Source organism: Haliotis rufescens, unplaced genomic scaffold (genome assembly GCF_023055435.1).
Source record: "Haliotis rufescens isolate VD_foot unplaced genomic scaffold, xgHalRufe1.0.p SCAF_9, whole genome shotgun sequence".
NCBI lineage: Eukaryota > Metazoa > Mollusca > Gastropoda > Lepetellida > Haliotidae > Haliotis > Haliotis rufescens.
Window position 1 is genome coordinate 9,733,063 of NW_025964383.1, and position 111,448 is coordinate 9,844,510.

Here is a 111,448-nt window from a genome sequence, read left to right on the forward strand (position 1 = left end):
TGAATACCCCACTCAGACACAATATACTGACTCCGAGCCGACCAGTCCTTGTTTTAGTCCCTTTATGCCAAGCGCCAGACAGGTTAACAACAAGTAATATCTTTTAATGTCTTTTAGTATGACGCGGCCGGGGATCGAACCTGGAACCAGTTTAGGGTGTGTACTCCCTAGGTAGCAGTGAATGAATATCGAGTGCCCACTGATCCATCGACCGGGGAAGCTATATATGACAGCGTCACTTAGCAGCACCGGTTGTATATTAGTAGATTTGAAAGTCTGATGTATTTCTTATTATTATCATATATGTGCACTTATATTTGATGTCTGTATTCGAGCTTGTATGACGATACAATTTAAGGCATGTTTGTTGTTTTGGAGACTTTTGTTGACAATAAAATGTTGATATGTATTGTGCAAAACGTTGGCGAACTTTCCATAACCATATGTACAGACAACGGATGATATTTGTTAATATTAAACATTGAAATAAATAAAGTGCATACAAGGTGCGATGGTTCCGTGGAAATAGTACAATTAATTATTAAGAAATCGACATGCAGAAGGTCCGTGGTTCGATCCCCTGGCCATTTATACCAACCATGTAGGGTAGCACATGTTATTATCCTGCCTTAAGAGGATGGGGAAAGTATCAGCCGGCTAGGAGTCAATGTGATTTGTTTGGCAGACATAATTGCGGACTAGTAGAAACACGCATTAATTATCGACTTTATTAGGTACAATAAATTTACTAAAAATCTACCTGTGCGTTTCTTTTTATTAAGAGTTTTCATGCAGTCTTATGTTGAATACACTGACACGTTACTGTGATAGTCTGGATGTAAAATTAATGATGCTGATGAATCGCAGGGACATTTTATCCTAAATACTCTATATCAAGTCAGCTCCATTGGTCAGCGCTCATCTTGTAAAGTCTGGTCATCTGACTGAGCTGACAGCTTGACTTCATTAACTGTGACACCTCGTTGCCATGGATTCTGTTCTCACACAGGTAAACGGTATAGTGGGCTTAGCGGATTTCAAAAGTGTGAATAACACACACATAACCATTCAAATACTTACACGCACGCACGCACGCACGCACGCACGCACACACACACCACACACATCACGCACCACACACACACCACTCACACGCAACACACACACGAACACACACACACCACACATTTATACACTCTGTGAAGCCCATTACTGGTGTCCCCCGCCGTGATATTGCTGGAATTTTGCTAAAAGGGGCGTAAAATCATACTCACTCACTCACTCACTCACTAACACATTCACACACTTACATACACCTGCTCACATACACACGCGCTCACACACACACAACACGCACACGCATCGCGTACCACACACACAGCACACACAACACACACGCACTACACACACATCACGTACCACACACACACACAGCACACACACGAACACACACAGGAACACACACATTCATACACTCACACACGCTAACACATTCACACACTCACATACACACGCGCTCACACACACATCACGTTCACTCACACACATTCTCTCACACACACAGGCTCACGCGTACATGCACTTCGCTATATAAATGTTGTCAGCTTGCACGCAGCGCACGCACGCACGCACGCGCGCGCACACACACATACCACAAATCACGCACACACACACACCACTCACACGCACCACACATTTATACACTCACACACACTAACACATTCACACACTCACATACACACGCTCACACACACCACACACACACGCACACACAACACACACGCACTACACACACATCACGTACCACACACACACACAGCACACACACGAACACACACAGGAACACACACATTCATACACTCACACACGCTAACACACTCACATACACACGCGCTCACACACACACGTTCACACACTCACACACACACACATTCTCTCACACACACACAGGCTCACGCGTACATGCACTTCGCTATATAAATGCTGTCAGCTTGCACGCAGCGTGAATCCCAATTTGATATCACCTTCACCACTGTGTATCCAGCTTCTGTTTGTGTGCCAGATCTGTGGAATAATGAATTAAATAAAGAGACAAAAGCCGTTCCAATAGAAATATCTGCATAAAGCAGAGTTGATAGAACGGTTCAGACTATATTATGAGCATTTGTTTAAGAATCACTTTCAAATAGTGATGATACCAGGTGTTCGCGAAAAGGTGAGCCGGTGGCACCCGTCACAAACACATAAAAAAGGAAGTCAATTGTTACCCAGAAAAAAACACGCTAACATGTGGTACAAGTCAAAATGGGGAATTACATCGGAAATAATTTTCGTCGCTGACGCGTCAAATTTGAAATTGTCCTCCGCATGTCTACCTTAAAACATTTTGAAAGCTTTTTTGAGGCTTTAACTGTTGTAAACCTTGATCAAACAACTTCTCAGCAAGAGTATTGTGACGCTCCTTGAAATCTTGGTAGCAAGAGCATGCTCAGTTGTATCTCAAAAGTTGTGAAATGTAAACACCAAAGGCTGGAGCTGCTGGAATATTGCTCGACATGAAAGAAAAGTTGACTGTTGAAGTCATCCCTCTTGTCATACAGTCTTGTGGAGAGTATTTTGTCAGTCTGAATGTTTATGCATAGATTTAAATATGAAACAGATGTGTCTCATCGATCACTGGTCTCGTTTATTTCTAGTTCAGGTGGGTAAATTAGTGAAAGGGACTTGGCTATTTGATTGTTTTTGAACGATATCAGATCACTGGTATACCTGAAGCTATAGTTAAACTTCTTGGCCAAATTACCTTGTTTTGCCTTTGGCAATTTGGGCAGACATTCAGATTCATATGCATAAAAACAGATCCGCAAAAAGGGGAGCACGATTGGTGCCCAAGGGGATGCCTACTTCTTGCCTTAATGTCGTACCCCCAAATTTTACGTCGATGTCTTTGATGAGAAAGTCCAGCATTTCACATATTGTTTTCGTGGTAAATTTATAATTAAGATGGAATTTTCTTTCATTTTTACAAATTGCCCAGAACCTCTCAATATACATACGTAACTGTATTTGTGGTCATCGCGTTTTGAAGCAAAAGTGCCATGGATGAAGGAATTACAATTTCCCTTAAGTTTGGCATGTTGGATAGTGGTGTACAAGTTGAAAAAAACATTTTTTGTTGACAAAATGGAAATCTGAAATAGACGCTGCCGAAACGCCCTCAAGGGAAAACGTGACCGTTCTGTCTGAGTTAGTCATTTTTCAAAGCTAATCCTTCTGACAACTGATCATGAATTATAATTTCATGATCACATACATTTTTTTGAGAATTTAGTTTATTTATTATCAAATATTGAAAAAGAATGCAGCGTAAAGTTGGTTCTTCAATACTTCTAAGATCTTGCACTTTGTTTATTTGAAATAATGGATGCAATTGATCAAACAACAGATGTCATAATTTAAAAATGATCAAAGTTTGTATGTACTGCTACTGATTGTGTGCGACCTCAGGATTATTTTATGTTTTTCAAAGTTGCTAAGTTACATGGCGTGGCAGGATTGTCTCTGAAAGACAGAACCAACTTCTTCTTTGACACTGCTTTTTCTTCAGACTATCCAGCAGGTCCACTAAGCGCTTTATTTTTGTTGTAAAACCTGTGGACATGTTTATGTTTCCTAATGCTTTCGGGAACGGATTATTTAACATATTGTCACAGGCTCAGAGGAGGGTATCAAATGATTGAATCATATATATACAACAATTTACCAAAATCTCTATTTTTCAGTGAATAGTTGAATGTGTGTTGTGTTAATTACACTGACGAAATACTAACAGGTTTATTCTGACGACTGGAAGACTGGTAAATGGTTGACAGTTTACACTGCTGTGAGAATGATTAATATGTGTGTGAACAAACATATGTCACTCGCTGTGAAATGGCGATTTTATTCTGATACTGTCGTTGTTCAGAAGCAGTGATGTCAGATTCAGATTTACACAAACGAAATCTAATAATGTCTGACGTCGCTTGTCATAATAAACACTATAATTGCGAGGTAGCTGGAAAGTGCTCACAAATTATACAAGAGTACGTTGGGTCGGTACAACGTTACTTTGAACGTTGACAGTATCAACTAGCAGGTAAGAACATAAGCAAATATGAAATATGTTGCCGAATCCAATGTACATGACATATGTTTTAGTGAATGATGAAAAACACAATATTAATTTGACATCCGTGTGTGCGTCACGCATGCTTTTGTTAAAAAAGTCCATATACATTTTCTCGAGAAACTTGTCCCAGTTACAAAAGAGTACTCTACTTCTGATGCTTTATAATGAGGTGGGTAGTACTCCGCTTCTGGTAGATTGTCAGATAAGAATAAACTGTCCCATATGTTATACATGCTCTTGTACAATGACACAAATAACAATGTTAATATTTACAATTGGCTCACTTTTATTCAAAATATCTTAGACCAAACTGGCCTGATCTTTGTTTGGCTGTCACAGAGTTACATATCATCCTCCTGGTTAAAAGTAACCCTTTCTCGCAAACTACATGATATAAATTGGCAAACTTGGAATGCGCATATTGCAACTTCATCTAACTGTTAAACAAATCGAACTTCAAAAATGACCTAAAGCTTGACTCAAACTTATGAAATATTCCCTTTCTTTTAGCTATTAGATTACTATTCTTTCGAACATCCTGTCACCGCTTGCCAAATGAAACTTGAAGATGGAATAAGACTCCAAAAAGTGATAGTATTTGTAAACTATGTGAAATGGAAGATGTTGGATGAATACCATTATATTTTTATATGTACACATTTTAACGATGCTCGTAAATTGTATATCCCATGCAATTTTAGGGAATCAACCAAATATGCTAAAGTTCATAGAACTGTTTATTCCTAAAAAATCTCTCTCCTGATGAAACTTTGTAAATATCCTGAGATCATTATGAAAGTTGTTAAAGCTCCCGGCTGATCCCGTCTGCCTTACTATGTTATCTCTGTTTGTACTTCATATGCCGAGGTCTTCGGCTTGAGGGTAATAAAGTTCTGTCAGTTCAGTCTATTTACCTGATAAGATAAACACAGCGCCTGTGAAGTAGGACTAGCCTCTATGTTCACCCTAGAGAGAGAGAGAGAGAGAGAGAGAGAGAGAGAGAGAGAGAGAGAGAGAGAGAGAGAGAGAGAGAGAGAGAGAGAGAGAGAGAGAGAGAGAGTATATTCTTGAAATAAATAATTATGCCTTAGACTTTTGAATAAAACCAGAAAATTTCTGCCTAAAAAATTACATGGTTGTAAGATGTTTTCCTTATAATAATATCCAGGCTCATAGCCTTGATAAAACTAATCTGATAATCAGAAAGAATGTGTTGGCAGTATAAGGGTGGCATTCACCCATTACGTTTTATATATCATAAACAACCACCTGAAGTTGAGATGTGTGAGCCGACGCTCATGACCGCATCACATGTGACGTCATAGATCCATGACACGAGATGCACAATTTGTCTCGTGCAGGATTAGCTTGTTAAGTTTAGAAAACCACGTGCAGCATATCGTGATGAGAATAAGACACTCTGAGATAACACTTGACTGATAGTTAGTTTTGTCAGTAATTGGTACACAGTGGATACACCTCTTCTTGACGTACATACTTCTCTGTATGCTTCTGTGGTTCGCGTTTCTTTAGGCGGTGAGTATAGATACGTGATGATATTGAAACTGTTATCTTGGAGAATGTTGAAAGACTGCTAACACAGGAAGTAGCAAAGGTTCAGAAGTATTAGGCTTAGATTAGAGATATATTCTGTATTCGGAAGTGCACACATTATTAATTTTGTGTCTTTACTGGTAAAAGACGTGTGTTTATGTAAGTGGTTTAGTTCAATACTACATGTCTGAAATTAGACTTTTGAACGCATTACGTTAGGAAAATTACCATAGGGTTAGCAATCCAGTGTTTTGTACGTTCTGTAGAACTGATCATTTGATTGCAGATGAATAATGTCATATGTTTGTCTTAATTCATATTGTTGGTCAGTTTGACACAGTAGTATAAGGCCCGAAACAGATTGTGCAGAGTTGTGTCCCTTTGGCGTTCCAGGAAGCAGTGATCCTGGTTTCTATTTGTTCTTTTTTGTTTGTTGTTTAACGCCGCACTCAGCAATATTCCAGCTATATGACGGCGGTCGGTAAATAATCGAGTCCGGACCAGACAATCCAGTGATTTACATCATGAGCATCGTTCCACATAATTGGGATACGATGACATGCATCAAACCAAGTCAGCGAGCCTGACCACCTGATCCCGTTACACGCCTCTTACGACAATCATTGTCGCCTTTTAGGGCAATAATGGCTTCGAATACAGGCTTCTAGTTCTGTCAGCACCACACTCACGTCATCTGAACATTAGTATTGAAGCCATGGGGAATTTGATAAAATGGCAACACACCACTAATGTTTCACGTGCATGTGCTCAGACACCGTGGGTGGTTGTACTGTTATATCTGTAACAATGTATACTAACGGAAAAAAGGTAACTGTCCTTAACATGAAGTTCAATAAAAATAAATGTATTCTGAAATGAAATAATTCAATCCATATTGATAAAAACAACTCCTTTTCTCAAAATTCGTGATTCATAGTTTGCAGGTGCATGTTAATGCACGACACACAATTTGGATGACGCCCACCTGGCTATTTAATGTGAACTCAATGATTCTTTAGCTATCAGGTGCTCATGAAACACTTTTGTTTAACCGTAAGTAACGCCAACGTAATGCCACGGCTACGTGCTTTGGGTATGCTGCAAACAGAATATGAGTTGCCAGACATTTAAATGTTCACCGAAACACGATATCATCTCTTTAGACACGTTATCAATAGCATTGCAACAGTCATGACTTCCATGGGGCCGCTAGACAACGTGTGGCGTCATTTCAACAGGACTACCATATTCGGTTCGTGTATTTACGGAATAGAGACCAAACTATCACATAAACATCAATTCCAAGACCAATTGGCAGAATCGTACGTAACCGGTTGAGGGAACACAACATTCGGCCCCGACGTCCAGTGACAGGTATGGTTTCTTCAGACGTATCGCCACACGTATCTTATTTTGTTACATTCAATAACATAGCATTTCCAACACTTTATATGAAGCACAGTTACTTGTTCGCTATGTGAGTGAGTGAGGGATTAACGCCGCTTTTAACAGTATTCCGGTTATATCACGGCGTGTCAGCTTAATGTGGGAGGAAAGCCCGAAGTGATGCAGGTCTCAGACGTTTACCACTTCGGTGTAACCCACGAGCACGGTTATGGTGCCGGCAAACCTAGAAACATAACTGGGAAGAACCGGGATTCGAACCCACAATCATGGGTTTCTGGCGTGCCCAAGGGACGCAACTCTGCACAGCGAATCGCGGCGCCTTAGACTACTGGGCCACCCGTGCCCCCTTGTTCGCAATGTATATCTATCTGTAGAATATGTATCAGATTTTTAGTAGCAGTGGCAGTATATCGTGATCATGACGTGTGTGTTGTTCTGGACAATGTGTTCTCTGCTGCTGCTCTTGTCTTAGTCTGAACGTATTGTACAAATATTTATTTTTATTAAGTTCACACCATTCGAGCATGTGTCGCTGTGGCTACTACACCTCCTTAAATCAACCGATGCGGATATTAAACATGTTTTTGGCACACAAATTGAAATCATTTATGTATTCTATCCTCTTTTTTTAAGTCCCCGTTATTAAATTAAGGGTCCATTGTTGATGTTCATTGTCGTTCTGGGTTGAGTATGTAGATGACTTCATTTGCCGCACGATATGGCTGAAACATTGCCGATGTGACGTAAAGCATAAATTCACACACACTCAATTCATTAAAAGTTATTTCTTTTTAAAACGACTATACCCACAGACGTTATATGAATAGATTATTGAACTTACTTTTAAACGCATAATTTCACATTTTGGCAGTGGATAGATCTAATATTAGAAGGGGTGGACATATTTCGAACCTTTTTATCACTTCCGACCCTGATAAGTAGAAATAAAACTATATAAACTATGAAATTTCAGCATGAAAGCAGAACAATCAAACTGAGAAATCAAACGTTTCCAGTCGGATGTGATCGTTTGCAACCATTTTACTCGTCCCTACGTTTTTCCTGTATCTTATTTTATAAATGTATCAAACCATAGATTGTCTGTTGTTCTTATCTCATCACCATGGGGTGAAGTTCGAGTTATGATCTCACTGTCTAAAATTACTGAGTGCAGGTTTCACGAACCGAGTTGTGGCTGTACTAGCAACCTCGGTGTCCTCAGAATAGAAGATCACCAACTGGTGAGTCACGACTGCCAAAGATAAAACGATACCAACACATTAGCATTCTAGGTTAAGAGGCTAAACAGGGCACGATGTCAAATGATCTCTCTCTCTCTCTCTCTCTCTCTCTCTCTCTCTCTCTCTCTCTCTCTCACTCTCTCAGGTAATCAGAATCACATGGTACCCCCGTGTTGTCATTCACAGTATAATCAAAGGATGTAACTGTTTCAAGCTTGGTGTGGTAATGTGGTTCTGAAGTTTCACCCCCAAGTTGTTTGGGATGCAAACTTTCGTATGCATGTAGTGTTACACGTTGGGACTCAGCAGTCGCTGAAATTTTCCCATAACCTTAACAAGAACAATCTTAGAACTTAACATCTTATGTTATAGCATATGCATTATGTACGGTTTCAGAGAAGAAGCGAATGAGTTGGGTTTAACGCCGCTTTTAACATTATTACAGTTATATCGCAGCGTGTCAGCTTAATGTGGGAGGAAAGCCAGAAGTGATGCAGGTCTCAGATGTTTACAACTTCGGTGAAACCCACGAGCACGGGTATGGTGCTGACAAACCTAGAAACATAATCGGGGCGAATCGGGATTCGAACCCACAACCATAGGTTTCTGGCGTGTCCAAAGGACGCAACTCTGCACAGCGAATCGCGGCGCCTCAGACGACTGGGCCACCCGTGGCCCCTCGGAAAACAAGACATACTTTGATTTTATTGCCATATCTATCTAGGTTGTAGGAGGTCATACGAAGTCCAAACTTGTTAAGCGTCGGCGATCGTTGTGAAAGAGTTAGCGCGAGGATCATGTCGTCTGCTGGATACAGTGTGGAAATTGGAGACGATAAAATGAACACGGATACGACACGTGCTCTACGCGTTGAGATGAAGCATGATGAAACGGAACAGCTTTCTGAAGTACAGTCTCAAGAAGATAATGGCGTAGATAGTAATGGTGGACTACCCATAGACCGGGGATGGGCCTGGGCAATACTTGGAGGTAGTATTCACACTGTTTACACAATAAACTATACTCACCCCTTCCAGCAGTGTTTATACGTTGTGTGTGATCTCGGAAAACAACAATACAGAGATATGAATTAACATTTTCAAAGAGACACCAAAATCTCTGATTAATAGAAATGTTTGAAACCATGTATAAGTACTATTCTTTTGTTGAAAGAAATTTGTCATTGCAATAATCTTACAGTGATGAAAATATGCCCTAATGTCCACTGTAATAAGACAAGCTGACAAAATTCAAAACTAGGACTAGTGATTAATGATAAAGATGTATATTTATAATACAGACAACTCTAATATATGTAGGGGGATGTCGGGTAGCCTAGTGGTTAAAGCGTTCGCTCGTCACGCCGAAGACCCGGATTCGATTCCCGACATGGGTACAATGTGTGAAGCCCATTTCTGGTGTCCCCCGCCGTGATATTGCTGGAATATTGCTAAAAGCGGCGTAAAACCATACTAACTCACTCACTCACTCTAATATATGTAAAGTAAGTAATGCTTCTTGTTTATGACAACTGAGAGGAAATGATACAACGGTTAATGAAACATTTCCATCTATAATTTCAGGTTGTTTTCTGAATGCAATGCTGATGGCAGGTTACAACAAATCTATGGCTTTGTTCTTTGTGGAGTATTTAGAAATGTTTGATGCGTCCACAACCACCACAACTCTCATAATGGGAGTCAAAGCAATGACAAAGAGTCTGATGTGTAAGTGTATTCATGTATCAAGTTTTAATCATTTTACGAACCTGACAAACCAGGTACGCCCCCAAGACGATGAGGTATGATGTTATTTTTTAATATTCGAATATTTAATTTAACACGTATTCAGATAGTAACATGATGAGCCTTTATGAGCCATGACGAACTCTTACGACTCGGCCACCCCATTGCCGCTTCAAGTACAGGATATAATAAATCTTATCCATCGGTTACATAATATAATGTAGCAAGCATTCAGGGCCAAAGACACCCATCTGAGAAACCTATCATACTTATATGTCTAAGCAGTGGCCACGTGTCTAATAACGTTATACTTCTAGCTCTGTTTACAATGCACGTTCTGTTGGAGTTTCTGGGGACGAGGAAGACAGTCATGCTGGGAGGGTTTCTCAGTGTGTCAGCTATACTCTCAGCCACCTTTGCACCCAGTATTGAAGTCATCATATGTGTTCATAGCGTTCTTGCAGGTATACATTCCAGGCTGCTTTTGAATGAGAGTTCCAATGCTGTGCTAAACTCCAATCAGCAGTAATCGATATATTTCAAAGCGGCATGTCCAGCAATGCTCGAAGCAATCGGAATATAATGACAAACATTCGTCAGATCACACATTACATTTCTTTATGTTAGTCGCCCCTATTGCAAAGAAACGACAATTCTGACACGGAACTCCAGTGTAGTGTGTTTGAGTTACTTGTGCAATGGTAATATTGCTGAGGAAAACAAACAAAATGTAGTACAATTACCATGATTACTCATACCATTGCATTTATCCGAAATATGTTGCATATGTATTTCATGTATTGCAGGAATTGGTCATTCAATGATACATGCACCTGCCATAGTGTTGGTAGGTAAATACTTCAAGAAACGCAGAGGTCTCGCTACCACCACCGCCAGTACAGCCATGAGCTGTGCATCAGGATTGTTCCCAATTTTTTCACAATATCTCCTCAATGAGTACGGTATCCGTGGAACTTTGTTTATATTTGCTGGACTTACAATGAATATGTGGGTAGGAGCATCCCTATTTCGCCCTCTAGAATTTTATAGAAAGAAATCCACGATGGCCAACAAGCTACTCCAAACCAATGACCAAGTGGGTTTTCAGTCTTGTCCTGGCGTTGGCACAGTACTTCCTGATCCACAGTCGGAAACAAACAGTTATGTCACCGGTGACAGACCCAAACCAACACACACATGCCTGAGGAATGTGAAAAAAATCTTAAATGCATTTGACTTTACTCTGTTCAAGAAGCCCATGTTTCTGCTGATCGTTGGTGTGTGTCATTTTGCTGTGGTGGTGAAACAAGTTTCAACATATCTTCCTGCACGGTTGAACGAATTGGGATACAGTCAATCGGAGGCAGCATTTTTGTTGCTCATCTCTGGAGTTCTTGACTTCATTAGTAGGATTTTATATGGATTTTTAGCTGATCTGAAATATCTTCGTGTCAGTCAATTAATGTCCATTGGTCTTGTGTTCTCAGGACTGTCATCTCAGTTTATTGTGTATTACACAACATACCCTTTACTTGTGGCCTACTGTGTTGTGATTGGCATCTTCGGAAGTGCATATCAGTGCCTCCTACCGGTGATGGTAGTAGATTTCATGGGAGTCGACTACATGGCAAAAACTATTGGATTTACAGCTCTGTTTCAGGGATTTGCTATTTCACTAACACACCCCATCATAGGTACATGAAACAGTTTGTACACTCTTTTAAATATAGAATGCGAAATGAGTTTTTTAAAATTTAATGATCCAATTGGCCGACAATGTAACAATATTACGAAATTACCAAACAAAATAGTTTAAGATATTCGCCTCCTTAATATGTTACTTCGAAGTGGAATTGTTTTGTCTTGATTTTTTTCAGGAAGTATTCGCGACGTGAGCGGATCATACGTAGCCTGTTTTCATTATCTGGGATTTACTGCATTCATTGCTGCGGGACTGTTGCTGTGTGAGCCGGTAGTGAGGCGATATGAATCCAAAAGAAAGGGTCATACACGAACAGAAAACGATGAGTCGACAGAGCCACTTAAATAACCAACTCCTAGCATAAATGACCATTCAGAAAGTAATAAACTGTTACTTGTATGTACCATACTCGTTTATTACAATGTATTTGGTATTTTTTCATTAACCCTTATCTCATCCTAACCCAGACATGAGTGTTACAACACCTAGCTCAGATCACATTGCCTACACATGTCATAACATATATGTGACCACTACCACGACATTACCTGTATATGTTCATTTGTATCACATACTCTCCATGACTAGATAAACTAACGGTATTCTGAAGTTGAAATAATATGTACGTTTTGTTACATCAAACATATAGGTAAGACCACAATTGTCAAAGAAATTTTTAAATTATTAAGCCATAGAATCATAATAAAACGCGATTATATGTTTATGTTGTGAAGGCTGACTCAGCACACATAAGTAACCAGTAACCAACAACTTACAGTTCATGGCATTTGACACAACATACCCTTTGTTTGCGGCTTCCTGTGCTTGGAACCTCCTGTAGTACATACAATGTATGGTCTTCTAGCATTAGTGATGGTTGATTTCATGGGACTATCTGGCAAAACCCCATCTCTGTTCCAAAGATTTGCAGTTGCCGAGATACATCCCATTATCGGTAAGATTCTTACTAAATGTCAATCAAAGGTCCAGTTCACAAAGGGACAAGTCTATTTCCTAATATTGAAAGTGCAATTTACTCGAGCATGAATTCTTTCAGTCAAAGCTAATACAAAAGGTTTATATATAAGTAAATTAATATAATAAATGCATAGTGTTAACAATTAAAAAAACTTTAAAATGAAATTAAGCTGTAAATGATTAAGATGATATAGACAGATTGTTATGTTTGTACTTTCGAATGCCTATTAATTATTTTCTTACATGTAATATTATGAAAAGGCACAACTCACCACCTATAAATAGTTCAAAGTAACTAAGAGTATGCTTTCATCATTTAAAACACACTCGGATAAAATAATGAAGTAGAATATGGATTACCAATAAATTCAAAACAGTTATGATGTTTTCTCCACACCAATGCAAGTGTGCACTTCATAGGTACAGGTGGTGTATACATTGTTATCTTATTGGAGTGCACTTTGTTCAAAGATGATCTCTGACGTTCACTCGATCTACCTGTTTAACTACTGGGATTTGCAAGAGGCCATGTACAGTCCTGCTAGGATATGATGCCACCTCTCTTCCAGCGGAAAATATGGCATTATTGCAATGGTGTCATTATAATCAGGGATGTGAAAATCAGAACATACTTACATGATATATAGAAGATAAGATAAGAACCAAGACATATCTATTCAATCCGAGCTATGTATTCAACAGGATTTTATCATATACATTTCCAATGCTGGAGTCAAATGTGGACAATTTAAATTCAGATAGGTTGGAAAAAAATCTTTGACATTAATCTTCCTGGAGCTAGCTGATAATTGTGTCAGTGTTTCAGTCAAGAATGAGCGCTGCTCAAAAGTCTTAGCTTGTTGATTTGCTTGTTTCCTAAGACTCCACAATACCCCCATGAGAATGGTCAAGCTATTTAGAAAAGCTAAAATTATTAACATCAAACTAATTGTTTGTTATTTTAAGACGTTGGATGATTCTCTGTGTGGGGAATAACGGTAGAAACAACTGAGATCAATGCTATTAGTTAGTTGTTTAGAAGAGAAAATTATCTCCAAAGGCCTGTCTGCCTGCCTGCCTGAATATAGTGTGAAACCAACAAGCAATCAACAAATTGCTTTGCAGATTTAACTAGTTTCATAAACCAATAAATTTACAGCACAGCAATTACAATGACAATATGCAATAGAGTGGTAGTACGATATTCAATGGCAATATCAAATGATGGCAGTGGTGATAGCAAAATAACAAAAGGTTTAGTGATGATCTTCACACAACCGCTGGCCTTGATGTTTTGTCAGATGAAATGTGAGATGAGACAGGGACTCGCCTGATCCATTTATATAATCTAACCAGCTTCCAGCACTTTCCACACAGTGTCAGACCAGTCCAGTGTCACTTAAACATGACGGAACATTCAACATGACTCCTTAACGCTTGACCTTCATCCATTCTATTCCGGAAGTTTACATATAATTCGAGCATCTAATTATTATAACTTCCTCTGTACTGAGAAACTGTTATCCCAAATATAACATCTGATACATTTGACGACTTTCTAAATGGCATTATGTGTTCATAGCTTTCGGCCATGGGAGCCGTGCCACTTTACACTTTTTCAGAGGGGTACACCAATTACCTGATCTAGACTATAAGTTGTCACACTTTCATTTTTGTGGCTCGCTGGTTGAGTGGTATATATCGCTGACTTTGTGTGCTGGCGATTAAGTGCCTCGCTCTGGCAGTGTGGGTTCGAATCCTTGACGGGACTCAACCCCAAAGAGTACGAGAATCTGTACTTTACTGAGAAAGTGTTATCCCAAATATAACATATGTTCCTCACAACTGCTTATATTAAATAGTACTACGTTCTTGACGACTAAACATTGCCCAAATACAATGCAAGGAACTTCTACGGAAGCTCCACAGAAACAATGTAATACAGTTGCAATCATCGTTTAACAGTACATTACACTGCCATGTATGTATGTATGTATGTATGTATGTATGTATGTATGTATGTATGTATGTATGTATGTATGTATGTAGTATTGAATTTCAGAGTAACTTGAGTTCATGTTAAATTCCAGTGGGATGTTGTAAAACAAAGTTAATTTGTCGTCGTCAAGTGGCCACAGCATAAAACAATCGTAAATGTATATTATATACATATATGAAGCATTGTTAGGTCACACGATGCGAATGAATAAATATTTATTCTTTAACCGATAGGAAGAAGCGTCAATGTCAATCATCGCACAGAACGTAATGACATAAGACATGACATAACATCAACACGTGGACAGATATCAGCCGAAGGTCTTATGGCTGCCTTTGACCTCAATAGGTCAATGATAGAGACTGCAGTGAATGTCGGCCTTGTCGACGGTGAAGTAACACAAACGATATATTCAGTCTCTTTGCAATCATGGCAATGAGTAATGTTAAAGGGGATTACAAGGACGTTTTAAATACAGGAGAAAAAAGCCGAGTAAGTAAGGAAGGACTACCTATCGACCGAGGATGGGCTTGGGCTATACTGGGAGGTACGTATATACGTATACAACGACTACAAGTGTAAGACCTCAAACATATACTTTTCTGTATACAGTAGCCATTTAAAATATCGTACCCTGTATCTATTTTCAGAGGAACACATTTTTGTTCACAAGATAACATCACTCATATTGAAAAGCAGAAACTGAAATCGAAAATGTTAAGATGACATAGTGTGTTACTCTCAAAATTGTGTTTACCAAATGTCGAGATCGGATATTTCAGGGTGTTTTCTGAATGCTATGTTCATGGATGGATACAACCGATCTCTGGCGCTATTCTTCGTGGAATACCTGGAGATGTTTGGTGCATCTGCAACGAAGACAACACTCATCCTTGGGGTAAAAGCTATGACCTACAGCCTAATGTGTAAGCAGACTAATTACAACATATCATTATCCTGATTGAATTAAATAGTATCTATTTTAGGGTATATGTTTTACATTTTACATTGTGAAATTAAGTTTCGAATTGTGTTTAGAGGAGAGTAAGCTTGGTAGAAAGATGATTATATGTGTATCTGAAATGAGTCATTACCTTCGTGCTACATGGGCACATACACCTCTTTGTACTAGTTGCCCGGAAGACTTATACCCATGCGCGAATACAATTATATTTGGAAAAGAAGGGGTTGTGATTTGGCAATTTCTCATTCAGTAACCGCATGACACTTTTTTCAGCAATTGTGTCAGTCATTGTGTTGTATCTTTATGTTTAGGATACCAGATCTAGATCAGCTACACAATGTATAAATAGAGGTTCACGCGAGTGTGTTTGGGGATGGTAAATATCTTGTATTAGGAATGAACATTGTATTTAGCGAGCCATCCAAGTTTTCCTCGAATGTGCGCATTAATATGTATTAGGTCACTGGGTAAGTGATGAGTCAGTCGGAAAGCGACTGTAGCCAATATAGTTCCAAATGAAACACTTTTCTTATACACTGGCGACCCAACATATACGGAAAACAACAATTGCCAACACGAATTTTGACCTTTGTCAAAGGGAAGCTACTCTAACCCTAGTCTATGAGACGTCACGGCCAAGGTCAGACGTTGTTGACAGTCTGTCCTGTCATAACATTAGGAAAGTAGTCCCTTCTTGATCTTTGATATTTGCATCGCTATCCGCATATGACCCCAACGGATATCGTTTTTATCCGTTGGCTTTATCCTGGAGAGAAACCTACCCATTATATGATAAATGAATGTATGCTTAATAAAAAAGAGGGAGAGAGATGCTTACCTGCATCCTGCTTCTGGATTCATGTGTGGTGTCAACGAACTTGTGTACAAATTAAATTGCACATTGCTTAACGTTGTGCTAATGTCATGTTTTTATTATGATTTCCGTCCAGCCCTAGTTACAGATCTAACTGGAGTAGTGCAAAGATAAAACACAGGTTGTCGTGTAGTTAGGTCAGAAATCAGAGATCAGAAGAAACGCCCAAATACATGTACGTCATAATACACATACAAGTTCACGCATATATGTTGATATATCTATTATTTACGACATCACAGTGACAACATCGTAGACAGTAAATAGAACCCAAGTGTTTAACAAATACATTTAAGGATAACGTTTGTCAAAATGTTTATTTTGTATCAGCATACATACATAATAAACTGAGGGGCAAAAGAAACGCCATCAAATAAATAATGGTCGTCAGTTTTCAACAAATTTGCCAAACAGCACGAAAACAGTTGGGAACACATAGCTGGAATGCAACTTACCTATTCCCTGTAAATATGTGCACGTGATTGACGTTTGTTTTTGCGAGAAAAGTGTATTTAATCACTAAAAAATGCAAAATGTGCACAAAGAAACCCGTATGAAATTCTGGTATAAAACATGAGCACACCATCGCCAGACTTCTCACACGTCACAGGCAAACTGGCAGTACTGCAGACAGGCCGAGGAGTGGAAGACCCAAGGTCAAGACCAAACAGGAAAACCAGTATTTACTGATGATTCACCTAATGTCTAGTTTCCTAACTGTGACGTCATCATCCGCAAACAGCCTTTGACATCCAGTCATCAGAAGGACCGTTGCTAGACGACTCCGCCTGTATGGTCTCCGTGACTATCGACCTTTCAAGGGCATGACATTAACGTTTCTACACCGACGCCAGACTGAGATGGCCTAGGACTGTACAGCTGTGGAAGCAGAGAAATTGTTCAAGAGTGCTCTTCAGCGACGAGAGTAGACTCTTCAAGTCTGATCGGCAGGTTCGAATCTACCGACGACGTGGTGAACAGACGGCACGTTGTTACGTCCAAGTGGAGACTTAATTATGGAGTAGGTAGTGTCATGGTCTGGGGGAACCAGAACACGGATCTGGTCATCATCGACAGCTCAAGTCACTTGCGACTTTCTGACAACGTGACCGTATTACAGTGGCCAGCCAGATCACCAGATCCGCCGCCCGTAGAGAACCTCTGGGACCAACTTGGACGCAGGATTAAGAAACATCAACAGCCGCCATTGACGAGCTATACCTTGGCATTTGCCCTGCAGGAAGAATGGCGTAGGATCCCTTGTTTGGATGTCAGGACTCGTGTGGTCAGTTTGACGTCGTGTTCTGGCTTGCAACGTTGCTTGATGGGGTCACCTCCGATACCGAGCCATGTGTGTAGCACGGGACTTTAAAAGAGTTCGACGTCGATTCTGTGGGTGTGATCGAATACGGGACAGTGCACTCAGCATGATAAACGCGTCTGCAGAACTGTAAGTACATGTTTTTTATCTTGTTATTTTCAAATATCGTTTTTGAATAATTGTTTTCTTTATAATAAAACATAAACCGTTACTTAATTTTGCTTCTGTTTTGTTTTGGATCCGAAAATTGTTTGGTGGCGTTTCTTTTGCCCGTCAGTGAAGTATGCTATACATTCACATACAAATCAGCTGGATCCACCAAGAGGGAGCAGACATATAGTGTCGGAGTTCCTATTTTTTCTTTAGTTATTTACAAACTTAATGACCTAGTTATAATAATTGAATTACCATAACTATATGGCCATATGTATTAACTAGTTAGATCAATATCTCTATCCAATGCACTATATACAACTACTAAAGGTGTATATGTAACACCAAACAACTAACACATTTGACATTGAAAAACATACCTGTAAGTATACCAATATACATATTTTTATGTACAGTGGTAACCCATCTTATGGTTGTATGCTTTTAGCACTGGTTACTATGAACGTTCTGCTGGAGTTTCTGGGGACGAGGAAGACAGTCATGATGGGCGGGCTCCTCATCGTGTCAGCTATTCTCTCAGCAACCTTTGCACCCAACATCATGGTCCTCATATGTGTTCATAGTGTTCTTTTAGGTATGTCCTTACGCCAGTGTTGTGACCATTTAATAGAAGAAAAGATTAACGGCATGAAAAGAGAAAGCTCATTTGATATCTGTTATGTTATCAAAGACATGTCCTCTAAAAGCTGCCAGATGGCGCTGTTATGTTTATAGCGTTGGACAAAGTCCATTGTTCTAATGTGTTCTAACCTAACAAGTCCATTGGTCTAATGTGTGAAGCCAAATATATAATTGGATAATGATGGTAATTTCATCCTAACGTAACACTCTCTACCCTCTACATTATATGCCCTATACCCAGGTGACACTTTATGTTCCAATATCATTACAAGCTCGTCAACCAAGAGATGTCATCAACATTAACCATACCACATTCATCCATACACAACAATGACTGTTTCCATTCTCCTGTTATAGGAATGGGTGATTCCATGATACACTCGCCCGCTATAGTGCTGATTGGGAAGTATTTCAAGAAACGCCGAGGCCTAGCTACAGCAACTGCAAGTTCAGCGATGAGTTTAGCATCCGGTATATTCCCAGTATTTTCTCAATATTTGCTTGACGAATATGGTATTCGAGGCACATTGCTGATTTACACAGGCCTAATGATGAATATATGGGTAGGGGCATCTTTATATCGACCTCTACACTTCTATGAAAGAAAAGTGAAACCTGATGGCCCTCAGGACGATGCATATCAGCTGGAAGCGAGCAAGGTCTTCAGCGAAGAAGATGTCATTGGGACAGATCATGGAGCAAAGCAAACATATATTATTCACAATGGAAGTACTAGGAGTTGTAACGTTGTTGTAAAGGACACTGCCAATAGGTTCCTCGATTCTCAAAACGCAGATTCCTTTAGGAAAAGGACATACTCTGAAGGTTCAAAATGGATCCCAAAAGAATTTTTTTCGGAGTCTGAGAAGCTGGTATATATCAGTAACCCAGACCTTGTGAGCATCCCAACATTCATACCTAAATTGTGTGATTCAGCTAAAAAGGAAATACCTGTAGATGACAGTAATCAAAGAAAATCCGCCGTCGTCAGAAATTTGGGGAAGGTTATTAAAGCCTTTGACTTTTCATTGTTCAAGAATCCGATGTTCCTTCTTATTGTGGCATGTTGTCAGTTTGGTGTTGTTCAGAAAAACGTTCCAACATACCTCCCGGCACAGATGAAGGAAATGGGATACAACAAATCTGATGCAGCATTTCTGTTGCTCATCTCCGGAATTCTTGACTTCTTTAGTCGACTGTTCTATGGATTTATAGCTGACCTTGGATATCTTCGTGTTTGTCAAATAATGGCCATTGGTCTTGTGATCTCAGGATTAGCATCACAGTTTATAATGTTTTACACAACATATCCTTTACTTATAGCTTACTGTGTCGTGATTGGCATATTTGGAAGTGCCTTTCCGTGCCTTTTGCCATTGGTGATAGTGGATTTCATGGGAGTCGACTATATGGCAAAGACTCTTGGATTTACAGCATTATTCCAAGGATTTGCAGTTTCATTAACACATCCAATTTTAGGTAAGAGGCCCAACATACTGCCCTTCTATTTTATAACTTTGAAACCGTCAAGTGTGTCTTTATTGGTCAATGTGAAGTATGGAACCCAAGAATTATGAACCCTATCATGCCCAGTGTACATGTGTACATGCAGCAATCAGGGGACACTGTTGGCCTAGTTGCCTTAGGCGCCGCAATTCGCTATCCTAGTTTAGTGCCAGAAGCACATGGTTATTGTTTTAACTTTGTCAGCACCATACCCGTGGTAGTTGGTTTCCACAGGGTCATAAGTGTCTGAGACCTCACTTTGGAGATTCCTCCCATATCACGCTGACACATCCTGATATACCTGTATTGATGTTCAATGCAACGTTCAGCCTAACTCACTTGATAGATTAGATGAACCTTTGTTTGCAATATCTATCAAACTTTAGCCAAATGAACGACATGATTTGAAATAAGTCCTTAGGGAACATCATCTCAATGTTACAACATGTGGAAACATGTACGTTATGGCCATGATTTCATTTTCTAATTTTTACATTATTATTTTACAGGTGCATTACGTGATTTGAGCGGATCCTACCTTCCCTGTTTCCAGTACCTTGGTGCAGCCGCTGTCTCTGCTGCAGCACTGCTGCTCTGTGAGCCGCTTGTACGACGTTATGTAGCAACAACACGGGAAGGATCACCATCAACGGATAATGAATGTATTGAGCCATTGAAATAGGCAATAACAATAAAAGTTTTAATGTATACAATGCATGTATATATTTATATTGATTTTTATGTACTCCCTTGGGCAATGGACTTCCAGATAGAAAACAATTGACAAGTGGGAACACTGGCTAAAGGTGTCATTCTTTATATTTGCAGCAGCTGGACAGAATTCACTATTCAACAGATGTCTGATACTGCGGGCTTTCTCCCAAGTCATGCTGTTCAAGGCGGCTCTAAAAATAACTCACTCACTCAAAATGCAACATAAATAAATTTGTAGGGTAAGCTGACTTGGACCAAATGGTAATCCTAGGAAATATGTTTTCAGCCAATCAAAAGCTCGTTTGATTATCTGTTAAAAAATATTTTACAAAATATGGCAGTCTAGCAGTTCAGGATGATCGTCAAAGCACAGATAATGTCTCATTTTTTCACATGGAGTTTATTAGAAGATCCGCATCATGAGTGGGAATGGGTTCCAGCCACTGGACCATACTTCCCCTTGAAGTGATTAATTCGCGACGTACTACTTTCTCAACACGTCATTATTTCTGCTGGATTCAATGTCTATTTTTATATCAATGTATATATGCTACCTTGGGCATATGGATTCCCAATAGAAAACAGTGACAACTTAGCAATTTGGTTCAAGGTGCCATTCTAGATATTTGCAGGAGCTGGACTGAATTCATAATTCAATAGACGTGTAAGATTTTGGGTTTTCCTCCCAAGTCAAGCTGTTCAAGCTCACTCACTCAAAATGCAACATATAAACATTTAAAGGGTAAGCTGGCTAGGACCAAATGGTAAACCAAGCACATTTGTTTTAAGCCAACCAAATCCCTTGTGATTATCTGCTGAAATCAGCTTTGCAAAGTAAGAGCAATCTAGCAGTTAATGGTTACCATCAAAGCGGAGATAATGTGTCAATTGTTCACATTGAACATATCAGAAGATCTGTATCTAGAGTGGAAATGGGTAACAGACAGTGGAGCATACTCCCCCTTTAAGTGATGAATTCACGATGCAATACTTTATCTACACGTCATTTTTTCAGCTGGAAGTATTTTTTCTATAATAAGACATGATAGTGAATTCGCCGTGCAGAATTAAATCCCTGAGTCGTGTTAAGATCCGATGGTCGTTGGATTGATTTGAGGATTCGCTCCAAATATGACCATGGGTCTGTCCGCGATCTGCTTCACAGCGATGCTCGGACATGACCATGACATTAGCCGCAAGTTGCAACAGACACGGACATGTAGATGAAACACGGTACACATGTACGAAGCGTAAGTAACCCAAGCTTATGTCCCCCTCTGGCTCATGACACGATTTTCTTGTTCTTGTAAAGGAAATGCCATGAGTTATGTGGTGAAAGCTATGATGTGGCACTTTTGGTGACGTTACTTGACATTATTTTAACTAAACAACTCTAAACTGTTACAGAACAGTACAATCCTGCAGTCCAGTTGTCACTGCCTTAAACATACATGTATTTATTTGAAGTCAATTAAAACCCATTTTCATTATATGTTAAAGACAATGTTATGATTACCGTCAAGCAGGTAATGATGACCATCAATGAGCCGTTAAAAAAAGTTCGAAAATGGAGATGATAACTGTGTGGAAGTTGAATTAGTTGATTGTGAGCAGATCACTTACTTCACAAAATTGGACAAAATTCAAGTCACCGATCACCTCAGTATGGGAGTTCATGACAATAAATGTAGGATACGTTTGAAACTAACCACAAACACATGCATATTGCAGTCAGACCAAGACCATTATAGAAGATAATCGTGTATTTGTTATTAACATCTCCCAGCATGTCTATTGTGTGCAGCTCTATAGAGCGAATTGCATTGCATTGATTAATGGTACACCTGTGTGTCAAGATGATGTTTTGGCGTTCATGAAGTACCAACATACAAACACATGACTTATTTCTTTTCAAAACGACTATACCCACAGACGTTATATGAATAGATTATTGAACTTACTTTTAAACGCATAATTTCACATTTTGGCAGTGGATAGATCTAATATTAGAAGAGGTGGACATATTTCGAACCTTTTTATCACTTCCGACCCTGATAAGTAGAAATAAAACTATATAAACTATGAAGTTTCAGCACGAAAGCAGAACAATCAAACTGAGAAATCAAACGATTCCAGTTAGATGTGATCGTTTGCAACCATTTTACTCGTCCCTACATTTGTCCTGTATCTTATTTTATAAATGCATCAAAACATAGATTGTCTGTTGTTCTTATCTCATCACCATGGGGTGAAGCTCGAGTTATGATCTCACTGTCTAAAATTACAGTGCAGGTTTCACGAACCGAGTTGTGGCTGTACTAGCAACCTCGGTGTCCTCAGAATAGAAGATCACCAACTGGTGAGTCACGACTGCCAAAGATAAAGCGATACCAACACATTCGCATTCTAGGTTAAGAGGCTAAACAGGGCACGATGTCAAATGATCTCTCTCTCTCTCTCTCTCTCTCTCTCTCTCTCTCTCTCTCTCTCTCTCTCTCTCAGGTCAGGTAATCAGATCACTTGGTATTTGTGTACCCCCGTGTTGTCATTCACGGTATAACCAAAGGATGTAACTGTTTCAAGCTTGGTGTGGTAATATGGTTCTGAAGTTTGGAAGTTGGGAAGCAAACTTTCGTATACATGTAGTGTTACACGTTGGGTCTCAGCAGTCGCTGAAATTTTCCAATAACCTTAACAAGAACAATCTTAGAACTTAACATCTTATGTTATAGCATATGCATTATGGACGGTTTCAGAGAAGAAGCGAATGAGTTGTGTTTAACGCCGGTTTTAACAGTATTACAGTTATATCGCAGCGTGTCAGCTTAATGTGGGAGGAAAGCCAGAAGTGATGCAGGTCTCAGATGTTTACCACTTCGGTGAAACCCACGAGCACGGGTATGGTGCTGACAAACCTAGAAACATAATCGGGGCGAATCGGGATACGAACCCACAATTATAGGTTTCTGGCGTGTCCAAAGGACACAACTCTGCACAGCGAATCGCGGCGCCTCAGACGACTGGGCCACCCGTGGCCCCTCGGAGAACAAGACATACTTTGATTTTATTGCCATATCTATCTAGGTTGTAGGAGGTCATACGCAGTCCAAACTTGTTAAGCGTCGGCGATCGTTGTGAAACAGTTAGCGCGAGGATCATGTCGCCTGCTGGAGACAGTTTGGAAATTGGAGACGATAAAATGAACACGGATATGACACGTGCTCTACGCTTTGAGATGAAGCATGATGAAACGGAACAGCTTTCTGAAGTACACTCTCAAGAAGATAAGGGTGTAGATAGTAATGGTGGACTACCCATAGACCGGGGATGGGCCTGGGCAATACTTGGAGGTAGTATTCACACTGTTTATATTACACAATAAACTATACTCATCCCTTCCAGCAGTGTTTATACGTTGTGCGTGATCTCGGAAAACAACAATACAGATATATGAATTAACATTTTCAAAGAGACACCAAAATCTCTGATTAATAGAAATGTTTGAAACCATGTATATGTACTATTCTTTTGTTGAAAGAATATTTTCATTGCAATAATCTTAGAGTGATGAAAAGATGCCCTGACGTCCACTGTAACAAGACAAGCTGACAAAATACAAAACTAGGACTAGTGATTAATGATAAAGATGTGTATTTATAATACAGACAACTCTAACATATGTAGGGGGCGGTCGGATAGCCTAGTGGTTAAAGCGTTCGCTCGTCACGCCGAAGACCCGGATTCGATTCCCGACATGGGTACAATGTGTGAAGCCCATTTATGGTGTCCCCCGCCGTGATATTGCTGGAATATTGCTCACGCACTCACTCACTCACTCTAATATATGTAAAGTAAGTTATGGTTCTTGTTTATGACAACTGAGAGGAAATAATACAACAGTTAATGAAACATTTCCATCTACATATTTCAGGTTGTTTTCTGAATACAATGCTGATGGCAGGTTACAACAAATCTATGGCTTTGTTCCTTGTGGAGTATATAGAAATGTTTGATGCGTCCACAACCACCACAACTCTCATAATGGGAGTCAAAGCAATGACAAAGAGTATGATGTGTAAGTATATTCATGTATCAAGTTTTAATCATTTTACGAACCTGACCAACCAGGTATGCCCCCAAGACGATGAGGTATGATGTTATTTTTTTTATATTCGAATATTTAATTTAACATGTATTCAGATAGTAACATGATGAGCTTTAAGAGCCATGATGAACTTTTCGGCTCGACCACCCCATTGCCGCTTCAAGTACAGGATATAATAAATCTTATCCATCGGTTACATAATATAATGTAGCAAGCATTCAGGGCCAAAGACACCCATCTGAGAAACCTATCATACTTATATGTCTAAGCAGTGGCCACGTGTCTAATAACTTTATACCTCACTTCTGTTTACAATGCACGTTCTGTTGGAGTTTCTGGGGACGAGGAAGACAGTCATGCTGGGAGGTTTTCTCAGTGTGTCAGCTATACTCTCAGCCACCTTTGCACCCAGTATTAAAGTCATCATATGTGTTCATAGCGTTCTTGCAGGTATACATTCCAGCCTGCTTTTGAATGAGAGTTCCAATGTTGTGCTAAACTCCAATCAGCAGTAATCGATATATTTCAAAGCGGCATGTCCAGCAATGTTCGAAGCAATCGGAATATAATGACAAACAGTCAGATCACACATTACATTTCCACACAGTCTTTATGTTAGTCGCCCCTATTGCAAGGAAACGACAATTCTGACACGGAACTCCAGTGTAGTGTGTTTGAGTTACTTGTGCAATGGTAATATTGCTAAGGAAAACAAACAAAATGGAGTACAATTACCATGATTACTCATACCATTGCATTTATCCGAAATATGTTGCATATGTATTTCATGTATTGCAGGAATTGGTCATTCAATGATTCATGCACCTGCCATAGTGTTGGTAGGTAAATACTTCAAGAAACGCAGAGGTCTTGCTACCACCACCGCCAGTACAGCCATGCGCTGTGTATCAGGATTGTTCCCAATTTTTTCACAATGTCTCCTCAGTGAATACGGTATCCGTGGAACTTTGTTTATATTTGCTGGACTTACAATGAATATGTGGGTAGGAGCATCCCTATTTCGCCCTCTAGAATTTGATAGAAAGAAATTCACGATGGCCAACAAGCTACTCCAAACCAATGACCAAGTGGGTTTCAGTCTTGTCCTGGTGTTGGCACAATACTTGCTGACCCACAGTCGGAAACAAACAGTTATAAAGCCGGTGACAGACCCAAACCAACACAAACATGCCTGAGGAATGTGAAAAAAATCTTAAATGCATTTGACTTTACTCTGTTCAAGAAGCCCATGTTTCTGCTGATCGTTGGTGTGTGTCATTTTGCTGTGGTGGTGAACAAGTTTCAACATATCTTCCTGCACGGTTGAACGAATTGGGATACAGTCAATCGGAGGCAGCATTTTTGTTGCTCATCTCTGGAGTTCTTGACTTCATTAGTAGGATATTTTTTATTGATTTTTAGCTGATCTGAAATATCTTCGTGTCAGTCAATTAATGTCCATTGGTCTTGTGTTCTTAGGACTGTCATCTCAGTTTATCGTGTATTACACAACATACCCTTTACTTGTGGCCTACTGTGTTGTGATTGGCATCTTCTGAAGTGCATATCAGTGCCTCCTACCGTTGACGGTTGTAGATTTCATGGGAGTCGACTACATGGCAAAAACTATTGGATTTACAGCTCTGTTCCAGGGATTTGCTATTTCACTAACACACCCCTTCATAGGTACATGAAACAGTTTGTACACCCTTTAAAATGTAGAATGCGAAATGAGTTTTTAAAATTTAATGATCCAATTGGCCGATAATGTAACAATATAACGAAATTACCAAACAAAAAAGTTCAAGATATTCGCCTCCTTAATATAAAATAATGAAGTAGAATATGTATTACCAATAAATTCAAAACAGTTATGATGTTTTCTCCACACCAATGCAAGTGTGCACTTCATATGTACAGGTGGTGTATACATTGTTATCTTATCGGAGTGCACTTTGTTCAAATATGACCAGACGTTTACTCAACCTGTTTAACTATTGGGATTTTCAAGAGTCGATGTACAGCCCTCCTAGGATATGATGCCACCTCTCTTCCAGCGGAAAATATGGCATTATTGCAATGGTGTCATTATAATCAGGGATGTGAAAATCAGAACATACTGACATGATATATAGAAGATAAGATAAGAACCAAGACACATCTATTCAATCCGAGCTATGTAATCAACAGGATTTTATCATATACATTTCCAACGCTGGAGTCAAATGTGGACAATTTAAATTCAGATAGGTTGGAAAAATATCTTTGACATTAATCTTCCTGGAGCCAGCTGATAATTGTGCCAGTGTTTCAGTCAAGAATGAGCGCTGCTCAAAAGTCTTAGCTTGTTGATTTGCTTGTTTCCTAAGACTCCACAATACCCCCATGCGAATGGTCAAGCTATTTAGAAAAGCTAAAAATATTAAAATCAAACTAATTTGTTTGTTATTTTAAGACGTTGGATGATTCTCTGTGTGGGGAATAACGGTGGAAACAACTGAGATCAATGCAATTAGTTAGTTGTTTAGAAGAGAAAATTATCTCCAAAGGCCTGTCTGCCTGCCTGCTTGAATATAGTGTGAGACCAACAAGCAATCAACAAATTGCTTTGCAGACTTAACTAGTTTCACAAACCAATCAATTTACAGCACAGCAATTACAATGACAATATGCAATAGAGTGGTAGTACGATATTCAATGGCAATATCAAATGATGGCAGTGGTGATAGCAAAATAACAAAAGGTTAAGTGATGATCTTCACACAACGGCTGGCCTTGATGTTTTGTCAGATGGAATATGAGATGAGACAGGGACTCGCCTGATCCATTTATACAATCTAACCAGCTTCCAGCACTTTCCACACAGTGTCAGACCAGTCCAGTGTCACTTGAACATGAAGGAATATTCCACATGACTCCTTAACGCTTGACCTTCATCCATTCTATTCCGGAAGTTTACATATAATTCGAGCATCTAATTATAATAACTTCCTCTGTACTGAGAAACTGTTATCCCAAATATACCATCTGATACATTTGACGACTTTCTAAATGGCATTACGTGTTCATAGCTTTCGGCCATGGGAGCCGTGCCACTTTTCACTTTTCAGAGGGGTACACCAATTACCTGATCTAGACTATAAGTTGTCGGACCTTCATTTTTGTGGCTCGCTGGCTGAGTGGTATATATCGCTAACTTTGTGTGCTGGCGATAAGGTGCCTACCTCTGGCAGTGTGGGTTCGAACCCGGACGGGACTCAACCCCAAAGAGTACGAGAATCTGTACTTTACTGAGAAAGTGTTATCCCAAATATAACATATGTATGTATGTATGTATGTATGTATTGAATTTCAGAGTAACTTGAGTCCATGTTAAATTCCAGTGGGATGTTGTAAAACAAAGTTAATTTGTCGTCGTCAAGTGGCCACAGCATAAAACAATCGTCAATGTATATTATATACATATATGAAGCATTGTTCGGTCACACGATGCGAATGAATAAATATTTATTCGTTTTCCGATAGGAAGAAGCGTCAATGTCAATCATTGCACATGCACTTAACGACATAAGACAGGACATAATATCAGCACGTGGGAAGATAACAGCCGAAGGTCTCATGGCTGCTTTTGACCTCAATAAGTCAATGATAGAGACTGCAGTGAGTGTTTGCTTTGTCGACGGTGAGGTAACACAAATAACGATACATTCAGTCTCTTTGCAGTCATGGCAATAAGTAATGTAAAAGGCGATGACAAGGACGTTTTAAATACAGAAGAAAAAAGCCGAGTAAGTAAGGAAGGACTACCTATCGACCGAGGATGGGCTTGGGCTATACTGGGAGGTAAGTATATACGTATACAACGACTAACAACTGAAACATATACTTTTCTGTATACATTAGCCATTTAAAAAATCGTACCCTGTATTTATTTTCAGAGGAACACATTTTTGTTCACAACATAACATCACTCATATTGAAAAGCAGAAACTGAAATCGAAAATGTTAAGATGACATAGTATGTTACTTTCAAAATTGTGTTTACCAAATTGAGGCCAATGTCGAGATCGGATATTCATTTCAGGGTGTTTTCTGAATGCTATGTTCATGGGTGGATACAACCGATCTCTGGCGCTATTCTTCGTGGAATACCTGGAGATGTTTGGTGCATCTACAACGAAGACAACACTCATCCTTGGGGTAAAAGCTATGACACACAGCCTAATGTGTAAGCAGACTAATTACAACATATCATTATCCTGATTGAATTAATAGTATCTATTTTAGGGTATATGTTTTACTTTTTTTCTGATTGTGTTTAGAGGAGACTTCTCACCCATGTTTGTAAACAGCAGAACTCAATCACTTTATACTGCGTGCTCTTAATGACATGCCCGGAGTAAGCTTGGTAGAAAAATGATTGTATTTGTATCTGAAATGAGTCATTACCTTCGTGATATATGTAAAACAGTAATTAAGTATGCTTGTCTGCAGATTGACCTGGGCACATATATCTCTTTGTACTAGTTGCCCGGAAGACTTATACCCATGCGCGGATACAATTATATTTGGAAAAGAAGGGGTTGTGATTAGGCAATTTCTTATTCAGTAACCGCATGATACTTTTTTCAGCAATGGTCTCAGTCATTGTGTTGTATCTTTATCTTTAGGATACCAGATCTAGATCAGCTACACAATGTATAAATAGAGATTATCACGCGAGTGTGTTTGGGGATGGTAAATATCTTGTATTAGGAATAAACATTGTATTTAGCGAGCCATCCAAGTTTTCCTCGAATGTGCGCATTAATATGTATTAGGTCACTGGGTAAGTGATGTGTCAGTCGGAAAGCGACAGTAGCCAATATAGTTCCAAATGAAACATTTTTCTTATACAGTGGCGAACCAACATATACGCAAAACAACAATTGCCAACACGAATTTTGACCTTTGTCAAAGGGAAGCTACTCTAACCCTAGTCTATGAGACGTCACGGCCAAGGTCAGACGTTGTTGACAGTCTGTCCTGTAATAACATTACGAAAGAAGTCCCTTCTTGATCTTTGATATTTGCATCTCTATCCGCATAATACCCCAACGGATATCGTTTTTATCCGTTAGCTTTATCCTGCAGAGAAACCTACCCATTATATGATAAATGAATGTATGCCTAATAAAAAAGAGGGAGAGAGATGCTTACCTGCATCCTGCTTCTGGATTCATGTGTGGTGTCAACGAACTTGTGTACAAATTAAATTGCACATTGCTTAACGTTGTGCTAATGTCATGTTTTAATTATGATTTCCGTCCAGCCCTAGTTACAGATCTAACTGGAGTAGTGCAAACATAAAACACAGGTTGTCGTGTAGTTAGGTCAGAAATCAGAGATCAGAAGAAACGCCCAAAAACATGTACGTCATAATACACATACAAGTTCATGCATATATGTTGATATATCTATTATTTACGACATCACAGTGACAACATCGTAGACAGTAAATAGAACCCAAGTGTTTAACAAATACATTTAAGGATAACGTTTGTCAAAATGTTTATTTTGTATCAGCATACATATATAATAAACTGCGGGGCAAAAGAAACGCCATCAAATAAATAATGGTCGTCAGTTTTCAACAAATTCGCCAAACAGCATGAAAACAGTTGGGAACACATAGCTGGAATGCAACTTACATATTCCCTGTGAATATGTGCACGTGATTGACGTTTGTTTTTGCGAGAAAAGTGTATTTAATCACTAAAAAATGCAAAATGTGCACAAAGAAACACGTATGAAATTCTGGTACAAAACATGAGCAGGATTGTACTCTCTCATCACACGAAACCGTTTAAGACAACGAACAAGCCTCGGGTAACCGCAGAGCAGAGGGGGAGAGCCATCGATGTGATGCAAATGGGATTGACGCAGGAGCACGTCGCCAGGATCATAGGCTGCTTTAAGTGCACCATTGCCAGACTTCTCACACGTCACAGGCAAACTAGCAGTACTGCAGACAGGCCGAGGAGTGGAAGACCTAAGGTCAAGACCCAGCAGGAAGACCGGTATTTACGGGTGCTTCACCTAATGTCCAGATTCCCAACAGTGACGTCATCATCCGCAAACAGCCTTGGACATCCAGTCAGCAGAAGGACCATTGCTAGACGACTCCGCCTGTATGGTCTCCGTGACTATCGACCTTTCAAGGGCATGACATTAACGTTGCTACACCGACGCCACAGACTGAGATGGCCTAGGACTGTACAGCTGTGGAAGCAGAGAAATTGTTCAAGAGTGCTCTTCAGCAACGAGAGTAGACTTTTCAAGTCTGATCGGCAGGTTCGAATCTACCGACGACGTGGTGAACTGACGGCACGTTGTTGCGTCCAAGTGGAGACTTAATTATGGAGGCGGTAGTGTCATGGTCTGGGGTGTCATCTGCGGGAACCAGAACACGGATCTGGTCATCATCGACGGAAATTTCACTGCAGGTCGTTACATTAATGATGTTTTGCGGCCTATGGTACTGCCTTTCCTGCAACGACACCCAGGGACGCTGTTTCAGCAGGACAACGCCACGCCTCACACAGCTCTAGTCACTTGCGACTTTCTGACAACGTGACCGTATTACAGTGGCCAGCCAGAGCACCGGATCCGTCGCCCATAGAGCACCCCTGGGACCAACTTGGACGCAGGATTAAGAAACATCAACAGCCGTCATTGACGAGCTATGCCTTGGCATTTGCCCTGCAGGAAGAATGGCCTAGGATCCCTAATTAGGATGTCAGGACTCGTGTGCTCAGTTTGACGTCGTGTTCTGGCTTGCAACGTTGCTTGAGGGGGTCACATCCGATACCGAGCCATGTGTGTAGCACATGGTTTTAAAAGACATCGACGTCGATTCTGTGGGTGTGATCGAATACGGGGCAGTGCACTCAGCATGATAAACGTGTCTGCAGAACTTAAAGTACCTGGTTTTTGATCTTGTCATTTTCAAATACCGTTTTTGAATAATTGTTTTCTTTATAATGAAACATCAACTGTTACTTAATTTTGCGTCTGTTTTGTTTTGGATCAGAAAATTGTTTGGTGGCGTTTCTTTTGCCCGTCAGCTAAATATGCTATACATTCACATACAAATCAGCTGGATCCACCAAATATTGAACTTTAAATATCATGATAATAATCATATATATATATATATATAATATATAATATATATATATATATATATATATATATATATATATATATATATATATATATATATCATATACTGCTCCCAATTTCGTGGATTGTCTGGTCCAGACTCGATTATTTACAGACCGCCGTCATATAGCTGGAATATTGCTGAGTGCGGCGTTAAACAACAAACCAGCATATATTGCTAAACACTAACACATACACAGAAAACACATATGCATTCTCATACTCACATTCTCTTCAATGTAGGTTAAAGAGGGAGCAGATATATAGTGTCGGAGTTCCTATTTGTTCTTTAGTTCTTTATGACCAAAACCAATGGCTACATGAATTAACTAGTAAGATCAATATTTGAATCCAATGCACTATATACAAATACTAAAAGTGTATATGTAACACCACACAACCAACGTACAATGTTTTACTCTGACACAGAATGAAGCAATCATTTTGGTCCCAAATAGACACAGATGTGGCATTGACAAACATACCTGTAAGTATACCAATATACCTATGTTTATGTACCGTTGTAACCCATCTTATGGTTGTATACTTTTAGCACTGGTTACTATGAACATTCTGTTGGAGTTTCTGGGGACGAGGAAGACAGTCATGATGGGCGGGCTCCTCAGTGTGTCAGCTATTCTCGCAGCAACCTTTGCACCCAACATCATGGTCCTCATATGTGTTCATAGTGTTCTTTCAGGTAAGTCTTGACGCCAGTGTTGTGACCATTTAATAGAAGAAAAGATTAACGACATGTAGAGTGTCCTTGACGAAAGCTCATTTCGTGTCTTACAGATCAATATTATACAAGACATGTCCCCTAAAAACTTCCATACTTTGGCGCTGTAGTGATTATAGCATTGGTCGAAGTCCATTGTTCTGTCCGTCCATGGGTCAATGTGTGCAGCCATTATTTGATTGGACAATGTTGGTAATTTCATCCACTCACATCAACACTCACCCTCTCATTAAATGCCCTATACTCAGCATAAGGTTACCCCTCATGTTCCAGGGGGCACGGGTGGTCCAGTCGTCTAAGGCGCCGCGATTCGCTGTGCAGAGTAACGTCCCTTGGGCAAGCCAGAAACCTATAATTGTGGGTTCGAATCCCGGTTCGCCCCAATTATGTTTCTAGGTTTGTCAGCACCACACCCGTGCTCGTGGGTTTCACCGAATTGGTAAACGTCTAAGACCTGTATCACTTCGGGCTTTCCTCCCACATTAAGCTGACACGCCGCGATATAACTGTAATACTGTTAAAAGCGGCGTTAAACCCAACTCACTTACTCACTCACTTCTTGTTCCAATATCATTACAAGCTCGTCAACCAAGAGATGTCATCAACATTAACCATACCACATTCATCCATACACAACAATGACTGTTTTCATTCCCCTGTTATAGGAATGGGTAATTCCATGATACATTCTCCCGCCATAGTGCTGATTGGGAAGTATTTCAAGAAACGCCGAGGCCTAGCTACAGCAACTGCAAGTTCAGCGATGAGTTTAGCATCCGGTATATTCCCAGTATTTTCTCAATATCTGCTTGACGAATATGGTATTCGAGGCACATTGCTGATTTACACAGGCCTAATGATGAATATATGGGTAGGGGCATCTTTATATCGACCTCTAGACTTTTATGAAAGAAAAGTGAAACCTGATGGCCAACAGGACGATGCATTTCAGCTTGAAGCGAGCAAGGTCTTCAGCGAAGAAGATGTCATTGGGACAGATCATGGAGCAAAGCAAACATATATCAATCACAATGGAAGTACTAGGAGTTGTAACGTTGTTGTAAAGGACACCGCCAATAGATTCCTCGATCCTCAAAACGCTGATACGTTTAGGAAGAGGACATACTCTGAAGGTTCTAAAAGGATCCCAAAGGAATTTGTTTCAGAGTCTGAGAAGCTGGTATATATCAGTAACCCAGACCTTGTAAGCATCCCAATAGTCATACCTAAGTTGTGTGATTCAGCTAAAAAGGAAATACGTGTAGATGACCGTAATCAAAGAAAATGCGCCATCATAAGAAATTTTGGGAAGGTTTTTAAAGTCTTTGACTTTTCATTGTTCAAGAATCCGATGTTCCTTCTTATTGTGGCATGTTGTCAGTTTGGTGTTGTTCTGAGAAACGTTCCAACATACCTCCCGGCACAGATGAAGGAAATGGGATACAACCAATCTGATGCAGCATTTCTGTTGCTCATCTCCGGAATTCTTGACTTCTTTAGTCGACTGTTCTATGGATTTATAGCTGACCTTGGATATATTCGTGTCTGTCAAATCATGGCCATTGGTCTTATGATCTCAGGATTAGCATCACAGTTTATAATGTTTTACACAACATATCCTTTACTTATAGCCTACTGTGTAGTGATTGGCATATTTGGAAGTGCCTTTCCGTGCCTTTTGCCATTGGTGATAGTGGATTTCATGGGAATCGACTATATGGCAAAGACTATTGGATTTACAGCATTATTCCAAGGATTTGCAGTTTCATTAACACATCCAATTTTAGGTAAGAGGCCGAACATACTGCCCTTCTATTTTATAACTTTGAAACCGTCAAGTGTGTCTTTATTGATCAATGTGAAGTATGGAACCCAAGAATAATGAACCCTATCATGCCCAATATACATGTTGGCCTAGTTGCCTTAGGCGCCGCAATTCGCTATCCTATTTTAGTGCCAGAAGCACATGGTTATTGTTCTAACTTTGTCAGCACCATACCCTTGGTAGTTGGTTTCAACAGACTGATAAGTGTCTGCGGCCTCACTTTGGAGATTCCTCCCATATCACGCTGACACATCCTGATATACCTGTAGTGATGTTCAATGCAACGTTCAGCCTAACTCACTTGATAGATTAGATGAACCTTTGTTTGCAATATCTATCAAACTTTAGCCAAATAAACGACATGATTTGAAATAAGTCCTTAGGAAACATCATCTCAATGTTACAACATGTGGAAACATGTACGTTATGGCCATGATTTCATTTTCTAATTTTTACATGATTATTTTACAGGTGCATTACGTGATTTGAGCGGATCCTACCTTCCCTGTTTCCAGTACCTTGGTGCAGCCGCTGTCTCTGCTGCAGTACTGTTGCTCTGTGAGCCGCTTGTGCGACGTTATGTAGCAACAACGCGGGAAGGATCACCATCAACGGATAATGAATGTATTGAGCCATTGAAATAGGCAATAACAATAAAAGTTTTTTAAAAGTCTATATTTATGTTGATTTTTATGTACTCCCTTGGGCAATGGACTTCCAGATAGAAAACAATTGACAAGTTGGAACACTGGCTCAAGGTGTCATTCTTTATATTTGCAGCAGCTGGACAGAATTCACAATTGAACAGATGTTTAATACTGCGGGCTTTCTCCCAAGTCATGCTGTTCAAGGCGGCTCTAAACATAACTCACTCACTCAAAATGCAACATAAATAAATTTGTAGGGTAAGCTGACTTGGACCAAATGGTAATCCTAGGAAATATGTTTTCAGTCAATCAAAAGCTCGTTTGATTATCTGTTAAATAATATTTTACAAAATATGGCAGTCTAGCAGTTCAGGATGATCGTCAAAGCACAGATAATGTCTCATTTTTTCACATGGAATTTATTAGAAGATCTGTATCATGAGTGGGAATGGGTTCGAGCCACTGGACCATACTTCCCCTTTAAGTCATTAATTCGCGACGTAATACTTTATCAACACGTCATTATTTCTGCTGGATTCAATGTCTATTTTTATATCGATGTATATTTGCTACCTTGGGCATATGGATAATGTGTCAATTGTTCATATTGGACATATCAGAAGATCTGTATCTAGAGTGGAAATGGGTAACAGACAGTGGGGCATACTCCCCCTTTAAGTGATTAATTCACGCTGCAATACTTTATCTACACGTCATTTTTTCAGGTGGAAGTATTTTTTCTATAAGATAATTAGACATGTTAGTGAATTTGCCGTGCAGAATTAAATCGCTGAGTCGTGTTAGGATCCGATGGTCGTTGGATTGATTTGAGGATTGGCTCCAAATATGACCATGGGTCTGTCCGCGATCTGCTTCACAGCCATGCTCGGACATGACCATGACATTAGCCGCAAGTTGCAACAGACACGGACATGTAGATGAAACACGGTACACATGTACGAAGCGTAAGTAACCCAAGCTTATGTCCCCCTCTGGCTCATGACACGATTTTCTTGTTCTTGTAAAGGAAATGCCATGAGTTATGTGGTGAAAGCTATGAAGTACCAACATACAAACACATGACTTGGAAATATATTTATACTCGTATTGAAACACGGAATATCTACGATTAGTTGTGTGAGACAGGATGGCATTCACCTACTGTTTTCTAGGCGAATTTTCAACGATGACATAGCCTTTCATTTAACAGTATATTTGGCAAGCTCGTGTCCCCTTATATTGTTTAAATCGCTTCTTTAAGGTACTAGCAGTGCTGAATTAATTTTAGAAGATTCTAGAATACTCTTGACTCTAAAGATAGCACTTTTTACACCACTGTTTACTTTAGATAGTACTTTATTCCTGACAACTAACCATTTTCAATACGCTGTGCTAAAACCTTCTACTGAGCAGAAACAATGTAATAAAATTACAACATTGTTCGACAAAAATATACACTGTCATATAGAAAATCTGGAACGACATCGTGTAAAATGCTTAACATCATTGTAACCGGGATATGAAATCAGCGCAACGGACCCAAGGTTATTGGTTTCCATGTAAACGTTCCCCAAGAACAAGAGTTTTAGGTATATACCATGTTTCGAAAAAGCTATATATTAAATTCTCCAGTAATCAGAATTGCACGGATTTCAGCGGAGATTGCGGAGCTTTAAGCTACAAGAGCAGATTCCATTTATAGGCTCCGTGCTGGTCCCAATGAAATGACTGTGTCAACATGCATGTCTAATGTACAGGTCAATCTTGAACCAAATATAGCCCCAAAGGTGTAAGCTGTACACGACTGTTCATACTATAACTAATACTGTAGAAAGATATGTCCTGCTTCTCTTGAATAATGTGATGTAGTAGAACAGAAAAGTTTCTAATGGCATGGGCGGTTTGGTTATAGTTCCATCAGCAGCAAGTTCACCGTCGTAAGTATACGAGACATTCTGCTATTGACTTCTGACTGGTAAATCTGGTGAAGGAGCAAGGTAAAGTCGTCATACTGGATACTGGAGATCGGTAAGTGTCACTGCGATGTATACTAGTAGTAAAAACAAATATACAAAGTTCCGACATAAAGTTTAAATCTTCTCCTCGATTTATTTGTTTGTTGTTGATTAACGTCGCGCTCAGCAATATTCCAGTATAATCTGACCTCCATTTCCAAAGCAGTCCTGTTTCGTTTGACATTCCAACTTTCCATGGTTATGAAGAAAATAGACTCGAAAGTCAATCATTTTCTCCTATTCTAACCTTTGTTCTCTTGTCTTGGAACATTTCGAACTTTACCCCCGATCCTATAAAATACAATGCGCAAAACGTTGTTATTTACAACTGCTTTATGTTATATATGTTATGACACCGGCATTAAGAACAACATGGGCTATTTGAACCAAAAATGATTTACTGATTAAGGTGGGAATGTTTTATTGTCGGAAAGCACTTGGACTCAAGGCCCTGTACATATGCAAACTCGTGATGATCGGGTGTTTACAGTGTTACGTATACATTATTTCGTTCTCTGAGCTCTTGTGTGGGAGACTGCTTTTCAATGTTTGGTGTCGAACTTAATAAGGCATCCTTTAGTCTGACTCGGTACATTACTGCCTAAAAGGTCATTCCCTTAACACGCGTTGAGAACGCATGTAACAAGCATGTGACACGGGTGCTCAACGGGTTATTAAACGCCTAAATCTTCAGTTATTTTACAAATTGACTGAAAAATATGTCCATCTGTATCATTATAAAACGAATTCCATATTCCATGATATACACATATTTATTTCCATAAAGTGGAGAGATTGGCAAACAAGCAAATTTTGCTTATCTGAATGCCTCTCCCAAACATGATATACATACAAATAGCAATGTATTGATAGTGACATGAGAAATAGCATACATTGTATAATTGCCATTAAAGGTAAGTATTGTTCTGTTAGTGTTTAATTACTGGATTATCTTCCATAATTACAGTTACATTATTATTTACATTCAGCACAACAACATCGCAGCATCATATAGCAAAGCCATCATCTCAGACAAAATCTCTAAATCGGCAGAAAGATAGAATAAAACTGTGCACCGATTTCAAAATTTCAAGATTTGTTACTGTCGTTACATTTGAATTACCATTTATAATTGAATTTAAATCGTAGCCTTTAACGAAATAATGCATGTTTTGCCTTGCTGTACTGTTTAAGGGACACGTAAGAAAGAAATGAAGTGCATCTTCCGTATGAAAGCCACAAAAACATCTCGGGCTGTCGGATATAAATCTGGCAAATTTGTCGGCGTTTAGATCACTGCAGCCAAGCCTGAGACGGGAGTGTATAACCTGACAGAATCTTGATCCATAATTTGTATCAAAGTATATACCATTCCTATCATTGCTTTTTATAAAACTTTTGAAACTTCCTAAGCTACTGGCATTGGTGTATTGAATAGGTAGTGAGTTCCAAATATTAACTGTATCTGGAATAAATGATTTGGCATAATTATTTGATTTACACTTTGTGGTTTGCAGCTGTGAGCAGTTTCTCAAATTATAATCACTTGCATCCGACACTCTATTTGGAACTAAGGATGAGAAATAGTCCGGTACTAGATTGTTAACCATTTTATAAAAAAATATTCAACTTTTGAAAATGCCTTCTTTCTTTCTAATGACGTAAGATTTGTTTCTTTATAAAGTTTACCGTGACTTGTGCCACGAACAGCCCCACAAATAGTTGTGAGTGCATCTAGATTTAGTTTTTCAAGTAGTAACGCCTGTTCTTGTGTGCAGTTGTCCCATATGTGGCAACAATAATCAAATATCGGTAATATGAAAGATTTATACATAGTTTCCAGTGTGTGTTTTTTTTCTATTTAAACGATACTTGAAACTCCTGAGACAGTTAATCATTGGACTGACTTTCTTGACTAGGCTATCAATGTGATCGTTCCACATACAATCTTCTTGGAGAGTAAGTCCTAGATGTTTATGAGAATGAACTTCCTGAACAGTAGTGTTACTCATTTTCAAAACTGGTTTTCCATTTGGAAGAATCTTACGGGAAAATTGGATAGATACTGTTTTATTAGGATTGAAATCGACCTGCCCAAGAGGATATTCTACTCAGATCGTTATTCAGACAATGTGCTGCTGTATCCGGGTCATTTACCACGACATATAGGGATGTGTCATCGGCAAACAATCTTATATTACTATCAATATCGTCTATAATGTCGTTTATGAAAATTAGAAACAGTAGCGGTCCTAAAACTGACCCTTGTGTAACTCCGGCCGTAACTGGTCGTAAGTCTGAACTATACCCATTGATAACAACCCGTTGGCATCTATGTTTTAGGTAGCTTTCAAACCATCTCAATAATTTCCCTTCAAAACCATAGGATTTGAGTTTATGGATAATGCCTTCGTGCCAGACTTTATCAACGGCCTTACTAATGTCGCAAAAGACTGCTCTGATTTCTTTGCCTTTATCCATTTCTCTAGCAATAAAATCATATAAGTAAGTCACCTGGTTCGCGGTAAAATCTCCTGGCATGAAACCTGATTGATTGAAGATTTGTTAGCAAATTATTATCTCTTAAGTAATTAAAAACATATTTGAAAACGCAGTTTTCGAATATTTTAGCCACACAACACGTGAGACCTATAGGTCTATAATTACTATATTTATTGATATTACCTTTCTTATAAATAGGCACAACGGAAGATTCTTTCCAACTTACCGGAAAAGTAGACTTATCCAGGGATGCATTAAACAATTTAGCCAGTGGATATGATATCGCTGAAGCACTTAATTTCAATAATCTATTGCCAAAACCGTCGGGCCCTGTTGCTTTAGTTACATTAACAGATAGGAGAACATCTTGAACTTCCTTTGTTGTTAGAATGATAGTAGAGAGCGATTTTTCTGTGTTAAGCTTAATATAAGGGAGAGTTTTATCAGGATATTTAACAGATGCCTGGTCAGAGAAATAATTGTTCATCACATTTGCAATATCATCATATAGTATATCGTGGTAATTAATGGGAGGACATTTTGTATTACTGGTGCCCCTCAGATATTTCTTTAACAAGCCGCCACCATACTTTTTCACCGTACGCATCATTAATTTTACTATCAATCTTGGGTACATATTTTCTCTTTGCAGTGCGAACATTGGACATAACACGGTTTCTTATTTGACGAAATTTAGTCCAGTCAGAATCTAAGTTACGGTTTTTAGCAACCTTATGAATTCTGTTACGTTTCCTGATCAGTCGACGTATCTCACTAGTGATCCACAGTGGATCATTAGGTCTAATTGTTACACATTTGTTAGGAATATGATTATTACATACGTCAGTAATTGTCCTGGTAAAACATTCTGCCATAACGTCAACATTTCTGGATGATTACAAATGATCCCACTTTGTCTCAGTTAAGCTATCAATAATTTCTTCATTATCAGCCATGTTGTAATTATTGATTTCTCTTTTAAAATTTGCATTGCTAGGTATGTTTGCCTTAATTTTTACGAATATAGGACAATGATCACTGCATATAGGATCAGATACACCCGAACTCCACACACTGTCTGCATTAGTTACGAACAGTAAATCAATCAGAGTTCTTGAGGTAGGTGTAATCCTGGTGGGCTCAGTTATAATTTGGGTCAACCCATATATTGCTTGTAAGTGATCTATTTTGCTCTTACTTTCTCTAAGAATATCTAGAATCAAGTCCCCAGCTATAATAGTTGGTATATTCGATTCAAATGCATTACATATTGACTGATCTATCAACTCCCAGTAAGCCTCGCTTTTATCTGCCCTATAGAATGTCCCTACTACGTATTTACTGGTCTTGCATCTTACCTGTACCCATAATGCTTCGAGTCCATTTACGCACAGATGATCCATTTTTTTAACATATAAATTGTTTTTTACATATACAGCTACACCCCCGCCTCGACTTGGTCGATCTTTTCTAATTGGCAAATGAAAACCTGGAATTGAAATATCAACAGTAGGTATGCCGTCATGCAGCCAAGTTTCGGTTAAGCAAATAATATCGTATGAATGAAATGCAGTGCAGAATAGATCTTAGACTACCTTGTCCTTTAAACTCCTTACATTTAGATGAACAATCTTTAAATTACCATATTTTACTGGCCAAGGGTTTGGGTGAACATCCCAGCAACATAAGAGAAGTATCACTACTATAATAGACGTTCTTAGCTTATAGATATAATAGGAAGAGAGAAACAGCAAGTACTTTGTACATGTGCAAGATGCCTTGCTATAAAGACTAGAAGCAAATAATCCCACCGCCTGTCAAAAAATGCGCTATATCTACCGTCATCTTTTTTTAACAGAATATATTTGTTTTCTATAGAGGCAGGCGGGGAGGTTACGCGCGAAGTATAGATTTGCAATGCTGAAGTGCACTATATATAACCAAAAACTGACAACAGAAAGCTGAATGAAAACTAGAGAGAGAAAGAATATCACAACACTCACAGACAAGACATGACCAACACAAAATGAAATTTCGAAACATAAACAAAATCTATATACATCACCCAAAATTGTCGGTTGTAGAATAGTAATAAAAAAGCAGATTAATTGGGTAACAATAAGAAGAAAGGATAAAATCAAAGTCACCATAGTTTGGTGAGGAGTAATGAAAACTAACTGAGAGGGGGAAATAATATAAAATATGTTTAAAACAGATTGTGTGAACGGAAGTAGTAGATAAATTTACAATAAAACAAAAATAGATGGATAAATAACAATAATAATATGAATAATCTGAGCTCACGCCTGGGGCAAGTCTAGATTTTGGCACACCTGGGTTAATTGCACGGACTCGGCACGTGCATATCAAATGAACAAGCCACAACGATCAAAATTAGCCTTCTAACAGGTTGGAATATACTTCAAATATCAAGGAATATGCACCAAATTAAAGATTAAGGACATGATGGAGCAAATGTGCATGCGGACCATATCCAGGTAAGTTAAGAGTTAATCTGCTAACAAGACCAGAATACTAGAGATTATGCTATCCGCTGCGTTTGAAGATACACATGGCCCTTTTAGTATGATATGGGTTGACGACGCACATTGTATACATAGTTAATCATGCATAGCTGTACCGAGTCAGAAAAGGCTAGTATCACATGCAGTATACAGTATGTCAAGAGATATATACAGTATACCACATGCGGTAATATACAATGTACCGCGAGCAGTGTGCGCTGGGCAGTAGCGCACATTCTCTCCCCCCCCCTCAAGCAAGCCCCTCGTGGGGGAGTGACCAGGTCACAGGTCAGGCGTGCACTGGACAGCTGTTTCACTGGGGGCTAGTGAGGGATGCGGGAGGCCGGCCATACATACTCTTGGAGTTGTGGGACTGCAACTTCATGCTGTTGTCTTATAAGGCCAAGAGTAAGATCACCAAGACGACCACTGCACGTGAGGCATGTGGGTTGTGGACGAGATACTACATAGCATGGCTGTACGTATTACCTTATAAAGAATAGTAATGAATGTTAGAAAGATATATATCCATCAAGACCGGCGCGAGCTGGCAGTTGAGATCTGGGAGCTGAACACGAAACAGCTCCCATGCACAATTAAACGTTGTGGACCCGCAGACGGATTTGTGTTGTATATTGAAGAAGTATCCCCTAGAACAACATACATTTTCTACGGCGGATATATTGGTGGAGCTTCGATCCTCGGTACCTCAAACCCAAAGCACCAAGATAAAGAAGGTAGTCAACACGAAGTGAATTTCTATTATTCGTCTGGGGTCCACGACATCATCTACAACATCAGCCACAACGTCGTTCACAACATCATCCACAACTTCATCCACAGCACCATCCACAACAGCAACAACGACGGCCACAACAACAGCAATAACAACAGTCAGCATTCTGGTTCATGTGGTTCGTCTACTCTCAAGCTATTTCATAAAGCTTGATATCGGCTCATTATTATTGTCTTCATCGTTTTCCCTACTCTGAGACCTTGTCACCACCCCTCCACCGTTAGCTGGGACCGGCAACTTCTGGGAAGACCAATAAAAGAAGAATCTGAAGGTTATTTCAGCCATCGCAACCGCCCTCTACCACTAGGAAGGTAAAAGACCAGCGAAGCGTCACACAGTCCTTGATAAATATCATCAACTACAAGATCAGTGCCTGAACCAGAGAAGTCTTAGCTTTCTTCATTCTACTGTGTGTCTGCAGTGTGTATATTGTTTGTCTGCAGTATCCTCTCTCAAGAAACATTTCTCAAGAACGAAGTGACATTTGTTTTCTTAAACGAACATTTTATTATTTATTTCTTGGAACAATTCATCTATTTCATTCATTGGAACATTTATTGGTAAGAACTATTTTTTATTCCCATTTTTATATAAAACAAAAATATATAACGCCATGAATGTACTTTGCGATCCATGGGGCATTCCATACAGCCCATTAGCATATGAAACTCACTCGCGTCACTCTTCCTCTTCAAGTTCGCCTCTTCAACACGAAGCGCCCCCACCCAAATCTAAATTCTATACCAACTGCCCAAACGTCATGTCTATGTTGCACTTTCTTTTGTTGTTATGTTTATGGACTTTTGTCACAGTATTCATACACAGTTAGACACCGCGTACTCCACTCCCGCACATACAGAATATATTAACCTGTTAATGGCTTTTATATTAATCAGAAGTTTAAATTAATAACCTTCATATTATATGCTGACGTACATCAGCTTTTTATCCTCAGACGTTTAGATACTAGATAACGGTTTAATTTTATGCAGTCTAAGTCCTTCACATGATTATTCGGATAAGATATACAATATTTGATTTCTCTCTTGTGTGTATGAATATATGAGAACGAATGCAAGCTGATAGGAATGTTACGACTGGCCGTATGTGAGATTTCTTTGTCCTGTATATGTAGTACAGTTATTGATAATTGTATTGATTATTGTTTGTGATCTGGACATGTTCGTCCACTTCTATTATGATGTGTATTGATGACAAGAGGTTTATTGTATTTATTATGCTGTAGTTGAAATATGCTGCGTGCGAGGGGGGAAGAGAAAGAGCTAAGCAGAGTGAGAGAGAAAGAATAAAAGGATGTGTGTTGGCCAGAGAGATACATATATTTTAATCAAATTTCAAACAAACTCTTCGTAATGCTTCACTGATGATCTCATTAAAATACCAACAGTGATTCAAAGTCTACTTTTTATACCATATACACAACCGTGCATTCATCGCCACACAAACCAAAGACATAACAAACCGAACACCTCAACTTACCTACAAACAAAATCGGATGATAGATGAAACATTGTCAACATATGTGTTTGTTAGGTTGTACAATTTGTGTTTACATGTATGTTTATGTGTGAAGGTTATAGTTTTATATACAATCGTTAATTATGTACAACAATGCAACAAAATGTATCTGCCACCTTTCATTGGATACGAAATTTGATATACTATAAAAATTAACTTGTGGTTCGGTCATCATCTGTATATGTAATATTTATATTTATGTATGACAGGCTTGGGGATGAAAGGTGTGCGCAGTTTTGTGTCTCGTATAGGTGTCAACTGTGTATAAACAGGTACAGGACAACCCTCAGACAAAAGAGCCATAACGCCATTGTCTGGGGACCTGGAGAGACACCGGGTGTTATATTGAAGAAATGATAATATAGTGATGGAGAGAAGGAGAGGAGTAGTAGTGTAGTGATGGAGAGGAGGAGAGGTGTCAACTGTGTATAAACAGGTACAGGACAACCCGCAGACAAAAGAGCCATCACGCCATTGTCTGGGGCCCTGGAGAGACACCAGGTGTCATGTCGCTATGCGGCAGGGTGGCTGATGGATTCCACCGTCTATCTGTCCCTTGATCACGGACAGACACACAGGCGTGTTCGATACCCATGGGAGGGGGATAGAGCAATCATCCTCTCTCCTCTAAGTCCCGGTACTAGTAGAAGGGCCAGCCATACCCGAGGGGAAATTGTAAACAAGATAAGTGCCATGGTAAATGTTGATGTTTTGTGATGTAATTGTATGTAACTAACATGGATGCGCAGAAGAAAGGAGAGTGATTGCTAATGTCAAATTTTACGTTATATACATTAATTTGAAAGCATAATGTGTAGGCTGAACGTGGGTCAGTGAACGCAAGAGTGAACGACTGATGTGTGTAAAGTAAAAGATAAGGAGGAAATATGATAGTTTGTTTATACACGATGATGACTGATAGGCTAATTTGGCTTATTATCTGATCATATTATGTCATATACAGGTATTAATCTAGCCATAAGAAACATGAACATGGAACAAACAATAGATTCCCCACCGTAGTGTTGGTGGTATTTTTCTCATTACTGATGCCTACTGTTATAAACCAGCATAAGCAGATCATTGTTCGTATGTTTATATGATTGGTTGTATATCATGACTGTACATATGTATGTGAATGTGTTAGTAAATTGTATTGAACGATTATTAAGACAAAAAGTGGTCCACAGCAAAACATTGTACATCCCACCAAATCTAATTCTAAATTCATGTCCATCTATAATATTTATTGTTTATCTATAATATTTATTGTTTAGCGATTAGACAACATTAAGGAAATTCCTTTTGATATATATCGATTGCCGACTAGATCTCATTCACAACCCTTATTAAGGACGTGAGGACACGTCCTTCGTCACGATCGGATCGTATATCACATGCAGTATACAGTATGTCAAGAGATATATACAGTATACCACATGCGGTAATATACAATGTACCGCGAGCAGTGTGCGCTGGGCAGTAGCGCACATTCTCTCCCCCCCCCCTCAAGCAAGCCCCTCGTGGGGGAGTGACCAGGTCACAGGTCAGGCGTGCACTGGACAGCTGTTTCACTGGGGGCTAGTGAGGGATGCAGGAGGCCGGCCATACATACTCTTGGAGTTGTGGGACTGCAACTTCATGCTGTTGTCTTATAAGGCCAAGAGTAAGATCACCAAGACGACCACTGCACGTGAGGCATGTGGGTTGTGGACGAGATACTACATAGCATGGCTGTACGTATTACCTTATAAAGAATAGTAATGAATGTTAGAAAGATATATATCCATCAAGACCGGCGCGAGCTGGCAGTTGAGATCTGGGAGCTGAACACGAAACAGCTCCCATGCACAATTAAACGTTGTGGACCCGCAGACGGATTTGTGTTGTATATTGAAGAAGTATCCCCTAGAACAACATACATTTTCTACGGCGGATACTAGTGAAGGGCAATAACGACACATACCGAGAAGTAGCCTACTTGTACTGCCATAACGCATAAGCCAGGTGAGTGTCATATAGGTGGGTCTCATTCTCACACAATGTTGACCTATACATTCAGGTACAATGGTACAAACACAATGTACATTGTAATATATCAACGTTGATTTTAAAGGTCACATATCACACGTTCGAGTATAATGGTAAACTCACAGTATACATTGTAATATATAAACGTTGATTTGATATGTCACCATGTCACCATATCACACGTTCGAGTAAAATGGTAGACTCACAATATACATTGTAATATATAAACGTTGATTTTATAGGTAACATATCACACGATCGAGTTTGATGGCAAACTCACAATATACATTGTAATACATAAACGTTGATTTTATAGGTAACATATCACACGTACGAGTACAATGGTAGACTCACAATATACATTGTAATATATAAACGTTGATTTTATAGGTAACATATCACACGTTCGAGTATGATGGCAAACTCACAATATACATTGTAATATACACACGTTGATTTTATATGTCACCATGTCACCATATCACACGTTCGAGTATAATGGTAGACTCGCAATATACATTGTAATATATAAACGTTGATTTTATAGGTAACATATCACACGTTCGAGTATGATGGCAAACTCACAATATACATTATAATATACACACGTTGATTTTATATGTCACCATGTCACCATATCACACGTTCGAGTATAATGGTAGACTCGCAATATACATTGTAATATATAAACGTTGATTTTATAGGTAACATATCACACGTTCGAGTACAATGGTAGACTCACAATATACATTGTAATATATAAATGTTGATATTCTAGGTCAACAGTTTGTATAAAAAGGGGTCATCCCGTCACATACTAATTGTCACTCAGTGTCACACATGTTATTCCATGTCACACAATGTCACACATTGGCATACTATGTCACACAATATTAGCCGCTGGCCTATGTGTAAGTAATATCGTGAATGGCATGGAATGGAAAGGCACTCAACTAAGTCAGTTCCGATGAGTATATATACACCCTGACATCCTGCTACGCACATACATATGTCAAAATCCCTGTATCATGAGTTCAGGCATTTATTTCCAATGGCTAAAATAATCATTGTTTACGAAGACTACATGTACATTAGCCATTTTCAGTGATTTTGATAACCGATATTTATACTTGAAAATGGAACGAGTTTGATTCGACAACAGGCAAGCACATCATAGCATCATCATTATCGTCGTCGTCGGCATCGGTGTAGTATTCCGGTGGTCCTGTGTTTCCCTGTGTGAGTTTGAACCGCATTTTAAGTTTGAGTGATTGGGTTAACGTATTGAGTTGGTGATGAGGACTACTTTATTGTCAAGTTTCTTCACAAATATCACTGCGTCACGGACCCATGTTCCAGATAAGCGTTTGTCAGCTACAAGCCTACGGATTTCTGCAGCTAATCTCGCTCGCTCGTGGGTTAGATCATCATTAATGAAAACCTTTGGTTGTCGACCCTTCAGTTTAGGCATGACCTCGCGTTTTGTCCGATAAGAGACGAACTTGACCAAGATAGGGCGGGGCTTTTCGTGGAATTTGGCAGGGTCACCAGTTCTATGAGAACGGTCGATGTCTCGAAAATCAACTTTAACACCGAGATCTCTAAATAAGTTTTGCACTATAGTGTATGTATTTTCACCATGCTTCTGTGGTATGCCAAATACTCTGATGTTGTTACGTCGACCACATTGGTACAGTTCATCAATTTGAGCGTCTTTCGATGCCATCCTCTTGGTCAGATCAGTAACTTTTTCTTCGAGATCTTTAACTTTGCTTTCACTCTGAACGTATTTCTCACACATTGATTGAAATTTGTCATCAAGACTTGCGCTAATCTCCGGTAGTAGTATGGTGACTAAAGCTTGACCCTACTTTGATAATAGTTCAGGTGAGCTGAAAGCTTCAATAATGCGAGGTGTGAGGTCACCTGACATCACTGGAGCGTCCAGGCCGGGAGCGTTATACAGGAAACAGAACTGTCACAAATGTTTTTTAAAAAAACAGAGCTTTCGGACAGTCATCTGGCACGTTTGCAGAATGAATCTGTCACTTCAATTTGGGGCGAGTCGGCCGAACTACGTCGACGTTTTGTTGGGTATGGGGAGTCTGACATCAATGTTACTATTCACACGTTTTCACAGTAATGTAGTGGCGTAGATATGATATTTGGTTGATAATACAATTAGAATGATGATCAGTATATACGTTTAAATAGTACTCACTTTGACGTGTTCAATATGGCCTCCCCTCCGAATGTCACAATGACAAACACAATCCAGTTTCTTATCAAAATACAGTATGCCATCCAAGTGATAATCCACCTTTCATCGAATATTTATATCAATATTGTCATAACTGTTGAATTATTTGTTCTCCCCTCTCAGTTTTTTTTCACATTCTCTTGTGACAGCTCAGACAGCCACGTCCGTTCACCTTCCCAGCATGCTTCACTTTTTGAAAATAAGCAAATATTTCTCCTGCGTATTACTTATTTTATCGTGTTTATATTTTTACAGTCAAAATGTGCAAAATGTTCACTAAGGAAATTTATTAAACGCCTACATATTCAGTTATTTTACAAATTGACTGATATATGTCCATCTGTATCATTACAAAACGAATTCCAAACATTTTTATGTTTAATATCATCACCAAGAGACTGTAAATGTTACGATGAAAAGTGCATTTCTATATTGTTTGGCTTCTAATCCAATCTACATAATAATCTATTGTGATGTTTTAGGCCCTTTTGATCGTCTTAATCAATTTTAGTCAATCTGTTAAAGAAATGGACAGATTTTTCAGTCAAAATGACTGAAATATTTACACATTTTTATAAATTGTTTGTGAGAATCACATTTTTTAAATTGACTGTAATATATGCACGCTTACAAAAAAAAAGACTTGTGAAAACAACATCCTTCGAAGAATTTCCCAACCAAGACGTAGAGGAACAAGAATGATTCTGTTCAATGCTACAGCAAATGAAGGAAAACAAAAGGCAAATATCATAATTATAACCTACCAAATTTATGTGTATAATTTTAGGCAGCTTCCTTGTTCGAGGAATGTATCCGTGAATATTCACACAAAGGAACAACACACGTCTGCAACTGTACAAAGAAACTTATTCGATGTCACGTGTCTCTGTAACAATCAAATATTTTAAAATATATGTATCGTTTCGGGATATTATAACCCGTGTTCGTTTCTCAACTGATCACTTAGATCCGGTGTTTCACATAGGTGTCAAGTCTCAAAGGTCGGCTGAGAAAGCCCACGTGACAACTATTTTCATGGTAACCTCCCAAAACCCGTACATCCCTTTTCCCCTACAGCTTAAGACAACAAAGTTCACGGTCCATGGCCCTGATATTATAATAAAAATTTTCAAAATTCATGATACATTATGATAAATTTCATCTCAAATGTTCAATTCACTCTTTATCCAAGCCTGAGGAGATGGCCAACCGCATCTAGACAGTGCATTGGCGATTTCACCTCTCTATTCAACTCGTCCTTCAGGCGGCAGAGACGGTTCTCCACCTGTCTGTACACCCTCTTCCTGCCCCTTGGAGCTGCTCCAAAGTCGAGGTGTAAAATCTTAGCTCGTTCTGCCTGTTCCACCTTCCTGACTACCTCCACAAATCGGTAGATGTTGGGATGTCGGCGAGGGAGACCTCGGCTGAGTCGGTTATGAAAGCCTTCCAGGTTGTTGTTCGTCCTGGGACCTGTTGTGCCGTGATGGTTCCACATTGGTAGGTGGAATCGTGCTCCGTGGTCGACCAAGGTAGTGACGATGTAGTCGTTGAAGGCGACAGCTCTTGGTACATCTGGTGTGTTGTCCATTGCGTCAACCCACGTGTCCTGGTTATTTAGGTTGGTGTGTCCTGTTTGGAGTTTAGTGATTACTCTGTCGATTTTTGATGGATGGAGAATGTTTGGTTTGGTTAGTGGTTTGCTGAGTACTTTTTTGATTTGGCTATTTGAGTTTAGCTATAGGTTATGCCACTTTTTGGTGATTTTTTGCTTGTTTACACTTTAATTTCTGATTTTGAGATGGGTAAGTTTAAGCTTATTTCTGGGATTTTTAGGGATAGTTTAGCTGCTTTATCGGCGTTTTCATTACCGTATATTCCTACGTGGGCGGGTATCCACAAGAAGGTTATGTGTTTGCCTGCCTTAGTTAGGTCGTTTGAGCTTTTAAGTATTTGAATTTTTAATTTAGGTCGGTTTTTGGTATTTTTGTTTTGGAGGGCTTGCAGTCCACTTAGGGAGTCGGTAGGTATTAGGATTTTTTTGAGGTTTTGGATTCTTGATTATGGAGGGCTGAGGCCATGCCCATTAGTTCTGCCGTGAATATTGATTGGTTGTTTGGGAGTCGGAAGGATTGTGTGGTTTTAGTTGGTTGTGTGGTATGGACTCCGAAACCTGTGTGTTTGGAGGTCGGATCTGAAGATCCGTCCGTGTAAATGTGACACCAATTTGGCCAATTTTCGTGTATGTATGCTAGTGTGGTGGTCGGTTTGTTTATTTATTTGGCTAGCTAGTGTTGTGTTTTTTTAGGGTATTTTAAGTTAAGGGGTGAAGATATTCGATTGTTTGCAGTTTTGTTTAAGATTTTTAATTTAGTGTTCATTTAGGTAGTTTGTTATTCTTTGGGATATTGGGGTAAGTAAGGGGTGTTTACGAGCTAGAGCTTGGTTTTTGGGGCTGATATTTTGGTTTATTAAGTTTTGGATGAGAGAGTTTGATTGGGACGCGGCCCAGAAATTTAAGCTTAGCTGTTCCCTGCGTAGACTTAGTGGCATTTCTCCTGTTAAGGCCTGAAGTGAAGTGTAGGAGGTGCCATGTTGGGTGCGAGTAATTAGTTTGAGAGCCTGATATTGTATTGAGTCACGTTTTTTAGATAGAGAGTTGTTTAGGGTGTTGTATATGGCGCAGTCGTAGTCTAGTTTTGATCTAATTAGTGATATGTAGAGAGAGAGGAGGGTATCTTTGGAGGCTCCCTCATGTTAGCCAGTTTCAAGTATCTATATACTAAACCTTACCATCTAAACTGTAAATCGTCTCATCTCAGTTTCTCAATGTAATAATTGTTTCTTCCTATTATTATTTTATAATTTCTAAAAATTGTCTTCTCATCATACAGGCATCTTTCATTACACTTACATTATTTTTTATTTTTTAAACTTTCCTTGAAGTCCCCTAATCCCCCAAAGCTCTACCCCTTTCATTTCAACTACCTCTACTCCAGACCTTAATCTCTCCTTTAGGTGAGTTCATAATGCCAGACAGGTAAATGCCGCGTGTTGTTTTAACTAATATCATAGGCAGTTTGGCAGGGTAAATAGGTTTTAACAGGGAGTCTTTATATTTTAACAGGGAGTGTATATACGTTTTACATGTTCCCTCAAGTAAGTAAGTTGATTATATCTATTTAAATATTCAAAGTGCTGCCAATACAAATTATAACAGCAGCTGGGGTATCATTACAATGGCCAGCAGCACGGGTCATGTGCGGGTCAGTGGGTTGTAATTAATGCCAGAGAATGACCGGTTGGCCACTGAAGCTTAACTTTGTGGATTAGGTGCGGGATACTGCAGGCTGACCATGTATGGAAACGTAACACGATACATGGCAGTCTGACAGTGAGGGTTAAAGATAGTACGCTTTCTGTGAGTGGGACTTGACCCTCGGACAGGGGCTAGGCAGGTTGGCCCTCTTACGCCTCAGAGATCCTGACTGGCCATACTACTATGTAGTTATATAGACATATTAAGATCACGAATAAACGTTGTGGACCCACAGACGGACTTGTGTGTTGTCATAAGAGAAATATCCGGTAGAGCACCAACGTCTACTTAGGATATTTTGGCTGAGCTTCGATCCTCGGTACTTCAAACCCAATGCAACAAGATAAAGAAGTTAGTCAACACAAAGTGAATCGTTTTTTCGTCTGGGGTCCACAACAATCACGACAACAACCAACAATCAGCATTCTGGTTCGTCTATCCTCAAGCTATTCTGTGCTCATCATTATTGTCATCATTGTTCTTACTCGGAGACATTGTTACCACCCTAAAAGGCCAACCCCTTCAGCCGTCCCGGGGACCAGCAACTTTTCCAGGATACAACAGAAAAAGAACCCAGGATTCCTTGTTTCGTCACACCCCTCCCTCAACCATCAAGAGGTGATTCCGAAGACTGATATTTTCATTGACGACCACCGTGTTATCAACAAGTTCCACTTACTCGTAACCAAGACATTTGTTCCTTCCTGTAATTCCTGTGTGTTTGTTCCAGCCACCATCTCAAAAGATACTGTCCTGGTAACTTGGTAAGCATTATTTCATATATTGTATTACAATCAACTAGAATGACTTTTTACGCTCTGAAACCCCTCAATGCCAATGAACGTCTTCCCATATGCTCCCCCGAAGTCTTGAGTTCTCCCAGAGTATACCAGTCACCACAGTCTCGTAATGGTACAACCCAACAAGAAACTATTTTCACTCCCAAAAGGGAAAGCTTGTATGCAACCGGGTCACCACGACCTCGTTTACCACAGCCTCAACACCCCCAGGACCCCCAACAAACTCCGCCATCTTACTTGCCTCCTCCATCACAGTGTACCCTCCCCCCATCCCCACCCCTCTCCCAATCTGAAATACCTGAAACATGTCAGCTGACCAATCGCCCGAGACCCCACGCTGATAATCCTTCGTCCACTGATGATCGCACCACTTTATTAAGACTCATTAACTGCTCCCGCCTCCCGCTCTCAATGTTTGATGGCAAGGATTCCATTGCTGAAACGTTTTGAAAACTTTGCTTTAGTACAAAAGTATTCTGAAGAAGACCAAACAAAAATATTCCCCCTTTATTTAACTGATCTCGCAGCTGAATGGTACGATGCTATCAACAATATTTCACTTCTGTCTTGGTCTGAGTTGAGACAAGCCTTTTTACGGAGATATACACCTTCCGCAGTAGGTCTTGTAACTCGACAAAATGATTTATTGGACAGAAAACAGAGGGAAGGTGAACCTTTCCGATCATTCCTCCGGTCCATAAGCCATGAGGCAGAGCTTCTACAAAGAAATGAAGACATGTACATCAAAGATCTTATTCTCCGTAATGCTCTTCCCAATATCCGCATGTTCATCTTGACACGCCCCCTCGCCTCCTTAGAACAGGTCACAGATAGTGCGGAGATAGCCGAGGCCATGTCAGGGTGGACTGACTCCAGATCTGATGAAACCATGACAGCTATAAATGAACTCTCAGATTAAGTCAAATCTCTCAACACCAATCATGTCAATGCAATAGGATCAGATACTTGGCCAAAGAAAGAGTATTCATATCAGTCAGAATCCATTCCATCACCATATCCCCAAGCACAACATGTGAACCACGGGTCTCAGTCCCCAACTCATCAACCCAGGTCATCACAATACCAACCTTGCATGTATAATCAAGGACTCCAATCTGTGCCCTTTAACGACTCCATTGGATTCCAATGTGAATGTACCGCTCGTTCTCTTGACCAGTTCATGTGGGATCATCAAACCTCTTGCTACGATGTCTTAGTATTGCACATATTTTCACCACCCTCATTTTGACCATGTACCCTTTTGTAAACCTGGTGCTAACGAAACTCACCCCATACCTATCAACAGTCTATAAACGCTCATAGGATTTAATGTTCTTGTATTAAAGTGTACCCTTGGTGCGAGTGTGTGACAATGATGTCGATTTGTTGAAGTTATTTACATCATTAAAAACAATGTATTTTATGCAAGATGTCTGATTTTTTACGTAATATATGGATTATGACTGTAGAATAGTGCATCATTTTGTGAGTGTTCAAATAACATGATTAATCATATAATGGGTAGGTGTCCCGGCAGGATAAAGCCAACGAATAAAAACGATATCCGTTGGGGTCATATGCGGATTGAGATGCAAATTTCAAAGTTCAAGTAGGGACTACTTTCACTGTTTATAAACAAACATGGCGTCGCCCTCGTCATTCGGCGATCGAGTCAGAATTAATCATCGGGAATCTGGATAAACTACAGGGATAATTGCTATCATTATTAAAAGAACAGTCTAATATACTCAAAAATCAGTGTATAACTGTGACGTAGCTAAGGCATTGGCAACTTTGGAGATATAAATTTCGTAACAATTTTGCGAGGGCACGAGGCCTAGCCAAGCGGGATCAGTAGTCATATCTGTGCTTGTAGACCTCTGCGGCCTGAAACCTTCTCCACAAATTAAAATAGTTGGATTTGGCCGAAATATGTTTGAATTGGTACCTTGTTTCGTTTTGTTGCAGTGTGTACATCTGACTACACTTCTTAACGTTATGATAGGACAGACCGACTGTCAACAACGTCTGACCGTGGCCGTGACGTCTCATAGACTAGGGTTAGAGTAGCTTCCCTTTGACAAAGGGCGGTTACTCTGGCGGACAGACCGGTGGATTGCCGCGAAAGGCAATTACAAAAATGTTGTTTTGCGTATATGTTCCTTCGCCACTGTATAAGAAACAGATTTCAGTTGGAACCATATTGGCTACTGTCACTGTCCGACTGACACATCACTTACCCTGTGACGTGATAAATACTAATGCGCGCATTCCAGGAAAACTCGCAGTGTTTCGGTAATGTTTGTGAGAGAGGGAAAGCGAATTTGAAGCACAGAATTAAAGAATGACAAAATATGATAAAGAGGTTATCATGATTATGTGTTTGGGGATGGTAAATATTCTGTATTAGGAATAAACACTATGTATTTAGCTCGCCAAGGCTCGCTAAATACAATGTTTATTCCAAATGCAGGATATTTACCATCCTTAAACACACTCGCGTGATAACCTCTATGTAATGTTGACACGTCCTTCTTTACAGAAATTACATATAGCATAGGCAGTTTGGCAGGGTAAATAGGTTTTAACAGGGAGTCTATATATTTTAACAGGGAGTGTATACACGTTTTACATATTCCCTCAAGTAAGTCAGTTGATTATATCTATTTAAATAGTCAAAGGGCTGCCAATACAAATTATAACAACAGCTGGGGTATCATTACCATGGCCAGCGGCACAGAGTCATGTGCGGGTCAGCGGTTTGTAATTAATGCCAGAGAATGGCCGGTTGGCCACTGAAGCTTAACTTTGTGGATAAGGTGTGGGATACTGCAGGCTGACCATGTATGGAACGTAACATGATACATGGCAGTCTGACAGTGAGGGTTAAAGATAGTGCGCTTTCTGTGAGTGGGACTTGACCCTCGGACAGGGGCTAGGCAGGTTGGCCCTCTTACGCCTCAGATATCCTGTCTGGCCATACAACTATGTAGTTATATAGACGTATTAAATGGGGCACTGATCTAAAGCAATTCCCCGGGACTGGTTGTTGCCTTTGTTATTGTTTTTTCCAAGTGAGTACCCGGATGTATAGCAGAAATCTAGACTAGTTCGCGACCTCTGCTGCGTCATTCGTAAGCGCATTAGTCACTTTTATGTGTAGTAATAAGGGCGTATGGTCATAATGATCAACAACATGAAATACAGTTTTCGAGATAATAAAGGAAATGTAGGTATCTTTGTGGGTAGCATCGGTAATGGTGACGAAGTTTTGATGAGTCACTTGCTTGGTAATTTTGCGATTTTCGTTTACACTATTTTGACTTGCAACACAAAGTAAATATTTCACCTGAGCATTGCTTTTTTACAGTGTGTATATTTTTTTACTGTCAAAATGTGTAACATTTTCATATTTATTAAACGCCTAAATATCCAGTTATTTTACAAAGTGACTGAAAAACATTTCCATCTGTATTATTATGATAACGAATTCCAAACATTTTGATTTTTAATGTCATCACCAAGAGACTGAAAATGTTACGTTGAAAAGTACATTTCTATGTTGTTTGGCTTCTAATCCTACATAATAATCGGTTGTGATGTTTGTAGGCCCTTTTGATCGTCTTAATCAATTTTAGTCAATATGGACATATTTTTTAGTCAAAATGACTGAAATATTTACACATTTTATAAATTGCTTGAGAGAATCACATTTTACAAATTGACAAAGGAAAAGACCTGTGAAAACAATGTCTATCGCGCATTAAAGAATTTCCTAACCAAGACATAGATAAACAAGAATGAATCGGTTCAATGCTACAGCAAATGAAGGAAAACAAAATGCAAATACCATAATTACAACCTACCAAATTTATGTGTATAAATTTTAGGCAGCTTCCTTGTTCGAGGACTGTATCCGCGAATATCCACACAAAGGAACAATATCCCACTCGTCTGCAGCTATACAAAGAAACTTATTCGATGTCACGTGTATCTGTAACAATCAAATATTTTAAAAGATATATATCGTTTCGGGATAGTATAACCCGTGTTCGTTTCTCAACTGATCACTTGGATTGTTTCAGGTGTTTCACATAGGTGTCAAGTCTCAAGGGTCGGCTGAGAGAGTCCACGTGACAACTATTTTCATAACGTCCACGGTTCCTAAAAAATCCATTGAGTGATAGATAACAATGATCAATCAATCAACGTATGGAGCGGTCGGGTAGCCTAGTGGTTAAAGGGTTCACTCGTCACGCAGAAGACCCGGATTCGATTCCCGACATGGTTACAATGTGTGAAGCCCATTTCTGGTGTCCCCCGCCGTGATATTGCTGGAGTATTGCTAAAAGCGGCGTAAACCATACTCACTCAATCAACCTATTATCAGTTAAGCCTTTGAACAAAGTATGTTGTTTTTACATCCGCACTTCACGCCATGATATGAGTGTATTCCCTTTGTTTTAGTAAACCTAGACATGTAAACACTCACTTTTGACATATCCACTGTGCAAGATAACAGTGATTAATCAAGCAACGTATTTTCTGTTAATACTTTGATGACTAGGAACGATCCGTTGATTTACAAAAAAAGTACATCAACTGATCATTCATCTCTTACTGATCTGCCACGTGCATATTACATAACACACATTTCACCTCACTTCCAACCTGGATTTAGATTGAATAATTACCCCAGACACAATAAATGCCAAATGGGAACCTTTGTCGGGTATTCTAAGTGGTGCTACCACTCCCACTAATTGTACCTGTAATAAATTCATTAACTGAGCATCAAGTGAATGACGACAAATACACAAGTGTAGGGTTATACGAGAAAACGTGGATGACAACAGGGGAGTAGTAATCGTATTGTCGACGAAATCCGAAAATGCTTTCACTGCATGGATACTTTTTTTCGTATTAAACTATAACCATCTGGGGTATTTCCAAATGACGACATCCAATGTGCTCCGCCCTTCTTATTATATGTTTGTTTAGGCTGAAGAAATTAATTAACATGCGCCCTTTTTCGAAATCTTTATAGATCACTGTTAACCAATCAGTGATCCAAAATGCGTAAAACAAATATTGCCTCCAAGTTTATTTAGCTGTCCTTGCAGAAGGTAGCCCAGTTTCTTGTCACGCTCAGTTGCTTTGCGTATCATTCGGGTACTCACGGGGAAAAACAATAACAAAGGCAACAACCAGTCCCTGGGAATTGCTTTGGATCAGTGCCCCTTTAAATGGTGTCGTGCCTGGTTAGTTAAAATCCAATTTTCCCTAGTATCAGTAAAGCGAAAACCCAAGTTGGGGTATTTGTCCTACGAAAGCGAGAAATGAGTAATTGCTATAAAAACACCGCATTACCGTAGTTTAGATTAGCGCCCGTGCTGTTCAAACAGAGAGGAGATTGACTAGAGAGTCGTTTCGTAAAAAAAAAATACAGTTGGATGTTTAAACACAGGAGAAGAGCTCGAGATGATCAGTTTCTTAATTGAACAAACAATTAGTTTCTTAGTTGATATGGGTTATGATACCGATGAGTTTAGATGTGAGTCGTTTTTTTAAGAATACATACAGTATGTATTTAATGGTATATATAAAGAGTGCAACTTATTTGGAAGTACAGAAGGAACGTCTGGCTACGGACTACAAGAACGATGCTGAAGTGCGACGACTGGTGAGAAGAGCCGCAGCCTTGCCTCTGCTTCCCTTGAGCAAGGTCGACGACGTCTGGCTCCAAGCCATCGCTGACAGTCCCGCGGGTACCAAGGTCGCAGCCTTCATGGACAACGTCACGACAACGTGGGTGGAAGGACGCCAATTCGGACCTGAGATCTGGAAACATTTTGGTAACCAGGGGCATCTCACTAACAATAACGTCGAGGGGTGTAATCACAAACTCAACAAACTTGCCAGGAAGAGCCATTCAAAGAGAACAATCCAACGTAGAAGTCGCCATTCAACGAATTGGAGCCCAAAGGTCGGCATCACCCAGAAAGAGATGATACCGGCTGATTGACAACCGTCTTCAGGCTCTGAAAGACAATCATGGCAACAACGTCTTCGGCGATGTTGAGTACACAGATCATGTTGGTGACCTGATCCACTTGGAGTGAATGACTTGAACACAACGTGTATGCCAGTGCCACCGCAAATTTATTATAGAATGTATTTATGTATTTACCATTATATAGCAATATCCCGTGTTTACTGTAGCGTGACCAGTCTTACTGTAGCTTCACGAAAGCGAAGATATTTTAGAGTTGATTATGGCTAGGTTTCGCTCTTCCGGCCCAAAACCCTTTAAATTAATGAGCGGAAATTGACCTGTGTTCACCAGACCATAAACACAAGGTCGACCCGTCTTCACTAGTGTTCGGTTGGTGGACTTTTATGGCAGGAAACATTGCACGAGGGTCCAGTCTAGCCATTGTGGCTACACGACAGTAGGACAGTTGTGAATTTAGAAGCGAGTTTATTGCTAGGGGAACCTCGAGCTGACACGATTGTCGCGGGTTGGAAAATGTGCGCCATTAATAAAGTGATTGTTGTGGTTTGCGGACATATTCGTTTGAAGTTTTGCCCACGTGAGTCATTCCAGGTGACTGCAAATATAACTTTTTTCGTTCGCCAAATTTATGCTTTATGATAGAATGATAGTACAATTATGATAGAACAGTCACCACTACTTATGTCTCATTTTGTCAGTAGGAATATGTCCCATTTTCCCACAACCCACTTTCACCGGCTTGACTAATTAATGCGTTAATTAGCCGACTCTCTACCACCTGGTCACGAGCGCTATCACATGTAAGAGCTCGTTTAACGGGTCAGTAGCACCCCATTAAACAAGCATGCGTAATTTCAGAAAACAATGAATTGCGCATGCGTGTGACGTCACTGTCCGCTCTCCCATTAATCTTTTCTTGAAACCACACCCGCCAGTGTTTATGTCAACATGACCGACCAATCGGATTAACTGGATTAATGCTTGAAAAGGTAAGAAATTATGGCTAACCCTTGCCCGAAGCAAGCTACCCTAAGGACCGAAAAGGGTGTTGGGTCGTAAAGACGTGTAAGTTTCCCTAAGACCGAAAAGGGGTGTTGGATCGTAAAGACGTGTAAGTTTCCCTAAGACCGAAAAGGGGTGTTGGATCGTAAAGACGTGTAAGTTTCCCTAAGACCGAAAAGGGGTGGTGGATCATAAAAACGTGCAAGTTTCCCGAAGACCGAAAACGGGTGTTGGATCGTGAAGCGAGAATCACCGGAGCGTGAGATACGGTAACAGTATAGCGAGACAGCGGTAGCACTATAGCGCATTTATTGACTGAATGGAAGTGCGCGGGCTGCGCCCGGTAAACATTTATCAACTACTCTAAGAGGCTATTGGAAATGGATATGAACATGATGTCTCACTGTTGATCACCGGGTGTGACCATGTAGACAGAATCTCGTTAGGGTTTGTGATTTTTACATTTGCCCAATGACCATGGTGAGTATTGTTGGGGATACCAAAGGTGATAGTCTACTATTAGAGGAAATTGGTCGTGAGTGCTTATACCATGTGGATAGGACATCTTTAGGATTTTAATCCTTTCTTTCTCTGTGGGTAATCCTTTCACATTGATGGAAGGAGGCCACTCAGCCAGATCATGACAAAGGTATGTGTATTGTGTAAACAAATCAGTCGGGTTTGCAACAATAGATGAATAAGTTAATAAATTTGGACCGCAGTTACCGCTTAACAACTTAAGACATAAAGACAGGGAGTCGATTCAGTAGAACCCTATGTCAGTTTATTGATGAACAGATGTCAGCGCAGTATATTAAGTAAGTTTCGCTGCGGCTCACTGCCATTAGAAATAGAATTGGGAAGATTCACCCACCCCAAAACACCGCTCATTGAACGTATGTGTAAATTCTGTAATTGCAATGCTGTTGAGGATGAAATGCACTCTTTTGCCGAATGTTCTCTCTATACAGATTTACGCTATGATTTATGGAATTTCGCTTCTCAATCAACTCCAAACTTTATACAGATGTCCGCTGCCGATCAGACCGTGTTCTTTATGCGGAACAATAGGGTGGTCAGACCCCTAGCCGCGCTTCTTCATCACATGTATCAGCGAAGACAACTGTGTCTTTCGTCTCTACCAACTTAGTTCAATGTATTTTATGTCTTAGTATCAGAATGTTCTCCTTTCAACTTTTGACCTTGCACTGGTGATAACTCATTTTTATGTATATGTATGTACTGTGATATTTCTCATTTTTACTCATATGTATGTGACGTCCTGCGTGTCCCGTAGGCCATAATGGCCGGACACTACACACTATTTGTGTATTTTTATTGTCATTGTTGTACAGTGTGTGACACGTAAATAAAATAATTTTCTTCCTCTTCTTCTATAACAAAAGTTATGGTCCTGTTTAGACGATTGACAGTTAGAACGTTGGAGTAATAAATGACCAAAAATTGTAGGGTCAATCGCTTTTGACATGTTTAAACTCACTTTAAGGCACACAAGTCAAAACTGGCCGCCCTTTTTATGTTCTTGTTTGACAGCAACTATGCTCGTGGATTTCAGAGATAGATATGATGTTTTACCTTGATGGTATTACAATGAGCGAACAATTCTTTGAAGTCCACAGTTTGTACAAAATTACAAAATTAAGTCTGTTAAAATATATCAACGTTTTCTTTCATTGAACACAATATTTGAACTGTATTGCCGTAAATAATCTAGTAACTTAAACATGTATGTATGATCTTCATATGCCAAGGGCTATGGCCAGAAAAGCAAATAAAGTTGTGTCTTATGACCTCTATTATCCCTGCTGACGCTATCATAATGTTCTATTTCAGTCTGCCACACCAAGCGTGAATAAGCGTTATGCATGTGTTGATAAACCACAGTGACGCACATATATTTTTGTAGATGTGAAACTTTCTAGTTAATTGTGGATACACTGGGCACACATACATAACAAAACCCTGTGACCGATGAATTGGTGCCTTGATATGCAACAAGAAAGAATCTTGTTTATTTCTAGACCATCAAGGCCATCGTTTACTCCTACATGCATGGTTAGAGGCAAGATCAAAGGCGCCTCTCAGCATTTATTAGACAACAAACAGGGTTGTAAGTTTCGCTTTGAACCACCATCCCCACCCTGTCGGTAGGGGTTATGTACTCGGTGCGCACATAACTGTGTCGAGTTTATCGCGGGGGTTGATGCGGTGTCAGTGTCGAATGGTTTTGTGATAGTTGTGCAAATATTCGTTGTATATCGTATATTTTTGTTATAACTATCTCTATTTGCCTTTTTACTATTTATTCATTATGTGATATCAATAATGCATTTATGGATACCAAAGAATGAATTTATATCACAAATTTAGCAAATCGGTTTTTAGATATCAGTAACTGAATTTATTATCAAATAATTACTATTTATTGATTATATGATATCAATAATTCATTTATGGATACCAAAGAATGAATTTATATCACATATTTGACTTGAATTGTATTACGAAATGTTAATTAAAATTGAAAATCGGTTTTTAGATATCAATAACTGAATTTATTATCAAATAAGTTATATCATCTAAAAAATCTAATATGGTATTGTATCTATAGCCTTCGTCTCCGTGAACTTTATGCCCATTAAGAAAATATCTCCTTGTTACCACCTCCAAGTTCAGCTAAACACGGGTCCCCCTTTGGTCAAAAGTTTGTTCCCCGTGTAAGGAGTGTGTCACGCGTTGCACAAGTGTGGCGAACGGGATACACACCCGTGTTCAACGCGTTTCACACGGGTATCACACGCGTGGCGGACGGGTTCCACACGAGTGACCAACGGGGTGCACACGGGATGCGTAACGCGTTGCCCATGCGTGTCAGGGGAATGAACTTCTAGGCAGTAGTGTACATTAGCTGAGCAGCTGTCGTGTTACCCTGTTGCTGTGGATCGTTGCTCAAGCTTCAGAACACTTCTATTCAGGCCCTCCTATCAATAAAAATGAAAAGAAGCATTATCGGGATTAATGTAAGCAATATCGTTAGTAAAGCTACCAGGTGCGACGGAATGGTTTCAAATGCGATATAAATGAAATAACTATCGTTGTAACAGTTGTTCTCATTGGAATCACCACACAGCCGCTATTGAAACCGACAGCTCCGACAAAAGAACACTTTCATTCATGTCCGTTAAATGCCGCATTTCGACGAATACAACATTTACTGTCGCCACAGCGCACGAAAGAATGGCGGACAGTAGCAGAGAAGAGAAACGGGGACGTGTTTTCACCAACGCTTGTTTCCGGAAAAAGTCGTTTCAGTCAGGATATAAGAGCAAATTGAACGTAAATCAAAATTCCCCTATTATTGTTCAGCAAAATGTATTTTGTATGTATTATCAATGTATTTTGATTGGAGTCGAATGGAAAGTTTATCAGTCGTAGAGCTGGATACATTACTGTTTACGTCCTAGAGCTGTATCTAGCATTTGCCCTATAATTGTCTTTTAAAGAAATCTGTCAGTCAATGTCAGTGAGATCGGCTTTTGACTGATACATACGAAGTTATTCCGTTGAATTTGACCGAGTTTGCCCATAGCGGCTGTGCACGTATTCCGCAAACGACCATGAGAACTTAATCATATTATCTTTTTGTTAGTGTGATATTTTTTTTTAAAATTTCCTTGTAAATTTCTAACATTCGATTCATTAAGTCACAGACCGCCATGCCGTGACGCATGAAGGTTTTAATGTAGTGACGTCAGAGCTCAAAGAACGTTGCGATATTACCCCCTTTCGGCACCCTACATTATAACTTCGTCCACACGTTTATAACATTCAGTCGATATATTTATACTATGATGTGTCTACTTCAGTTGTTTCTACACCCTCGCAAGAAGATAAAACAAATTGTTCAAACAATGGAAATTAACAACCTAAACAATACTGAGGGACACACTGACAGACACGATGGAAACGAACCTCAGTCAGATCTTTCACGAAGCGAGGACAGTTATACCAAAACCGATGGTTTGGAAATGCAGTCAGTGGATCTGGATTGTGATAATGGGAGCCCCACCTCTGTCGTCAGCTGCTACAGAGGCACCACACAAGCGGAGCGTGGACGTAAACACAAGCAAACAGAGGCGCTGGAGGACAATGGTGCTGCTGCTGCTGCTGATGGTGCTGATGATGATGGCGATAACATTGAAAATATGAAATTGATAACTACAAACATAATTAATGAGCCATGTGAAAACATAGCGGAAGGAGAAGATGATGCTTTGCCAATTGACCGTGGATGGGCCTGGGTTGTACTCATAGGTAAATATCAATTATGAATCTTGATGCATGCAATCGTTATACTACTACTACTACTACTACTCCTCTTCCTACTACTACCACTCCTACTACTATTACTACTACTACTACCACTACTACTACTACTACTACTACCACTACCACTAATACTACTACTACTACTACTACTACTACTACTACCACCACTACTACTACTACTACTACTTCATTAATACATTAACACATTAATGAGATACATGAAATATATATACATAGAGAGAGAGAGAGAGAGAGAGAGAGAGAGAGTGAGTGAGTGAGAGAGAGAGAGAGAGAGAGAGAGAGAGAGAGAGAGAGAGAGAGAGAGAGAGAGAGAGAGAGAGAGAGAGAGAGAGAGAGAGAGAGAATGCTTCCTGAATAATGTGTTCCTAATCTCCGGCTAAGAGAAAAAGCATGTCGACAAGTCATGTATGTTTACGCACCTGGATCAAAGGCCACACTCCTCTTCGGGGTTATAACAGGAACATACAGCATTGCGTGTAAGTATGATATCTAATAATTCCATACCCTCTACTAAGCAAAGGTTTTCATAGTGGTTAAGCGATCGGTCATAATGCTGAAGGCCTGGGTTCGATTCCCCACATCGGTACATTGTTTGGAACTCATCTCTTGTGTCACCTGCCTCACAATAACTGGAACATTTGCTAAAACCATACTTTGGAGGAACAAGCGATCCGAAATATGGACACAAGTATTCCGTTATGAGTCGAATGTTCATCACGATTTTTCTGATGTTGACCTTAGAAAAGTAAGGGCATAATGTTAACCCACCTGATTATACATGCAAAGTAAGGAAAACGAACGGTGTTATTACTGAGTAGGTACACCGACGGTGAGTGACCGACTGTTGTTCCAAGGTACAATCTGTCTCCACACATTTTCTGTTTCAAACTAAAATAATAAAGATATCGTCTGTACCTGTCTGATGATGAAATGCGACTTTTGAAGAGGGGGTAATCATTTACACCTTCACATTGATACATTCTCGCAAAAAATTCAAAGTGGATATAAAACAGTTCAGCTGGAATATTTAGTAAAAGGAAGATTGTAATGATATCGGGGGTCATCGAGTGACATCACCTCCTCTGAGTGATCTATCACCTCCACACGCAGTGTCCCTGGATAAACCCAGGATGTATTGAGAGTTTTAATATTTGTTAGTGAAACTACATGTAGTTACCGCAGTATATAAGGAAGTGCTTTGGTATCAAGCACTGTGTAAGTCCACCTTGTGATTAAACGGTGGTATCCGCAATCGACGAGTAATAAAAAGACATTATTGACTTCCTGCAAAATACAGAATTCAACTCAGAAACGGAAACTTTCAAAAGTCAGCAATGAACAGACTACACTCACATGTTAAACAGTACTCATCACAACAACGTATCAGGGAAGTAGGCGAAATAACTTATGAACCACAGGCCACACATGTTTATAGATTTTCAAAGATTCACAAACAGCAAGGAAATTGAGAAGGCTGTAAACAACAAAAATGCGGAATGTGTCAAGATAGAAGAGTTAAACGAGTTATACAAGTCCGTTGTCAAGGGACTCAATAGCCTACCCTACAGCCTCAGTATCTCCGGAGAGCGTAAGTTCATGGGTTCGATCCCAGGCCGTATCATGACAAAAGACGTTATACGATGGTACTTGTTGCTACCCTGCCTGACGCTCGGCATTAAGGGTTAAAACAAGGACTAGTCGGCTCGCAACAACGTATCAGGGAAGTAGGCGAAATAACTTATGAACCACAGGCCTCAAATGTTTATAGATTTTCAAAGATTCACAAACAGCAAGGAAATTGAGAAGGCTGTAAACAAAAAAAAATGCGGAATGTGTCAAGGTAGAAGAGTTAAACGAGTTATGCAAGTCCGTTGTCCAGGGACTCAATAGCCCACTCTAAAGCCTCAGTATCTCCAGAGAGCGTAAGGTCATGGGTTCGATCCCAGGCTGCGTCATACCAAAAAGACGTCAAAAGATTTGTTGCTACCCTGCCTGGCGATCGGCGTTAGGGGTTAGAACAAGGATTAGTCGGCTCGTCGTCGGCATTTAAAATGTGAATGGGGTACACATGTTAAGCTGCGGCATAGTATCTCAGTGGGCTTGCACTATGAAATCGGCATTAGTCCGTTCCAAATAGTCAGACACAGTTATACAAGTGCAATAATATTGGCTGTGACGGTGAACCCCATTTCACCTCATCTCTAATGTTACATATTTATACCCTAATAGCCCTCTTGATTTAGAACAAGATGCTACCCCATACTTGATGCGAACAAAACATGCGACAATGACCAGGGTTTCTCAGAAGAATTCATTTTGAAATCAGTGCATTCTAGCAACAAATACCTTTTACGATTATTTGCAGTAGAAGCTCATGAAAAATATTGTATAATTTTCGTGAAATCCTAAATTCACAGTACTTCTCAATAGAATTCACCATTGAAACGAAGGTAGAAGCATATGCACTTTTAGATGTGAGGGTAATACAAGATGGCACAATGACTGATATGTTTTACAAGTATGCAAACCCTCGTGATCAGTACCTACAGTTTCTCTCACCTCACCCTCATCCTCATCCTCGCCAAACAAGGATGAACATTCCCTTTCGCATGACGAATAGCTTGTATAATTACTTCGGAGACAAAAAAGCACACTTGTTTCACGAGTGAGCAAGCTTATTTCCTAAATGCAAGGGGGCACGGGTGGCCCAGTCGTCTAAGGCGCCGCGATTCGCAGTGCAGAGTTGCGTCCCTTGGGCACGCCAGAAACCTATGATTGTGGGTTCGAATCCAGGTTCGCCCCGATTATGTTTCTAGGTTTGTCAGCACCATACCCGTGCTCATTGGTTTCGACGAAGTGGTAAACGTCTGAGACCTGCATCACTTCGGGCTTTCCTCCCACATTAAGCTGACACGCCGTGATATAACTGGAATAATGTTTAAAAGCGGCGTTAAACTCAACTCAGTCAGTCAGTCCTAAATGCAAGGATCGTTGACTTTGTGTGCTAGCAGATCGGGTTCGAGTCCCGGACGGGACTCAACCCCAAACAATACGAGAATCTGTACTTAACTGAGAAAGTGTTGTCCCAAATGTAACATCTGATAGATTTGACCACTTTCTAAACGGCATCATGTGTTCATATCTTTCGGCGATGGGAGGCATGCCACTTTACACTTGTCAGAGGGGTACACAAAGTAAGTAAACTCGACTACCAGTTGTCGGACTTTCATTTGTGTGGTTTAGGTCGCTGACTTTGTGTGCTGGCGATTAGGTGCCTCACTCTGGCATGGGACTCAACCCCAAAAGTACGAAAATCTGTACTTTACTGAGAAAGTGTTATCCCAAATATAACATATGTTCCTCACAACTGCTTATATTAAATAGTACTACGTTCTTGACGACTAAACATTGTCCAAATACAATGCAATGAACTTCTGCTGAAACATCGTAATAATGATGCAGTCATTGTTTAACAATACATTACACTGTCATATATATATTCATATCTGTCTCTGTAGTTTTATCATTTATATCCGTTTCTAGATCCCGCCAACATAGTGTTACCATGGTGTCCAAAAAGAATTGAATTACAGGGTAACTTGAGTCCATGGTAAAATCTAGATGTTTGTTAAAATTACTTGGGATGTTGTAAAACAAAGTTAATTTGTCGTCGTAAAAGGGCCTTACAAGAAGCACATAGACGTAACGACATAAGACAGGACATAACATCAGCACGTAGCCAGATAAGAGTCGCAGGTCACATGGCTGCCTTTGACCTTAATAAGTCAATGACAGGGACTGCAGTGAATGTCTGCTTTGTCGACGGTGAGGTAACACATACAACGTTACATTCAGTCTCTTTGCAATCATGGCAATGAGTAATGGTAAAGGGGATGATAAGGACGTTTTAAATACAGAAGACAAAAACCCAGGGGATAGAAAGGAAGGACAACCTATTGACTAAGGGTGGGCTTGGGTTAAACTGGGATATACGTACATACGTATGTAACGACTACTAGTGTAACACTTCAAACATATATGTTTCTGCATAAAGTAGCCATTTAAAAAATCGTTCCTTGTATTCATTTTCAGAGGAACACATTTTCCTTCACAAGATAACGATACTCATATTGAAAAGCAGAAACTGAAATAGATAATTTAAAGATGACATGGTGTGTTACTCTCTAAATTATGTTTACCAAAATGAGGCTAAAGTCGCCGGATATTTCCTATAAAGGCTATAGAACATTAAGTGTTGAACGATTTTTCTAGGTATATTATATTGGTAATAGTAACATATGCACACATTAATGTTACGGATGATGTAGTAATTGTAACATGGAGTTATCTTCCTGTATGTGAAATGATATAATTTACAGATATGTTATGTGCTTTTGAAGTTCATCGGTTGATAACAAGGATTATAAAACTACGTGTTGCGAGAAATACATTAATACGCAAGTTTGTGTCTATTTACTGACACATTTACAAACTAATTTGCATAATTTATTTCGTATAGAAAATACCACGAGATCTTCAAACGTGAACACTTTCTCATATGTGGTAACGTCCATTTGGAAAAAAATAAATTGTTCACAGGAAAATCCTAGCCATATGGATGATCAAGAATATAATATTTCGTTTCACCGGAACAACATAATGGAAACATTGAATGCGTTTTTAAATGTAATATTCTTTTCGACAGTCGAGTCTTTTAAACGATATGCACTGTCCTCCCAGAAAACAAAAATCTATTTAAAAATCTAAATTAAACAAATATATTCATTGCAGGATGTTTTCTGAATGCTATGCTCGTGGGTGGATACGACCGATCTCTGGCGCTATTCTTCGTGGAATACCTGGAGATGTTTGGTGCATCTACAACGAAGACAACACTCATCCTTGGGGTAAAGGCTATGACCTACAGCCTAATGTGTAAGCAGACTAATTACAGCATATCATTATCCATACTGAATTAAAACGTATCTACTTTAGGGTATATGTTTTACCTTTTACATTGTGAAATTATGTTTCTGATTGTGTTTAGACGAGAGTTCTCACCCATGTTGTGAACAGCAAAACTAAATCACTTCATACTGCGTGCCCTTAATGACATGTCTTGAGTAAGTGAGTGAGTGAGTGAGTTGGGTTTAACGCCGCTTTTAACAGTATTCCAGTTATATCGCGGCGTGTCAGCTTAATGTGGGAGGAAAGTCCGAAGTGATGCAGGTCTTAGACGTTTACCACTTCGGTGAAACCCACGAGCACGGGTATGATGCTGACAAACCTAGAAACATAATCGGGGCGAACCAGGATTCGAGCCCACAATCATAGGTTTCTGGCATGCCCTGTCTTGAGTAAGCTTGGTCGAAGATGATTGTATTTGTATCTGAAATGAGTCATTACCTTCGTGATATACACTGAAAGGCAAAAGAAACGTCATGTGGATGTATCATATAAATATCTTTATTTTCAAATGCTTATATATGTAAGTAAAGACATCGGAGAAAGTCAGTATTTGACTGGTGAATGTTTTTGCGAATTGTGAATTTGGGGAGGCACCAGAAGACATCACAGCTAGGGGGTTCAAAACAGTTCCTGGTGTACGGGCGTTGACTACAGCCACACGTCTCCTGTACAAGGAGTGGACTAGCCAGTTGACGAAGGCCATTGGGATATGGGCCCATGTCGTCAGGAACGCTACACGCAGTTCTGCTGCCGTTGGCGGCCTTGGGCGTACGTCGTTGAGTCGGCGTTGGATTTCATCCCACAAGTGTTCAGTGTGATTCAAATCCGGACTGAGGTCAGGCCAAGGCATGATTTGGATGTTGTGCTGCTGGTGGAAGTCCCTGGTGACACTGGCAGTGTGGGGACGGGCGTTGTTTTGCTGAAAGGTGTGGTTTTGATGACGGGCAAAAAAAGGCACGATATGGGGTCTGAGGACTTGGTCAATGTAGCGGAGAGCTGTGCTGCCATTACCCCTGGACCAATATTCTGAAAGACCACAGGTCCCACTCTCTAGTTCAGTCCGATTCCACTCCAAACCATGATGCTTGGGCTGCCCCATGGGTCTCGTTCCATAACACAAGCATCAGCATAACGTTCGCCCCTCCATAGCCAGACCCTGACTCGGCCATCCACCGTTGAAACACAGTAGCGACTTTCATCAGTGAAGATGATTCTTCTCCAATTTTGATGCTGCCTGGCCCATTGCAGTCGGGCCTGTCGGTGACGATCTCTCAGGATGGGTACACGAGCAGGACGGTGGCACGAGATGTTGTTGGCAGTTAGGCGACGTCGGACTGTACGATCACTGATGGCACGATAACGAAAGCCAGCTTAACAGTTTTGGGTGTCTTTTATACCCATACCATCGACGATGTGCACCGGCATCATGTTTTTGACAAGACTTTTCCGCAACTGAGTCCCATTGCACTTTTGTAGGCTGCGTTTGGGCAAAGCACTCCACTTTAAACTAAATTGTTGAATGGACTTTAAGGCAATAAAAGAAGCAGAAGAACGATACATGAGTTTATTGACCACAGAACATGTAACTGTCAGTGTCTGTTAATTTTTATCAGTATTTTCAGAAGTGACGTTTCTTTTGCCTTTCAGTGTATGTAAAAGAGTAATTAAGTATGCTTAAGTTTTCAGATTGACCTAGGCACATATATCTCTTTGTACTAGTTGACCAGAAGACTTATACCCATGCACAGATACAATTATATTTGGTAAAGGAGGGGTTGTGGTTTGGCAATTTCTCATTCAGTAACCGCATAATACATTTTTCAGCAATTGTGTCAGTCATTGTGTTATATCTTTATTTTTAGGATACCAGATCTAGATCAACTACACAATGTATAAATGAATGTATGCTTCATAAAAAGAGGGAGAGGGATGCATACCTGCATCCTGCTTCTGGATCTATGTATGGTGCCAATGAACTTGTGTACAAATTACATTGCCACATTGCTTAACGTTGTTCTAATGTCATGTTTTAATTATGATTTCCGTCCGGCCCTAGTTGCAGTTCTAACTAGAGTAGTGTAAAGTTAAAACACAGTTTGTAGTGTATTTGGGTCAGAAATCAGAATCAGAAGCAACCCCCAAAAACATGTACGTCATAATACGCATACAAGTACACGCATATATGTTGATACATCTATTCATTCACGACATCACAGTGACAACATCGCAGACAGCAAATAGAACCCATGTGTTAAACAAATACATTTAAGGATAACGTTCATTTTAATGTTTATTTTGCATCAGTGAGTGAGTGAGTGAATATGGTTTTACGCCGCTTTTAGCAATATTCCAGCAATATCACGGCGGGGGACACCAGAAATGGGCTTCACACATTGTCCCCATGTCGGGAATCGAACCCGGGTCTTCGGCGTGACGAGTGAATGCTTTAACCACTAGGCTACCCGACCGCCCTTTTTGCATCAGCATACATACATAATAAACTGAGGGGCAAAAGAAAGGCGTCCAAATAAATAATGGTCGTCAGTTTTCAACAAATGTGCCAAACAGCACGAAAACAGTTGGGAACACATAGCTAGAATGCAACTTACCTATTCCCTGTCAGCATGTGCTCTACCGTCACATGATTTGCGAGAAAAGTGAATTTAATCACTAAAAAATGCAAAATGTGCACAACGTTACCCGTATGAAATTCTGGTATAAAACATGAACAGGATTGTGCACTCTCATCACATGAAACCGTTTAAAACAACGAACATGCCTCGACTAACCGCAGAGCAGAGGGAGAGAGCCATCGGTTATTGCAAATGGAAGCGACGCAGGAGCACGTTGCAATGATCATAGGCTGCTTCAAGTGCACCATCGCCAGACTTCTCACGTCACAGGCAAACTGGCAGTACTGCAGACAGGCCAAGGAATGGAAGACCCAAGGTCACGACCCCACAGGAAGACTGGTATTTACGGGTACCTCACCTACGGTCCAGATACGTAACAGTGACGTCATCATCCGCAAACAGCCTTGGACATCCAGTCAGCAGAAGGACCGTTGCTAGACGACTCCGCCTCTATGGTCTCCGTGCCTATCGACCTTTCAAGGGCATGACATGAACGTTGCTACACCGAAGTCACAGACGGAGATGGCCCAGGACTGCACAGCAGTGGAAGCAGAGAAGTTGTCGAAGATTGCTCTTCAGCGACGAGAGTAGGTGCCAGCTCTTCAGGTCTGATCGGCGGGTTCGAATCTACCGACGGCGTGGTGAACGGACGTCACGTTGTTGCGTCCAAGAGGTTAAGCCTTATGGAGGTGGTAGTGTCGTGGTCTGGGGTGGCATCTGCGGGGACCAGAACACAGATCTGGTCATCATAGACGGAAATCTACATGCATTGATGATGTTTTGCGACCTATGGTACTGCCTTTCCTGCAACGACACCCAGCAGGACAAATCAACCCCTCACGCAGATCGAGTCACTTGCGACTTTCTGAACGCCAACAACGTGACCGTATTACAGTGGCCAACCAGATCACCGGACCTGTCGCCCATAGAGGACCTCTGGGACCAACTTGGACGCAGAATTCAGAAACGTCAACAGCCGCTATTGACGAGGGATGCCTTGGCAATTGCCCTTCAGGAAGAATGGCGTATGATCCCTTATCAGGATGTCGGGAGACTCGTATACTCAGTTCGACGCATTGTTTGCTGGAGGGGGGCACATCTGATACTGGGCCATGTGTGTAGCACAGGATTTTAAAAGAGATCGACCTGGATTCTGCTGGTCTGATCGAATACTGGACAGTGCACTCAGCATGAAAAGCGTGCCTGCAGAACTTTAAGTACATAGTTTTTGATCTTGTCTTTTTCAAACACCGTTTTGAATAATTGTTTTCTTTATAATAAAACATCAACTGTTACTTAATTGTGCGTCTGTTTTTGTTTTAGACCAGAAAATTGTTTGATGGCGTTTCTTTTGCCCGTCAGTTTAAATTATACAGTTTAAATAGTATATATTGCTATACACAAACAAATACACGGAAAGCACATATGCATACTCATACTCACATTCTCAAAAGTAGGTTAAAGAGGGAGCAGATATATGGTGTCGGAGTTCCTGTTTGTTCTTTAGTTATCTGCAAACTTAATGACCTTGTTATAATATTTGAATGACCATAACCTTTTGGCCATATGCATTAACTAGTTAAGTCAATATTTGAATCCAATGCACTATATACACATACTAAAAATGTACATGTAACACCACACAACCAACGTACAATGTTTTACTCTGACACAGAATGAAGCAATCATTTAGGTCCCAAATAGACACAGATGTAACACTGAAAAACATACCTGTAAATATACCAATATACATATCTTATGTACATAATGTACCATGGTAACCCATCTTATGAATGTATACTTTTAGCACTGGTTACTATGAACGTTCTGCTGGAGTTTCTGGGGACGAGGAAGACAGTCATGATGGGCGGGCTCCTCATAGTGTTAGCTATTCTCTCAGCAACCTTTGCACCCAACATCATGGTCCTCATATGTGTTCATAGTGTTCTTTCAGGTATGTCCTTACGCCAGTGTTGAGACCATTTAATAGAAGAAAAGATTAACGGCATGAAAAGAGAAAGCTCATTTGATATCTTACAGATCAATGTTATCAAAGACATGTCCTCTAAAAGCTGCCAGATGGTGCTGTAATGTTTAAAGCGTTGGACGAAGGTCTAATGGTTGAAGCCAAATATATAATTGGACAATGATGGTAATTTCATCCTAACATAACACTCATCCTCTTATTATATGTCCTATACTTAGGTTACACTTTATGTTCCAATATCATTACAAGCTTGTCAATCAAGAGATGTCATCAACATGCCACATTTCTCCATACACAATTATGACTGTTTCTATTCTCCTATTATAGGAATGGGTGATTCCATGATACATTCGCCCGCTATAGTGCTGATTGGGAAGTATTTCAAGAAACGCCGAGGCCTAGCTACAGCAATTGCAAGTTCAGCGATGAGTTTAGCATCCGGTATATTCCCAGTATTTTCTCAATATTTGCTTGACAAATATGGTATTCGAGGCACATTGCTGATTTACACAGGCCTAATGATGAATATATGGGTAGGGGCATATCTATATCGACCTCTACACTTCTATAAAAGAAAAGTGAAACAGGGCGATGCACATCAGCTACATAGTATCAGCAGTGTTGGTGTGGAAGCGAGCGAGGTCTTTAGCGAAGAAGATGTCATTGGGACAGGTCATGGAGCAAAGCAAACATATATCAATCACAATGGAAGTACTAGGAGTTGTAACGTTGTTGTAAAGGACACCGCCAATAGATTCCTCAATCCTCAAAACGCAGATTCGTTTAGGAAGAGGACATACTCTGAAGGTTCTAAAAGGATCCCAAAGGAATTTGTTTCAGAGTCTGAGAAGCTGGTATATATCAGTAACCCAGACCTTGTGAGCATCCCAATATTCATACCTAAATTGTGTGATTCAGCTAAAAAGGAAATACGTGTAGATGACAGTAATCAAAGAAAATCCGCCGTCATAAGAAATTTTGGGAAGGTTATTAAAGCCTTTGACTTTTCATTGTTCAAGAATCCGATGTTCCTTCTTATTGTGGCATGTTGTCAGTTTGGTGTTGTTCAGAGACACGTTCCAACATACCTCCCGGCACAGATGAAGGAAATGGGATACAACAAATCTGATGCAGCATTTCTGTTGCTCATCTCCGGAATTCTTGACTTCTTTAGTCGACTGTTCTATGGATTTATAGCTGATCTTGGATATCTTCGTGCCTGTCAAATCATGGCCATTGGTCTTGTGATCTCAGGATTAGCATCTCAGTTTATAATGTTTTACACAACATATCCTTTACTTCTAGCTTACTGTGTAGTGATTGGCATATTTGGAAGTGCCTTTCCGTGCCTTTTGCCGTTGGTGATAGTGGATTTCATGGGAGTCGACTATATGGCAAAGACTCTTGGATTTGCAGCATTATTCCAAGGAATTGCAATTTCATTAACACATCCAATTTTAGGTAAGAGGCCGTACATACTGCCCTGTTATTATATAATTTTGAAACCGTCAAGTCACTTTGGGGATTCCTCCCATATCACACTGACACATCCTGATATACCTGTATTGATGTTCAAAGCGACGTTCAGCCCAACTCACCTGATAGATTAGATTGTTTGCAATATCTGTTAAACATTAGCCAAATAAACCTCGTGATTTGAAATAAGTTCTTAGACACCATCATCTGAATGTTACAACATGTGGATATATGTACGTTCTGACAATTATTTTCTTTTCTAAGCTTTACATGAATATTTTACAGGTGCATTACGTGATTTGAGCGGATCCTACCTTCCCTGTTTCCAGTACCTTGGTGCAGCCGCTGTCTTTTCTGCAGCACTGTTACTCTTTGAGCCGCTTGTACGGCGTTATGTGGCAACAACACGGGAAGGATCACCATCAACGGATAATGAATGTATGGAGCCATTGAAATAGGCAATAACAATAAAAGTTTAAATATATGAATTGCATGTCTATTTTTTATATATTGATGTATATACTCCCTTGGGGAATGGACTTCCAGATAGAAAACAATTGACAAGTGGGCACATTGGCTCAAGGTGTCATTCTTTATATTTGCAGCAGCTGGAGGGAGTTCACAATTAAACAGATGTTTAATACTGCGGGCTTTTCTCCCACGTCAAGCTACTCAAGGCGGCTCTAAACATAACTCACTCACTCAAAATGTAACATCAATAAAGTTAGGCAATCTAGCAGTTCAGGATGATCGTCAAAGCACAGATAATGTCAATTTTTTCACATTGAATCTATGAGAAGATCTGTGTCATGGGTACCAGACAGTGGAGCATACCTCCCCATTCCCCCCTTCAGTGATGAGTTCACGATGCAATACTTTATCTACACGTCATTAATTATTCTTCTTTCAGCTGGAAGTAAATTTTGTATAAGATAAATCTCTGAGTTGAGTTAGGATCCGGTGGTCGTTGAATTGATTGCAGGATTCGCTCCAAATATAACCATGAGTCTGTCCGCGATATGCTTCACAACCATGCTCGGACATGACCATGACATTAACAGTTACAGCAGATGCGGCCATGTAGGTGACACACAGTACACATGTACGAAATATTAGTAACCCAAGCTTATTTCCTCCTCTGGCTCAGGACACGATATTCTCATTCTTCTAATGGAAATGCCATGAATTATTTGCTGAAAGCTATGATGTTGTACTTTTGGTGACGTTACTTGACATTATTTTTATTGAACAAATGTAAACTAGTAGAGCACAGTACAATGGTGCAATACAGTTGGCCTTGCCTAAATCATAAATACATTTGCAGGGTAAGTTGGCTGGGGCCAAATTGTAATCCTAGCTAACTATATTTTAAGTCAATTAAACCCCATTTTCATTATCTTTTAAATACAATGCTATGATTAGATTCCATTTATAGGCTCTATGCTGGTCCAAATGAAATGACTGTGTCATCATGCATGTCTAATGCACAGGTCAACCTTGAACCATATATAACCTCAAAGGTGTAAGCTGTACACGACCATTCATAGTAAACCCTATACTCTGGAAAGATATGCCCTGCTTCTCCAGTATAATATGATGTAGTAGAACAGAAAAGTATCTAATAGCATGGGCGGTTTGGTTATAGTTCCATCAGCAACAAGTTCACCGTCGTAAGTATACGAGACATTCTGCTATTGACGTCTGACTGGTAAATCTGGTGAAGGAGCAAGGTAAAGTCGTCATACCTGGACTGGAGATCGGTAAGTGTCACTGCGATGTATAGTAAAATAAATATACAAAGTTTCGACATAACGCTTAAATCTTCTCCTCGGTTTGTTTGTTTGTTGTTGTTTAACGTCCCGCTCAGCAATAGTCCTGCTATGTGACGGCAGTATAATCTAATCTCCATTTCCAAAGCAGTCCTGTTTCGTTTGACATTTCAACTTTCCATAGTTATCATGGAAAGAAAAGAGTCTCGAAAGCCAATAATTTTCTCGTATTTTAACCTTTGTACTATTGTCTTGGAACATCTCGAACATTACCTCATATGAAATACAATGCTCAAAATGTTGTTATTTACAACTGGTTTATGTTATTTATGTTATGACACCGACATTGAGAACAACATGGGCCATTCGAACTAAAAAGCATTTACTGATTAAGATGGGACGGTTATATTGTCAGAAAGCACTTGGACTCAAGTCCCTGTACATATACAGACAAATGATGATCGGGTGATTACATTGTTACGTATACATTTTTTAGTTCGCTGAGCTCTTAAGCTTGTGTAGGAGACTGCTTTGCAATATTTGGTGTCCAACTTAATTAGGCATCCTGTGGTCAGACTCGGTACCTCAGCTGAGCAGGTGTCGTGTTACCTTGATGCTGTGGATCGTTGCTCAAGCTTCAGAACACTATTACTCAGGCTCTCCTATCTATATGAATGAAAAGAAGCATTATCGGAATTAATGTAAGCAATATCGTGTGTAAATCTACCAAGTGCAAAGGAATAGTTTCAAAGGCGATATAAATGCAATAACTATCGTCGTAACAGAAGTTATCATTAGAATCACCACACAGCTGCAATTGGAACCGACAGCATCCTCAAAAGAACACATTCATTCATGTCCGTTAAATGCCGCATTTCGACGAACTACAACACTTACTGTCGCCACAGCGCGCGAAAAAATGGCTGTTAGTAGCGGAGAAGAGAAACGGGGACATGTTCTCACCAACGCTTGTTTCCAGAGAAAAATAGCTCTTATCAGGAAATTAGTGCGCATTGAAGGTAAATCATAATTCCTCTTCGAAACGGGATCATTAATTTTTAGCAGAAATGTATTTTGTATGCATTATCGATGTATTTTGATGGGAGTCGAATGGAAAGCTTATCAGTCGTAGATCTGGATACATTACTTCACCCATAATTTCATTCACTGTTTACGTCTTAGAGCTGAATCTAGCATTTGCCCAATAATTGTTGACATAACATGTAGTTTAAACGAATCTGTCAGTCAATGTCAGTGAGATCGGGTTTTTGACGGATACAGACGAAGTTATTCGAAATTTCCCATAGTGTCTGTGCATGTATTCCACAAACGACCGCTGTCAAATTCGATTGTTATGCTTTTCCTTCGCATTATAAATGCATTCGGTTCCAATAGGCTATGCTACCAATACGCATTTATTTTTAAACCATTTGACGCTTATTCAAATAGATAGGAGGGGCTGTTATTGACAGGCCGTGGTGACTGATCAGGCATTTATAACAGTGACTGACTGAACCACTCCTGAAGTAAATTGAAAACCAGTTAACTTAGTCAACCATCATCTTACTTAAGCCTCATGGGTGGACAAGATAATGTCTATGCATTGAATCACACATATATTAGAGAAGAATATCGTAATCCTAGAAGCATTTAGTCTGTTTATAGATTCGCTGTGTTAAGTCATTATAGTTGAGAAAAGCTGTCATATGTTTCTGCATTGTATATTTACCATGTTAGGATAAAGAAGGCGCACATCACCAATATGGCTTTCCATGAGGTATAACGTGTGATCTGATGTGATGTTTACAAAAGTACAAACTCACTCACCCTTGAAGTAACTGTAAATTCCACACGCAAGTCTGAATTTCTTTATTCATATTGTTTGTTTGTTGTTTAACGCCACACTCAGCAATATTCCTGCTATATGACGGCGGTCTGTAAAATAATCGAGTCTGGACCAGAAAATCCAGTGACTGACATCATGAGCAAAGATTCACGCAATTGGGATCCATGGCATGTATCAACCAAGTCAACGAGCCTGACCACCCGATCCCGTTAGTCGCCTTTCACGACAAGCATAGGCGCCTTTTATGGCATGTATGGGTTGCTGAAGCCCTATTCTTCCCCGGAATCTTCACGGGTTCATAATGTATTCATGTTTAGGATATCGACTGTTATGTAATAAGAAAATATAAATGTTTCGGCTGATTACAAGATAAAGGTGTTAGAACTGTCCAAATGCAAAACAGAGGGGTAGTTTTACACATAGCACACATGTTAACTACCCAAGCAAATTAACAATTTACATTAGGGGAATATAAGGGATTCATTCACCATGGTCACATATTTCAAATTTAAGAATAATTAATATCCTTAACTTATTAAAAATATTGAACAACTTTATGTTATGAAAACATAATATTTTTTTGTAAGTGTGATTGTACATTTTAACTTCATTCACATGTTTATAACATTTAGTCGATATATTTATACTATCTGATGTGTCTACTTCAGTTGTCTCTACGCTCTCGCAAGAAGATAAAAGATTGTTCACATAATGGAAATTAACAACCTAAACAATACCGGGGAACACACTGACAGACATGATGGAAACGAACCTCAGTCGGATCTTTCACGAAGCGAGGACAGTTATACCAAAACCGATGGTTTGGAAATGCAGTCAGTGGATCTGGATTGTGATAATGGGAGCCCCACCTCTGTCGTCAGCTGCTACAGAGGCAACACACAAGCGGAGCGTGGAAGTAAACACAAGGAAACAGAGGCGATGGAGGACAATGGTGGTGCTGCTGAAGCTGCTGCTGATGATGATAGCGATAACATTGAAAATATGAAATTGATAACTACAAACATAAATAATGAGCTATGTGAAAGCAAAGAGGAAGAAGAAGACAATAATTTGCCAATTGACCGTGGATGGGCCTGGGTTGTACTCATGGGTAAGATATGAATCTTGACGCTTAATCGTTAGACTCCTACTCCTACTACTACTACTACTACTACTACTACTACTACTACAGTATTAACTGCTGCTTCTACAACTACATTAATACATTTATGAGATACACACACAGAGAGAGAGAGAGAGAGAGAGAGACAGAGAGAGAGAGAGAGAGAGAGAGAGAGAGAGAGAGAGAGAGAGAGAGAACTAGTTTAAAAGTAGTTTTTGATTGAACTTTGTCATCATATATATAGATTATGAACAGTGAAAGCTATATCGCATCTTCCCTGACTAGGTTGCTTCCTCATCGTGTTTCTAATGACTGGCTACGAGAAAGGCATGGCAATTTTGTTTGTTGAATATGTCCAAGTATTTGACGCACCTGCATCAAAGGCCACACTCTTCTTCGGGGTTATAACAGGAACATACAGCATTGCGTGTAAGTATGATATCTAATAATTCTATACCTTCTCCTTATCAAATGATAGCATGGTGGTTAAGCGATCGGTCATAATGGCAAAGGCCTGGGTTCGATTCCTCACATCGGTACACTGTTTGGAACTCTTTTCTGGTGTCACCTGCCTCACAATTGCTGGACCATTTGCTAAAACCATACATTGGAGGCACACACGATCCGGAATGCGGACAAAGATATTCCGTTATGATCCCTAGAGTAAAAGTCGAATGTTCATCAACGTTATTCTGACCTTAGAAGAGTAAGGACAGAATGTAAACTCAGCTGATTATCCATGTACATTGAGGAAAACTAACGGTGTTGATTGCTGAGCAGGAACACCGACGGTGAGTGACCGACTGTTGGTCCAAGGTACAATCTGTGTCCAACCATTTTCAATTCAATTTAAAATACAAAAGCCATCGTCAGTACCTCTGTCTGAAAATGAAATACGACTTTTGAAGAGGGGTTTAACATTTACACATTAACATTGAAACCTCCTCGCAAATATGTGTATATATAATGGATATAAAACAGTTAAGCTGGAATATTTAAAAAAGGAAGATTGTAGTGATACAAATACTTCTGCTTTAGCTATGATAAATCGAACCCTTCTTAAGTAAGCAAATAAAAAACCCTCATATTATTTACTCGAAAAAGAAACAGCGACAATATGTGAAGATGATTATTTTGTTACGGTGGACATTATTCCTCTCTGGACAAGGAAAATATATGTAATGTATCACAAGGTGAAGGTTCTACACATAAGACCCCAATTGATGATAAATTAAGTGTTCCAAGGAAGCAGATGAAGGTGGAACAGTGACCATAATGAGCTCAGCATATAATGAATATACAGAATACTGAACAAGCTCCCGTGTAGTGCCAGTTTCATGAAACATATAGAATACTGAACAAGCTCCTGTGTAATCCCAGTTTCATGAAACATATAGAATATTGAACAAGCTCCCGTGTAATGCCAGTTTCATGAAACAAAAAGAATACTGAACAAGCTCGCGTGTAATGTCAGTTTCATGAAACAAAAAGAATACTGAACAAGCTCCCGTGTAATGCCAGTTTCATGAAACATATAGAATATTGAACAAGCTCCCATGTAATGCAAATTTTATGAAACGAGTGACTGGTTCAGGTATCTGACGTGTGATAAAATTGATATCATGCACGGGTGCGAAATTTGTGAAACAATGCCCTGTGACGGGAGCCAAGCAACAGGGTGGCTGGGGTCATCGATTGTGCATCACTTCCTCTCAGTGATCTATCATCTCCATATGTAGTGTCATTGAATTCGCCCAGGGATGTTTTCAATAGTTGCTGGTGAAACTACGTATACATGTAGTACCCACAACATTTAAACACGTGTCTGGTATTAAGCACTGTGTAATTCCAGCTTGTGGTATCCTCAATGGACGAGTAATAAAAATGACATTAATGACTTACTGCAAAATACAGAATTCAACTCAGAAACGAAAACTTCCAAAAGTCAGCAAGGAAGAGACTACACTCACATGTTAAACAGTACTCATCACAACAACGTATCAGGTAAATAGGCGAAACAACTTATGAACCACAGGCCACAAATGTTTATAGATTTTCAAAGATTCACAAACAGCAAGGAAATTGAGAAGGCTGTAAACAACAAAAATGCGGAATGTGTCAAGATAGAAGAGTTAAACGAGTTATACAAGCCGTTGTCAAGGGACTCAATAGCCCACCCTAAAGCCTCAGTATCCCCAGAGAGCGTAATGTCATGGGTTCGATACCAGGCCGTATCATGACAAAAGACGTTAAACGATGGTACTTGTTGCTACCCTGCCTGACGCTCGGCATTAAGGGTTAAAACAAGGATTAGTCGGCTCGCATTCAGCATATTAAATTTGAATAGGTATTCATGTTAATCTGCGGCATGGTATCCAAGTGGGCTGGCACTTTAAAATCGTCATTAGTCCGGTACAAACAGCTACTCACACACGTGCATGCACGTCGCTATACAAGTGCAATAATCGTTTAAGCAACATTAAACCCCATTTCATCTCTCCTTTAACGTTACATATTAATACACTAAAAGTTCTCATGATTTGGGACAAGATGCTATCCCATACATGAAACTAAAATAACCAGGCGAGAATGACCACGGTTTCTCAGAAGAATGCATCTTGAAATCAGTGTAATTGGCCTTGTTGAACAATACATATTGATGTGTATTCAGCGACGGATTCTTTCAACAAATATGAGACACAACCATGGACATAAATATGGCTTTCACATATACCACCCTTGTTATCGGTTACACAGAAAAAACAGTTTATTCCTGATTGCAACATACCTTTGGCGATTTTATGCAACGAAGCTCATGAAAAATGCTACATACGTTTCATGAAATCCTAAATGCACTGTACCCATCAATACAATTCATCATGAAAACGGACAAACAATCATTTGTGCTTTAAGATGTGAGGGTAATACAAAATACTAAAAATCCCTAAATAAAGTAAAAGCTATAAATTGTCAGTCCAAATGGAAAACGTTTTTAACAGTAAAGGTAATACGACATGCCGCAGCAGACAGACATGTTACGTCATAGCATGTTCCAGATATGGTGCCAATCATATTGGCGAAGCAGGATGGAATGAACATAACGTTTGACTGTACATGAAAAACAGGCATGGATATGAGTATACAAGGATCGGTATGGAAAGGGAAACTTTATATCTTTTGCCCTTAAACTATTTACAGATGAGAAATCAATTCGTAAAAAGAATGAGACACTGTTCAGAAACACACTTCGACGAATACTGAACTCTGGTAAATAACAGTGATATGATGTTGCTTCTTATATCTACATACATAGTGTAATTTGCCGTGAATACGACGTCAAATTCTGATGACGCTACATTGTAAAAGTTATTCGCTGATGTACTCGGTGAATGAGCAGAAGCATATTTCAGTGGTTTGTTTCGTTTCTATTTGACACCAAGCCAACCAAGCAATTATAGACATTAATTATATAGCAATTATATATCATCGTAGCAATTGGACATACATGTATGGTCATATATCATCGTCATAATTATAATTATACCTCCGTTTCAGCTGTGTTTACAATGCACATCCTTGTGGGAGTACTTGGCATCAGGAAGACGGTGCTCCTGGGGGTAACACTGAATGTTATTGGAATGACCACAGCTATATTTGCTACAAGTATTACCTATCTTATCTGCACTCACAGTATTCTGATGGGTAAGCACATGTAACAGTTATATTTTACAGGTGTCCTGTAAAATTGTGTGAATATATATATATATATATATATATATATATATATATATATACATATATATATATATATATATATATACATGCACACATATCTATATATATATATATGTATAAATGTGGGGACTTCGGGTCTTCACTGGGCCCTTAGTATTATATGAGATGGGAGTATGCGTAATATCAGGGTATATGCATGACATCTGAAATGTTCACATTTTATGTATAATGCCTAATCCACTACATACAATAAACATCCACGTGCTTCGTATATTGATAATGTTTTTTTTATATTTCCTGAATTTTTAACGTATTAACATTCTGTGATTCGCCGACCAGGAAATACCCAAGTATTTGGATGAAGTGAGTGAATTATATACCTTATTTTCCTCAGTAAAGGTATCAGCATTATAATTACAAGAACATAATTTATTATATATAATTTCACTAAAAATTGTCAAAAGCTGTTCATGATATAAATAACTGTCCTAAATATTTAAAGAAAAGCGATAAAACGATTTCCTTAAGCAAACGAAATATTTACTCACATTTACTATTTACGATTCTGGCTATATGTTAAGCATGTGATTATGAATCACTGTCAAAAGGTGATGGTACCAGGTGTTCGCGTAATGGTGAGCATATTCAACAACTATGACACCATTCACAGACACATGCAAAGGCAAGTGAAGTATTCACCGGAACAAATGGTAAATACATTACATCGTTCATACTTTTCTACAAATGTGCCCACAATCAACGTCGGGAATATATGGTACAATAGCACTGGACAGCATTTTTTAAGATTTCCCCACATGCCCACCATAAACGTGATTGAAAACTTTATTAAGGTCTTGAATGTTGTGCCCCTGGTCGTAGCATGGTGTACGTGGGCCTATTTGTTATTCTGGAGAAGGGGTGGTAATTGCAGTATGATGCTATGGTCAAATACAGGAAAACACTATCCTTTATGTTGAAGGTGTGAGCACTGCACTGATACACTCCCCGTGCCTGGTGATACTGGGGCATTACTTCAGGAAGAGACGTGGTTGGGCAACAACTATGTCAGTATCTGGAGTCAGCCTTGGAGGAATGGTCTTCCCTCCCCTTATTCGATTCCTCGTGGATACATACGCCCTCAGAGGAACCATGCTTATTCTCACTGGGATCAGCATGAACATGTGGATTGGAGCCTTGCTCCTCAGACCATTGGAGTCCTTCCGAACAACCAAGAAGAAAAGGGAATCACAGGGAGATGAGAAAGAAAAGGAACCAGCAGCCAAGGAACAAATCTGTATCCGTCTAACTAAACGACTCAATCTTGACTTCACGCTATTTAAGAAACCGTTGTTTCAATTTATTGTGTGTTTTGGGCCATGGGCCATACTTGTTGTCCTTAATGGAGCTTATTTGCCTTCTCTAGCTATGGAAAAAGGAATATCCAAAACAGACACTGCAATGCTGCTTACGATTTTCAACGCGGTGGATTTCCTGAGTAGATTGTGTCTTGGGGCCGTGGTTGATCGGAAATATGTGAAAGTTTACCACCTAATGGCAATTGGCTTGTTAATCACTGGGACTGTGAACCAGTTTACGTGGTTCTACCACACCTTCCTACACCTTTTACTATTTACAGTGATCTCAGGACTATTTGGAAGTTTTCATCTTTGCTTGATACCGGTAGCTGTCGTGGAGTTCATGGGTTTGGAAGATATGGGGAAGACTCTTGGATTTATGTCCCTGTTCCATGGTATATCTGCATTCATCACACACCCGATTATAGGTAAGTTGATCACAATAACACTAGAACTTCATTTGTCAACAGAATAGAAAATTATACTTGCTCCACTGATTTTATACTTTCAAAAATGAATTATGTACACTTCGTAGCCGTCCTCTATCTCTAGTTTCGTCATTTTTCTTTATCTCTCCATTTCTCTCTCTCTCTCTCTCTCTCTCTCTCTCTCTGATATGAATGTGTGTTAGTGGGTAAATATTCTTGCTTTATGCTCATACAGAGAGATAATTAACTTTCTGTCTAATCAAGGATTTCTTTTGCTGTAGGTATTTTGCGAGATGCAACTGGTTCGTACGATGCCTGCTTCAACTACACTGGAACATGTGTATATATAGGAGCTATTGTTCTCTTGTTCTCTCCCCTAGTTATTCGATTTGATAAGAAAAGAGAAACTATCAAGAATCAGATTGCATCAGGTTAATAAGTCATATCAAGTCGCTCATATTTCCAAGACAAAATGTGTGGCTTCCTAAAAAGTCAGATATAATTAATCAGAAATGTCCAAATGAACATGGAACTAGCCATCTGGCGTCAATAATTTATGGCTACTGTGACACAATTGAAACATTCATGTAGAAAGCTCAAGGGATCATATATACGTTATTCGTTGACGTGTATGGGATTCTCGATCGCACTTGAAGACAAAATTCGCTCATTCTTTCAAAGACAAAACGAATTTAATTGTGGCATCATATATAGTCAGAAAGAAATAATCAGAAGGTTTGAAGAGAATTTGAAACTAACCCATTTGTGGATAATCTGTCGCGAAAGATTTCTGTAAAACGTTTAACATTAATACACAAGGGACACATATGTGCCATTCGTTATATATCGTGTAAGAAAATCTTGAAGAACATGGGATTCTCGGTCGCACATGGAGATATTAACGCAATATTCAATATATGTTTTTGCTGTGTCTTCAATAAAATCAGGCGCTGTCAACTTAATTTCCACGTCAAAGCATTGAAATGACGTCACGTTTTTAAATACTGTTGATTCAACAATAAAAAATGTAATACTTCTTGGCTTGACATATCCATTCAGCATGAAGCAAAACTGTAATGCGTTACGAGATGTACTGGCCAGTATTAGTTGGGATCTATTCATATCATTTGCCGAAACAAATACTGGTCTACAAACAACAGCATCAAATCCACTAGAATTAAGTGCACGAACAACAAGTGTTCACATCTTTTGAGTGGTCGGCTACATGCACACGCATCTCCAGATCAGGAGCATGCCATTCAGATGTTAACCGATCGTCAAAGGCAAGCTTGTACAGATTATTTTACAAATCATGTAATTTCAATGGTACTTGTGTATACTACACCTGAGCAGGCAACGACATGTCACTCACTATCAATTTGAAACGGGAGATGGGTGATTCTGAACATTATGTGATCATAATGGCTCAGCTTGTAAATACATTTCATTATTCCTATGTGAATATGTTTATGCCATACTTATCTGCATAGTGTAGGCGAAGATTTCTGTATGAAAAAATATCTCTTTGTTACAATGTCATAGCATACATGAACCATGCTTATTTCAGTATAATTAACGTAACTTATGAAAAGGTCTCCGTGATAAAGCCATGAAATATGCGACTCTGTTAACTTCAATCACGTCTGGATAGAATAAAACGTCTACTCAATTGGGACACAATGAGATGCATCATGTCAGCGAACCTGACCACACAATCCTGTTAGTCGCCTCTTACGACAAACATAGTCGCCGCTAACGCAAGCTTACATGTAGGTTGCTGAAGACCTATTCGAACCCCGATCTTCACGAGAAAGTGCTGTGTACGTGCTCCATACAGAAATATAGTTTTGCACTACAAGTACTAGTCAACAACGTTTTCCCTCGATCGCGAGCGGGCGGAAATAATTCGCGTTCGCGACTCTGACGCTGACGCATAGTACAGTTACAGCCACAATGATGAAAGTGTTGGGCCATGTCATCGAGGGAATGTTTTGTTTTCTTCAGTAGTGTATAATGCGCACAGACAGAGAAGACGTAACATAACGTTCACACAATACCTCCTCTAAGTAGAGATAAGATTAAGCATGTCAGAACATGCACATATGTGTGTGGACCGTCTCTGCTCGCAATAGCGACCTGTTTTCCTGCTTATCGAAACATAACAAGTGTCTCGTACATGTAACTCCCACACACAAACTATTCAGTGAGTGAGTGAGTATGGTTTTACGGCGCTTTTAAGCAATATTCCAGCAATATCACAGCGGGGAACACCAGAAATGGGCTTCACACATTGTACCCATGTCGGGAATCGAGCCCGGGTCATCGGCGTGACGAGCGAACGCTTAAACCACTGGGCTACCCGACCGCCCCCAAACTATTCAGACTTCTTAGTTGATGTGTACCATTTATTCTCTGTGATCAACATCCTCCCACTAAAATACTCATTTATAAGAGTAGGATAATATTCATTGTAATATTAGGCGGATTCATTAATATTTATGGATTATCGCTATTGATTATTTGCTCAATCTTGGAAAAGCTGACAAATGATACGCTGACATATATAACAATGTTGATTCTTATTGTATCATAATAAAGTAAAAGGTCATTCCCGTGAGTATGTGACACTGATTACAAATAGGACATGTCAGGAGGAATGGATATGACCTGGGTTCCACCATGGTTGGGTGAGTGTGAGTGAGTGAGTGAGTTGGGTTTAACGCCGCTTTTAACAGTATTCCAGTTATATCGCGGCGTGTCAGCTTAATGTGGGAGGAAAGCCCGAAGTGATGCAGGTCTCAGACGTTTACCATTTCGGTGAAACCCACGAGCACGGGTATGGTGCTGACAAACCTAGAAACATAACCGGGGTGAACCGGGATTCGAACCCACAATCATAGGTTTCTGGCGTGCCCAAGGGACGCAACTCCCACCTTGGTTGGGGCTGTTGATGGGAAACAGTGACAAATGAATATATGAAGGGCATAAAGTAGATATCAAAACAATGACACATACGCTGCGAGAAGCATGTAAAACTTTCTTCATTGATTAATGATTCGTTATAGCTCGGTCTTGTTTTTGTATCTCTATATATTACTAGCTTTCTTTCGTCTTTGATACTGTGGGGGTAGTTTAGTTTGCCAATCCCAAATGCGATCGATTTCGACATCAATTTAAGTGTGACAGATATTCTGTATTTCCGAATATGCTCTGTAGCATCTGTACAGTATCTGTACATTACATAACTGTTTTTTAAAATATAATGAGAACATGTTGATTCATTATCACAAGAAAAGACAGGTCAATCTGTCTTGGTACCAGGCCAGCAAACATTCTAAACAGTGGATGCGCTTGCACAACATGGTGTTTTGATTGTCATAAAGTACTTACTTTCATGTAGTACCTACCTAATTATAAACCATTTAATAACAAGTCATACGAAATGACGAGGTAGTAAATGCCTACTCACAAACTAAATTACGATAAAACCTTTTAAATGGATATGCTTGAAGTTTATTTGAGGTAGCATTAGTATTGTACAGAGTTTGCTCTCAAAACAAGGAGTAGCAAGCCATCTATTCGCAAGCAAGGGAATACACACTCATATATGAGATATACCAAATGTATTTCGACATTTGCTTTAGTCTCACTGTAGATTAGATATCCCCTATTAAAGTCGGGCACCGAGCACTTTAGCACGGGGTTACAAAACACAGTACGTTTATTTCCATTTTACCATGACAGCAAGAGCGCTTTGAAAACGGTACTTTCTTGGAATGGGTAATTACTCATGGGCATACAGGTCCGTTATCTTAGAACATTCCGACACGGGGTAGTTATTAACGTTACAAATATTACCACAGTTCAAAACTAAAATGCTCAATGCATTGATTAGTTATAAACAAACGGTTCAAAACACATAGGTTTTCCTTTCGAAGATATATGTGTTAATCATATAGCAAACAGTTGCATATTTCGCATTTCCAGGAAGTCGATGCGACACATCACGCAACAAGTCCTTTCTTGGAAATCATCATGCATCTCCCATATTATTATGCCTCAAAGTTAGAATGACCAAGCAGAGAGCAGGACTAGTGACCCCACATGAGCCCGCATCCGTCAGTAAAAATCCAAGATGGTTGTGACTGACCTAATATGAGACCGTATGCCGTCAGTAACAGCCATCTTGAATTTTCCAACATCCACCTCACATATTTCACATGGAAATCCTGGTACAGAAATTCGTTATTCGACACTGTGTTTTGTGTCTTTGTGTTTTGTATCATTAATTGTGATGAGCAAAGACATTATTTATTAAAGAAATCACGTTTGTGACTTTATTTATAAAAAATATAGAGAAAAAAAGCTTACAACGGAGGTCACTGGGGTCACAAATAGCATCGTCATAGAACATAATATAGGATGACATCACAAACAAGAAACGTGACGCCAATGACTTCACATAGAAATAGAGTGAGTGAATATTGCTTAACGCCGCATCAGCAATTTTGCAGCTATTCGCGGCGATCACATAGAAATAGAAGAGATAACAACCCGTCGTTAGGGGAAAGCAGACTGCTATCAAGTTACAGTGGCCCGTAGATTTATCTTAACATGCGGGCATTTTCATGATAATTCTATCCATTTTAGCTATAGTGAGTGAGTGAGTATGGTTTTACGCCGCTTTTAGCAATATTCCAGCAATATCACGGCTGGGGACACCAGAAATGGGCTTCATACATTGTACCCATGTCGGGAATCGCACCCGGGTCTTCGGCGTGACGAGCGAACGCTTTAACCACTAGGCTACCCGACTGCCCTTTAGCTATAGTACTTTAAACGTTCACATTTAGTGCATTATATATTGCATTGTTGACGTTTATGTTTACATTAAAGCATTGCATCGGAAACATATTTACTGGTCCTGTCGTTTATACCGGTTCTAAGTGTCAAGTTTTTCTTTTGACATGACATGTGCGACAAAGATACCAAATTGTGTAAACGCCGCGTCCAATATTTTCCTGATAACCTAATACGACACCGTATAGGGCAACTAAAGACACCATAACTAATAGTATGGGTAACAGATAGAAATAGTGAAAATAAAATGCTGAACGAATTTATTTCTTTAACACACTTTATTAAATAACCGGAATTTAGTTATTTTGAAGATGTACATATGTCGCAGTTGGTTTGACATAACTCCCAACAGATACATGTACGAATGTCTACCTCCCCATCCGAACTTCCAACTGCTTGAATTTTACCTGCAGACAACGACTGATGAGTATGTGGCCCTGACACAGCGGCTAGTTTGTGCTGTTCTTAATTGTGTGCACACAATGTTCTTTTGGATTCTCGGCAGCCATAGTTATATGCATCAATGTGTATGTAGGCTGTCGATAGATCGACGATTTCATAAGCACAGTTTATGTGTGAAAAGCTTTAATTAAAAAGAAGTATCAATAGGAAAGAGGATACCTCTTTTTAACCAATCAGAATCAAGCATTCTTCAATGTCATGGCAAATTCCATGATACTTGGACCTGGATTAGTGCTCATAGGAAGTTGTTTCAAGAAATGAACAACAGCAACGGCAGTTCAGCCTATAGTTTGGCTACAGGTTTATTCCCACTGCTAGGTCAATTTCTACTCGATGAATATGGTGTACGGGGAACATTGCTAACACGTATGCAGGCACAACGAAGAACACGTGGGTATGAACATCCCTCTATCGACCTCTAGGTCTGTATTAAAGGACACAAATACGAAAGGCACAGAAGATGGACATCATGATGGCTTCGTTGGTGAAGATGTGAAAGAAGAAACTGAACGGTATCAGTTAAAGATAAAATCACAATATTTCACAGAATGATAAACATAAATGAAAATCTGTGATATAATTTCTAAAATTAATTACGGTGCATGTGAAGTTAATCAGGGCTTTATACCTTTTAAAGGTTGGAAGAATGGATCTAATTTATTACCCGAGCATCCAGGGATTCCACCAGGGGGAGAACAGTTTCTGAAGGCTCGAAGAGAAGCAATGATCAGTATGTGAAACACATGTAAATGGTAGTATTACAGACATAGTGACTTAGTCAATACTTAACAATACTTGACAACTTTGCCAGAAATAACAAAAACTACAAAGGACAAAGGACAATAAGGTACATACGTGAATGTGAAAAATGTTAAACATATTGTAAATTCATTGTTCAAGAATCCGATGGTTTTTTTTCTCATTATGGTATTAGTCAGTTCGTTTCAACATACATTCTGGCACAGATGAAGGATAGGGGACACAGTCAATCCGATGGAGCGTTTCTGTTTGTAGCCTTTCCCTGTAGCCTACTGTGTAGTGAATGGCACCTTTCGAAGTTCCCATCACTGCATTTTCCCATTTGTTATAGTGGATTTCATTGCGAGGCGAATATATGGCATAGCCTGTTGCCTTTACAATTTTATTCCAAGGATTCACATCCAATGATAGGTAACAGGCCAAACAGACTGCCTTGTTATCATTTAATTTTGACTCCTTCAATTCATTATTTTTATCAATGTTGAGTATGGAAGCTAGCATCCCGTCATCTCAACATGTGTTTATGATTATGATTGCATTGTTCTAATCGACAGCTGTATGCTGGAGCAGCCGCCGTCTTTGAGGTGACCAAAGTGTGTTTCCAAACATAAGGAATAATGGCCAAATAGCCAACTAACTACTGAAACAATACAGAAGATGCAAGTACCAAAAGTACAGCGCCGATTTACAAAAAATATATGTACAATTATTGAGGTGGCAATAATGACCATAAATACGTGATCAATATCTTCCAGTATCAGAAAATCAAAGTTACTAAAACAATTTCAATACATGAATAAGTTTGCATACACATGTGATATAACATATGTCAAATCGAAACATGATAAAAATATACAATTGAACCTTTGGAGAATAAAATTGACGTGTCACTAATTCTTTTACAGTGAACGTTAAGACATTTGAGTACGACGACCGCCGGGCTTTGCCGAACGGTAGCGACGCTTGACAATTAAGAGAGAGGGACGCGGTGAGGTCAATAGACCGTGACGAGTCTGGTTTTTCTACCCGGTGACAATATCATGTCTTTGTACTTACATGGAGAAAATTCAAGTCAATTATCAGCTAATTTGGGACTCTCATAATCAAGAAGACGTTTGTCATTTGGAAACCACAAACACAGGCATATTGCTGTCAGACCAAGGACTATAATCGAAGAGAATCGTGTATTAAAACGCTCGATCAGCGGATACTGGCATCCCTACGGTACGCAACTCTGCATAGCGAATGACGTCGCATTGATTAATGGGAAACCCGTGTCAAAATGATGTTTTGACTTCCATGAAGTACCAACGTACATGGCCACATGACTGGCAGAAAAAGAAATATGCTCGTATTCACACATGATATATTTACGATTCGTTGAGACAAGGAGGAATTTACTACCGCCTTATTTCGGTGAAATTTACAACGATGACAGCGTTTCATGAAACAATAAATCAAAAGAAACGACTATGTTATATCCCTACCAAAATGAGATCGCAATATAAATGCCTAGGCCATGTTTATGATATTGGCGTTTACAAGACGAAGGAAAAATGTGACTTTTGTGATGATTTCTACCGAACACATGTGACTTATTTATTTACGAGGGGTACATACTGTTAAACATTATCATATATTTTTGGTTTATAATTTTTCTGAAATTATCAGCGTTGCCTGAATGGCGGTCATTGTGTTTCATTTCCGACTTTGAAATGATCAGAAAAACCTTCAATGTTATATCATATGTAGAATTATGTGAAACATGCAAAACAAGTGTCCATATTATTTTTTTATGACAAACATGTCTTATAAATATCGTATCTCACAATTACCCGAGCCGGTATACATAAGGTACATTCAGTGACAATTGTGATAATATCCTGAGATACGTTGTCACTTTATCAGTCGACCTCTTTTCATTAACTGGAACACCATCTTGACAACACACATCACTGTAACCGGGATAAGAGGTCCGTACAGAGACTCATAGCTTGTTGTTCCCCGTATTTTTTAATGTTCCTAAAAAAAATGACTTCTATTGAACTATACAATGTTTCGAAACGTGGCGATACACAGCAATAGGTAAAGCAGAATAGCAACAGATGGGCTTATACACAGGTCAAAGTCCAATGTAATTATGGGTCAGGTGACTGTACTATCGTACACGTACAAGGTTATCAGATCAATCCTGAACCATTTATAGCCGATAAGAGCACTTAATTGTATGTGGAATGTGGAGGAGGATACAAATGACCATACTGACAACAATATTCTGGATAGACATGGCCCTGATTCTGTTGTAAGATATGATGTTGTAGAACAGAAAAGTCTGTAATGGCATGGCTAGTTTGGTTCTCCCTTTCAGTTGACACAAGACTGTCGTGAATATACATTGCACTACTGATCTCTGACATGAACATCTGATAAAGGTGCTAGGACAAGATACATTGACAGGAGCACGGTAAGTTAGAGTATGGTGCAACACTGTATACAAATGCACTACGTTTCGACATAAAGCTTAAATCTTTCCCTCCCTTTGTTTCGTTGTTGTTAAACACTGTACTCAGCAATATTCTTGTCATATGGCGGTCCCCATGTGCCAGCCGGTCCATGAAAATTGCGATTTACAAAGTTTACACTTTCTGCTATTTATAAATTCAGAACAGCATGAGCCACCCTAACTAACAGTTTCTTACTGATTTAGATGGAAGGCTTTTTTTATGTCAGAAAACACATGGATCCCATGTTGAACTGATGGTTACATTTTTACTGTGCTGGGCTAGCTGAGCTCTTGGGAGAGAAATTCTTCTGTGCAACACAAGTAGGTCTCCAACTAATTTCGGGATCCTGTGGACAGACTCGATACCTTGTCTGAGCAGTTATCATGTTTCCCCTAATTATAACCTGTGGATCGTTGCTCGTGATCAGAGGTTCAGCACTCGACTATTGACAGGCCGTGGTGAAACTGGACACTTAGTGAATGAGGCATAAACAACAGTGACACGCCCATCAACTCCTGAAGTAAATAGAAAACTAGTTGGCTTCGTTAATCATTTTACTCACACCTCAAGGGTGGAAAAAAATATATGCGTTGAACTACTCATATATTTAGAGACATTTAAGTGTACTTAACAATTGACAAATAAAAGCTACTTTTCCATTTTTCCATTCGTATTTAACAACACTACCAAGAGAAAAAGTCAGAAAATCGTTTTGTTAGTGTAATGAAAACGTTATTACGATGTTTCCTCAATTTCTGACATTCCATTCATAACGTCATAGAGTGCTTTGGCCGTGAGGCAAAAAGATTATAATTTAGTGACGTCAGTGTTCAAAGAACGTTGTGAAACTACCCCCTTTGAGCATCCTACGTTATAACTTCATTGGCATGTTTATCACATTCAGTCGGTATATTGTTCTATGTGTCTACTTCAGGTGTGTCTAAACCCTCGCAAGAAGATCGGTTCCAATAATGGAAACTGACAACCCAAACAATACCGAGGGACACAGTGACAATGGAAACGAACCTCAGTCGAATCTTTCACGAAGCAAACACAATTATATCAATACAGATTGTTTGGAAATGAAGCCAATGGATCGGGATTGTGATAATGACAGTTCCACCTCTGTCTCTACGCTCTCGCAAGAAGATAAAAGATTGTTCAAATAATGGAAATTAACAACCTAAACAATACCGGGGAACACACTGACAGACATGATGGAAACGAACCTCAGTCGGATCTTTCACGAAGCGAGGACAGTTATACCAAAACCGATGGTTTGGAAATGCAGTCAGTGGATCTGGATTGTGATAATGGGAGCCCCACCTCTGTCGTCAGCTGCCACAGCGGCACCACACAAGCGGAGCCTGGAAGTAAACACAAGCAAACAGAGGCGACGGAGAAGATTGGTAGTGATGATGATGATGATGATGATGATGATGATGATGAGGGCGATGAAAAGATTGAAAACTTGAAATTAATGAGAAATACACAAATAAATAAAGAGCCAAGTGAAAGCAATGAGGAAGAAGAAGACAATAATCTGCCCATTGACCGTGGATGGGCCTGGGTTGTACTCGTAGGTAAATATGAACTATTCTTTTGTAAAAATGTAGGGGATACCCGGAAATAACAGAAACTTTCCAAACTTGTTGGAGATATTAGTTAGTATAATAGTTGTTTGATAATAATGAACGAATGGGGAACACATCACAACCGATATCATAGTATGACAGAAGATGTTACTGCCGCCAACCATCTTGAAGGACGATTGGAGTAAGAGAGGAAATTTCAAAGTTCACGTTTTTCCATCAGAAGTGCCTAATTGTGTCACGATTTGCCGCACATTCATTCACTAGACCATTCTTCACCACTCGCCCCTTTCCGTAACCTACAAGAAGACTCGTCCCCCTATCGATGAATGGTATGTGCGAAAATACGACAAACCAATCAGAATGCGCGTATGATTTCCAGTTCTCCGTCAAAGAATCCCTCAGAAATAATTTGTGATTTTGCATATGTCTTGCTTCTAAAAATATACCAAAGACACAGTTAAATGTGTTCAATCATCAATCCAGATGTGCTTTAAATTGCTTCTGAAATATGTATGATATATGGGGAAATACGCAATACGCAACGAGTTGACAATTGTTTTAGGCATGTCCGTTAGCGCTAAGACGGAACCCGGTCGCAAAAATGGCCATGAGATCGACACGAGTCGCTATTCGGCTTGTCCCGGAATAACACGAGTTGGTCACGAATGTCACTCGACGAGGCATACTGCGTATGGGTCACCCAAGCGATTTGAGGGTGTCTGTCCTACTCCCCTGGCAGCACCTTTTCAGCCAACGTGGTCGGCGGCAAATGACGCAAACGTCTCCCAATCGTTTTTAGACGTGTTCAGTGGGGGAAAGATCTGGGCTCTTTGCTGGTCATCACATTTGAAGGATGTTGTGCAGCTGGATGTGAGCATTGACGATTCGTGCACAGTAAGTACGGGCGTTAACTTGTTCCAGTTTCCAGCATGTCAAAAGCCCGTAGACCGTCCGCACGCTGCAGACGCTACATCGCTAGTTCCTTCACACAAAATGAATGAAATATAGTAAATCACGACTCAGTATCAATAAGATTGACAAAAAATCATGGTCCAAAGGGTTAAATAGGACTCCTTCACATTCATAATGAGAAATGACACCCTGCATGTACGTATCGGGTGTGTTATGGTGTTTGATTTGATTTGGCAGACACAAACGTTCTGGCATAGGGTGTGTCGTCAACACTTTGTTCTAATACCATGAACATTTATATTTCATGATCCCCTACTTTTTCTAATCGTATATTAATTTTGACGCAATATTGTGACAATAATGATGATGATGATGATGTAATGTCGATCATGATGATGATCATGATGATGGTGATAACGATAAAATTAATAATGGTAGTATTTACCAGTTATAATGAGAGGTCGTGGTTTGATAAACGTAGAGGCTCTTCATGATAGAATTGTATTGTACACTTTTGCATCAATTTATTTGTCCTATGATTATCTTGTGAAACTTGTCAAGACTCATAATGAAAACAAGGCATTCCACAGTTTCCTAAAGGAGCCAAAGATGTGCGACATAATCTCAAAGACTGTGTTGATTTTGTTGATTGTTCTGTACTGCTGGACGGTACAGAAATGAGTGTCAACCAAATCAAATCGGCCCAGTTTTTCAAGGAGAGGCTATCCGAACGACCACCTACGTGCAGTGTATTACGAAGATCAGTAACCTTACATGGTCCTTTGCTTGGATGAAGCCGACTTGCCTGAAAAGTGAAACAGAAGGCTTTGTTTGCTGCTCATGACCAGTCACTTCCCACTCGAAACCGTTAATGTGTGATTCTGCATCAGAATGTAAATATGAAATGTAGATTATACAATGAATTTAATGAGACCGTCCAACACATTGTCAGTGGATTCCGAGCTTTGGCACAAACACAGTATCTAAAGCGACATGATGGAGTGGCTCGATCATTGTATTACCGTCTTCGCCATGTTTGACATATAGGTCCATTAATGGTACGGTCCAAAATATGTAGAGGGCGTCATGGAACATGATAAATACATCATTCTTTGGAATCGGCCCGTCACCAGCCAGGAAAAAACATTGCAAATATGCGAATGTTGCTTTCGAAATGTCACGCTTGCATCCCAAGTACCAAGTACTCCCCATTGTTCTCGGTGCCTAAGGTTTGGTACCTCCCTATCTGTTGACTGACATTGGAAGAGTACCCGGGTTTGCTGCCAAGGATACAACCCTTCTGACAACCTGTGTAATGCAGAAGACTGCAGTGTTGGGTAGTTTTCACATTCTCCGAAAGGTTCTGGTCGGGTTCGTCTGGGCAGCGCTTCCTGGGAGAAGTCCAATCCGCTGTCTGGTCTGCGTCTTGAGGAGGCAAGGGCCCTGAGCTAACGATGAGCCTAACAGGCCAGACATTGCCAGGATCACCCAAACCCTCTTTGCTGCATTTTATATTTTAATCTGTACATTTTAATCTATGGTTTTAGTGAATACCGGAATAGATCTGTTACTGATTTAGCTATGACAGAATTTATGTAGTATGTGACTACTAATGGCAATGTCGAATCTCCCAACTAGGTTGCTTCCTGATCGTGTTCCTAATGGTAGGCTACGGCAAAGGCATCGCTATTTTGTTCGTTGAATATGTCCACGTATTTGACGTACCTGCATCGAAAGCAACGCTGTTCTTTGGGGTTATAACAGGCGCATACAGCATTGCATGTGAGTATGATATAAAAAAGTCCATATTTTCTATTCAAACAAAGGATAGCATAGTGATTAACCGATCGGTGATGGTTCCTCACATTGTCGTAACCTGTCTTAAGATTGATGGAATATTTGCTCAAAGCAAACTTTGGGCATCACAAACGATCCCGATGAGGACAGGACATAGTTCGTTATCGCCACTGGCATAAAACACAATTGTGACGTCATCCTATTGTTCTATTGTATTGTTCTATTGTCGTTCCATTATTGTTCAGAAATAAAAAGTTGTTGGTCAATTAAAATTATCTGGAACCATTATTTACATTTAGAATGAGGCACTTTTTGTTTTATATTTTATGATTTCAATTTTTCTTGAGAAGTATGTGTCCCATGCGGGGTTTGAACCCGCATCTTTGATTTGAGGACGTCAATACATGACGGTACCTTTTGAAATTAACTTTTATATATTTTCAAATATGTGCATAATCCTTAAAATGTATATACCATTGTGTTACAGCAGGTTACCGATGACAATGAGCATATATAAAACGAGAAAAAATCAAGTAAACATATACATCCCTGTTTATGACTCTATATTCACTATAATCTGCGTGTTTTGCAACGTGGAAGAGATTGAAAAAAAAACTATTTCAGGACCCTGGAAATTTTAAAGTGCAGTGTGCCTTGAATTGTAAATATCAGCTCGCGTTGGGTCTTGGTGCACACACAACATCGTTAGAGTATAGATACAGTCCACATACAGTCTACACTCAAATAGTTTTTATAAGTTTAAAAGTAGGGTTGTGGAATAATTTGGGGAATATACTTCTTACTCTCCGTTCCTTAACAATACTGGGCTAAATGTTACTATTCATGTTTTGGTAGATCGCAATATATATAATTAAACGGGAGGACTTTCTAATCTTTCATTACTGAACCTGTGTGTCATCAGTGTTTTGGTATTTTAGATTCTTGGCACAGTTGATACAGAAAACCATAAATAAGTCAAAGAATTGGTTAATTAAGGCATTAGTAAGTTGTAATATTACATTTACAAAGATCTCTCTCTCTCTCTCTCTCTCTCTCTCTCTCTCTCTCTCTCTCTCTCTCTCTCTCTCCCGGACCCCCCCCCCCCCCCCCTCTCTCTCTCTCTCTTATACGGCTGTACTTATTTGTATTTTAAAAACGTCTGTTTCAGCTGTGTTTACTATGCACATCCTTGTGGGAGTACTTGGCATCAGGAAGACGGTGCTCCTGGGGGTAACACTGAATGTTATTGGAATGACCACAGCTATATTTGCTACAAGTATTACCTATCTTATCTGCACTCACAGTATTCTGATGGGTAAGCGTATGTGACGGTTCTTTATACAGGTGAACTGTGTAATTTTAGTATGTAAATAGTACTAACTACATACATGTATATTTGATCAGGGAATATGTATTATCTCTTATGTGTAATGCCTCATTCACTACATTCACGACAAAATGAACATAAAAAATGATAATATTAATATAACAAATCACTGGACATTATCAAAATCAGTTATTGATATACGTTTCAGTCATAGTTATTCAAATAAAAGCGACGAAGAACTTCGAATAAATCACATTAAGAAATAAATGCTAAACGCAGAATCCGTTGTACGATTCTGACTACATGATAAGTGAGTGAGTGAATTTGGTTTTACGCCGCTTTTAGCAATATTCCAGCAATACCACGGCGGGGGACACCAGAAATGGGCTTCACACATTGTACCCATGTCAGGAATCGAACCCGGGTCTTCGGCGTGACGATCGAACGCTTTAACCACTAGGCTACGCGACCGCCCCCTGACTATATGATAAGCATGAGTTTGTGATTTACTATTATATAGCTGATACCAAGGATGTTCGCTCAAAGATGACCATATCTTGCCAAACTTGTGGCGCCATTCTCAAACACTTTCAAAATCAAAGTCACGTATCTACCCGAACAAACTTGGGAATATATGGTACAAGTAAAACAATTGCATTGGACAGCATTCTTGGAAATGTCCCCCACATGACCACCTTAAAAGTATTTGACAGCTTTATGAACGTAGTAAGCCTTGTCAAGGAATGGGGTAAATGGGCCTATTTGTTATTCTGGAGAAGGGGTGGTAATTGCAGTATGATGCTATGGTCAATTATAAGAAAACAATATCCTTTATGTTGAAGGTGTAAGCAATGCACTGATACACTCGCCGTGCCTGGTAATACTGGGACATTACTTCAAGAAGAGACGTGGTTGGGCAACAACTGTGTCAGTATCTGGAGTTAGCCTTGGAGGTATGGTCTTCCCTCCCCTTATTCGATTCCTCTTGGATACATACGCCCTCAGAGGAACAATGATTATTCTCACTGGGATCAGCATGAACATGTGGATTGGAGCCCTGCTCCTCAGACCATTGGAGTCCTTCCGAACAACCAAGAAGATAAGGGAATCACGGGGAGACGAGAAAGAAAAGGAACCAGCTGCCAAGGAACAAATCTGTATCCGTCTAACTAAACGACTCCATCTTGACTTCACGCTGTTTAAGAAACCATTGTTTCAATTTATCATATGTTTTGGGCCATGGGCCATACTTGTTGCTCTTAATGGAGCTTATTTGCCTTCTCTAGCTATGGAAAAGGGAATATCCAAAACAGACACTGCAATGCTGCTTACGATTTTCAACGCGGTGGATTTCCTGAGTAGATTGTGTCTTGGGGCCGTGGTTGATCGGAAATATGTGAAAGTTTACCACCTAATGGCGATTGGCTTGTTCATCACTGGGACTGTGAACCAGTTTACTTGGTTCTACCACACCTTCCTACACCTTTTACTATTTACAGTGATCTCAGGACTATTTGGAAGTTTTCATCTTTGCTTGATACCGGTAGCTGTCGTGGAGTTCATGGGTTTGGAAGATATGGGGAAGACTCTTGGATTTATGGCTATGTTTCATGGTATATCTGGATTCATCACACACCCGATAATAGGTAAGTTGATCACAATGACATCAGAACATCAGCAGACAAACAAGATATTTAATAACATGAAATGTAACTGAACTTGCTCCACTGCTTTCACATTGACACTACATAAAAGAGTAGCTGTATTTTTAAAAATAAATTATGTACCCCTCGTGACCTCCCACCTCCCACACCCTCTCTCTTTATCTCTGTCTCTCTGTTCTGAATATACATCATATTCTAGACTACTATATTCTACATCCTTGCCTCCCTCTCTCTCCTATCTCTCTCTCTCACTCCTCTCTCACTCTCTCTCCCCCTCTATTTCTATCTCTCTAACCCGTCTCTCCCCCTTACCTATTTATATACGTGTAAACTGTATAATAAGCATATGTGATCATTAAATTGAAATGTATTTTTGTATCATTGGGACAATATACTAGTTTTATTATCATAAGTAAGATAATTAACTTCCTGTCTTATTAATGATATGTTTTGTTGTAGGTATTTTACGAGATGCAACTGGTACTTACGATGCCTGCTTCAACTACACTGGAACATGTGTATATATAGGAGCTATTGTTCTTTTGTTCTCTCCCCTAGTTATTCGATTTGATAAGAATAGAAGAACTATTAGGAATCACATTGAATCAGGTTTATAAGTCATATTAAATCGCTAATATTTTAAAAGACAAAACTTGTGGCTTCCTAAAAAGTCAGATTTTATTCATCAGACATTACCAAAATGAACATATAACTAGCCATCTGGCGTCGCAAATTTTTGGATAATGTGACACGATTGAAATATTCATGTAGATGTCTTAACAGTTATACTCAAGGTACCATATATTCGTTATTCGTTATATATATTGTTAGAACCTGGACGAAAATTCAATATATGATTTTTGTGACTTCAAGATAAACAAGCGAATGTCAACTTCAATTTCCATGTCAATGCTTTGAAAGGACGTTCAACAATAAACAAATTAACCTTTTTTGGCTTGAAATATCGTTTCAGCGTGAAGCAAACTATAATGCGCTATACGGTTTACTGATCATTATCAGCTGCGCTCTGTGGATATCATTAACCAATACATATATGGGTCTTCGAGGCAACAGCATCAAATCCGCCTCAATTGAATGCGCGATTATAATTAAGTTTTTATATCTGCTGATACGTCTGCGACATTCACACGCATCTCAAGATCAGGAACATGACATTCAAGTGTACACCTATCGTCGAAAGCATGATTGTATAGTTGTTTTACAAATTATGTAACTTGAATGCTACCTGTATATACTACACGTGGGAACAATGGTGTACATCGTATACATTCAAGGCGATTATCGTGATATTAGATATGTGAGATAAGTGAGATTCTAATCAAGCTGCCTTAAGGGTGTAACGCCATCTTGTTTAGTGCCTGACATCAAATACTATCTGGGGGCACGGCTGGCCCAGTCGTCTGAGGCGCCGCTATTCGCTGTGCAGAGTTGCGTCCCTTGGGCACGCTAGAAACCTATGATTCTGGGTTCGAATCCCGGTTCGCCCCGATTTTGTTTCTAGGTTTGTCAGCACCATACCCGTGCACGTGGGTTTCACCGAAGAGGCAAACGTCTGAGACCTGCATCACTTTGGGCTTTCCTCCCACATTAAACTGACACTCCGCGATATGACTGGAATACTGTTAAAAGCGGTGTTAAACCCAACTTACTCACTCACTCAAATACTATCTTCGGGATATTAGGACAATACAACAGATACTAGATTATGACCATATTTTGAAACGTCGTGGCGATACAAACGTATCTACTACAACTCTAAGTAGAGAACATACATTCCATATTTGATCACAATAGCAAATAAATACTTCACATACCATGATGGATAGACAGGATAAGGTTCAAAGTGATAATGACTCGCTGACCGTGTTGTCGCACTGTATCACTAGGTCAGGCTGGAGGAATATACTTCATATATCTCTTTGCTGTCTATTGAAAGTCAGTTGTAAGTCAGGAATACACCACCTTCCATAATCTGGACAGATAAATCAAAGCCTGGAGTAGTAGAAAAGAATAGTTGTAAAATCACCGTTTGGTTATGCAATAGGGCCACTGTAGTTAATACAAACACTGCACCGTAGTGAACATAGAAAGCACTGTCCTACTGACATAGCCATCTGAAGTGGGTGCGACGGGGGACTTCATGCAGTGACTGGAGCACGCACGGTGAGTATCAAACAATGCTATACCATATAACAATACACAAGGGCTTATGAATGCACCTTGGCATAAACTGATCCCCAGTTCCTTGGCGTTTCGTGTAACATGTGACATTACAGCTTTCCGTACTTAGCATTACAATGTGTGAACTCGAAGGCTGAACATCAATTTTTTTTAAGCTATCCTTTTGACACCTGCACTGGAAGATCAAAAGCTGAAAACGTCAAGGGTGCTCACTTAACTCACCTTGATATCTCTGCTGAAACGTGAAATGATTGAAACATCCGTCTTCCCTAAGGCTTTCTGTACTTTTTGCTATGACAATGAAAATCAGAACAGAAAGATCTCCCCGAGCTTTCAGGCTCTTATTAATTAAGATTGAAAGGTATTTTTGTCAAAAAGCTCATGGCCCAATGCGCCATAGGTATACTTGTTGCAAGAACAGACACAATGTAATAATGATCGGGCGGTTACAATGCTGAACCCTTGGTTAGCTGAGCTCTTGCATTGGCAGTAGGTCTCCGACAGATTCGGTACCTCGTCTGACCAGGTTTCATGTGACCCTGATGCTGTGGATCGTTCGTGATATAAAAATTCAACTATTGACAGGCCTTGGTGAAACTTGACATTAGGTGACTGAGGATAAACCAACAGTGACGCATCAAGTATTTACTCATGGGAAGAAAAGAAAAGGTTTATGCGTTGAATTACTCATAAATTAGAGAGCGATATTGTTATTCTAGGAACATTTATTATATTTATTGATTTGTTGTGTTTATTCTTTTATCATGTTTAGAATAGCTGAGATGGAATAGTTTGGAATAGTTGAGATTTTCCCATCTCACTCTGTAACTCAAGATAAGAAAACACCCGATATTCACGGTCAGAAATACGATGATCTCTTAGATCTGTGTAACCGTTATCTTTATGCCATTAAAGTCATCCACATAACGCGCATTGCATATAAAAATGTATTCTCACGCAAACAAGGACATCATGTCAGCACACAGAAACAGCGATAGTTCAAGGTACTGTACATGAATAAATACTGTTGTATATAAGGTGCTTCACAATGCAAATTCACATACTACAGGATGTGCGTGACAGTTCAGTGACAGTGTGCTTTATTGGTGTCACGTTTCAAGACCTTGAACGTTAATGTTTACTGAGTGTCTACCGCCAACCATACGTGAATGTTAAGTGCAGATGATGCACGATTGGATACTGGCGTGTTGACCAAAGCCACTCGAGGTCACGTTTGCAGTTTTGTAGACACAATACTGAGGGACCCATCATTGGATATCCGCGTGTGTTGACCAACTCCATTCGCAGTCAAGTTTGTAAATTTATTTGACACGATAGTAATACAAGAAGGGACTCATGGTTGGGTATTCCGGTGGGTGGGTGGTGAGGTGGGCTATGATTAAATTAAATTAAAAAATAATTATGCTTCGAATTTGGTCTGCTGAAATAAAATAAATTGTCTGCCACAATAATACAAGATGCTTATTCAAATAAATATTTAGACTCATACCTTTAATAAAACAATATCTGGACTTGCAGAGTGGCTGAAAATAAAATTCTTATCACCATTAGAATCCCAGGCATTTATTATCCAATGGTTGGTCCCGTAGCCACACCATGACAACACGTATGCCTATGCTGAGATAAGACGGAACACCTGTATTCCTCTTTCGTTATCTTTTAATCTTGTAGTAGTGCAGATGTTACATTTGTAATGTCAAAGGTCATGGAATACGTGGAATAAATGAGTGGGTATGTGACAGTTTTTTGTTTCAAACAAATAAATACTGTTATGATTTCTGACAGTTTTTTCAAAGGTTATAAAAAGTAAAAGAAATATCGTTACAAAAGTGGCACGCACAATTAGTTGCATATGTCCCGGCCAGTCGTAAGCAGAACGTGACTGGAAGAAGACCGACCAACAGGCACGTGGTAGCTGCAAGGTAATAACGAAAGAGATATGGATTTGGAGGGCGCAAACAAGGTCACCGTATACATTTATAATCTTGTGGACCGTTAACTATAGGATCAGATCCCATGTGGACTTTCAAGGTAACACAGCTGATTTGTGTCTCTTCTTCGTCATGCCTGCCTTGGAGAACGACGATGTCGGAGTGGAGCGTGACACATGTGACGCTGAAGAGCATGACAGCCGTGACGTAGTCACACCAACACGTGTACACGATGATTACGTAAAGGCACATAGACAAGGCGATGACGTGGATTGCAAGGACGTGGATAGAATGAAGCCGTGTACTGAACACGATGATGAGGATGAAGAGGAAGGGGTAGAGGAAGAGGATGACGACAGTCTCCCTGTCGACAGAGGCTGGGCGTGGCTTATTCTCGCAGGTATGCAGTTGAGAGCATCATGAATATGTTGTGTTTTTAATTTGAATAATGGAACTGCATATAAACAGATATACGTTGTGAATCTCGCTTATGGTATTTGCTAAATTAGAAAAGGTGAGGTTAGTTAGATAGGGTTTAACATCTCATTAGGATTTTTACTCTTATCTAGCCTCATGCATTCTCGTGGGTGTCTAGTGTGCGTAAGTGTGCGTGTGACTCCGAATCGACCTGTCCTTGTTTATCCCCTTAATGGCGAGCACAGTCAGGGTAACAACAAGTACGTCTTTTTGTACAACGTTTGGTGTATCTTCTCCGAGGCGGTCAAAGTATTTAAAGGAGGCAGTTTACAATTACAGAGTGGAATCATTTAATAACTAACCACTTGAAACGTTAGGAGACGTAAGAATAAGTGAGATCGGCCACGGTGAACAGTAATTCAGTACTATTTAGGTGTCTGTCTAACTAGGGAAGAAAGGTAATTGTGACGCAGTCTACCACTTTTGGGAACGAGTACGAGTATCGAATTCAATTCAACAATAATCAGATCATGGAATGGTTAAGGGATTGTAAACAACGGTGCTTTGTACAGCTGGGCCACACACGCTCCACACAGCTGAGCAACAATTCCTTGTGTCCCCTTCCGTGAAATCTTGAAATTTGCTGAAACCGGAGTGAAACCCTAATGTTTTCTGTAAGTATGTAGTACGTTGTGAAAGGTTCGTTTTGTACTTTTGCGGGGGTACAGGTGGTCCAGTCGTCAAAAGCGTCAACATCTATGATCCTGGCTTCGAATCCCGGTTCGCCTTGATGGTTCGTGGTTTGACAGCACTATACCCGTACTCGTAGACGTCACCAGATACACGTCTTAAACCTCCATCAGGGGGCACGGGTGGCTAGTCGTCTAAGGTGCCCATTTGGCTGTGCAGAGCTGCGTCCCTTGAGCACGCCAGAAACCTATGATTGTGGGTTCGAATCCCGGCTCACCCCGATTATGTTTCTTTGTTTATCAGCACCATACCATTATCGTGGATTTCACCAAAGTAGTAAACATCTTACTCCAGCATCACTTCAGGCTTTCCACCAAGTTCAGTTGACATGCCCTGGTACAATTGCAATACCGAGAAATTCGACGTTAAACCCCCTCATTCATATTTCAGGTGAAGATTTTGTATTTGCACCTTAGACGGAATTGATTTTTCTCATCCATCTGAATACATCATAGCGGTGATGACCATTTGACATATGCCTACAATTTTATTTCAAGGAAGTTTCCTGAACCTCGGATTAATGATTGGCTACAGCCGTGGACTTGCCATGCTGTTTGTTGAATACCTGAAAGTATTCGGGGCATCGACAGCAAAAACAACTCTTTTGATGGGAGTCAATGCTGGGTTTTACAGCTTCGGTGGTGTGTATATATATATGGCAATACCCACTTATCCCCAAAATACTTAATCTAGTAATACATATTTATGCTCCTTTTGATGAATTATTGCCCGTATGGCGTGCTGCGTAAATGATCGAAAGTTTAGAAATAAATATGCTTTCCAATTTGTACATATGAGAAACCCTAAATGGGAATATTGTGAGCCGAATCAAATACTAGATGCCGTGCCACTGTACCTGGACTAGACTTCATGCTGTCAACCACCAGTTCGTCTGGTCAGCACCATTTTCTAACAAACCAACGGCGATATTGTTGACTATGACTATCAAAGAATCGTCACATAAATTGTTCTGTTACTTTTCATATTGATTATCTAAACTGTATCAAATATACTCACGCACGTCATCATTGAATGATAATGACACAATGCGTCTGTGATCGTTAATATTCAAATTTTGAAACCGAGTCCTACTTTTATGTACATGACGAATATATCACAACCATTTCCATTTTCAGCTCTTATTTCTATGCATGTCATCGTTAGTTTAATCGGAGTCCGAAAGACGTTATTTTTGGGAGCGACAATAACTTGCATTGGAATGGTGACAGCAATCTTCGCAACAAGTATCGACTTTCTTATTGGGACACATAGCATCTTGCTCGGTAGGTATAACCAATACAAATGGAAGTAATATAGACAACGCTATATATGTACCTTATGTACCTACCGCATGATTCAGAGGGGAATCCAATTACAACTGGCGACCAACAGGCTAGTAAATCGATCGGGTGGTCAAGTATAATCACGAGGGGTACACAAAGTACATGATTTAGACTACCAGTTGTCGGATCATTTTTTGTGGAAGCCTCGCTGGCTGAGGGGGTTAGGTCGCTGACTTTGTGTGCTGGCGATTAGGTGCCTCACCCTGGATGTGTGGGTTCGAATCCCGGATGGGACTAGCCCCCCAACAAGTACGAGAATGAGTACTTTACTAAGAAAGTGTTATCCCAAATATAACATTTGTTACATTTGACCACTTTCTGAATGGCTTTGTGTGTACATAATCACGAGGACTCGGCTGATTGTGTGCCGTCGCACCCATTGACGTTGGCCATGATATCAATCACTGATCTCTCCGATCCAGAATCGGCGAGCAGCGTTTTGTAGCATAAAAATTATTGACAGTCAATGAACAAACCAAACAGGAAACAAAACAATATGTTGCTATTGTACGTTCACGATATTTATTTCACAAGATAAGTCTCGGATTACGACATATATTTCATATCGAAAACAAATGCTTCCCTTCTAAGCTGTATCTTATCTTGCCATAAGTATACATGTATAAATGGTGGAATTATTTTCCATCGCAATATACTAGCATAGAAACTAAGTTGTAATTTTCAGAACTTAGACTTGGTGAAAGGTTGACATTTTTCATATTCACGTCACTGTGGCGCAAAACGTATGTCAATTCAACTGTAAATATTTCTTTCAGGTATCGGGAATTCCATGATTTACGGACCATCAATTGTTAATATTGGCCACTATTTCAAGAAACGACGTGGTTTTGCATCAGCGGCAGTTATGTCATCAGTCAGCTTGGGTGGTAGTGTATTTCCACCGTTAGTTAAGTACCTCCTGGATGAGTTTGGCCTCCGCGGCACAATGATCATTCTAGCCGGTCTGACCTTGAACATGTTCGTCGGTGCAGCCGTCCAAAGACCCTTGGACTCATTCAGGAAAAGGAAACCAGTACGGAAATCTGAAGATGAAAAGGATTTGAATCAACTTCCAAAGGAACTCCCCAAATCATTAATTATCAATGAGTTAAAGACAAATGGAATGCGTCGTGGCATAAGTTCTGATCCTGAAACGTGTCCGCTTCATTCTTCAGAAAAAGGTATCAATGATCAGAATTCTTCGTTTGATTCCCCATTCCTTGTGAGAAGATTAAGAACAGAATCTGATTCCAGTGCATTGTCTAAATCAAACCGCAACATCCTCCTCTACACTAGCCAGTCGGACTTCGGGTCCCTTGCAATGGTGAACTCAAGCGTTCAAGACATAAAGGTTGTTGAAGGTGTCGAGTCTTTGAAGAACAAGCCAAGTAAACATTGCTTTTACATCAAAAAGGCATTGTCATCCCTTGACTTCTCTCTCTTCAAGAAGCCGATGTTTCGGCTTATTGCCCTTGTGGCATTCTTCAGTGTTCTGATTGGCGTCGTCCCAGTCTATATACCAGCACTGGCAAATGAGAAGGGCTTGGATCAGAGGGATGCAGCTCTGTTCTTAACAATTGCTGGTGCAGTGGATTTCGTTTGCAGACTCCTGGTTGGGTTTGTGATAGATTTGGGGCATATTAATGCCAACACAATTATGGCTATAGGGTTAGCCGTTGCCGGAACTCTAACGCATTTCACTCCATTCTACAACTCATATGCTTTAATGATGACGTTTACGGTGACGATGACTATGTTTTCCTGTACCTATTTTGCGTTGATTAACGTGGCAATCATTGATTTCATGGGAATGGATTACCTTGGAAAGACGTTGGGATTTGTGTCCTTGTTTCATGGAATGTCAATAGCTATATGTCACCCAATTATAGGTAAGACGGCCATAATTATACGGAAACATTACCGAACGATTTTGTTATGTTATACACTTAAACGACCGCCTCTGCGGTCTAGTGGATAGAGCATCTGCCCGAACAGCGGAGGCTCGTGGGCTCGATCCCCTACCGCTTCATACTAAAAGACGTTGAACGATGGTACTTGTTGCTACCCCGCCTAGTCCTTGGCATTTAGGGGCTGAAACGAGGACTGGTCGGCTCCGAGTCAGTATTCTGTGTCTGAGTGGGTTATTTATGTTAAACTGCGGCATGGCATCTCGGTGGGCTAGCACTATAAAATCGGCATTAGTTCGGACTAGTACAAGTACACTCCCCCCCCCCCCCCCCCCCCCCCCCACCACCACCACACCACCACCACCATCACCCATACACGACGCTATATGCATGCAATAATCTTGAACGCGACGTTATAAACCCCATTTCACCTCACCCCATCATGTACTTCAACTTTTACGTGTCATGCATCGCATTAACCCGTGTCCATATATCAATGTCTATGCATTTGCAATGCTATCCCATAAACTACAGAGACGTCGTCAGGCATGGGAGTTTTTCAGGAGATAATCACAGTCTGACACAGCGCCACATTTCAAGATCTAGCCTGTCCCTAAATCTGTCCATACACACCTTAAACGTATGTATGTATTAAACCTTGTATGTATGTATGTATGTATGTATGTATGTATGTATGTATGTATGTATGTATGTATGTATGTATGTATGTATGTATGTATGTATGTATGTATGTATGTATGCATGTATGTATGTATGTATGCGTGTGCGTGTGTGGGAGTGAGTGAGTAAGTGAGTATGGTTTCTACCTTGACACGTTAAACGTATGTATGTATTAAAGCTTGTATGTATGTATGTATGTATGTATGTATGTAAGTATGTATGTATGTATGTATGTATGTATGTATGTATGTATGTATGTATGTATGTATGTTTGTATGTATGTATGTATGTATGTATGTATGTATGTATGTATGTATGTATGTATGTATGTAT

General features: G+C 39.7%; 6 protein-coding genes and 1 long non-coding RNA gene across 11 annotated transcripts in view; all 7 read left to right on the top strand.

Annotated features, from left to right (window-relative positions):
- Positions 1–9,106: 9,106 nt before the first annotated feature.
- Positions 9,107–12,239, top strand: LOC124148595 (monocarboxylate transporter 12-like). Its single transcript, XM_048391058.1, has 5 exons — positions 9,107–9,363; positions 9,957–10,100; positions 10,436–10,582; positions 10,925–11,812; positions 11,996–12,239. The coding sequence occupies exons 1-5, from the start codon at positions 9,171–9,173 to the stop codon at positions 12,166–12,168; spliced, it is 1,545 nt and encodes a 514-aa protein (XP_048247015.1). The 5' UTR covers positions 9,107–9,170; the 3' UTR covers positions 12,169–12,239.
- A 2,865-nt stretch (positions 12,240–15,104) lies between these two features.
- LOC124148597 (monocarboxylate transporter 4-like) lies at positions 15,105–20,954 on the top strand. Of its 2 annotated transcripts, none has more exons than XM_046519769.2 (5): positions 15,105–15,344; positions 15,580–15,723; positions 18,558–18,704; positions 19,109–20,230; positions 20,767–20,954. In XM_046519769.2, exons 1-5 carry the CDS (start codon positions 15,227–15,229, stop codon positions 20,937–20,939), a joined length of 1,704 nt encoding a protein of 567 aa, XP_046375725.2. In that variant the 5' UTR covers positions 15,105–15,226; the 3' UTR covers positions 20,940–20,954. The 2 variants fall into 2 exon arrangements, with proteins under 2 accessions (XP_046375725.2, XP_048247080.1); XM_048391123.1 differs by having other exon boundaries at positions 19,109–19,222.
- A 3,028-nt stretch (positions 20,955–23,982) lies between these two features.
- Positions 23,983–26,599, top strand: LOC125377518. 2 transcript variants are annotated; one of them, XR_007219677.1, is made up of 3 exons: positions 23,983–24,321; positions 24,903–25,526; positions 25,875–26,599. It is a non-coding gene; the product is annotated as an uncharacterized LOC125377518 (long non-coding RNA). The 2 variants fall into 2 exon arrangements; XR_007219676.1 differs by having other exon boundaries at positions 24,001–24,321; positions 24,903–25,046.
- Positions 26,600–28,402: 1,803 nt separating this feature from the next.
- On the top strand, positions 28,403–35,508 carry LOC124148594 (monocarboxylate transporter 1-like). Of its 3 annotated transcripts, none has more exons than XM_046519763.2 (5): positions 28,403–28,919; positions 29,161–29,304; positions 32,833–32,979; positions 33,684–34,805; positions 35,315–35,508. In XM_046519763.2, exons 1-5 carry the CDS (start codon positions 28,802–28,804, stop codon positions 35,485–35,487), a joined length of 1,704 nt encoding a protein of 567 aa, XP_046375719.2. In that variant the 5' UTR covers positions 28,403–28,801; the 3' UTR covers positions 35,488–35,508. The 3 variants fall into 3 exon arrangements, with proteins under 3 accessions (XP_046375719.2, XP_046375720.2, XP_048246988.1); XM_046519764.2 differs by having other exon boundaries at positions 33,684–33,797; XM_048391031.1 differs by lacking the exon at positions 33,684–34,805.
- Positions 35,509–37,310: 1,802 nt separating this feature from the next.
- On the top strand, positions 37,311–86,510 carry LOC124148555. The gene is made up of 11 exons (XM_046519694.2): positions 37,311–37,518; positions 64,180–64,627; positions 69,455–69,598; positions 74,072–74,218; positions 74,579–75,712; positions 76,013–76,182; positions 80,042–80,453; positions 80,751–80,894; positions 84,021–84,167; positions 85,180–85,983; positions 86,265–86,510. Exons 2-11 carry the CDS (start codon positions 64,225–64,227, stop codon positions 86,417–86,419), a joined length of 3,660 nt encoding a protein of 1,219 aa, XP_046375650.2. The 5' UTR covers positions 37,311–37,518; positions 64,180–64,224; the 3' UTR covers positions 86,420–86,510.
- A 7,803-nt stretch (positions 86,511–94,313) lies between these two features.
- On the top strand, positions 94,314–102,803 carry LOC124148545 (monocarboxylate transporter 12-like). Its single transcript, XM_046519682.2, has 6 exons — positions 94,314–94,528; positions 95,503–96,151; positions 98,714–98,857; positions 100,041–100,187; positions 101,042–101,845; positions 102,323–102,803. The coding sequence occupies exons 2-6, from the start codon at positions 95,737–95,739 to the stop codon at positions 102,478–102,480; spliced, it is 1,668 nt and encodes a 555-aa protein (XP_046375638.2). The 5' UTR covers positions 94,314–94,528; positions 95,503–95,736; the 3' UTR covers positions 102,481–102,803.
- Positions 102,804–105,913: 3,110 nt separating this feature from the next.
- Positions 105,914–111,448, top strand: part of LOC124148556 (monocarboxylate transporter 9-like) — a 9,670-nt gene continuing 4,135 nt past the window's right edge. Inside the window, exons 1-4 of the mRNA XM_046519695.2 lie at positions 105,914–106,417; positions 107,682–107,825; positions 108,321–108,467; positions 109,304–110,416. Of these exons, the coding sequence (XP_046375651.2) occupies positions 106,150–106,417; positions 107,682–107,825; positions 108,321–108,467; positions 109,304–110,416 (1,672 nt within the window). The 5' untranslated portion in view covers positions 105,914–106,149. The remainder of the gene's footprint in view (positions 106,418–107,681; positions 107,826–108,320; positions 108,468–109,303; positions 110,417–111,448) is intronic.

Bases quoted from the DNA above. Each gene is read 5' to 3' on its own strand.
- LOC124148595 (XM_048391058.1), top strand. From the start codon at position 9,171: ATGTCGTCTGCTGGATACAGTGTGGAAATTGGAGACGATAAAATGAAC. The intron at 10,101-10,435 runs GTAAGTGTATTC...TTATACTTCTAG, and splicing joins AATGACAAAGAGTCTGATGT to CTCTGTTTACAATGCACGTT. The intron at 11,813-11,995 runs GTACATGAAACA...GATTTTTTTCAG, and splicing joins ACTAACACACCCCATCATAG to GAAGTATTCGCGACGTGAGC.
- LOC124148597 (XM_046519769.2), top strand. From the start codon at position 15,227: ATGGCAATGAGTAATGTTAAAGGGGATTACAAGGACGTTTTAAATACA. The intron at 15,724-18,557 runs GTAAGCAGACTA...GTATGCTTTTAG, and splicing joins TATGACCTACAGCCTAATGT to CACTGGTTACTATGAACGTT. The intron at 18,705-19,108 runs GTATGTCCTTAC...CTCCTGTTATAG, and splicing joins TGTTCATAGTGTTCTTTTAG to GAATGGGTGATTCCATGATA.
- LOC124148594 (XM_046519763.2), top strand. From the start codon at position 28,802: ATGGCAATAAGTAATGTAAAAGGCGATGACAAGGACGTTTTAAATACA. The intron at 28,920-29,160 runs GTAAGTATATAC...TATTCATTTCAG, and splicing joins GGCTTGGGCTATACTGGGAG to GGTGTTTTCTGAATGCTATG. The intron at 29,305-32,832 runs GTAAGCAGACTA...GTATACTTTTAG, and splicing joins TATGACACACAGCCTAATGT to CACTGGTTACTATGAACATT.
- LOC124148555 (XM_046519694.2), top strand. From the start codon at position 64,225: ATGGAAATTAACAACCTAAACAATACTGAGGGACACACTGACAGACAC. The intron at 76,183-80,041 runs TAGGCAATAACA...AGAAGATAAAAG, and splicing joins AATGTATGGAGCCATTGAAA to ATTGTTCACATAATGGAAAT. The intron at 85,984-86,264 runs GTAAGTTGATCA...CTTTTGCTGTAG, and splicing joins CATCACACACCCGATTATAG to GTATTTTGCGAGATGCAACT.
- LOC124148545 (XM_046519682.2), top strand. From the start codon at position 95,737: ATGGAAATTAACAACCTAAACAATACCGGGGAACACACTGACAGACAT. The intron at 96,152-98,713 runs GTAAATATGAAC...TCTCCCAACTAG, and splicing joins GGCCTGGGTTGTACTCGTAG to GTTGCTTCCTGATCGTGTTC. The intron at 100,188-101,041 runs GTAAGCGTATGT...TTTATGTTGAAG, and splicing joins CACTCACAGTATTCTGATGG to GTGTAAGCAATGCACTGATA.